The sequence below is a fragment of the Sminthopsis crassicaudata genome, chromosome 2, assembly GCF_048593235.1.
Source record: "Sminthopsis crassicaudata isolate SCR6 chromosome 2, ASM4859323v1, whole genome shotgun sequence".
NCBI classification, from domain to species: domain Eukaryota; kingdom Metazoa; phylum Chordata; class Mammalia; order Dasyuromorphia; family Dasyuridae; genus Sminthopsis; species Sminthopsis crassicaudata.
The window spans coordinates 133,859,399-133,974,636 of NC_133618.1; the positions used below are offsets into that span (position 1 = coordinate 133,859,399).

Below are 115,238 nucleotides of genomic sequence, written 5' to 3' on the forward strand. Positions count from 1 at the left end.
AAGTATTTTCATTCAGTGAACACTGCCTACATAGTACTGAACACAAAGTTTAGCTAAGACATGATTTCTGTTTTTATGGAATTCTCAGCCCAAGAGGTAGAACAGCCATACAGTTAACTTTAATATGCAGCATTCCATTAGCGAAATTTAGAAAATCTGAAGTGTTCTATGAGATCCTGGAAGTTTGTTACAAAATAGGAGCAGTGAATCAAAACATCAACCAATACGACTTGTGAAGTCTATCTTCTATGTGATAGCCCCTGGGAATACAAAGACAAAAATGAAAAAGTCCTTGCTCTGAAGGTACTTAGCTTCTCTTTGAAGAGATAGTATGGACATATAGACGCAAATAAATAAATATACAAAATAAAAAATAACAGATAAAGGAATGTATTCTGGCTAAGGATCCAGGAAAAGTATTATCCAGAAGGTGATGTTTTGAATGGAATCCTAAAGAAAGAATTCTAAGACATAGAAGAAGGAAAAAGTACTTTCTAGGCATGGTGTAATCAACAACAAAAATACAGATAATAGATTAAACATTATGAGAATGTCAAGAATGCTAGTTTGACTAGATCACAGAATATGAGATGTTAGTAGTTGGAGATTTGAATCTTTAAATGCCTATTGGACATCGTACAGTAGTTATTTGCTATATCAATTTTAATAAATTTAACAGGTCTATTGTGATAGAATCATCTGCATCCAGAGAAAGAACTATGGAGACTGAATGTGATCAAGTAGGAAAAAAAATCTTTGCATCAAATTTCTCTGACAAAGTTTTGTATGTGAGATATATAAATAATTAATAAATATGATTAATAGCTATCCTCCAACTGACAGTCAAAGGATATAAACAGTTTTCAAAAGAACTGCAACCACATGAAAAATATTCCAAATCATTAGTAATAAGAGAAATGCAAATCAAAAGAACTATGAGGTTTAACTCACACCCTGCAAATTTGTAAAAATGAAAACAAATTGCAACAGTAAATACTGGAGAGGTTATAGTTATGTTAGGCACACCAGCTTATATTGTTGTTGAAACTGCAAAATTACTTTGCAAAGCAATTTGGAATTATGCAAATAAAGTGATTAAAAATCCATACCCATTGAATTAATAATTTCATTATTAGGCTTTTATCCCAAGGATACTACTGATAAAAAAAATAAAAAAAAAGTTGCAATATTTCAAAATACTTATAGTAGCACTTTTTGTGAGAACTAAGAATTGGATAAAAATTACATACCCATGGTTTGGGAAATGGCTAAACAAACTGAGATACATGATTATAATAGAATACTACAATTCTGTAAAAAATGTTTTGTGTACGGAATTCAGAGAAGCATGGAAAGATACATATGAACTGATGCTGAATGAAGTAAGCAGAGTCAAGAAAACAATCTAAACAGTGACTACAAAAATGTAATTGGAAACAACATTCCTCATCCAAAAGCAAATGTAACAAAATTACAAAGAACAAGTGGGAATTGAATGAAGAAATGTGAGAGGACATCCCCAACTTATCCCATTGTGTAATTGGAAGATACACAAATGTTACATATTGTATATGCTTTAGTTCTTTCTCAAAGTATTAATCAATTGTGCTGACTTTTTTTTTCCTCTCTAAAAAATATCCCTCCATTTGTCATATGGGATGGCTCTTAGGGGAGGATAGGAGAAGAATAGATGAGATATAATAATGATATAAGAAATAAAAATATTAATTTTTTTAAAAGATAAAGGTAATTTAGCCAACAATTTCTTAAATGATTGTGGAGAATTTTCAATAGTAACTACTATATCCTTCGGGTAGTGATTCCCTTCCCCTCAAATAAAGAAAAAAAAAAAGAAAATGCCCAATTTTGGAAGATATATTGTCTTGTGCAAGGTACAACAAGAAGGTGACTGCCACTGAATTGCAGACCATTGGAACTGGCCTGAATCACTTCACTGTTCTTAAAGAACAATAGTATTCCATAATATTCATATACCATAACTTAGCTATTCTTTTTTTTTTATTATACTTTTTATTTACCACATGGGTAATTTTACAGCATTGACAATTGCCAAATCTTTTGTTCCAATTTTTCCCCTCCTTCTTCCCCTCCCTAGATGGCAGATTGACCAATACATGTTAAATATGTTAAAGTATAAATTAAATACAATATATGTATATACATGTCCAAACAGTTGTTTTTTAGCCATTCTTTAACAGTAAATTTTCAGATCCTTGCCACTACCAAAAGGGCTGCCACAAACATGTTTGCACCCTGTGGGTTCTTTTCCCTTTTTTATGATCTCTTTGGGATACAGACCCTGTATAGTCAAAGCTGGATCAAGGAATATGCACAATTTGGTTGCCTTTGGGCAAACTGCTTTCCAGAATAGTTAAATTAGTTCACAATTCCACCAACAAAGTATTTGTGTCCCAGTTTCCCCACATCTCCTTCAATATTCATTATCTTTTCCTGTCATTTTAGCCATAGAGACTTTTTTTTTTTTTTTTTTTTTCTTACAGAGGGATTAAACATCAGGTTGTTGTTGTAATTTAAGAGAGAGGTGATGAGGGCTTGTACCAGGGTGGTGACAAGGAAAGAAGATGATGAGAGGTGTGTATATAATTGTTTGTCTGTTGTCTTCCTATTAGGCAGAGAGCTCATAGAAAGCACAGACTGACATATGTACCTGACACATAATAGGCTTTTTTTTTTTTTTTACTAAGAATCTTTATTCTTAATATTTACATTTGATTATTGAAAAGCATAAATGACATACAAATAATAAAACAAGAATTTTTACATATACATAAAATATTTTCAAGAATACAATTCTCACCATTTGTGAAAAATACAAATTAAAAATAAAACAAACAAACAAACAAAAAAACTCCTCTAAAACCCAATAAAATGTGGACCAGGAAAAGAGAAATATAGACAACAAGCTATTCCCATTTTCTTCTTCCCAAACCACTAAAATATCACATGAACCATGATTTTCAGAATAGCCTATAAAACTCAAAAACTCAGAATTATCTTCACTGGCTTGAAGTAATTCTACTAAAAATTGTATTGGTGAACTACCAATACTATTTTCTTCTTTTGTAGTAAGAAATTCTGTTTTGTTCTTTACATGTAATTTGACAGTTTTCTTCTGACTTTTTTTGTTTCTTCCTAATTTAATTTTTACTTTTCTGTGTAACTTTCCAGAAGGTGAACTCTCTCTACTATCAACATACATTTCTTTGGGTTCTTCACCAGGAGAACTATAGGATATTAATCTAACTTGACCTGTAGGATGTTTTGGTGAATTGCTAATGACTTTAAGATTAGAACTAGTGCCTTTTTTTCTTCTGGAAAAGGTATGCTGAGATACATTTTTATTTGTTTCATTAAAATCGGAAATGTGCATAAATGTCTCCAGGGCATATGAACACAACATTTCATCTTTAATTCTTCTAAATCTTTTTCATTTCTAGTTTTGTTAAGATCAGAAACTTCAGGAGTATATTCCTGTGTATCATCATTCAATTCAGAAGTAGTTATACCAAATCCAACTTAATGTCCTAATTTATTTGATTTATTGTATGATTTTCTGCAATCTAAATGTTCTTTGAGTTTTCTTTGAATTGTAAGGATATGGACATGAAGCAAACAAATCCACGGGCTTTGAATTGAAGTAAACCTTCTGTGAAGGATCTCTGCTTTCTTGATATTGGAAATCCTGTTTTATCATCTGTTTGCTAGGATTTCCCTGAGGGTCATTTGGGGAAACAGTACTGAGATGGCAGGGCTTCTAGAGATTTTGAGGTCCTCTGACCTAAGACTGTTCTTATTCTAACAATCCAGTCTGGCAATAATTGTAGAGGAATATAATGACATTTCTTCCCTTGGATTTTTGGGAAGATCTAGTAGTGATCCTGAAGCCCTCAGACCTAAGAGTGATCTTGTTCTAACAATATGTTAATGATTTCAAAGTCTTCTGGCTTAAGAATAGTGCTCTAAACATTACTGACAGGTAGATAATCTGTTGGTTAGAAATAATCAAGTTCTTTTTTTTTTTTAAATTAATTTTTATTTTATTTTATAATTATAACTTTTTTTTTTTTGACAGTACATATGCATGGGTAATTTTTTATAACATTATCCCTTGCACTTACTTCTGTTCAGATTTTTTCCCTTCCTCCCCCAACCCCCTCCCCCAGATGGCAGGCAGTCCCATACATGTTAAATATACTACAACATATTCTAGATACAATATATGTGTGTAGAACCAAATTTCTTGTTGCACAGGAAGAATTGGATTCAGAAGGTAAAAGTAACAGTTTACACTCATTTCCCAGTGTTCATTTTCTGGATGTAGTTGATTCTGTCCATCATTAATCAATTGGAACTGGATTAGCTCTTCTCTATGTTGAAGATATCCACTTCCATCAGAATACATCCTCATACAGTATCATTGTTGAAGTGTATAATGATCTTCTGGTTCTGCTCGTTTCACTTAACATCAGTTGATGTAAGTCTCTCCAAGCCTCTCTGTATTTCTCCTGTTGGTCATTTCTTAGAGAACAATAATATTCCATAACATTCATATACCATAATTTACCCAACCATTCTCCAATTGATGGACATCCATTCATCTTCCAGCTTCTAGCCACTATGAAAAGGAATGCCACAAACATTCTGGCACATACAGGTCCCTTTCCCTTCTTTAGTATTTCCTTGGGATATAAGCCCAGTAATAGTATGGCTGGGTCAAAGGGTATGCACATTTTGATAACTTTTGGGGCATAATTCCAGATTGCTCTCCAGAATGGTTGGGTTCTTTCACAACTCCACCAACAATGCATCAGTGTCCCAGTTTTTCCACAGCCCCTCCAACATTCATCATTATTTGTTCCTGTCATCTTAGCCAATCTGACAGGTGTGTAATGATACTTCAGAGTTGTCTTAATTTGCATTTCTCTGATCAATAGTGATTTGGAACACTCTTTCATATGAGTGGAAATAGTTTTAATTTCATCATCTGAAAATTGTCTGTTCATATCCTTTGACCATTTATCAACTGGAGAATGGCTTGATTTCTTATAAATTAAAGTCAATTCTCTGTATATTTTGGAGATGAGGCCTTTATCAGAACCTTTAACTGTAAAAATGTTTTCCCAATTTGTTACTTCCTTTCTAATCTTGTTTGCATTAGTTTTGTTTGTACAGAAACTTTTTAATTTGGTGTAATCAAAATTTTCTATTTTGTGATCAATAATGGTCTCTAGTTCTCCCTTGGACACAAACTCCTTCCTCCTCCACAAGTCTGAGAGATAAACCATCCCCTGTTCCTCCAATTTATTTATGATTTCATTCTTTATGCCTAAATCTTGGACCCATTTTGATCTAATCTTAGTATGTGGTGTTAAATGTGGGTCCATGCCTAGTTTCTGCCATACTAATTTCCAGTTTTCCCAGCAGTTTTTGTCAAATAATGAATTCTTATCCCAAAATTTGGGATCTTTGGGTTTGTCAAACACTAGATTGCTATTTTTATTCACTGTCTTGCCCTGTGAACCTAACCTATGCCACTGATCAACTAGTCTATTTCTTAGCCAATACCAAATGGTTTTGATGACTGTTGCTTTATAATATAGTTCTAGATCAGGTACAGCTAGACCACCTTCACTTAATTTTTTTTTCATTACTTCCCTTGAAATTCTCGACCTTTTGTTGTTCCATATGAATTCTGTTGTTATTTTTTCTAGGTTATTAAAATAGTTTCTTGGAAGTCTGATTGGTATAGCACTAAATAAATAGATTAGTTTAGGGAGTATTGTCATCTTAATTATATTCGCTCGGCCTATCCAAGAGCACTGAATGTCTTTCCAATTATTTAAATCTGACTTTATTTTTGTGGCAAGTGTTTTGTAATTTTGCTCATATAATTCCTGACTCTCCTTTGGTAGATATATTCCCAAATATTTTATACTATCGACCGTTATTTTGAATGGAATTTCTCTTTGTATCTCTTGCTGTTGGATTGTGTTGGTAACGTATAAAAATGCTGAGGATTTATGTGGATTTATTTTGTATCCTGTGACTTTGCTAAAATTCTGAATTATTTCTAATAGCTTTTTAGCAGAGTCTTTGGGGTTCTCTAAGTATGCCATCATGTCATCTGCAAAAAGTGATAATTTGATTTCCTCATTTCCTACTCTAATTCCTTGAATCTCTTTCTTGGCTCTTATTGCCGAGGCTAGAGTTTCTAGTACTATATTGAAAAGTAATGGTGATAGTGGACAACTTTGTTTCACTCCTGATCTTATAGGGAAAGGTTCTAGTTTATCGCCATTACATATGATATTTACTGAAGGTTTTAAATATATGCTCCTTATTATTTTAAGGAATAGTCCATCTATTCCTATACTCTCAAGCGTTTTTAGTAGGAATGGATGTTGGATTTTATCAAATGCTTTTTCTGTATCTATTGAGATGATCATATGGTTTTAATTAATTTGATTATCAATATGGTCAATTATATTAATAGTTTTCCTAATATTAAACCATCCCTGCATTACTACTTGATCATAGTTATTATCCTGGGGATGATTTTCTGAAGTCTTTTTGCTAATATCTTATTTAAGATTTTAGAATCAATATTCATTAAGGAAATTGGTCTATAGTTTTCTTTCTCAGTTTTTGATCTACCTGGTTTAGATATCAGTACCATGTCTGTGTCATAGAAGGAATTTGGTAGGACTCCTTCAATCCCTACTTTTTCAAACAGTTTACATAGCATTGGAGTTAGTTGTTCTTTAAATGTTTGGTAGAATTCACATGTAAATCCATGTGGTCCTGGGGACTTTTTCTTAGGAAGTTGGTTAATAGCCTGATCTATTTCTTTTTCTGAGATGGGACTATTTAGACTACTTACTTCTTCCTCTGTTAATCTGGGCAAGCTATATTTTTGAAGGTATTCTTCAATTTCATTTAAGTTATCGAATTTATCGGCATAAAGTTGAGCAAAATAGCTCCTAACTATCGTTCTAATTTCCTCTTCATTAGTGGTGAGTTCACCCTTTTCATTTTCAAGACTAACAATTTGCTTTTTCTCTTTCCTTTTTTTAATCAGGTTTACTAAGGGTTTGTCTATTTTGTTGGTTTTTTCATAGAACCAACTCTTAGTTTTATTAATTAATTCAATAGTTTTTTTACTTTCAATTTTATTAATCTCACCTTTTATTTTTTGAATTTCAAGTTTTGTGTTTGTCTGGGGGTTTTTAATTTGTTCCTTTTCTAGCAATTTGAGTTGTAAGCCCAATTAGTTGGCCCTCTCTTTCTCTATTTTATGCAAGTAGGCCTGTAGAGATATAAAACTTCCCCTTATTACTTCTTTGGCTGTATCCCACACATTTTGGTATGATGTCTCATTATTGTCATTCTCTTGGGTGAAGTTATTAATTATGTCTATGATATGCTGTTTTACCCAATCATTCTTTAGTATAAGATTATTTAGTTTCCAATTATTTTTTGGTCTATTTTCCCCTGGCTTTTTATTAAATGTAATTTTGATTGTATTATGGTCTGAAAAGGATGCATTTACTATTTCTGCCTTACTGCATTTGATTTTGAGGTTTTTATGCCCTAGTATATGATCAATTTTTGTGTAGGTTCCATGAACTGCTGAGAAGAAAGTATACTCCTTTCTGTCTCCATTTAGCTTTCGCCAAAGATCTATCATATCAAACTTTTCTAGTATTCTATTTACCTCTTTGACTTCTTTCTTATTTATTTTGAGGTTTGATTTATCTAATTCTGAGAGTGCAAGGTTGAGATCTCCCACTATTATAGTTTTGCTATCTATTTCCTCTTGCAGCTCTCTTAATTTCTCTTTTAAGAATTTAGATGCTGCACCACTTGGTACATATATGTTTAATATTGATACTGTTTCATTATTGATGCTGCCCTTTAGCAGGATATAATGCCCTTCCTTATCTCTTTTAATTAGATCAATTTTTGTTTTTGCTTGATCTGAGATGAGGATGGCTATCCCTGCTTTTTTGGTTTTGCCTGAAGCATAATAGATTCTGCTCCACCCTTTTACTTTTAGTTTGAATGTCTCACCCTGTTTCAGGTGTGTTTCCTGTAAACAACATATAGTAGGGTTCTGACTTTTAATCCAGTCTGCTAACTGCTTCCTCTTTATGAGGCAGTTTGCCCCATTCACATTTATGGTTAGAAGGACTAATTCTATATTGCTTGCCATCCTATTAACCCCTGCTTATGCTTTTCCCCTTTCCTTCCCTCTTACCCCCCTACCCAGTATTAAACTGGTGAACACAACACCACTTGCTTTTCACAGCCCTCCCTTTTTAGGATCCCTCCCCCACCTTAAAGATCCTCCCCTTATTTTACCCCTTTTCCTCGAAATTTCTGTATTCCCTTCCCCTTAGCTTACTCCTTCCCTTTCACTTTTCAATGAAGTGGAAGAAGTTTCACCATAAATCGAATATGTCTATTGATACACACTATGTTCATCTCCCTCCTTTCTTTCTCTCAGATATAATAGGTTACCTTTGCCTCTTCATGAGATGTAGTACCACCACTTTACACTTTTTTATGATATAATTTCCTTTCCACCTCTAGTTTCTAAGACAAATTGTACATATGTTCTTTACATATTTTTTTGGCAGAAGTATAGTTCTCAAGATTTCTTTTTACCTTTTTAGAAATCTCTTGAGTTCTGTATTTGAAGATCAAACCTTTTATGTAGGTCTGTTTTTTTCATCAAAAATAGATGGAATTCATTTATTTCGTTCAATGTCCATCTTCTTCCCTGGAAAACGATGCTCATTCTTCCTGGGTAAGTTATTCTTGGCTGCATACCAAGTTCCTTAGCCTTTCGGAATATCATGTTCCAGGCCCTTCGTTCTTTTAATGTGGACACTGCTAGATCCTGGGTTATCCTTATTGTGGATCCTCCATATCTGAATTGCTTTTTTCTAGCAGCTTCCAATATCTTTTCCTTTGTCTGGTGGTTCTTGAACTTGGCCACTATATTTCTTGGCGTTTTGATTTTAGGGTCCCTTTCAGTAGGTGATCGATGAATTTTTTCAATGTCTATTTTACCCTCTGTTTCCAGAATGTCTGGGCAGTTCTCTTTGATAATTTCCTCGAAAATAGTGTCCAAGCTCTTTTTTTCCTCCCATTTTTCAGGGAGTCCGATTATTCTCAAATTGTCTCTCCTGGATCTGTTTTCCAGGTCTGTTGTCTTTCTGATAAGGTACTTGACATTCTTTTCAATTGTTTCATTTCTCTGGTTTTGCTTGACTACCTCTTGGTTTCTCCTTGAGTCATTCATTTCTACTTTTTCCAGTCTAATTTTCAATGATGTATTTTCTTCACTCACTTTTTTTATATCTCTTTGTAATTGTCCAATTGAGTTTTTATCTTCCATTTTTTTTCCATTTTATTCATTTTATTTTTTAGAGAGCTGTTTTCTTTTTCCAGCTCACTAATCCTGTTTTCCTTGGAGTTGTTTACCTTTTCCAGCTCACTAATCTTGTTTCTCAATGATTTGATTTCTTTATCCACTCTGTCTTTGAATGCATGGGATGACTTCTCCAGGCTCTCTTGCCAAGCTTCCCTTTATTTTTCCCATTTCTCTTCCAGCTCTCTTGTGAGAGCCTTTTTGATTTCCTCTAGGAGATTCTTTTGTATTGAGGAGCAGCTCATATCCCCCTTAGGGGATTCCTCTGGGGACAGTCTGTTTTTAGTCTCCTCAGTGTTTGAAGTCTGCTCTCTCTCCATACAAAAGCTTTTGAATTTTTTGTTCATTTTGTCAGAGTAGGAATCGAAGAAAACAAATTGACAAGAGAAACAATAGGTCTGTTTTTGGGGGGATGGGGCTGGATGGTATTAATGGGCTTCCTCTACAGACTGGAGGTAGGGCAGCAGAGAGCCACTAACAGAACAGCAATGACTGTACTGAGTCTGCGCTCTGAGGCTCTGAGAACTCGCTGAGTCAGTCCAGGTGGGGTTTGGTGGTGGCCAGGTTCTGAGAGACGCTGGCTTTCTGGGGTTTTAATCTTCACCTCCGGTGTTTACACCCTCTCCGCTGCTCCTAGCTTGCTGCCAAGACGGAGTATCCACACTGGGGAAAAAGTCTTTTTGCAGAAACGGCAGAGATCGTACCCCTCCCCCTCCGGTCTGAGCTGTGTGAGCTGCCTGTCTCGCTCTGGCTTGCCTGCCCCGCTCTGGCTTGCCTGCCCTCAGTCTGCGCCCAGTCTGATTGACCCTCCCCCAAGCAAACACAGACCTTTTCTGGCGACTTTCAAGGATGTCTTCTCTTGATGATTATTTGTGGATTTCTTTCTGGGTCAAGCATTAAGTCTGAGGCTTGTCATGAAGTAAGTTCTGAGAGAAAATGAGGAGCTCAAGCAGCTGTCTGCCTCCACGCCGCCATCTTGGCCGGAAGTCCAATAATCAAGTTCTTGAGACAATAGTGAATAAGACTACACCTCAAACCTACTTGAAAGCCATAAAATTAGCAAATAAATAACATGAAACTCTGACCAATTTTGCCCTATAAATCTATCCAATGCTCTTAGTTTTCTTGCTAATTTCTTTTGGAACTTAGCCCACTGCCAATTGGCATTATAATTACGATAAACTTTGCCCCTTGAATTGGATATAGGTTCAAGTCTGCAAATTATTTTGAGACACCTTGCAACACTGATTTGTGATCCCAACTTTTGGAATTCCCCTTCCCAGCCTCAACAGCACAATTCCAGTTGCTTTTCGGGTTCATATCTTTTAAAAAATATTTCCAACAGTGAGGGCAAAAGATACAATACTGCATTTTACTCTTCTGGATTTATTGCTTTTGTATTCTATAAAGTCATACATCAACTTGGATGTGATATCATCAACAACTTGATACTGAGTACTTTGTGCAAAGTTTCTGTGTTATTCGCTTAGAAGATGGGTTTAGATGTCTTGTACTTCTGGGAGCAGCATTCAGAATAGCCCTTCTTCATCTTATTCAACTGGAAGTAGGGTTGTGAGATAGAGGTCATCTGCTTCACAACCTGTTCTGCTTCTTTGTTTAGCTAGTGTTTGATTTTACAGACTAGAGGTTTTATCCAAATCAGAAGGACTGCAGGAATAGGAATATATGTCGGATATCTGAAGGTAAAATGATCTGTAATGGTGGTTTGACTCTTTTACCTTTACAAATGATTTTTTGGGCCTTCAAGCTTTTGTTTTCTGAATGTCCAATCATTTTCCCCTCTCTTAGTCACATGCTTGATTTCTTGATCAGATATAATTATTTTTTCTTTTGTTCAATATAGTATTTAACATCAATATGAAGAATAAAGTACCTCAGGATAAAGTACCTCACAGCATACTATTTGAAGAGATGAATTCATGTTCCTTCAAAGTTTTTTTTAACTAATAACTTTCCTCTGTTAGTACATATTGGATCTGGAGTCTTACATCACATTTAAGATGAAATGAAGTATTTCTTCCTGTAGATGTTGATTCTGTACTTGGGACAGGAAAAATACCCCTCAATGTCTGAGGATACTTTCTTCATTTTTACTTGAAATTAGGTAACACACCTTTGTTAAAACATTCTTCAACTCTCTTTTCTAGTTCCTTGAGGTTCTTTTTCAGTTTTTCAGAGATCACAACAGATGTCAAATCAGGATTAAAGACTTTCCCCAGAGTAACTTTATATTTAGACTTTTCTGATTTATTATCAATTTTCACAGCTTGCAAAGAGTGTCTATTTTCCTCATTTTTTATTTAGATAACCACCAACTGATGCATCCTTTGCTGTGTATCCTTACTGTGCCAGCTTTTATGGCCACTATGCCTTAGTTCACATGCTGGAGGCCGCTATGCATGCTGCTCTAGCAGAAAATTTGATCCTAATTGGCTGCCTCCTTTGTGAGGCTGGGAAATATTTCATTTAAATAAACGCTATGTTGCCAAAACAAACAAACAAACAAACAAACAAAACAAAATAAAACAAAAACACTAACCCCTTAACAACAACAAAACACAACCTGAGGCAAGAACTCTTGTGGTCATCTAGTCTTCTTTAAAACTACATTAAAAAAGCCTAATTCTCCATCCCCAACTATTTCATTTTGCAAACAATTGCACTCAGAATTAGCACTCATTACAGGATCTAAGACTTGGAGGGTTTACTCTATAGTGCACCTTCAGAAAGGAGAAAAGTGCAACAGCTGTGAACACATTCCCAGGGCACCACGGGATCCATTAATGACTCTTGGGTGGTTCACAGTTTCATGGGCTTTCTGAGTTAGAAGCACCACTGTGAGGACACCTAGCTGCGAACCCACCACTGCCTTCTAGGACGTGCTGGGATGTTACCAAAGAGAGACTATTTATAATCTTTCCCTGTGACCCCAAGCAGCACACTGACCATTTATACTTAGCCTTGGTCAGTTTTGTTAACAATCCCAGAGTCAGTGCCCTGTACCTTCCATGTCCCTTGTCTAACCCATGTTAACAGTCTATCTAAAACTACCTGAAAGTCTCTTATCACTAATTAGCTTCCCGGGATAATTGGTCTGAAACCGCACAGCCAGCTTCTGCAAGTGCCTGGGCTTCACCTGCGCGGGCAGGTGCCGTATGGTTGGCACGGAACTCCCAGGCTCGTGCTGGTCCTCTCCCAGCCTCACTCGGAAAGTACTTACGCACGTGCATATGATCCTGCGAACAGACCCTAGGACGGGGCCAACGGCTGCATGGTCAGTCCTACGGGGTCGCCCTACAGCCACGGCGGCGCCATGTTACTTCTGCTGGTGCTGCTCGGGGTTTTTTATGCCGGGCCAAGTAAGTGTCCCCATCATCTCCTAAACTTCTGGCAGACTTTTCTTGGGGGCAGCTGGAGGGGTGAGGGCTGAACCACCCGCTTTGAGGGGGCAGTTTTGCAACCCGAAGAGGAAGGGAACATTTTACAAATATTATTTCAGTTGATCCTCGCCACAGCTCCCTGGGTGGAGGGTGGTATTACTACACTCATTTTATAACTGAGGAAACTGAAGCAAAAAAAAGGTGGTCCAGGGTCCCACATATAATCAGAAATCAACTTTGAATGCCATTCTATGACCCTTGGTCCAGTCCACATGCTCCATCCAGAGATTTAGCACAACCAGAGACCCTCTGAGGCCATTTTACAGAAGAATCAAATGATGCAAATTACAAATGATCCCTATCCCCTAGAAATTATGCAAATCATGTTATATAAAAGGGGAAACAGAGGCCCAGAGAGGGTAAAGGTAGTTAGGGCCAGAGTTGGAAGGGAGACAACCATGTGTGGACCAGAATCACAGTTCACAGAATTGGAAGGGGTCTCAGAAGAGACCTCATGTAAATGGTGCTGACAAGTACCCTGCATATGTGTCTTATGTAAACCTTTTGAGGAATCCCATTCCTTTGTCTCTTTTAGGAAAATTACCTTGACTATAATGCTGAAATCTACCTCTGGTTGTCAGTTTCCACCTGTTATTTTTACTTATGAGTTCTGAAATGCAGAAGAGCATGTGCAGTTCTTTTTCCAAGTGACAGAATTAATAAAGCTTGATTATAGTTAGAATTCCTCTACCTCTATTCACACCTTCTATTTTTCTAGGCTAGACATTCCTAATTACTCCAGTGATAGGATATTAAGGCATCTTACTGTTTTGGTCACTGTTTTCTGGATGGACTACAACTTACTGAACCTACAAAACTATTTGACCACAATACTTAAGGAGTGGTCTGCCCAAGAGAGTACAATGGGGCTTTTTTGCTCCCCTATTATGGACACTATGCCTCTTTAGTGATTGAATAAAAAAAAGAATTAAGTATTTGCTATATGTAAATCAGTATGCTTAGAGTTGCAGATATAAATTGAAAAATGGAACAAAGAGCTTACATGGTATGAGACTATGAGTATATCATATAAAACTGTAAGTCATATTATAGTGGGAAAACAGGACCAATGAGCATCAGAGAGAGCATCTCGGGGAGGGTAGTTTGGAATGTGTACTCATAAAAAAAGGCAGGGCTAGAGCAGGACTTATTGGTTAAACTCTCTAAAGGGAGACATTTGTTTCCTCACAATTTTGAAACCCATAGGATATAAACACAACGAAAGCAAAATAATTACTCAAGGGATTTATATCATAAGGGGGAGAACAATAACATAAAACAGGGTTAAAATTGGGGAGAGGATATCTTTGGTGGCCAAATTTTGATAAAAACAAGGAATAGAAACATGGTGAAAGATGTAAACTTCCCTATAGCCTGTTTACCAGGACCCACACTCATTGCACCTAGGTGTGTGGGCAACTACATCCTGTTTCATACAACCCAAGCACTCTGAACCTGTCCTGGTGAGCAACAATAGCTTGTTTTTCTACCCCTGGCCCTTATCTACAAACGGGCTCTACTGTGGCCCATTCCAATATGCTATCTTGTGGTTCTTGGAATATAGTAGCAAAGTAGATAATAAATGCACTTTTAAAAATGTCATTTCCACTGATAAAACCATTTGTGTTTCTTATGTCGAACCATTTGACAGTACCAAGTTTTCCTTCTTTTCTGGGTTTTTGGTTGCTGTAGTTGTTGAAGGATCTGCTGAAGGTTAGGGCTGAAAAGCACTAATTGCTTTCTCAGATGATGGCTGCAAAGACTGAGCTGGAAGCAGGTTTAATAATACGGTGGGTATTCATTCTTAGGCTCTTAAGGCTTCCTGTCAGGGAAAAGTAGCATTGGTAGTGATGAGAAAAGTATATTTCTTCTCCACAGAGATTACTTCCTTCAATACTGGCTCTAGGAGATAAGAAGCAGGATAGGTGGTTGGGACTGGCTTTGCCATTTCCGGGGCTTTTGGAAACTCAGCTATCTCCAGCAGAGTTTGAGGGAAGGTGGTAGTAGTTGAACATGCCACTTACTTACTGAATCTTCCTTAGGGTTCCTTACTGATTCACCCTTAGATCACAACAATCACATTTCTGCATGTGATATGCATAATTCGTAATAAATTTATACTCCATTAAAACTCACCCCATTTCATATATATATATATATATGTATATATATATATATATTTTTTTTTTTTTTCTTACTGAAACTATTATCTAGCCTTGTGTCTAACTATAACCTTTGTTTAAACCATTGTTGGTTGTAATGGTGGTTGTTTTGAGCTATATTTATAGTTCTAATTGAAAGCTCTGGATTTCTCTGCTACTTCTCTCATCAGTTGGTTGCTTTCTACTTTGATTCCTACTCTTTTCCATCCAGCTACCTTTATTTGGAGGAGAAACTGTCTCCCTGAGTTCTTTCTTGATAATGAACTGTTTCCCTGGTCCACAATTTTAGGAAGAGATTCTGCCATGCTTTCACTTCACTCACTGTTCAGTTTTCCATATTTCTTCTACACATCCTCCTCTTCCTTTATCAACAGCCTAGACCTTCCCAATTTTAGCCCTATTTTATGTTATTCCTCTCTTCCTTATAATGTAAGTTTTTTGAGTGATTATTTTGCTTTGGTTTTGTGTGTGTGTGTGTGTGTGTGTGTGTGTGTGTGTGTGTGTGTGTGTCCTGTGAGTTCCAAAATTGTTCACCATGTAAGAAAACTCTTGAGGCAGAACTCTAAGCCAAAAGCACTTTATTAAAGGGTCTGTGGTACTCCTCTAATGAAGTGGAACTCACAACTTCTTCACTATTTGAGATGTCTCCTTTCTGTATAACATTAGTTTTATAGTGCTTGTTATACAGACAATACAGAAGCCAACTAAAAATACAGAATCACACTGATTGATAGATCTTGTATTTGACTCTTCAGAAGGTCTACACAAAATATAGACTCCCATTGCCTGGCAAACGAGCTGATGAGCAGACTTTGACAGACTCAACAGGACCTTTCAGGAGGTCTGCTAAGCTGAGGAGCAGACAAATGGGCTGGGTTGATAAGCAGATGTCAAAACATCAATATGGGCTGATCCACCAGTAGAAAGACAGACTAGAAGCTGGCAAATAGGGCCACTTATTGGCTAAATGCTCATCCCCATCTCTCCCTCCATTATTGAACAATAGAGAGATGACTAAGAAAGGGAGGGCAACAAAAATGACGGGAGGGGTGGGAGAACTTTCCATGTCATTGAGCCACCTCCATCACATTGGGTTTGTTCATAATGGGAAAACAAGACTGGAGGTCCTCTAGATAGCTTCCTGTGATAAAACATAGAGACCTAATATATAGATGTTAAATTCACATCCACATGGAATCATATCACACTGATTAATACTGCTTGGAATAAAATAGGAGTTTAATTAATCATTTATCCAAGCCCAGCACTTAGTGCAGCAGCTAGCAAGTAGTAACTGATTAATAAATGTTCTCTATGTGTCTATTCATACATCTGTTCCAATTAAATATCTTCTGTTTTTTTAGATTTAGCTAATAATTTATTTTTGCTGAGGCTATTGAGGTTAAGTGACTTGCCCACGGTCAGATAGTTAGGAAGTAGTGTCTGAGGCTAGATCTGAACTAAGTCCTCCTGACTTCAGGGCCAATGCTCTATCCACTGTGCCATCTAACTGCCCTCAGCCAATAATTTAATTTAATGAGATCTTTATAAATGCTAAATGTGTTGGTCAGCATGCTAGTCATACCTTTCAGTTTTCCATCATTGTAAATTTGATAAACATGCCTACTATGTCTTCACTCAAAGTCCCTAAAAAAATGTTGAACAGCACAGGGGCAGAGATATTTCCATTGGAATATTCCCCTATCTTCATTCAAGTTGCCTAACTCTAGCATTATCTATCTTTCATTTTGTTTACAAATCATGAAAAACTTTGTCAAATGCTTTATTGAAATCTAAATATACTATGCTGATTTGAGCTCCTACTGCAGCAAAATAATTCTCCTAAACCTCCCTAATCGTGTTGTTCTATTCATCATAAATAGTTATTGCATACATTTTTATCCTTGTTCAAGCCTTTCATGGGATCCTTTCCCTCTTCCCTACTTTGGCTTAGGATCCTGACTCAGTTTATTAAAAAGCTGAGGCCATTCTTTGATACTTCCTTTTTTTTTTAATTACATATTTTCCCCCTGTTATTTTTTTTTCTTTGCTCCTTTATCTTTTATGAAAAGATGGCTCCCCTTGCCCTTCAGGATCTCATCTCCCATTTTCAGCAGGTTGTTCCTTTTGCTGATACCTAAAATTAGTCTCTACCATCCTTTTCCTTTAAAAAATGCTTCAACTCATCTGACCATCTCCACTAGTTCTTGTTGTATCCCTCTATTCTCTTTTTTGAATAAAGTCTTTGAGAAAGCTGTGAATACTAGGTATGTCTACTTTTCTCATTACTATATCCTTTTGCAGTCTTCATCTGACCTTATTTTAATTACTACTGACCTCTTCAAATGACCTTTTAATTGCCAAACCTAAAAGCCTTTCTTAATCCTTGTCCTTACTGATTAACATTCTCTCCATACAAATTTTAATGTTACCTAACTTATATAGATGTTGGGTACTGACATTTAAAAAAAATAAGCTTTTGTTTCTGAGAAAAGGCTGGGATCATCAAAGGAATTTTGCAAGTTCTATAAGATAATCCAGTCCACTTTCCACTTCTTGTTTGAGGCTATGTTCCCCTATAGACGAGTGCCAAGGCAGGTTATATAAAAAAGAGAAGAGAATGGGAATTATCTTTTTCAGAGGTGAGACAGACATTTTCTTGGAAAATTAGGTGAAGAGCTGAGCTACAGAAATTGAAGAGAGGAATTGGTGATTACTTTTACCAATCTTGCAAAAATACCCAGATAATTTTAACTTGCACTTTGGTAGGAGAAATTTTGAGCTCAGAAAATTAATATGTAGGAAATTTAAAAAAAAAAAAAACCAAACCTACTGTTGCTTCAGTAACAAGCTCAGAGTGTTTGCTTATCTTGACAATTTCAAAAGTCAACTTTTAAAGGAGAGGAGCAGCACAGAGATATGGTTACTTAGCTGGATAGCATCAATTGTACGAGTTTAATAGGCATAGTAATGCTACCATGGCAATCAGTCCTCACTGTCCTACCTTAAATTCATTCAGGAGCTCCTGGCAGGCAATTAGCCCCATCTTCCTTCCAGTCCTGCAATATCTTTTCTGTAGTCAAGCACTTATGGCCCAGCCCTAAGTGAATATTAACAGTTACTGATCTGGATATTTTCTTTTCTCTTCATGTAAGTCTATAATGCAACAAGTACATCCCTATTTAGAATATTAGTGTGAAGAAACAGACATTTGCAAGCAGTATTCCATTGTAGATAGCATATTTAGCATATGAAAAATATAGCAAATACAAAGCAAAGTTATTAAGCACAGCCCATTACCTCATTCCATTTCCCCTCCCTTTTTTTAAGTTAAGAAAAGGGCATGTGCAGAAGATGGAAGTAAGGTCAAGTTTTATTATTTTTTTAATTGAACCTGTAATTTTACTGGTATAGGGAGAACAAAGAGCTTTCTTTATTAATTCAATCAGCACGTTCCTTAAAACTTAGACATATAATTCTACCATATTTAACATATATTAGACTACTTGCCATCTAGGGGAGGGGGTGGAGAAAAGGAAGGAAAAATTGGAACACAAGGTTTTGCAAGAACTAATCTTGAAGAATGTTCCATGCATATATTTTGAAAAATAAAAAGCTTTAATAAAAAAAAAAAAAGAAAAAAAGAAAACTGTTAAATCAGGTAGCAGGGAAAAAAAAGTAAGTATATGTGTGTGTGTGTGTGTGTGTGTGTGTGTGTGTGTGTATGTATGTGTCCTATATGTATTTTAACCATGTATGGCATGGTTCTGTAAGCATATCAGAAAGACTAAAGCTTATGATAAATTGAGTCAGAAGAAAGAAATCTAAAAATAACTAGAAAATGGTTTTTAAAAAGCTTTATTGGGGAAAAGACAAGGGTCAAGGAAGGGATAGGATTGCTGCTTGGGGTATAGACCAGCTTAACGAAAGGAGAGGAACTATTCAACTCTTAAATCTGCTTCTGTGTTCATCTTCAAAACATTTTTTTCTGTTGGATTGCCTATTTTGGTTAATCTCTCCCTCCTTTCAGTACTAATCATTTTTTACTTCTCCCTCTCACCTCATGTCCAGTTATTTATCAAGCCTTATCAACTTTATACCTTTCTTTCCATTCCTACAATGAGTATTTTCATCCAAGTCTTCATCTCTAAATAACTGTTTATTCATTTGAATACCCTCTTAATTTTTCCTCATTTCAATTTCTCCTTCTTTTGTACTCTTAGGAAACACAGTGTGGTATAATGTTAGAGTCCTGGAGTAGGAGTCAGGAAAATCTGGTTCAAATCCTACCTTAGACATATACTGGGTATGTGACCCTGGGTGAGTAATTAAACCTGTCTGTATTTCAGCTTCCTCATCTAGGAAAAGAAGACAATAATAATATCTGTTTCACATGATTTCTCTGAGGCTAAAAGGACATAATATACACAATGAAGTTTGCAAACATAAAAGTATGATAGAGATATAAACTCTTAGTGTTAATACCACTTTTGTCATATTTCTGTCTTGCTTAGATAAAACCCACAAATCTTTTCTACTGTCCACACCATCCCAACAATGTAAATTCCTGCCAAGAGATTAGAAACTCCTCAAATAGAGATGTATCTTCATTTTCAGCTAGGAAATGTTATACATATAAATCAGCAAATTTTGATTGAATTTTAAATTGAAATGAAATATGCTTGATGAATTACTATAAAAAGCATTAGAAGACAACCAGGACCAATTGAACCATTCATACAATACAAAACCAGTAAATAAAGAACTGATTTCTTTATTTTTGTCTCTTTTATATCTCCTGTATTTAGCCCAGTATCTGCCACATAGTAGACACTTAATAAATGTTAATTGATTGATTTATTGATAAATGTGAGCTGTCCATTTCTCTGGGAAGCTAAGTTGAAATAGAGGGAAGAGAGAAGATATTTCTTAGGCACAAAAGATCTAAGAGAAAGGAATTCATAAATCAGAATAGATATCTAGTTTTAGTTGATGTCAAGTAATTTCTGAAGCGAATGCTTCTAAAATAAGCATTGGGCTGTAGTGAAAAAATATTTAAGATGGTCAATAAGTTATCGTTTAGTTGTTTCAGACTCTTTGTGAGCCTATTTGGGGTTTTCTTGGCAAAGATATTGGAATTGTTTACCATTTTCTTCTGTTCCTTTTATGGATGAGGAAACTGAGACAATCAGGGTTAATTGACTTGCCCAAGGTTACACAGCCAATAAGTGAGTCTAGATTTGAACTCAGAAAGATGAATCTTTAAGATTTAAGACCTGGCACTCTATATATTGTACCACCCACCTGCCCCTTTTCAATAAATATGAAATACATTATCTGAGGGGGAAAGAAAAGAGGAAGGGCCTTAGGAATAGAAGACTTGATTATTCAGTTCAGTGAGGGTATGAGCTATCAACATTTAGTATCATTTGATAAAACTGGATCAGGTATCAGAAGGGACTAAGTCTAAAAATGTACTCTTGCCATGACCTCCTTTCCCCTTGGTGAAGTAATTGCAATATTTCTTTTGTTATCCATGGTGTAGTAGACAGAGTACTGGACTTGAAATCATGAAGACCTGCGTTTGAATGTTGCCCAGAACAGTTATTGTTAGACTATGAGCTCTTTTGAGAGCAGACAATGTCTTTTTCCTTCTTTTATTCCCACTGCTTAACATTGTCCATTTATAGCAAAGAAAACAACCAAAGTAAGAACAAAAGATCAATGGGATTGAAATTTGGGATACCACTTGGAACGAAAGTATGGGATGTCCAGGAGGGGCAGAAGATGCAGAGTTTAAATATTTCAACAGGGAGAAAGTCTCACGGTGGGGGGGGGGGGAACACAGCTATTATTCAAAGATATTTCAGGAGTTGTTTTGCAAAATAGCTGAACATCCATAAAGAAGCTTTTTGGAGATGTTTGGGATGCTTGGGTAGTGGTGACATCTAATCAGAACAGTGGCTCCAGGGCAGTAATGATAGTTTCCAGAAAAACCACAAAATGGATTCCAGTTAGTTCAAACCTGCTCTATGATCATAGTCCCTCAGCTTGGAACATAGTAAATAAAATAAATGTTTAGATTCTCCTTAGAAGAGTGGAAATGACATTTACCAAAGGGTTTTTACAACAATCTTGTGAAATAGATAGTGCTAATAATTGTTATTTAATTTTCAGATAAGAAAATTGGAGATGGGAAAAAATTTTTGATGTCACAGGACTAGTAACTCCAATTCCAGTGCTATTTCATTATAGTATATTGAATAGTAAATTAGAGAAAATATCATAAAAAAGATATAATAACTTAGAGAAGCAATGTAACATTTTAAAGGAGAACTGAATTAATAACTTTAAAATTAGACTTGCAAATGAAAGATAATGCTGTAATTTGAAAGGTGTTATGATATTAAAACTTTTTTGCTTACTGCAGGTTTTCAACAAACCCCACTTCAGATTACAGTTCCACGGAAGATTTGGTCAAATGCAACTGAAGACTCAGTGGAACAACATGTAAATGAGAAGTAGCTATTTTTAAAAATTGAAAATAATTGAAAGTGTTTAGTAAAGTATTTCCTTCAATAGCTATGCCACATGCCACAAAACATTAATCAGAATCAGTGTGTCTATATTTTTGTGGAAGTGCTAATATTAAGGTTTTTGTTTTTGTTTTTTAATGTGAGGTGATTGAGGTCAAGTGACTCGCCAGAGTTACACACACAATAAGTGTCAAGTGAATGAGAGCAAATTTGAACTCAGTTCCTCCTGACTCCAGGACTGGTGCTGTAGTCATTGTACCACCTAGGTGCCCTGCTAATACTAAATTTTTTTTATGGTAGTTGTTAGCAATGGAATAGATTTTAGATATTAAAATATAAACATCTAGTAAGTTTGCATTTGTTTCAAAAGATCAGATATGATTATAGTTTATATAGAAACGTATGCAGTCAACTCAGTTATCTTTGTGGTTTATGTTGCTACTTTTTTGTATTATTAACTATAAGTTTACATAAAAGGGACTTTGCCTAACACATACTATTGTAGATACCTATTTTGAAGGTTCTAAATTTAGGTAATAGAAATTTCCTATTTAATATAGTGCTTAGTAAGAACTTAAATGTTTTTTGATTGATTCATTCATTCTTATTTAGATAGTTGTCATATCAGGGTAAATTCAATAATTTATTTTCTAGATCTCATCTTTTGGATCTTTCTACTACGTTTAACTATGATTTCATAGTTTTATTATTATAAGGGGGGGAAATGGTCTGGAGCCAGAATCTTAAGATACTGAAATGGGTGAGAGAGCAACTGGTTTCTAATTGTAGGTTTTAATGTAAGTCAATTTCCCATACTTTAATAGAATACATGGGTGGTGAGGAAAAGGGATACTGAATGAACTCAGGGTCAGTAAGCATCTGCTTTTTTTTTCTAACTTTCTTTTGAATTCTGGAACTCCTTGACTATGGAAACAATTGAAGTTGTTTTATCTTTGGTATGTAATTTCTGTTGTGGAGATTTTTAAGAAATAATGGAAATCAGAAAATTTCTCATTACTCATGTGACCTGGACTTTTGGGGTATGTTGTAAGTTTGGATTAGACTAGATAGTATCTGAAATCCTTGATGATTCTTGACAATCTGTGGTTTAATAAAATGTTTATCATAAATATCTAGTATTGATAACAATTTCATTTTTAATTTTCAGAAATTTATATTTTATGAAGATAAGTATGTATAATTAAATTTATATAAAGTATGAGCATAAATTCAGATTTTTTAGTAAATTTGTCAGGAAAAAGAATAAATTATACTTTGTAAATTTCTGATTTACTGTTTATTATTTACTTTCCTGTATACTCTTTTTTACAGGTGGCATATATGATTACAGTAGAAGGAAAACCATATACTTTACAGCTCCAAAAACAGTAAATAATGATTTTTGTTTCCCATCTTTGGAATCTTGATTGCTCTCAGTTTCTTCAATAACAGAAATCAATATGATATATTGGAAAGAACACCAAACTCAGAATCAGGTTGATTTGAATTCAATATAGTTTTACTGATTCTGTGATCCTGGGGGATGTACCTTCTTAGTATCTTCTGAAATCTACAAAATATAATTTATAGAATTATGGTTGATCTGTTCTCATAGAAGTAATTACCTCACTGGGAGCTCAACATCAACAAAATTAATGCATAGGGCATATGATACAGAAAAGAACTAGAAAACATGTTTTACTTTCAATATAGTATAATAAACATGGGTAGCACAATTTGAAAAAAAAAAAACTCTGACCTGGGAGTCTAAAAACCTCCACTCTACTCCTGCCTGGCTCTGTGAATCTGGACTTGTCCTTCACCTGTACTACATGATCATAAACATCATAGTTTACTTGGTCTCCCTAAGGACCCAACCTGAGAGGCAGAATAGCATTAAAGGGATAGTCTCTTGAGTCAGAAGCATCTGGATTCAAAGTTTGTTTCTGATATATTCTAGCTATGGCTTTTGGCAAGGAAATTAGCCTTGTAATGGCCTATAGAATTTTCTAAGACTACAAATTATAGACAAGACCTGTAGGTAACTTGCACTTCCAGAATTTTCTGTAAATAAAAGCATGGGTGTAGACCAAAACCTTCCAAAAAGCACTTAAAGCACTGGGGATGTATTTAGGATGGCAGCAGAGAAAAATCAAGACCAGTTTATTTTATGCCACTCTGAGCTTCTGAGAGGGGGAATGGAGGAGGGAAGGGAAACATGAAGCTCAAAGTTTGTTTTTATTGTTACAAACAGTACAATTTATGCTCTTTAGTTTTTAAGTTAATTTTCTGTTTTATGTTCCATAGAATATTTTTGCCCCAGGACTTCATGATTTATACATATAATAAACAGGGTGTCTTTCATTCTTCTTCTTCTTCAAAAGTTATGGTAAGAATTAATTTTAGTTTTGTGTTTCAAAAAATTGAAACTAGATGTGTTAATCTATAATCTTATATATTAAAAGCTCAGATTTATGCTTTGTTTAACCTCTGAGAACCTTCCAGTATCTTCCAAAGCCCTACCTAGAGCTCTGTTTTGCCATAGATACACTTCTGGGTACCTGAAAGCAGTGCCAACAAAGTACATTCTCTGGAGATTGTCACAAGGTGAATTTTTTCTGGAATGAGGCTAAAGACAAGTCTACTTAGATTTAAAGAAAGGTTATCACTAGAAAGTTGATCATTAGATGATGAATTTTTGAGGTCACAGCAACTCAGGAAGACTCACTGCTTAAGAAATATTGTGATCAGCTTTGCTAAACAGAATGTATAGTGACAAAATTATGAATTTTTGAAACCAATTTTGAAAATAAATCTCCTGAGTTGACCATTGTGTGGAGGAAAATTGTGAAGCACTTAGAAGCCACCAGTTTTTTTAGGAACATCTGATATTGGTATATACATAGTACATAACAAAAGCATTACCTACAATGTCAGTGCTCCAAAAGATCCGTGATACAGTATCTGGAGACTTCCTCCATTGATACAGATCTCAATCTATACACACTTTTCTTTTCTTTTTTTCCTTCTTATTTTTTCTAATTTACATGTAATTTTAAAAAACCCACTTATTTATTAGTTTTGAGTTCCAATTTCTCTTCCTTCTTTTTGCCTCTTTGAGAAGACAAATAGTTTGCTATAGATTATACATGTGAAATCATGTAAAACATCTTTCCATATTAGCTATGTTGCAAAAGAAAACTCAGACCAAAAAAAAACCCTTTATGAAAAATAAAGTAAAATTAAATTTTAAAATGATGCTTTGATTTGCATTCAGACTCTCTCATTTCGGTATCTGGAGGTGGATAATATTTTTTTTTGATCATAAGTCCTTCAGAATTGTCTTGGATCATTGTATTGTTCAAAATAGCTATATCATTCACAATTGATCATTGTACAGTATTGCTGTTACTTTGTTTTGCTCTCTTTGCATAAGTTTACATAATCTTCCCAATTTTTTTCTGAAGGCATCCATTTCATTTATTCTAGCATAATAGTGTTTCATCACAATCATGTAACAACCTGTTCATCCATTTCAAAATTTGCCACCACCAAAAGAGCTGCTATAAATATTTTTGTACATGGGTCATTTTCCTTTTATTTTGATCTATTTGGATATCCACACCTTTCTAAGTGACATTCATGAGTTGCTGTGGCCAAAATTCTTTGGACAATCTTAGGTAATGAGCCTTTCAATACTTAAATTGCTTCTTGGAAGACAAACATTACTTGTCCAATATGTTTTCATATTTTTTTTTCATGCCTCTGACGGTAGGTATGGGCTCTGCTAGCCTTTGAAAATCTGGGGTCATGAAAGTATGAGACAACAGGGTTCTAGTGGCAAATATACCATCTATTTACGGCCCAATTGGATCACTCTCAGCTCTTTGAAAGTTTTGAAATATTTGAAATAACCCAAAACAGAATGACATATTTGACAAACTACTTATTTGTGTGTACTGTTTTTCAGATGCAATGCAATTACCATGGATATATTGCGGGTTTTCCAAATTCACTCGTGACACTCAACACCTGTTCTGGACTCAGGTCATGACATATTCCTTAGAATATGTACTGTACTAGAAAACCTTAGAATACTTTTGTGATAATTGTTGGTAGTTAGTAATCACATGGAAGTTAGAAGAAAATAAAAATAAAAATAAACAGAGGAAACTGTTCCCCCCTATGCTTCTTTCTCTTTTCTTTTATGTTTTCTCCTATTTCTTTGTTTTCTTTATTTATATGTCTATTCATTTTCTATCACACTGGCTGGTGAGGGGGAAGGGGATAATAACGTTTATTATATTTTCCCATTCTTTTGGAATTATCATGTCTTTGAATTATCTTAGAAATAACTCCTTGGGTGCCTTTAAACTTTTGACATGATTTTCAAAAATTTCCTCAGTGAGGTATTTTATAAGGTCATCTTTTCTTCTCAATTTCATTTTTAAGTTATTTCTTCTTCATATTACTCACTTTTTTTTTTAGTGGGGTATAAATGTAATGGTCCAATTTTCATCAATGATCAGAATAAATCACTGACAGGTATTTCACTTCACATCCATATTCTCTTTTCTGTTTAGCTTCATCTATAAAATTTCTTGGAATTCCCTCCAATCTTTTAATGTAGAAGCTGCTAAATTTTGTGTTATTCTTATTGTGGCTCCACTATACTTCAAATTGCTTCTTTTTGGATGATTGCAATGTCTTCTCTTTGACCTGGGAGTTCTGGAATTTTGTTATAACATTTCTGGGAATTTTCATCTTTGAATCTTTTTCAGGAGCTGATTGGTGGGCTCTTTTAATTTCTATCTACTCTCTGATTCTAGAATATTAGGACAGTTTTCCTTGATAATTCTTGAAAGATTATGTCTAGGCTCTTTTTTTTGATCATGGCTTTCAGGTAGACCAATAATTTTTAAATGATCTCTCCTGAATCTGTTTTTCAGGCCAGTTGTTTTTCCAATGAGATATTCACATTGTTTTCTATTTTTCATTCTTTTGGTTTTGTTTTTATTGTTTTTTTTATTTCTCATAAAATCATTTTGCCCAGTTCTAATTTTTAAAGAATTATTTCTTCAGTGAGTTTTTGTACCTCCTTTCCCATTTGGCCAATTTTGCTTTTTGAGGCATTCTTCTCCTCATTAGCTTCTTCTTCTTTTTTTTTTATGAAAAAAAAATATTTATTTTATTTTTTTTATTCATTTTTCCAAATTATCCCTTCCCTCCCTCCACTCCCTCCCCCCGATGGCAGGTAATCCCATACATTTTACATGTGTTACAATATAACCTAGATACAATATATGTGTGTAGATACCATTTTCTTGTTGCACATTAATTATTAGCTTCCGAAGGTATAAGTAACCTGGGTAGATAGACAGTAGTGCTAACAATTTACATTCACTTCCCAGTGTTCCTTCTCTGAGTGTAGTTATTTCTGTCCATCATTGATCAACTGGAAGTGAGTTGGATCTTCTTTATGTTGAAGATTTCCACTTCCATCAGAATACATCCTCATACAGTATTGTTGTTGAAGTGTACAGCGATCTTCCGGTTCTGCTCATTTCACTCAGCATCAGTTGATGTAAGTCTCTCCAAGCCTCTCTGTATTCCTCCTGCTGGTCATTTCTTACAGAACAATAATATTCCATAACCTTCATATACCACAATTTACCCAACCATTCTCCAATTGATGGACATCCATTCAACTTCCAGTTTCTAGCTACAACAAAAAGAGCTGCCACAAACATTTTGGCACATACAGGTCCCTTTCCACTCTTTAGTATTTCTTTGGGATATAATCCCAATAACAGCAATGCTGGGTCAAAGGATATGCACAGTTTGACAACTTTTTGGGCATAGTTCCAAATTGCTCTCCAGAATGGCTGGATTCTTTCACAACTCCACCAACAATGTATCAGTGTCCCAGTTTTCCCACATCCCCTCCAACATTCATCATTATTTGTTCCTGTCATCTTAGCCAATCTGACAGGTGTGTAGTGGTATCTCAAGAGTTGTCTTAATTTGCATTTCTCTGATCAGTAGTGATTTGGAACACTCTTTCATATGAGTGGAAATAGTCTCAATTTCATCATCTGACAATTGTCTGTTCATATCCCTTGACCATTTATCCATAGGAGAATGGTTTGGTTTCCTATAAATCAGGGTCAGTTCTCTATATATTTTGGAAATGAGACCTTTGTCAGAACCTTTACTTTTAAAAATATTTTCCCAATTTGTTACTTCCCTTCTAATCTTGTTTGCATTAGTATTGTTTGTACAGAAACTTTTTAGTTTGATGTAATCAAAATCTTCTATTTTGTGATCAATAATGATCTCTGTTTCTCCTCTGGTCATAAATTCCTTCCTCCTCCACAGGTCTGAGAGGTAGACTATCCTCTGTTCCTCTAATCTATTTATTATCTCCCTCTTTATGCCTAAATCATGGACCCATTTTGATCTTATCTTGGTATATGGTGTTAAGTGTGGGTCCATATCTAATTTCTGCCATACTAATTTCCAGTTTTCCCAATAGTTTCTTCCGAATAATGAATTTTTGTCCCTAATGTTGGTATCTTTGGGTTTGTCAAAGATTAGATTGCTATAGATGTACCCTTTTTTGTCCTTTGTATCTAATCTGTTCCACTGATCTACCGTTCTATTTCTTAGCCAGTACCAAATGGTTTTGGTGACTGCTGCTATATAATATAGCTTTAGATCAGGTACACTTAGACCACCTTCCTCTGACTTTTTTTCATTAGTTCCCTTGCAATTCTCGATCTTTTATTCTTCCATATGAATTTTGTTGTTATTTTTTCTAGGTCATTAAAATAGTTTCTTGGGAGTCTGATTGGTATAGCACTAAATAGATAGATTAGTTTGGGTCCTCATTAGCTTCTTGCATTTCCTTTTGCATCACTCTCATTTCTCTTCCAATTTTTTCTTCCATCTTTCTTACTTGATTTTCAAAATCTCTTTTGAGCTTTTCCATATTTTGAGGCCAATTCTTTTTATCTTGGGGGTTTTGGATTCAGGAGCTTTGTACTCTTCTTCTAAGTGTCTATTTTCATCTTCCTTGTCACTATAGTAACTATCTAATAGCCAGAATCTTTTTCTGTTGTTTGTTCATTTTCCCAGTCTATTATTTGCCTTTTAACTCTTTGCTAAAGGTCGTCTCCATTTCCAGGGGGGAAGGTGCAATGTCCCAAGCCTTAGGGATTTTTGTGTATCTGTTTTCAGAGATCTTTTTAGGGACCCATACTATGAGCCAGCACTGCAATAAAGATCCGAGAAGGGCAAAGTAGTAGAGACCTGCCTTAGTGTCAGCAAAGAGGACCTTGCAATCTCCCTTTGGTCAATTTGTTCAGCTCCTCTACCTGTGGGCTGAGATCTTCAGAAGCAGCTACTGTCACTGTTACTGCTGCTCCTGCTGCTGTTTCGGTTGCTCCCAAAGCCTACTCCTGGTTTGCTGGTGCTCCCCTCACATTCTAATGTGACACACCTTTCCTTAAATTAACTCAGAGTACAATACCTAAGCTAACCAAAGTAATTGCCAGGACCCTGACACAGAAAAGAATGGGCTCTAATTATCTGAGATCCCAATAATCCACTGTTTTCATGATAGGTCAAGAATTCAGACTTCCTTTTTCCAAGCCAGTTGTAGTTTTATTTTATTAGGTTTTTTTGATTTCTCAAAAGCTGTTGCTCAAAGACCCACAAATCCTTAGCAGCCTGCATGGATTAGTAGCAGTCACCAATACCACCATGACCTCATGTTCAGCATTTTCGTTTGGCTCCTATGTCCTTCTAGTGTAGGAGATGAAATAAAACATTAAAAATTAAAACATGAAATTTATCATTTATATCTGTCTCAGAGCTCCCATCTCTTGGGGGTTTCCACTTTTTATGCTTATTTCCCAAGACACTCATAGATTCACATACTTAGGATATGTAGTGATCACATAATTTTTAATAACATGGAATAAAATGGAGAATGAACACATTAACTCTTTTTGTTGGTTTAATAAGTTCTTAGATCTCTTTTATGGAGAAGAAAGCTTCCAGTCCCAAACTCTAAAGACCTATGAAAAGTAATGAAAAGATGAGGGTTATTCAGTCTCCTTCCCTTCTGATTCATGCATTAAAGGGAAAACAGGAAAAATTTCATGTCCTTAACTTTCCAATATCCAGTTAGATGAAAATTCATGGTAGGTTCTGGAGCTCACTTGAGACTTTCATTTTTGATTGAGACTGATTTTTGATGTGACTCTTGCTTTGGATTGATTTGAAATCTTCTACATCTTGGTTACAATTTTCATGCTATCTGTGCTTCTTTCAATCTCTTTGATATTGCATCTCAGATAAAGCAAAAAGAGAGGGAAAGAAAAGGAAGAGGAGAGGAAAGCAGAGAGGCAGTCTTAATTCTTGACCTATCACGAAAACAGTGGATCATTGGGATCTCAGATAAGAAGAGGCCATTCCAATTCCTGGAATTACTCTGGCATTCACTTTCTTTGTTCTTTGTGCTTCATTTTCTTGAGCTCAGAGAAAAATATTAATTTAAAAGAAAAAAGGATAAGCCAAATTCTGGGCAACAGAATAGTTTAACATGTCAATACCTTTTTGACTTCTGACTCATTGTCTTAAATATCTTAGGTTTTGTGTTATCTGCTAATTAGATATGTCTTTAACTAAATATTTGATGACATTAAACAAAAAAATAATGTCCAGAACTCTTGACAGTTCTACTCCCAGCTACTTTCTAAGCTGATATTGACACATTAAGGTGTTAGAGCACATTATTTAACTAGTTTGGAATCTACCTATTTGCATTATTTTTAATCTTTGTCTCCATCTTGTCCATAAGAATAGTATGAAAATTTTATCAAATACTTTGCTGAAATCTAGTTGAACTATATTTACAACATATCCTGGATTTATCATTTTGATAAAACTGCCAAAAAAGGAAATAAGACTAATTTGGCAATAACCTTCATGGTGTCCACTAATAATGCTCTGTTGCCATGACAATATTTAAAGTTTTTCTAATTTTCATAAGGGGAAAAAAACATTTATCAAGTATATTAGATTATGTATTAAGTACCATACTATAAACCCTTTACAGTTTTTATCTTATTTGATCCTTACAATAGCCTAGGAGGTAGGTATAATTTTCTTTCCCATTTTAGTTGAGGTAATTAAAGCAGCAGAGGTTAAGTAACTTGCCCTGGTTCATAAACTAATAATTCTGAGACCAGGTTTAAACTTAGGTCTTCCTGACTTCAGACCCAGTGTCCTAGACATTGTGGTACTTTACATGCTAGAGTTTGTAATCTATGATTACATATGCTAGAGTTTGTTAATTTTTTAGAACTGCAGATAATCTTCATGCTGTAATAAGAAATTAAAAAAAAAATTCATGGAAGTATATCTAGATTATCTTTAAATATTGTTTGTAGATAGTCTAAAAGCTAAATGGTTTTATTATCCTTTTCTGCCACCATCATTGTGGAAACAAAAAAAATTTGCCTTTTTTTACATGTATAAAATTTTATGGGTCAAATAAGCCAAAGAATTCGTTAGTACCTAGTCCTTATATTTAATTGGTCCTTTCTGCTTTAACTGTTCCCTTGGATCATCTGTCACTGGGAACTGAAAGTACTATACATATTTATTTATTTTACTTTATAAGAACATGCCAGATCTTGTGCCCTGCTATTAACGACTTTTGAGAATGGAGGACTGGGGCAGCTAGATGGTGCAGTGGTTAGAGCACCAGCCCTGAAGTCAGGAAGACCTGAGTTCAAATCTGGTCTCAGACTCTTATCACTTCTGGCTGTGTGACCCTGGGCAAGTCACCTAAACTCCAATTGCCTCAGCAATAAAAGGAAAAAGACAAAAAAAAAAAAAAAAAAAAAAAAAAGGAAAGAGAATGGAGGATCATTTCCATACCTTGGTGGAAGATATCTATAAAGTGCTTTTGTTAAGATACAATCATATTACTCAGAAAATTTCTACACTGGAGAGGAAAGGATCTCTTCCCAATAAGCCATATGTGTAGTTAACCATGACTACTACAGAAACAGAAGCAGCAGGCTTGGGGAATGTTTTCTACAGCTAAATTAGGAATAGTATCTGGGAATGGGAACAACAACATGAAATAATTAGTACTTGTGGTATTAAAAATAAAAGTGTGGACTTTAAAGCACTTAAATTTGATTATAATTTGTCTTTAGGTCATTTTGTGCTTTTATTGTTTGGATATTCAGGGGATTGCTCCAGTTTGAAAATATAAGTTATGGAATTGAACCCTTGGAGTCTACTGCAGGATTTGAACATCTTATTTACCAAATAAAGAATGAAAATATCAATGTTCCTCTCTTGGAAGAAAATGATACCGATATCTGGTATAAAAACTTACCTTATAAATCTCATATAAATTTAGAAGTAAGTATTAACAAACTTTAACCTTCACTATGAAAATTGTTTTACTGTTATACTTTAAAATGATAATTTAGAATCTTAAGTTTTAAAAATCATCAGAGAAACTACTGATTCATCTTTGTATATTTACTGTACTTAGCTACTTCTAAAAAGTTTGGAGCATTAATTTTTATAACCTTCCATATCATTTGGTTGAGGCTAAATATTATTAAGAAGCAGAAATCATGTATTTTATAGAGTGGTATTTAAAAAGGTTTGAGAGAACTAATTTGGGTAATTTAATCATTGTATTAATAATGCCAGGATGCCTCTTAATAAAAGTTTAGTCATTTGGCTATTTTTTAGAACAAAGACAATCATGGTGACAGGATTGGAAGAGGGGTGTCCTTGAAGTGGCAATCAATTCTGATTGGTTAACAATAATAGAATGAATATTATAATGAGGGGCTGAGAATAACATTTTGTTACTTTTGGACAGAACGACTATCCCCAAACCCAGACCATCACCAGCCGTGGGCAATTTAGACAAAGACTCTGTATTTCCCTCTGTATTCCCCTCTGAAGCCTGAACTAGTTGGATGGAGTAACAATATCCTGAAGGAGGAGAATTTTATATTTTATATCCCTATCCTTGAGATACTGGACAAGGAATTAGGATGGATATAAAAGTTTGGATCTTCCAATGTGAAAGAGATATAATCATTTCTCTCAAAAAAAAAAGTAATTAAAATCTATATGAAATTTTTTCCTGATTATTACATTTATGTAAGCTTCTTAATGTACTTAATAAAAGAGATGATAAACCTGTAGTTTCTTAATCAGAACATTTCTTCAGTATTGTGCTTGCTTCTGGTACTTTGTTTTATCAAGACTATGTATAAGATATGATATTTCCAGAGAGGAGAATGATGTAATATGAAATTCAGTTTTATTTTGCAAGGAGAAGAGCAGATTTAGGGGAGATATGATAGATACCATAAAGCACATAGATTAGATAGTGTAGGCTTATTTTGTTTGGTCATAGGAGGGAAAACTCGAGCAGTGGTTGGATGTGGCAAAGATCCAACGTCTTAGTCTTGTCTTGAAAAATATAACAATTAGCTAAAAGTGGAATCAAATTGAGAATGGATCTAAAAGTGGAATCAAGTTGAGAAAGGATCCTCATTTGTAGAAATATTAATTTGTTGTTATTTGTCCTTCATTCTCAAAGAGGACCATGACTTCAGGGAGATTAAGTGAATTGGGTTTCAGTGAGGGAGAACTGTGTGAAGTCATTAGGCTCACTTTTTCCTCTGGAGCCATTTGAGTCCAGTGGCAAGGTAGAGATTAAAATGATTGGAGATAGTCCTCGGTATTTGTTTGGGTGTGAACTGAGAGATCCCTTGGAACTCTTAAGATTCTACAACTTTGTATTCAGGTAAAAAATCTTTTTTTTGAGAACTGAATTACATAAATTTTTTTGCAATATAAACCTTATGTCCTCACTAGTCATAGAAAAAAAAATCTTATCAAATGATATCTGGTTTACAAAGGTGATATGGTTATTTAGAGCTTGGTAACATTAGGCCTTTGTAATACTCTTTATAGGTCAAATAATTTTCCTTTCAGTCTTGGCAAAAGGATACCAAGGTAACCCTGTTAATTATCTAAAATGTGTCTTCTATTGATTATAATGTGTCTTCTATTGATATTATAATGATATATATATAATTGATTATAATTACTTCCTTTTGTTGTTTTAAAAAAATGACTCAATATGTCATCTGCTACAAATGTAATAAGATAACCTAATAATAGTATCCTAAATCTCTTCATAAATTTGAGATGGCTATAAATTTTCCATGGAAGTGATGGCAAAATTTTAGGGAAAGAAGCCAAATGGAAGGTTAATGTAATGTTATTGTGAGAACACTACAGTACCAAGAAAACCAAACCCCATCTTTTATTTTTCTAGTAAAATCTGAAGTGAGCTGGATTTCTCTGTTTTCATCAGCCACAATGGCAATTTTTGGAATTTTTAATAGCCAAGAACAGATTTTGAAATAGTAACTTCTGATTTACATCTAAATATAAGAGAGAACCTTGGTCATATATTTAGTAGCGATCCTATTTTTTTTTTTTTTTTTGTCTTTGGAGTTATACTGTTAGTAATAACTTCAGAAGGGAAATATTTTAAAATTCCTCAGTTTTTCCTCAAAAATCCTCAAAAGCTCTAGGATTCTCACATTTTATGTATTTCAGGAAAAAATAATGGTTTCACACTTATTACCTCGATATCTGGAAATGCATGTTATTGTGGATAAAGCTTTGGTAGGTAAACATATTTGATTTTAATGTAATTTCAAGTGTGTTAAATGTTGCCTCTTCTTTATATTATAGATGTATTTTGATTTTTGTATCAGATTTATTTCCTGGAAGTTATGTATACATCAAATTTTTGTTAGCCAAATTAAATTCTAAATCAGATATCTCTAGCATTTTGTGAAGAAGAGCTAGTTTGATTTTCTAGTTTTCTGAGATTAGTGAACAGGGGTTTATTTACAGATAGAAAAGACCTTGAGTGCTTAGGGGAAGGGATAATTCAGTTGATCATTTATTAAATGCTTACTATGTACTAGGTGCAGTTTTAAGGATAAAAGACAAAAAAGAAAAGCAAAAAGCAACCCCTGCCATCAGAGTTCAATTCAATAGGGGAGACAACATGCAAACAGTTATGTACAAACAAGATAGAGAAGATAAATTGGATAATCAAGAGAGAAGACACCAGCATTAAGGGAATCATGAAAGACTTCTTGTAGAAGGTGGGAATTTAGCTGGGATCCTGGAGGAAATCAGGTAAAAAAGGAGGTATAGGCAAGAAGAGAGAATATTTCATACATGAGGAACAACTAGTAAAAATGCACAAAATCTGGAGATGGGGAGTGTCTTTTGTAAGGAACAGTAAGGAGGTCAATGACACTGGATTTCTTAGTACATGGAGGGGAAAGTAAGATGTAAGGAGAAGAAATAGGTAGAAAGAATGATGAAAGACTTTAAAAATCAAGCAAAGAATTTTGTTTGATCCTGGAAGTATTAAGGAGGCAGTGAAGTTTATTGAATAGTGGGATGACATGGTTAGAATTGCAATTTTAGGAAGAATACTTTGTGAAGAATAGGTTGGAGTAGGGAAAGACTTGAGTAAGACTATTAAATTGTCAAGATATGAATTGTTGAGAGTGTTAATGATAGTGTCAAATAAGACAAAGACGGGGTGTGTGTATACTTAAATATATATATTTACATGTCTATGTGTATATACATATATATGTATGTTTGTGCATATGTATGCATACACACATAATATTAAGGCAGAAACAACAGGAGTTGACCACTAATTGGATGAAAGAGTATGAGAATTTGAAGATATCACTTAGCCTAAGTGCCTAGGAGGATGGTAGTGTCCTGGATAATAAAATAAGGGAATTTGGAAGAGGGGAAAGTTTTTTGGGAAAGAGAAGGAATTTGCATTTTGATATATTGAGTTAAAGATGGTTATAGGACATTTTGAAATGTTTAAAAAGTAGTTGAATATAGAAGGCTAAATGTCAAGAGGAGGGTTAAAGATAGATAAATAAATAATTTGAAAATCATCTTCAGAGAGATCATAGTTAAATCTTTTGGACCTTATGAGGTTTCCAAGTTAAACAGCATAGAGGGAAAAGAAGGCATACATAATTCTGTAAGCATATATGGTTAGTAAGTATAACTTAAATGAAGACCTACCAAATAGAAGGAAAATCAGGATAAATTCACAAAAATTTAAGGAGATGAGTAACAAAGTGTAATCATCAGTGTCAAAGCTACAGACAGTTCAGGAGGGATTAAGGATGTAGCAGTAGCATCTCATGTTCTCCCTTCTAGAAAAAGAAAATCTAGGAAAAGATGATCTATAGATCCTCATCTTCCAAGTGGGGACTCCTATTCCAAATGCTATAAAGTAGTAACACTTATGTAATTTGTATTTATTGGGTCCCCTAAATAAGACATTACTGTGGTCATGTATGTTGGTTAATAAATTCAGTTGAAAAATAAAATTCTGTATGTCATTTGGGCTTGACTTTATTTTGATTAAAACCTGAAGGTGCTTTTAGACTTTTTACTGTCTACAATACCTCTTCCTAGTTGTACCCTCAATTTTCCAGCTGCTCCAGAACTCTAGGATTCTGCATATGTGTAGCAATTTTAAAACAAAATTGACTGCACAATCTGTGGTTGGATACAAGAAGTGGAATTTGGGATATCTCTAGGGGAAAAATGACTAGAATTAAGGCTGTGCTTTGGAATTATTCTATGTATGACTAGCTTTCAGGCATTTTTCATTATCTCCCTTTAGTTCATAGAAAAACTGGGCCATTCTTTCTATATCCTCATTTATTTCTGTTTTTGTCATTTTGCTCTCTTGGTTCTCTAACTCTTTTCATTTGTTGTTGACTTATTTTCAATCATGTCTGACTCTGGAGGTTTTGTTGGCAAAGATACTAGAGTGGTTTGCCATTTCCTTCTCATTTTACAGATGAGGAAACTGAGATAAACAAGGTGAAGTGACTTGCCAGGGTCACACAATTAAGAAGTGTTTGAGACAAGATTTAAACTCAGGAGTCTGAGCCTTCCTGATTCAAATTCAGCTCTCTCTCCACTGTGCCACCTAACTGCCCCTTCCTCATATTCCTTTGCTAAATCATCAAGTATTTCATGCTCCAAGTCTCTTTCTTTTAAAAAAATTTTTAAAATTAATTTTATAATTATAACATTTTTTGATAGTACATATGCATAGGTAATTTTTCACAACATTATCCCTTGTACTCCCTTCTGTTCCGAATTTTCCCCTCCTTCCCTCTACCCCCTCCCCTAGATGGCAGGCTTTCCCATACATAGTTATAGTATATCCTAGATACAATATATATGTGCAGATTCTATTGGATACTCTGGCTTCAATTTGTTGTTGCTGTTGCAAAGGAAGAATTGGATTCAGAAGGTAAAAATAACCTGGGGAGAAAAACAAAAAATGCTAACAGTTTACACTCATTTCCCAGTGTTCCTTTTCTGGGTGTAGCTGATTCTGTCCATCATTGATCAATTGGAATTGGATTAGCTCTTCTCTATGTTGAAGATATCCACTTCCATCAGAATACATCCTCATACAGTATCATTGTTGAAGTGTATAATGATCTCCTAGTTCTGCTCATTTCACTCAGCATCAGTTGATGTAAGTCTCTCCAAGCCTCTCTGTATTCCTCCTGTTGGTCATTTCTTACAGAGCAATAATATTCCATAACCTTCATATACCATAATTTACCCAACCATTCTCCAATTGATGGACATCCATTCATTTTCCAGTTTCTAGCCACTACAAAAAGAGCTGCCACAAACATTTTGGCACATACAGGTCCCTTTCCCTTCTTTAGTATTTCCTTGGGATAGAAGCCCAGTAGTAGCACTGCTGGATCAAAGGGTATGCACAGTTTGATAACTTTCTGGGTATAATTCCAGATTGCTCTCCAGAATGGTTGGATTCTTTCACAACTCCACCAACAATACATCAATATCCTAGTTTTTCCACATCCCCTCCAACATTCATCGTTATTTGTTCCTGTCATCTTAGCCAATCTGACAGGTGTGTAATGGTATCTCAGAGTTGCCTTAATTTGCATTTCTCTGATCAGTAGTGATTTGGAACACTCTTTCATATGAGTGGATATAGTTTCAATTTCATCATCTAAAAATTGTCTGTTCATATCTTTTGACCATTTATCAATTGGAGAATGGCTTGATTTCTTATAAATTAGAGTCAATTCTCTGTATATTTTGGAGATGAGGCCTTTATCAGAACCTTTAACTGTAAAAATGTTTTCCCACTTTGTTACTTCCCTTTTAATCCAAGTCTCTTTCTAGGGTCCTTTTCTCTTTTCTCTCTACATTTTGTATGGTGAACTTATTAATTCCTGCAACTGCTAGGTGACACAGTGGATAGAGTGCTGGGCCTAGAATCTTCCTTCAAAATCTGGCCTCTGATACTTTCCAGCTTTATGATCCTGGGAAAGTCAGTGAACCTTGTTTGCCTCAGTGGTTTTTTTTTTTTTTTTTTTTTTTAATCTATAAAATGAGCTGCAGAAGCAGATGACAATGAGTTCATGAATTCAGCTATAACTGAAAAATGACTGAACAACAAGAGCAAAAAGCAGTTCCTATTATTTCTGTGAAACTGACTCTCAAATTTATATATCTAGCTCATTTATTCTCTTTATATTCTAAATATGTTGTTTCCTTAGAGTAGAATAAACAACTTAAGAGTAGGTCTTGTGATTTTTTTCCCCTCTATGTCCTAGAAATATCCACTGGGAGTCAGAAAGAGCTGAGTTAAAATCTGGCCTTTGGTATTTACTAGTTTTATGACTTTAGACAAGTCATTTAAACTTATCTGCCTGTTTCCTTGTCTGTAAAATAGAAATAATAACATCTATTTTAGTGAGCAAGAGATAAGATAAAGTGCTTTGCACAGTGCTTGGCATATAATAGATGATATGTAAGTGGTTATTTTATTTTCTTACCTGTCCTACTAATTAATCAGATTTGTATTTCAAAGAAAATGTGGCATCACAATTATTTTCACTACTATCTGAAATCTGTTTTCCAGTATGATCATATGGGTTCTGACATGACAATCGTAACACAGAAAATTATCCAGATTATTGGCCTAGTTAATACTGTAAGTTTTTGTTTTTCTGAATTTAAATAATTTATAAAAATAAATTTGAATTAATTTGGACATTGTTAAAATCATATACTGCTAAAGATAGAAATGCTACTGAGCAGTTTCATCCATCCATATCTCCCAAAATATTTGTTAGCTTTCTTATCATTATTATTTATGGAATTTTGATGTGGTATATAAGGTTATTTAAACATTTATCTTTTGTTTTTAGATGTTTACCCAGCTTAAAATGACAATTGTATTGTCTTCTTTGGAATTCTGGTCAGATAAAAACAAAATTTCTACCATTGGGGATGCTAATGATTTACTACACAGGTTTTTGGCATGGAAGCAAAAGTTTCTTGTTCTAAGACCCAACGACATGGCATATTTACTTGTGTAAGTAAAGAATTTGTATTAAAAAATTCTAAATAAAACTTTTGGAAATAATTTGTTTTAAGAAGAATTTTTTGAGTTCCTGTTGTGTATATACTTAGCATTATGTTTGGGGCTATGGGGATTACAAAAATAATATAAATCAAAATAATTGTTCCTAAGGATGGACTAAAAAAACCTTTATAAAATATTTAGAAAGACGACATCTAAGTGGCAAGAAGAGCTAGAGGAATTTAGCTGTGAAACTGTGACTTACGTATGATGTACATATATACCTAGGTTTAGTTATTATTTCACAAAATTTTGCTCCTTGTTTTCTTTATGTCTTTTTGTCTGTGTAGTTGGACCTGAAAATAGTAAGTCTTGAGTTTGAATCCAACCTTAACATACTTACTATCTATGTGACCTTGGGCAAGTCACTGGACAACTCTTTTTGATTTGAGTTTTCTTATCTGTAAAATGGGGATAATAATAGCATCTAATTTTCAAGGTTGTTGTGAGGTTAAAATGAAGATATTTATAAAGCAATTTACAAACCTTAAAGAACTAAATAAATTCTATTGTTATTATTATTATTATTATTATTGTTATTATTATTTCAAGGTACTTCTCTACCTTTGGTGTTCATTTGCTACCCAGAGCTGGTGACTTCAAGAAGCTAGATTATGCACAATGACTATATAGCTTGGTGAATTATTTTGGCAGATAGGCTATACCCGGGTTGAGGGTGACTGAAGGGTCCTAATTGGTTAGTTAAATATCTACCCCAAGCATGGGAAGACTCCCAAGAATGGGCAAATGAAAACTGTTTGTTCCAATGACCATTAAAGCAGCTGAAGGAGATCCCATGGAGCATTTAGAGTTTGGTTAGACAGTGAAAACAGCAAGGTCATCTACTGTACCTGTTTGTTTTGTCCCTGGACTTTAGTCACTTTAGAAGAGAGAATGAGACCTATGACATTGTACAACTCTGCCTAAATCTAATTTTTGGGCATGTCAGAAGCATCAGTCATTCCATTTTTATCATTTTTCTACTTCAAAGTCCTGTGGCTACAGACAAGTGATAAAGCAGCAGATACTGATAAACTAGGAGCTGTACTCAAAATCCTGCACACAGGCTGCCCAGGACGTAGGGTTGGCTTCTCACTGGACTAAGCAGTGGGATTTATCTTGGGTACCTAAGCAGCCTTTTTAAAGGACTGTACTATTTACTTTCTGGCTTGAAGAATGGGCTGGTAAGAGTCCTCCCCAAATTGTCTGTTTCACCCAGGCAGGGATCCTCCCTTGTAGTTGTAGCATACAAAAGTTTACAAAACTTTCCCAAAGATCATTCCATTCACCATTGGTACAGGGAATATGCACATGCTTAGGGATACCACACAATCCGAAAGACAAGACTAGCAAAGAAAGGCCAGCTTACAAAATTGATGCTGGCACAACCAAAATTAATGTAGACAACATGTTTATATACCTAGCAGAAGGAGTGACAGGCTCATGACAACATGATCACCACTTGCAAGAAAGTATCATACCACCATCGCCAGTGCAAAGGCTCTCCCTATGACAAACTCTGATGAGGTCAAAGGAAATTTTACGAAAACCTGTTAATCTCATCAGTGTGCTTGAAAGAGGATAGTCTAATAATTTTGAGTCACTTTACTACCAGAGGAGCCACAAAGTATCAGACATGATGGGGAATTCTACTTTCAGGGATCCCAAACTTTTCCATATAACAAACATTTATTTTTTGAATACAAATGTCCTTCTGGTGAAAGTATATTACCATGAGGTATGGAAATATCACTTAAGAAGCACTCTTATAAGTTAGCTATTGGCAATGGAAAAACATGGTGGGTGTAGGTGTGTTGTAATAAATAGTCAATGATAACTTGCATACCAGAAGTGCCTAAGAGTTATCAAGGAGATGTATAATTAGAAAAGGATATGGATCATATAGCAAGCTTCAAGTATGGACATTCTTATTGCTGCACCATACTCAACTTAAAATAAGGATTCAACATATTGGTTGGAGGACATATACAAAAGTTGTACAAAATAGGAAAATGAGAATTGTTTGTAGTCTGTACATTAAGAGTACCTACATTACTGAGATCACATGACCATAGAAAAAAGAAAAATATTTAGGACAGATAGAACTGAATAGTTACAAAAACTTTAGGTTTCAGTAATAAATAAAATGTAGACTTCAAAGAGTTAGGAAGAGTAAGGAAGGTCAATCCCCAATTGGTCATTGTTCAGGTCCAGTGTAAATAGCAGTCATTTCTGTTTTGGAATTCAATAAGAAGAGTTCTAGTGGGATGAAGAGGACATTCTGGGCACAGGGAACATTTAAGGCAAGGCCTCAAAGTATATGAGGAATGGAAAATAGAACAGTTTGCTAAATGCATAGAATCAGGATTAGTATAAATAGAAGGATAGAAAGTTAAAGCATTCCCTTACTTTGGAAGACCTTGAATGCCTGGCTAAAGAATTTGAATTTCATTTGGTAGAGAAAGTTACTGAAGAGTTTTGAATAGAGGAGCGACACATGTTCATGAATCTAAAAGAGGGAAAACAAATTAGAACCTAGAATAAAAAGTGTACTGATAGGTGAGCTGAACATTTAAAATATGCTATTTTAGCCAATCTAAACAAGATATTGAGTGGATATAAAATTGCTAGAATTTTGGTAGAACTTTAAATTTAAGCTTTAAGGAAGGCAATTCTTATTAGGAATAGGAATTAATTTTTAAAAAATTAAGTTGAAAACCTTGTGAAAAACATATTTATACATAAGAGAATGATTTTATGCTTTAGTTATAGGAACCGTCCTAACTATATTGGAGCAACATTTCCTGGAAAAATATGTAATAAAAGCTATTCTGCAGGAATTGCTATGGTATGTAATTGTTATAAATACTATCTTTCTATGTGTGTTTATATTGCCAATCTTTTCTTTTCATGCTCTATTTCACATATTTTTATTATCTATATTGTTATTTTTAGACACCTTTTTAAACCTTAGAGAATTAAGAATATCATGTAATCTCACAGAAGAAATCACTGTATTTTTGGTCTTTGTGATCATACTTTTTTAAAAAGGCAATTTCAGTATTAGGGGTTAAATCTTTAACTTTATATACAAGAATATTAATTTTTTAAAAATTTATATCCAAATGATATTTTTTACTTTGATTTTTATAGTATTTTATTTTTCCAAATCCATGCAAAGATAGTTTTCAACATTCATCTTTGCAAAACCCTGTATTCCTAATGTTTCTCTCTGTTTCCTTTCTCCCCAAGACAGCAAACAATCTGATATGGGTTAAATATATGCAGTTCTTCTAAACATATTTCCATATTCGTCACGCTGCACAAGAAAAATCAGATCAAAAGGGAAAAAATAAGAAAAAAACCCAAGCAACTATATATAGGAAGGAGAACCAGAAAGGAGCCTGAATCTACAATAGCCCATAAAAGAAAGAATAGAAGATATTTATGAGATTTATAGTAATAGTGTTAAAAAGAAAAAAAAAAAAGAAAAGGAAAATAAATACTAGAAAAAGGCTGTCAAAAAGCCAAGAAATTATTGGTAATGATTGAGCAGTGTCATTGAAGTGCTGTGATTAGAAATCAGATTGTAGGAAGGTGAGAAATGAGGGGATGGTAATGCACAAATAGCATTAAAAGAGAGGAGAAATATAGGGTGATAGTTGGAGGAAGTGACACAGTCAAATGTTAAAAAAATATTTTTAGGGGTATAATTTTGAATTAAAGAGAAATTGATGTTCAAATAGGTCTTGAGGTGTGGAATAGTAGAGATTTAGTAAAGTAGGAGACAAAGGATGATTTCTTGAGAAAGTGTTATGATGAATTTAGGCAAAACAGGATTAGGGAAGGACTGGAATAGAACTTTTTGAGATTAGTTAAAGTGAATTTATACTGCATCCAATTAGTCCAATTGTGGTTTGCTCCAGTACCATTCAGGAACTTGAGAGTAAGAACAGAGCAAGCACATGAGGGAGTTGAATCCACAATGAAAATAGCCAGGGATTAAATCATGGTAGAGCATGGGGCAGGATTTTAAGTGTGGAAGACAATATATAGTTGAATTGGGTTAGCCCAAAGGTTAAGACTTTGAAAGGAATAATTGAGAATCAATAGAAGTAAAAGATAGGGAAAACAAGAAAGGCCACAGGATGAATATTTAGGAGGAGTATAGATGGGGAAACATGGAAGAATAGAAAATTAAAATCAGGGTAGATTTCCAAATATAAGATCATGAGGTTATTACTGAACTCTGTTAGTATTGTAATTCGTCTCTGTGAGTACCTGGGAAGGACTGAAGACAGATAAGGGAGTTGAGATAGATGAACTTAGAACCAACATATTCATAAGGACAAAAGTATGTATATTGAAGTGTTTAGGGCAGGAGTCGGAGTGGAAGGACTGAATTGGGTCTTAAGGTCCTGAGAAAAGAGGGACAAAATAATGATGGATGATTATTCAGAACTTTGTTGTCTTTGACTTTTAGGATTCTTATTGACCACTAATTAAACATCTGCTATGTGCCAGTGCTGTGCTGTGTGCTACAAAATGTGTACTTTGTGATACAAAAATAAATTATTGATTTAATAACAGTTTGTCTCATCTATATTTCCTATTTATCATTAGCATGAATAAAAAGTTTTGGAAGTTTTTCCAAGTAATTTTCTTAAAAGTATTGTAACAGAATAAGGAAAATCGATAAAACTATGACCACAAATTCTTGACAGGAACATAAAAATTTGATCATACAATTTTTTTTCCTATATAGTTGAATAAAATTTTCAGATAATTTTTTAAAACTATTTTTTTCCAATTTAGTATCCAAAAGCAGTAACACTGGAGACATTTTCAGTTATTATGGTACAGTTGCTTGGCCTTAATCTGGGATTAACATATGATGACCTCAACATGTGTCATTGTTTAGGAGCAACCTGCATAATGAATCCTGAAGCAGTGTAAGATATTTTCTCTATCAATTTTCCATCTTTTATGGGGATGGGAAGGGAATTGTATTTGAAAAATTCTAGGATCTATAATCCATTGAAATCCAACTAAATACTAGCAAGCTGTAAAAGAGAAATGTGCAAGAAGGGAGGCCAATATACTTTAAGGTTCATTAGAATAAATTTCTTGATTGAAAGTGATTCACTTCCCTAAGTATTCATAGCAAGAGTTTTAGAAGTACTAAATAGTTACTGAGCACTTGTTAAATGCCCAGAATAAGAGTTAAATTCACTCCCCAAATTTAGCCCTAAAGTGAAAGGATTATCCAATGGGAAGGAGGAAGGAGTTGGATAATAAGGTGTAGATTAATGAGGTGAGAGAGTGGAAGGTATTGAAAAAGAGAAAGTGACTCAGTACTGGTTAAGAAAAATTCAGAAATTTGGGCAGGATTTTTATCTTCCTACCCTTACTCCTATTGTTACTTCCCTTTGATCTTTAGCAATACTCACAGAAAGTAGGTAAAAGATACCATCCAAGGAATTAGTGCCTTAAGGCTATTAAAAGAACTTTTGTTCCTGGTTACTTAATAAAGGGTGAAAGAAATGGATGTCCTTCTGTTTATCTCCAAGAAATTTGGGGTTTTGAAGTTCAGTAGTTTTCTGCTGCCTAGATCTAATGATTTCATCTAGAATTCCTCTTCTTATGTTTTTAATCTAGAAAAATGGGGCAAAGTGGGCTAGGACTAAAATAATGTTTTATTTAATTTTTACTTAAGACAAGAACTATATTTTTCTTCCCCCCCTCCTCCTTTTTCATCTCTGATATTATCACCTTTGTCTTTTCCTGAGCACTGATCCAGAGAAATTGGGTAAAATTACTGCCTAGAGAATGCTTTAGGACCATTTAAAAACAATAGGATTCAGGTCATCCATCTTCTCTTGTCTAAAATAAAATTCTTAAATGCTGAAATTCCTTGCAATTATGATCTCTTTCTTCCACATCAGAAATAATTACTAAGTTTTCATCAGTGTGATGCCCATATCTACTCAGACTTTTGCCTGTCTTCAATTTTACCTAGTCTTCAAAGACAATTTTAAAAAATAACATTTGTTCTATATATTTTTTCTCTTTGGATCAGAAAAATTCTTTTAATATTAAAAAATTCCTTTTTATTGTTTCAGAGTTTAAATTTGTGAATTTTGATTTGATTTGAGGTAATTTTAATTCGATTCTACAACTTCATTTTTTTCCAGTAGGATAATCATTCATCATTAAAGAAAATAGTTCTATCTTTTGCTGTTGGTCCTCTGTCTTCTGTGGATATGAAATAAAACAATTGAATCACTTCTATTTTTCTTTTGGAATATTAATCATTTGACTCATAGGATAGAAAAGTGATAAAATTACTGCTGCTTACACAAGACCAGTAAGATGACAGAAGCTAATCCACAGAATAACTTCTACATCTTGCAACCTGAAATTGATAAGTAATATAATAGATACACAGTAATAAAAATTGTAGTAACAAAGTTGGAAAATATCTCCATAAAGCCTTCTGAAATAATGAGAAGGGCTAAGTAAAGAAAACAAGCTCCAAATTTTATGCTGCCTACACCATACTCTGATACTTCAGAGTGTTGGTCTGGAACAGCCAATACATCTTATATCATTGATCCTATTTTTTATACTGGTCTTAGAAAAGCTAATAAAAATCCTCATTGATCTCTTTTCTAACTACATTCAAATACATGTCTACATTCCCACCAAAGTTTATTTTGTCCATGTAAAATGTTCCTTTCAACTCAGAATAATTAAAAGAACAAATATTGTAATGAAAAAGCTTAATTTAATATTTATGTCAGATGCCAAGCAGTGTATAACATCACATTTTGATTTTTCTCAGGTACTCTGCCTCTGGATCTAGGATCCAAAGAGAAAAGTACTGTTGGCTTCAAAATAATCTGTATTGCCGTTGCTATTAAACTTTAAAACTTTTAAAATTTTGGGAAACATTACTAATTATATAAATTCCATTGAAATTTTCTGTGACTACATCATTGGAAAGAATATTTTTTCCCTGGTATCACTTAGAAACTTTTTATTTCCAGAAAGCAGAAAAGATTTGTATACTTCTGAAAGTTAATATGTATTTTTCTGTCATCTTATTTGTCTTGTGTGAGGAGCAGAAATTTTATCATCTGCAAAGTGGAATATTTAAACAAAAAAAGGGCAAGCACCTATTGCATCTGTGCATAATAGATATTTAAGAAATTTGCATTGTTAGACATGCTGCACGTTCATACTTGTTTATTCACTTCATACTCTTCTGTCAAAACATGATCATGTGTGTATTGGATCTATGATTTCATTGGAATTGAGAACTGCTATTGAGGAAACTCATTCTGCCAGTGCAGAATAGAATGTGCTTTGAAATGGAGAGTTTGGGTTATTTGGGGGACTAAGAGGTTAAGTGACTTGCCTAAAGTAATATAGTCAGTAAGTGTAAGAAATGGGATTATGTTGTTACTACTATGTCACCTTAGATTGTTTAACTTCTCTAAATCCCAGGTTTCCCTCATATATTTTATTTATACATATATATATATATATATGTATATATGTATGTATATATTTCTATATTTACAAGTACATAAATCGTTTCAGGCTTAGGAGACTATGATTTTGTGATTTTCTTGTGGTAATAGCATTCATACGGAAAGAACTTTCTGTGTTTGTTATGAAATAATGTTATATCTAAATTTCTGAATTAAGGACATCTTTCATCCTGGAATTTTGAATTAAAGTTGATATTACACTGGACCAGATTATAATTTTTCAGCATTATTAAAACTTGTTCATATAAAAATTGATTAAATGAGAACATGTTAAATATTCAAATATTATTAAAACTAAAATTTGATTATGGATCAGAAGGTTTAGTTGTTTTAGCAGGAAAATATAGGGTATTAGGATGTCTTATTTTGTATCACTGTCGGTAGAAGACAAAGCAGAAAATTGATCTGTCCTTTACAAATAGAGGTGAATGACAAACTTATACTCTAATGAGTACTTAGTAATGTGATACATTTCTTAAGCAATATCTTGGAAAAGGCTGTAGCAAAATTGAATTTGATATTAATTATAAAATAACAGGTCTTTTCATGAGTTTTTTTCATTTTCTATGGAAGATGTTATTGTAAACTTTGTCATTTGTCACAGACATTTTTCTGTTTTTTTTTTTTTTTTTTTGTGAAGGTAATCATATTTCCTTACTTAGAAATATAATTTAATTTTAGGCATTCCAGTGGTATAAAAGTTTTCAGTAGCTGCAGTCTGAATGACTTTAAACATTTCACTTCAAAGAGTGGAGTTGAATGTCTTCAAAATCAGCCATATGTGACACCAGTTTACAAAGAAGATGCAGTATGTGGAGATGGTGTTGTGGAAGGTGATGAAGAGTGTGATTGTGGCCCCAAAGAGGTTAGTAGTACATATTGGAAACTTAGTGAAAAGGTTTCTATTTGTATTTCTCATATGTACATGTAATAGTTGAAGTAAGAGACAGGGCCATTTCTTTTAAGGGTGTAAAAATAAAAGTGTATATATACATGTAAGAAAGCATATAACAAAAACTTTAGTGAATTCCAAATAGCTGAGAAATTGAAATCTTTAAAAAAGGAATTATAAAAAAGATGGAACAAAAAAAATTATATATGACAGTTGTATTGGGGAGATGATTTTTTTCCTAGTCAGCAAAAAGATAAAATCATTAGGATGAGATACCTATATTAGATAAAGCATTTCTGTAGACCCCAAAAAAATCATTACAAGAAAATAACAAATTGTGATAAATATTTATTGCAAATTTTATACACAAAATTTGATATCTAAAATATATGAGGAATTGCTAAACATTTACATATAACTTGTAGTTCATAGTAGATAACAGGTCAAAGGTATAAAAATACTTTTCAATAGGGGAAACAAATTGTTTATAATCATGTGAAAAAATGCTTAATCCATTTAAAACTATGAGACTCAGACCACCTTATTCCAATCAAATTGGAAAAAATTAACTAAGAGCAATGAAACTAAATGCTAGTAGTATTGTAGAGAAATATTTACTTTCATTCATTACTGGTGAGATTGTAAATTATAATTTTTTTGGAGAGTAATCATGCAATATATGACAATTATAGTTCTTTGTATAAAATAAAAGCAAAATATAATTTAAAAGGTAACTTTTCAAAGATATTGATAATAGCATTATTTGCAGTTATAAAAACCAAAAGCAATTTAAAGATCCAATAATAAATTGAAGATATAACTCTGAAGTCAGATAATGTGTTCAATTTTCTCTCAGTCAATTTCATACTTTTGTGATGCTGGCTAAATCACCTCATGTCTTGGAAATTCAGGGTATGCATTTGTAAAATGAGGAGATTGAACTCAATAGTTTTAGCCTGAAGTTTCTTTCAACTCTGAATGTATATTTCCATTAATCTGTGTTCCTAAAAATGGACTATTACAATGCAGGTAAGATGGACTAATATGAGGAATATGAAAATACATTTATGAAATAATTCAAAATGAAAAAGCACAACAGTCTTTGGTGCTTTTGTTTTCAGGAGCAACATTGAAGTAGTGGCTTTAGTACCTGCTGAAGCACCTGTGAAAGTGCGTTTCTACCAGGGTTTCAAAGGACTGTGCTAGAAGCAGGACTTGTAGTCTAGGACCAAGCCTCTTAAACTGTGGGTCTTTACCACATAATGGGACTGTATAACAGAATATGGGGATCGTCAAAAAATTTGGCAACAAGTAAAAGATTTCTGAATGCTTGACTTCATGCAGCATCAAATATTCTGCCAAGATTTAATTCTTTATGTAAAAATAAGCAGGCACTTAGATCTTGTAAGAAACAAGCATCTTATCAAGAACCCATAAAGACGTTGGTGAATCGGGAAGGATCTTTAATTGAAACATTCTTGCCAAAACTGTTGTCCAAAATCATTGGGCCGTGTTGTAACAAATAGCCTTTTATTTCCTATTCCCGTTTTTCATTTCCCTACAGCTTCTACTTTGGCTGGGCACTGCAGGGTTTACAGTGCCTACATCCCTTACCTGAGTCTCCGCCCCCCACATTTCAGAGCCCCCTTCTTATTTTAACTCAGTTTATTCACAGGCATCAACAATGGGGTTTGATTAGCCACACTCAGGGAATGTTATGAAATCTAAGGAGTTTTAGGCAGTCCAGATTCTTGAATTGTGGCCTGAGACCCCTTCTGGGGGGAAAGCTGGTTCCTTTTCTGGGCTGCATCAGCCACATCTCTCCCCTGGAATTGGCCAGAAGGTCTTCCGGAAGCAGCTAAAGAGTCCTTGATTATACAAAGAGACAGTCACTTAAGGAAACAAAATAGCATCAAGGCCCTTGCCCTGACAAAGAAGCAACCAGCTTTATGTGTGGTTTTTATATGTGGCAACATTTCCAAAATTTCCTACACAACTTATTGGTAAGTAAATTTGCTTTCATCTTTAATAAATGGAAAAATTATATGTATGTCAAAGAATTGTTTTAAATTTTTTGTGATTATTAGTAAATGTTTGATTTGTATATGTTTTATATATCTATATACCTGAGGTTATATAAAAATTTTTCAGATGAAAAAGGATTGCAAGTAGGAAGTTTTAAGAAGCTCTGGTCTAGGAGGCATTGCAATCGTGAGGCTCTTGGCCTACAAGTTCATCTTGGTTTTTGATTAATGGTGGTGCTGTGTTGAAGAAAGTGATCTCCATAGAGCATTACTTCCCTTAATAACGTTGAAGAAGTCCAAACCAGAAATAGGGCTGTTACTCGATTAGGTGGGCACAGTTGTTTACAGGGCTCTTGTATTCAAAGTCAGGGCTATTTCCATTGGGAATTGAAGGGAATTGATAGTTTTAGATGGTGGTGATAATTTCACTCACTTGGCTTATATTACCTTCTGTCTTTTCCTACAGCTAGAGGGAGACTAGAAGACAGAAGTATTATTTAGTCAGATTGGTGGGAGGAAAGGGAGATGGGACTGCAAACATCCATCATTAGTGCATATAACTGGGCAAAGATATGGTAAAGAGATAGAAAATGAATAGTCAAATAGGAGAAAAACCAACAGAGCAGTGTAATAACAATTTAAATAAGATTTGATTGATAGTTTCATTTATTATAGAGTGATTAAGAGGGGCCAGGAAAAACCAACAGAGCAGTGTAATAACAATTTAAATAAGATTTGATTGATAGTTTCATTTATTATAGAGTGATTAAGAGGGGCCAGGATTAAAAAGTTGGTTCATGAGGAGAACTGGGAGAAATGAAAACTTTTGAATCAGTTTCTATTGGTTATTAGTATAGATGATTGATTTGGCAGAAATAGAATTCCACATATTCTTTTAGTGAAAGTCAAACAGCAAAAGTATAAGGAAGTTATATTAACCTTGAAAGAAAATGGAAATAGGTATGACTTCAAACATGTGAGCAAAGAAAAATATTATTGAATGGATGTAGTATTAATATAATTTTTCTTCTATGCTTTCAAGACTCAGAAAGGACAACTATTCTTTACAATATTTGAATCATCTGGGAGTGCCATATTATGCATACAATGTTGGAGCACCAAGATTATTTTATATGGATGATTCTTAGTGGGGAATTTAAAATGTATTTTGATTTCTTTCAGTGAAATTGAAAAGGCATTTTACTTTTAAAATGAGAAAAGGTTTGTTGAGTTCTACATATTTTTGTAAAGGTTTTGGTTTTTATCATTCACAGTAAGGCATTTAAAATGAAAAATTATGCAATATAATGCTGTAGAATTTTATTTTGTCAGGGCTTGCTATCTTTTATCTTGAGGAGCTAGAAAATCAAGTACTCATGGTATAAGCAGAATAAGGCCTAAGTATTCTCACAAATGCTAATGCTCTAGGTTCCCATAAAATAAAGTCTTTGGTAAATGGATTTTATTATCTTAGAATGTTCAGAAATATTATATACTTATATGTGGTACATAGAGGGCTAGATAGGTAGTTCAGTAGAGAGAGGAAGTCAGACAGATCTGACAGAGTAGCTGTGTGAACCTGGGCAAGTCATTTATCCTTATTTGACTTAGTTTCTTCAATGGGGTCACAGAGAGTCCAACATGAATGAAATGACTAAACAAGAACAGGCTATGGAATGTAGATGACAGATTAATGATTGAATAGACAAAACACTAATTCTCCTATTACCTTTTTTCATTTTGAGTGAAAGATCATTTCATAGCCACAGGTTTGCATGAAAATATCTAATTATTCTGAATAACTAATACAATAGATGCCCACAGAAGATTCCCAATAAATTTGTATCCACATTATTCTGTTTTTATTTGTTCATTTGTGATATGAGGCATCTCATTGTTAAATAATTGAAGAGTTTAACCTGAGGGAATAGGATGACTGATTTCTCAAGCTGTCTCAAGTGTTTGTTCTTTGACTCCTTATGAACTAGAATAGTATTTAGAATATGAAGTTTTATAGAAAAGATTTAATAAGAAAATAGATTTGTTATGTGCAACTCTATATATGCATTTCAGTTATGTTATAACATTAAAGAAACAGTTTTAAATGTTGCTTATGCAAATAATTTTATTCAAAGGGAAATATTAAAAAGATACAAAAAAAATTGCTTCTAGGGATCATGCTTATTGAATGAGAAACCTGAGGCTCATCTGGTTCAATCTTCTCCTTTTAAAGATAAGGAGACCTAATGCCAAAGCCCCTTCTGAATGCTGGGCAAATCACTCCCTGGTGGAAGGAAGCCATTGTCGTCATTCATAAAATAGGAGGCTGGACTTGCTGGCCTTTCAGGTTCCTTCAGACTATAAATCTAGGACACTGTGATCTGTAACATGCTTCTCTTTTTTATGAGAATAACATATTGATAGGCTTTACAGGAAGAGACCACCAGCCAACATTTTTGAGTTAATGAAAGATACTCTTCTCCCATGGGTGAATCCCATCTATTCATGATGTAATGACCAGACAAATGTGGAAACTCTGTACTAACCTGACTATGCCAGAGGCCAGAAAATCTCACCATGGTAACAGAGTTTTCATTGAATTTCGTCTTCTATGACTTTTCTCATTCTTGGAACAGTTCAATGATTCATATTTATTTTAATCCTTAATCTGTCTGCCTCTTTCTCTGTATTCCAGATTGAATCTGTCTGATTTTTATTTCTTTGGGCATGTGGATTAGGTTTTGCTCTCTTATGACTCCATTGTCCAACTTCATGCTTTGTACAAAAAATGATGTCTCTTGATTCCTGAGTTGTTGGTGGTTTCTTAGTCAATGAAACTTTTCATATCTCACAAACTGAGAAATATGAACAGAATAATGTGGATACAAATTTTCTTGGAATTTTCTGTGGGCATCCATTGTGCTACTTTCCTAGAAATAGTAGATAATGTTTTGAATGTCCTAGATAAGCTAAAAGTAGTGATTGTGACCATAAAGCTGATTTTCTGAAAAGCAAGAATACAACTTGAGGAAAATAGTTTTGGCCTTTTATTTACTTGCTAATTTCACAGAATCTCAGAGGTGGGATTTCAGAGATTTGAACAGCAATCCTCTCAGTAACATACTCAACAAATAATGATATTCAGTCTCTATTTGAATAGGTACAGAGAAAGAAAATCTCTTCCTCCTGAGGCAGCCCATTCTATTTTTTTGTACATTTCTAAAATACTAGGAAGGATTTTGTTTTGCTTTGTTTTATTTTTGGGGTCTTTTTTGTTTTACACATGGACCTAAATCTGTTTTCCTGAAACTTTTCAGAAGACACTATGTTCCACAGTTGGTTTATTGCAGCTCTATATACTTCACTTCTAGTGCTTAGCACAATGCCTATCACATAGTAGCACTTAATAAATGTTTATTGACTAATTCATTCTAGATTTATTTGTACAAAACTACATTTATATGACACATATGTGCCACAGTAATAGAGACAGTAGTGAATCTTATTATTCACTGAATTATTTCAGTGAGTACATTTTAGAAAGAGCTTTATAAAAAATGTTGAAATAGAAAGATTTGGAATATGTGTTATGTTCTAAACTACTCCCCCAAACTCAGCCATATTGTCTCGTTTATTGGTAATTCCAGATACTAGAAGTTTTACTGCAATTTGTTCTTTAGAATATTTTTTACAGTATAGGTAGAGAGTACATTTAACAAAGTATTAAGTCACTAATGACTAGGAGCTAGTCATAAGTGAAGGCATTAAAAGGGGGAAACTGTCAGTTTAAAAACAATGTCTAGAATCACAAATTAAGGGATAAGGGCCCTTGTAAATATCAGGGCTTCTTAAACTTTTTCCACCCATGATCCTTTTTTGCCTGAGAAATTTTTACATGACATCCTGGGTATTCAGGTATATAAAATAGATATGCAAATCAAACATTTACTCATAATGGGTCATGACTACCAAATCAGTTATATAAAAACAAAAACCACATGAATTCATGACCCACAATTTAAGAAGCTTTGGTTTAGGGTTTTTTTTTTTTTCTTTTTTCTAATTTTGGTTGAATCTTAATGACCCCATTTGGAGTATATTGGGTTTTTGGTTTTGTAAGGTACTGAAGTAGTTTGCCATTTCCTTCTCCAACTCATTTTACAGATAAGGAAACTGAGGCTAATAGGGTTAAGTAACTTGCCCAGGATCACACAGCTAGTAAGTGTCTGAAGCCAGATTTGAATTTAAGAAAATGTGAATTTCTGACTCGAGGTCTAGTGCTATATGCATTGTAGCCTCATTTAGCTAGCTGCCCATTCTGCTTATAGTGTAACAAAATTTCATTTAATTCAGATTTCACTAATTTAGAAATTGTGAAAATCTGGACAAAGATTCAACCGAATTTTATCTTTGTTCTATCTTTTTAAAAAAGGCTATAGTATGCTTGTAAAATCTGTTTCTGAAGAGACAGGCTGACAGATTATTTTATGAACTTAGTCTTTTTGAGCTGCTGTGTCTTAAGTTTCACATTATTTCAGTGAACTCCCATAAGAAAGAGGCCATCAGATTGCCTAAAAACAAACTGCACCAGATTTTAAACAGAGCTAGTCAGTGTTCTTCTGCTGATTAAAGTGGAACTTGGCATATGTGTGAGTAGCATGAATGAAATATGGAGACCCAATTCTTTAAAAAAAAAAAAAAAATTTGCTAGGTAAATTAATGTAAGATTACAGGCAGATTTAAGCTAACAAATTTTGAAACATTTTAGACTAAATTTATCCTTTTTAGCCATTTAGTAAATTAAATCCTTTAAGGATTTCAACTATGGAAAACTGTTAGTTTTATTGTGTATGTTTGAAATAATCCATATTTTGAACAGCCCTGAGCTATAAAATCTAGCAGAAGAGGAGTTTATGAACTTAAGTAATTCTTAGTATTTGTTAGAGAAGACCTGTGAACTATTTCTCCCTCTTTCCCTGCATGGTATGAAATTATGCTATTTATAACTTGTGTTTATTTCTAGGAATATCCCATGTGTAAATTTAAAAATTGCTGTGTTATGGAGACATGTAAATTGAAACCATCAGCAAAATGTGGTTTTGGACCATGTTGCTCAAGTAGTTGTCAGGTAAGCTCAAGATACACATGCTAAAATATCTCAGTATATACTTTTCACTTGATTATAGTAGAATATACGCTATAGAAGGGACTAGTGTTTTTTTTTATCTTTGTATCCTAGCATAGTGCTTAACATGTAAATAAGTTCTGAATAATGCTTTTTGAATTTTTAATTGAATTTGGGGGATTGTTATTTAACTATGTCCCCAAGTCTGTTGAGGCCCAGTATTCTTGAGATCTTCTTGTTACTTGCCTATATAATGTCTGTTAAGTTAAATAAAAACACTTTTGTTAGAAGTCAGGAAGAGAAAGCAAGATCTGTGAGACATATAGACAGACTATAGATAAAATTCTGAGATTGATTAGAAATGAAAATAAAGTAACATAGGTTAAAGTTAATCAGACATATGGACAATCAGTGGAAATTTAGCTCAGAACAGACATATAAAAATGAATCACAATAAAAACAAAAACCATATTCTTAACAGTAATCTAATAATATGGCAAAATTATTTCTGGAAGGAGGAGATATATATATATATACATATATATATATATATATAAATATATATACACATTTATTATTGTATTTTATATTGTATTTTATAATTGTATAATTTTAATTACTATTAATCATTATAATTAATATTAATATGTGATTTATAATTATTATATAATGTTTACATATTATATAACATTTAATTTACACTTATATATTATGAGATTTTTAAATTATAAACTAGAATTATATTATAAATTCACATAATTTATTATATATGTAATAAATCAACTAGCAGTTATTACGTATCTGCTATGTCCAGGTACTGTGCTAAGCACTGAGGATACAAAGAAAGCCAAAAGACAATTCCTTTTTTCAAAGAACTCAGTTTTGGGAGGGAAACAACATACACATAACTTGTACAAACAAGATATATAGAGGATAGATTGGAGAGGGCCAAAGATAGGAATCTCTATAATTATCAGAGATTATGAAAATCTTCTTGTAAATACAGAATTTTAGTTGGAACTTGGAGAAAACCTGGAAATGGAGGTTAGGAATGAGAGCATTCCAGGCATAGTGGACAACCAATGAAAATTTCTGAAATTAGGAGATGAAGTGCTTTGTTTGAGGGGAAAAAAAGGAGTCTGGTAAATTTGTATGTATTTGCACATTTTAGACTATGTGTGTGGAGATGGGGTATAAGATATAGGAAGATTGAAAGGTTTTAAAAGCCAAACAAGATTTTGCATATGCTTTTGAAGGTGTAAAGGAGACCCTGTGAGGGGTCATTGTCAGACCTGAATTTTTATGGAGGATTACTTTGGCAATTGAGTGAAAGATGAATTAAGTAGGGAACATATGTGGCAGGAAGACCCACCTTTTGGCTATTGCAGTAGTCCAAGCATGAGATGATGAGGGCCTGTACCAAGATGGTGGCAGTGTTGGGGGAAGAAGAATATATATGATGAGTGGGGTAATCAAGGCAAAATCAGCAGGCTTGGCCACAGATTGGATATGAGGGTTGACAGGAGTCAAGAATGACACCTCGGGGGCAGCTAGGTGGCGCAGTGGATAGAGCACCAGCCCTGAATTCAGGAGGACCCGAGTTCAAATCCAGCCTCAGACATTTAACACTTCCTAGCTGTGTGAACCTGGGCAAGTCACTTAACCCCAGCCTCAGAAAAAGGGGTGGGGGGAAGAATGACACCTAACATTGTAAGCCTTAGTAACTAGGAGGATGGTAGTAACTTTTTTTTCTGAGGCAATTGGGGTTAAGTGACTTGCCCCCAGGGTCCAACATCTAGGAAGTGTTAAATGTCTGAGACCAGATTTGAACTTGGGTCCTCCTGACTTCAGGACTGGTGGTCTACTCATTGCACCACCTAGCTACCCCAATGGTAACTCTTCCTACTTTCTATATCTCTTGTAGTTCTTATAGCTGATGGCAGTTCTATTTCCTAGGGAATATGTTCTCCAGGTTCTCTACCTAAGTCTCTTTATGTTATAGTTCAAAAAATGCTCTAAGATCTTCATTTCCAGAGCTTTTTCTCATATTATGTTTTCCAGTTGTCTAGTATGTAAGTACTAAAAGCAATTAGTGGTCAAATGGAAAATTGTTTAGTTCATTATACAGAAAGGACTTCTTCATCTCTACCTTTTTCATTTATAATTAAATCAAATCTGTCATTGATTCTGAACAGAGTATGTCAATCTAACAGGCTACGTCTAATCTTTTTCCCTCCATGTCACGTTATTTCCCATATTAGAATGTGAGCTCCTTAAGGACAATGACAAGTATCACTTTGGTATTTTTATCCCCAGTACTTAGCACATAGTAGGTGCATAAATGGCTTTAATTCATCTTAACTTATCTTGATTAATATAAACTATTTAACTGAAAATTGATTGATAATGATATTTTTTGTGTATCTGTATGTGCCTAGCATCATGTCAGTAAAAGATTCATTTTTTTTTTTTTGTAATTATGGGACTGGCCCCACTATCAATATAATAATGTTAACAAAAATCATATAATCATAATTTCAACTCAACAGGCATTTTTTAATTATTATTTTCTAGACACTACTTAATCAATGAAGATATATCAAAAGTTAAAAAAAAGTCCCTTTCAGTTAGCTCATAGTCTAATGGGGAAGACAACATGGCAGCAACAATGTATAAGCAATATATTTGTGTGTGTGTGTGTGTGTGTGTATATATATATATATTACAAACATGATATATACATGTATCTATGTTAAAGAAAGATATAAGAAGATTGGAAAAGCATAAAAGTCAATGAGGGGATTTTATATTTGATCCTCACAGAGTGAGCAATAGTGTTTATTGAATAGTCAGAATGACATGGTTAGGCCTCTGATTTAGGAAATCAATTTGATAGTCAAGTGGAAGATGGACTGGAGTAAGCAAACACTTGAGATAGGGAGAGTAAGCAGAAGGCTTATTGCATTGATCCAGGTATGAGGTGATGAGGGCCTGCATCAGGAAGATGGCATTGTAAGAGGAGAGAATTAGATATATATGAAAAATAGATGACTTAGCAACTGAGTGAATACAGGAAGAGAGATGGTGAGTGAGGAGCTGAAGATGAATTCCTAGGCTGAGTCTAAGTGACTGAAAGAATGGTGATACCTTCAACAGAGAGAGGGAAGTCATAAAAATAGGAGGGTTTTTGTGAGAAATAAACTTATGGATGCCAGTGTAACTGTCAGTGTAACATTCGGTTTTAAATATCTAATGAACTATTGGAGCTGTGAGACTGGAGGGTCCGCAGAGAGGTAAGGACTTGAAAGATAGTTTTGAGAATCATCAGCATAGAAATTATAATTAAAATTATAATTAAATCCATGATAAATGATGAGAACATCTAGTGAAATAATATAGAAGGAAATGAGAAGAGGATTTTGGACAGAACCCTGTTGGACATCTATAGTTAGAAGGCAAAAGAGACTGAGGAGAGTTCACACAGAGAGGAGAACTGCTAGGCAATAGTGTCAAGAAAACTAAAAAGAGACTAAAAAGAAAAGGGTGCTCCAGGATAGCACCGAGGCCTGGATTTCCTTCTTGTCCAAGGCTCTTTATACTTCAACACACTTTTGTTTCTTTAGAGATATGGTTTAGAGTTTGAAGTGAGAGGTTTCCTCAGAGCAGCAAGTTGAAAAGACATGAAATAAAAGATAAACTGGTTTCATCACAAGCTGACTAAAAATGAAGGTGATTATATTAGGTATACTTCAGTGATAATTAAAAGATATTTTTAACCATTACAGTATCATTGCTACAATGCCATATTTCTTGTTTTTCTTTTTCCTGTTAGTTTTACAAGAGAGGTAAACTATGTAGGCCTAAAGCAAGTGAAGAATGTGATTTTAATGATTTTTGCAATGGAACATCTCACGAATGTGTACCTGATACTTTTGTACAGAATGGTGAAAGTTGCCGTAAGAAAACTGCCTTTTGTGTTAATGGACTATGTGCTAACATAAACGACCAGTGTAAGGCTATATTTGGATCAGGTAATATAGGTTTCTACTAAATTTAGCTTCTGAAGCCTGTATTCAGCACAATTTGATTATAGAAAAAGATTGACTTAACCTTATGAAGAAAAATAGAATTCAGTAGGTTGCATGACTGTAAAAGCATATGTTAAGCACTGTGTGCCAAGTACTTTGTTAAGCCCTGAGGATACAAATACAAAAGCAAAGACATCCCTGCCCTTAAGGAGCTTACATTTTTATAAGTAGAGATAATACACTTAGGGGAAAGCTAACCAAAGGAAGAGTACTTGAGTCATATTGTTAGCTTTTGTTTTTGGACTGACAGCTGGAGCCTTGGGGGAATAGAATGATAACATCTCATGAATATTATATTGATTATGAATATGATGAATTCATAATAAAAACAGAGCTGATTTGATCTTGGCTCTACAAGATGTGTGTGAGGAGAATTAGAGTGAATGTAGAAAGGTTAGGAGAGTGCCTGCTCCACAACAAAGTGGCTCTCTAGGATATAGAGAAGATTATTGGGTAGTAGAGAATGAATTGAAGCATGACTGAGGCCTACCAGAAATAGTGAGCCAAGTGAGAGTCACAGTCAGGAAAGCAAGGATCTAAAATGACTAAGAATAAAACCCCCCAAGATAGGGTTTTTGGTTTGAACAGCAACTGTTGAGAAGATGGCCAGTGGAGAATGAGTGAAGCATGATTGGTCCACCTGACATAGTAGACCAGTGAGGTTGTTGAGTTTGGGAAAGGGAACCCCAGAAGTTTGGATCTCAGACTGGTGTTGCGTGGTGTCTCAAAAGAATTTGCAGGGTTGAATCCATTTTCTAGTCAAGGAGCAAAGTTTATTTGTAATTGTAATGCCATTACAAATGGGCTAAGTTCCAAAAGAAATTAGCAAGGAATCTGAGAGAAAGGGATAGATTTATACCAAATTGGATCAGAGCTTCATGTAATTTATTTGCTAATTTTATGGCTTTCAGGTAGGTTTGAGGAGTGGTCTCAGGAAGTTGGTCATTACTGATCAATACATTATCTATCTGACAGTCAGTAACTATTCAGGACTATTCTAAGGTCAAAAGATTTCGATATCATTGATAACTTGTTAGAAAATAGTCAGAGAGCTTCAGGATCACTAATATATCTTGCCTAAAATCTAAGGCAAGAAATATTATTACATTTTAAAATTACTCTTTTAATTTAATTTAATTAAAAACACTCTTAGGTCAAAACGGCTTCAGAGTCACTGGTATCTCCCCTACATCAAGGTCTTCACTAATCAGGTCATCTGAGCCAATCAGTAAAATTTGGGGAGCTTTCAAGCCTCCAGGGCATGATTTATGGTCTGAGTGGCAAAGCTACTGGTGAGATTGTGAAAAAGATGGTCAAGAAGCAGGGAAGGAAGTGAAACCTTGGTGGTGTTTGCCTGAAATAGTGGACCAAAGCATGTTTTCCAGGCTGGACAGGTTTGAATAGAGCCAATAATGGGGATGATGTAGATTCCAGATAGATGGTAGGCACCAAAAGTTAGGGTTTGATCATGTGAAGAATTCACAATGGCCATTCTTTTTGACAAAAGGTAGATTACAGACAAAATGAAGGGATACAATAGACACCAGGAATGGTAAATATGAACTAAGAGTGGAAGAACATAGAGGAGTTTTACCAGGAGAAAGGAAATACCCCCATGATGTTAGGGCATGCCCTTAACTGGCAGGCTAAATCCTGAAAGGGACCCTAAAAGAGTTAGGTAGATATAATGAGGAGAAGTGGGTCAGGAAATTTTGAGGTTCAAAAGAAGACTCCAAGAGGTTGGGGTCGCATACTAGTGTCATGAAAATTTGCAAGCTTGAACCCATCTCTTAAATCAAGAGGCAAAGTTTATTGTAATTGTAATGCCAATTGAAGTGGACTAAAATCCAAAAGAAATTAGTAAAGAATCAGGAGCAAGAAGATAAATTTATAGGAAGATAAGAGAGAGCTTCATGTCATTGATATGCTAATTTTATTGTTTAGAGGTAAAATTCCCCATAAGGAAAAGCAAAAAAGGGGTTTATTGTAATCTCAGGAGAAAGAGCATCTGTCATCTGACAAGTCTGTCAGCAAAAGGAGTGCCGAGCATAACTTCGAAACACAAGATTAATTATTCTGAGAAGCTCCCACCCCTGTCTGGCCTTTTTTTCTCTATTGTTTGGGAGAGTCCAGGCTTACTTTCTAATCTCAGAACTCTAACCCAGAAACAAAGAGTACAAGTCAATAATAATAAGTTATTAATTTAAATTTCCCTAGAGAACTGCTATAGATACAGATTTCAAATACAGATATAGAATTCAAAGCCATCATCACCTTTAAAAGAAGTACTTAAATGATAATTGAGAATTGGTGGGGAGTAAGAGGGGACAATATCTGTAACTTTTTAGCTTTTTTTTTTTTTTTTTTGCTTTGTTATTATAGTTTGAAGTCTCAATTCACAATTAAAGTATAATTTAAGGCTATATTCCCATGAAAGCATCTTCACTCAGTTAATTCCACACATCTAGGAGCTGTATCCCATCAGCAAGATATCACAAGGCATGGTGGGGTTAGGAGAGACCATGTGACATGGGAGGAAAGACACCATCAGGCAGAATTCAGAGTCAGAACCGACCCAAAGGAAGGTAGCCAGGAAGCCATGTCCCATAAGTAGATTTAAAAGGTAAAATTTAACATGTGACTGGGTTTTTTTTTGACAGGGCATAGCAAGTGCATCTGCCCAAGATCCCTGCAGAGGATGTAACTTGCATTTCTGAATGGATGACCTCCCCAAAGAGTAGGATCATGGAGCTAACTAGATTTCTATCACTGTCTTCTCCCTGCCTGCCCCAGGGAATAATTTTTATCAATTCCTCTGCTAACTACACCCAACATTGAAGCCCTAATCAGCCAGCATTGGGCAATAGAATTTCTGGGAAATTATGTAGATTCCACATTTCAGTGATTAGAAAGTGACTTGGAAACATTCAATAGGGAAAATGGGTATGACTTATGGGTATGAAGATGGGTATGGCAAAAAAAGTCAGGAAACTCTTGTGCATGCAAATCCTCATCATTGCCTAAGGAAAAGGAATGTTCTTTGTCCTTTCTATCTGCTCTTTCCATTACTCTTTTCTTATTCCTTTTTCTCTTTAAAGTTGGTCCTCTTGTCCAATTTATTCTAATTTTACCTATAACAAGTTATATTTTGTTTAGCACTTTATGATTTACAAAGTGTTTTCTTTATGATAGTCTTATATTAGAGACCTAACATCTCAAATTAGAATATTGCCTTTGATTTTATTCAGATAATTCTTCCTTTTTGTCTTCTTTGTGGCACTTTAACAGTTAACCTCTTATTGTACTTATTAGCATATTTTTGTTTAGAATAAGATAGAAAGGATAATAAATGTTCTTTCTGTATTTTTACAGAATTTGTATTTTATAATTTTGTAATCTGTATTTTAGAGAAAGAAAAGTACTTAGATTTCAATTCAGTTTAACAGGCATTTATTAGAAATCATCTAGCCTAATTTTTTAAACTTTGGAGGTCTTTAATGTGATCTGTGCTGTGGGTTTTGGTGCCAAATGATGTGGTTTGAGAAACAAAATGATGTAGGAGATGTAGATACCAGATGATAGCAGGAACCAAAAGTTGGGGTTTGGTCATGTGATGAATCCACAATGGCAATTTTCTTTGATAAAAGGTAGATTTATTTAGGGGAAGAAATTACAGACAAAATGAAGGGATGCAATAGACACTGGGAATGGTAAATATGAAACAAGAGTTGGGAGAGCATATAAAAAAGTTCCTGAAAGGGACATAGCATCCCAAAAGAGTTAGCTAGCTATGAGGAGGAGAAGTGGAGTTAGGGGAGATAGCACAAGGTATGAAAAAAGGGGAAGGGGAAAGACAATATAAGGCAGAGTGCCTTAATAAGAGTAGAAGAACATAGAGGAGTTTTACGAGGAAAAAGGAAATACCCCATGATGCTGGGGCACGCCCTTAACTGGCAGGCTAAATACTGAAAGGATTTTTTTGTTCAAAAAACTTTTTTCAATTCATGGGGGGAAAAAAAGCATTTCCACAATATAATACAGTACAATAAAAAAGCTCACTGCATATGTAGCTAAAAATCTACAATGTACAAATTGCTATTCCTTCCAAATATACAACCAAGTTATCATGTACATTTTTTTCCCTTGCTTTTTCTTCTCTCCTCTTCCCTTGCTCTAGAGATGACTATCATTAGACACTAAAAGGCATATATATGTAAAATTATTCTGTACATATTTCTATTTATCAGTTCTTTCTCTGGATGCAGATGACATCTTATATGACCTTTGTTTTTTTAAATTAAAGCTTTTTATTTTTCAAAACAAGAATCGTTGACAATTCTTCAACATTAGCCCTTGCAAAACTCTGTATTCCAATTTTTTCCCTCCTTCACCCACACCCTCCTCTAGATGGCAAGTTGTCCATATATGTTAAATATGGTAGAAATAAATTCAATATATGTATACATATTTATACAATTATCATGCCACACAAGAAAAAGAAAAAGAAGCAAAGTAAAATGCAAGCAAACAACAACAAAAAGAGTGAGAATGCTATGTTGTGAACCATACTCAATTCCCACAGTTCTCTCTCTGGGTATAGTTCTCTCTTCATCACTGAACAATTGGAACTAGTTTGAATCATCTCATTGTTGAAGAGAGTCATGTATGACCTTTATTTTTAATGCATGTATTTATAATAGTGAAAATAACTTAGTCCTTCAAAGTCTTTCTTTCCCTCTCTACTTAATAGTATTCTTTTCCAGTTTTCCAAAAGATAGTTTTCAACATTCCCTTGTAAAGATTTTGAGTTCCAAATTATTTCTCCCTCCATTTCTTCTTTTGCTCCTTCCCAAAACAGCAAATGATCTGATATATATAACCCCATCATTTACAAAGGAAGATCCTGAGGAAGTAATGTGCTAAAAAAATGCTTGGTGATTGATCTGGTTAGTTTCTTCATCTTGTACAGCTAAGCTGTGAACTTTAATCCATAAATGCATACAATAAAACAACAGGCATATGTTTAGAATGATTTCTAAAATTTTACTATTAGTTGTACCTATAACTACATATTAATTAACAAGCTTTTATTAAGTACCTAGTATAAATCTGATGTGCTAGGCTCTGAGGATCCAAGTACATTGAATGAAACATTTGAAAGATGAGAGGAAATAATTACATAATTATGTATATAGAGTAGGAAGTTTAGGAATGAGTCCACCAGCAGATTAGCAAAGATATCAGCATCAGCAGTTTCAAACTTACAGTCAAAATAAGGTAAACAGGGGCACAAAATTCTACGCATGACCAATTTATTAGTAGAGTCAATTTACCAATAAATGGGATTTCAGCTTTTTCTTTTTTTTTTTTTTTTAGCAATAGTAAGACTTTAAATGAGGGAGGCATCTCCCTTTTATAATTTTTGGAAAATATAGAATCAAAAACATTTTAATTTCTGAACTGTTTGGCTAATTAACCATGATTTAGGTAGTAATAGTACAAAATCAATTAACCATAAAAAGGATCGATTTTAAAAGGACACAGGATCACTCTGATCATTTCAAAACTCAAATAAAAATGGATCCCCATGGACCACATATTGACTTAGAAAATTGTAACTTAACATTATCCATTTTATATAGTATTTCTATTTATTTTGTTAAGCATTTTACAATTAACTTTTAATCTGATTCTCGGGATAGTTTGGAAGTTTTGTGGAGCGCAAATGACTGGGAAAGGTATAAGTTTGACACCTCTGATATAGATAGTAGGGTTTGAGCTATATCTTGAAAGAAGATTCTATGAGATAGAAGTGGAAAAGTCTACATTTCAGGCATAAGAGATGGGCAGTGGCAAGATATGGAAATGAGAAATGGATTAGCTTGTATAAGAAACAGAGAAGATAAATTTGGTTGAATTATGGAATGCTGGAAGGAGAATAATACAGAATTAGAATTGCAAAACGATTTTAAAAGCTAAGAAGAGTTGTTTAGTAATAATTGATTTTGTAAATGAGGGATATGGTCAAATATATGTGTAAGGAAAATCGCTTTTGGCAGCAATATATAGAATGGAATGGATCAGAGAGTGTTGAGACAAGTAGACCATTGAGGAGATAATTTAGGCAACTATAGATGAGAGCCTAAACTAAGGTGGTAGGTGTGTGAGTAGAGAGAAGGGATCATATTGAAGAGATTCTGTGGAGATAAAAATGGCAAGATTTGACAACTAATTGGATATGTAGAATAAGGAAGAATGAGAAGTTAAGGATAAAGCTAAAGTTATAAACCTGGGAGCCTGAGAAATGGTAGTTCTTCAGCAGAAATGAAGAAATTTGGAAGAAGGATAAATTTTGTTAAGGGGAACCTAATGAGTTTGATTTTGAATCTATTATGTTTGAAATACCTCAGAGGACATCGATGATATGGTTTTAAAGCTCAAGAGGGATATGGGCTGAATATATGGATTATGAGATAATGAGGCTCATAAAGGCTGATGATAAAATATAGGAAACAGGAGAGAAAAGGACTCGGGACAGATCCTTGAGAATACTCAGAGTTAAAGGATGTGATATAGATGTTAAACCAGGAATGTGAGGAGACATCAGGAAGAAGAGAATAAGAAGAGTAGTATCATAAAAACTCAGAGGAAAAACTATTCAGTAGGAAAGAGTGATCATTAGTATCAAATGTATCAAACAGGTCAAGAAGGATAAGAACTGAAAAAAGACCCTCAAATTTAGCAACTAAAAGATTATTGTTAATTTTGGAGAGAATCATTTGAGATGAGTGATGGGTTTGGAAGCTAGATTACAAAGTTTTGAAAAATGAATGAAAGAGGAAATTAGTATAGACAGGTTTTTCTAGGAATTTGGTCTGGAAAAGGAAGGGCATTTAAAATTGTAGTCTGAGGGGTTGGTAGGTTCATATGAAGATTTTTTTAAGAGACTTGGACATGTTTGAAAACAGAAGGGAAGGAACCAGTAGAGTTTGAAAGGAAAACCAGAGAGAGTTTGAAGTTTAAAGAGAGAGAGAGAGAGGATGATTGTGGGAACAATGTGTTGAAGATGGGAGAGAAAGAGAACAAGAGCATATATATTTGATAAGTGGTGGTAATGCCACCTCATGATCAGAGACTGTTCACGTCCCATTATCATCGACTATAGGATATCTTCCTGTTGACTAAAGGAAGATATCCTATGGTTATGTTAAATTCCACTGTCTGAAACATCTCATTTCCCCCCCAAAAATTAAACCACCTGTTATTCCAATTTATATCAATATATTCCTTCATTTTCCTTCCAGTCACAAGCTGAATCCTTCCTCACCTCTTCTTTCTTTTTCACTTAGCATAGTCATTAAATGGCCAAATCTTGGCATTCTACTCCTTGATATATCTCTCATGTGTCCCTTCTCTCCATTTACACCACCTACTACCACTCTTAATTTGGGCCTTCATCACCTTCTACTCTCTCTCTCTCTCTCTCTCTCTCTCTCTCTCTCTCTCTCTCTCTCTCTCTCTCTCTTCTCTTTATTTTTTGCTTTGGCTGAGGCAATTGTGATTAAATGACTTGCCCAGGGTCACACATCTAGGAAGTATTAAGTGTCTGAGACCAGATTTGAACTCAGGTTCTCCTGACTTCAGGCCTGGGGCTCTATCCACTGTGTCATCTAGCTGCCCCCTTACCTCCTACTCTTAATAATTATTGCAATAACTTTCTGCTCTAGATAATTTTCCTCTCCAGTCTTCCACATAGTTGCCAAAGTAGTATGTCTAAAGTATACAGGTCTGACCACATTACTTACTCAAAAAGTTCCAGGGACAGTCTATTGTCTCTAGGATAAAATATAAAGCTCTTAATTTCCATAATTTGTCTTTTGAACTGCATTTCCCATACTTTTTATTCATTCCATTCTCCACATTCTAGGCTACTTTTTGGTTCTCTTTCACTAGTGTTTCTTCTGATAACTTTTGTCCCGTCCTTCAAAATGCAGAATATACTCCTTCCTTATCTCTGTCTCTTAAAATCTCTAGCTGTCTAAGAAGTGTGAGCTTTTCCTGATCCTCTTCTCTTCACACCCCATATTACTCTCCATGTAATCTGTATATATTTTGTACTTATTTACATGTTGTTTCCTTCTGCATATTATACATTTTCTGAAGGTAGATACAGTTTCATTTTTATCTATGTATCCCCAGGGCCTGTCACAGTGCTATGCACATAATAGGTGCTGTTTAAATGCTTATTGATTGGTTTTGTTTTTTAAAACTCTTTTAAAGAGTTCACTGGACTAGGAGTGACCTAGACTCTAGCTTCACTTCTGTTCTTCTAAATGTGTGGTTCTGAATAAATTATTTAACCTCCATAGGCCTTTGTTTCTATATCTATAAAATTAACTTAATGACTTAATTGAACTTAATGACCTCTAAAATCGTTATGGATCTGTGAAGTCTGTGGTTAAATTGGCTTCAGAATTTAAATCTGCCTTACTCTTTTTATATTTACAGGTTCCAAAGGTGCTTCTTTTGCATGTTTTGAAGAAATGAATGGCAGAAGTGATAGATTTGGAAACTGTGGTGTTAAAAAAGATTCATTTAAACCCTGTCCATTTGAGTAAGTCTTTAAAAATAATGAAAAGGTGGTATTAGTGAACTTGGATTCCCATCAGGTTATGCTCTTGGACATCTTTCTCTGGACCTCTGGACCTTTGTTGATAAATGGTTATATTTGGTTAAAAGAGGATTGGCTTAAAGGGACTAAGAATGTTGAACTGGGGAAAGACAAAGAGCACCGGACAGCTGTTTTCAAATATTTGAAGATCTGTCATATGAAAGAGGAATTATATTGGTTCTCTTATGTCCCTGAGGGAAGACTCTGAAACAAGGACTAGAATTAATAAAGAGGCATATTTAATTAAACATGATTTTAGGAAAAACTTTAACAGTTATTGCTACCTAAAAATGAATAGGCTTTATTCAAAAGTAATGGAGTCTTCCTCCTTTTAGATCTTCAGCACAGGCTGGCTGGCTACTTTATTAATAGGTTATAGTAAGGATTCTTTTTTTGTGAATCTATTGGACAAGATAGGTGCTAAATCCCTTCCAATTTTCATAGTTTTTGATTTTTTGAAAATGAAGGGATTGGACTAGAATATCTTTTAAAGTCCTTTCTCTCTCTAATTTTGTAATCCATTGAGAAATACTTATTTTACTGAATAATGAAGACTATTGTCAGAATATCAATCATATGTAGGCAGATAAACCTAATGTATTCAATAAGTTGATATGTTATACTTAGTATTACCGTGTTTTTAATTTTTCTTTTTCTGTGGTATAATGTTCTAAATCAAATAGTATTTTTCTATTATCAGAGGCATCTTGTTTCCAAATACATGTGAATAATTATCAAATGTCCTCAAATCAAGAAGCATTTACTTAGTACCCACTATGTGCCAGATACTGTGCTAGCTAGCAACATATTTAACTGTCTTCTCTACCTTGTTTTTGTAGGGATCTCTTGTGTGGAAAATTAGTTTGTACTTGGCCAAAGCGAACATTGTTCTTCAAAAGTGATATATCTGTGATTTACACACGTGTTTATGATGATATATGTATATCCATTGCACAAAGGATTCCAGTGCGACCAGGGCAACGAGATTTTACATTTGTAAATGATGGTTCTCCATGTGGTCCTAAAATGGTAACTAAATATCTGGAAACATCATTCAATTTTTCAATTAGAATTCTACTATCATGCCATTTATAATTAGGAAGTATAATTGTTGTCTTTTTAGATCTTGAGATTTTTAAGTGTGTGTACCCTAGCCATGTAAACCTTTAAGAATCATTAGAAAGTAGGGGCAGTACATGTGTAAAAGGAAATCCTTGGCAGCAGATCTGTGAATAAAGTAAATCTGTCAGTGCTAAACATGTCTGATCACCCTATTGATGGAATTTTCTATGACCCTGCCTGTAAATCAATTACACTCTCTCTTATCTACTTGGCACCAACATTTTGATTCAGCATTTTAAGTAACTTTTTTTTTTTTTTCCTGAGACAATTGGGGTGAAGTAACTTGCCCAGGGTCACACAGCTCATTCAGATCTTCCTGACTTCAGGGCTAGTACTCTATCCACTGTGCTATCTAGCTGCCCCAACATTTAACTTTAATCTTAATTGCCTTTCTCTACCATCCTTTGACTCTTTCCCTTACATAAAAGCTTTTCCAGCATTAACTAAGATCATCTAATACTTTGGATTTGTATTCAAGTTTTCTACCTAATTCTGCCTCCCCCACCCTCCTCCCATAAGTAAGGAACAGCTATAGCTATTTTCAATTCTTTCCAGATCCCCTTCACTTATAGCTGAATGTTAAATTCATAGACTTAAGACTAGAAGGAACTTCAGAAGTCTTGTTACTTCATTTTTAAACATAAGGAAACTGAGTTCAGAAGGTGAAGTCATTTGCTTTAAATCACAAGTAGTAGGTGAGGGAGCTAGGATTAGAACTGCTGTTTTCCTATTCCAAATCCAAATCTTATTCCTTGTCAACTAGGCTAAAGTTTCTTAAACTGTAGGTCACAATACCATATGGGGTCACATAATTGAATGTGGGGGTCATGAAAACTTCAGCAATAGTAGATAGAAACTTTCTACATACAGCTACTAAAAATTCAAAATCATTGTCCACTAGGTAATTAGTCTTAAGTGCTCAGTTATCTGATTCAAGCATAGCTTTTAAGAGTTTCAGCCCTTTATATTATTACCACATCCAGTTGAACAGGTCCTAGGAAATGGGAATTTCTGAACTAGTAGAAAGTAGCAGGCTCACTGAAAATTTCAAATGCATTTCTACACCCAAATAAATTTGAGCTTCAAATTTTCTCCCTTCTTCCCACCTACTGAGAAGGCAAGCAGTGATCAAATATGCATGTGAAATCATGTAAAACATTTTTATATCAACCATATTTCTAAGAAAAGCAAGAAAAATAAAGAAATTGAGAAAATTATACTTCAGTTTGCACTCCATCAATTCTCTCCCTAGAAGTGAATAGCATTTTTTCATCATGAGTTTTTTGGAATTGTCTTGGATCATTACATTGACCATAATCACTATCATGACCATCTTTTTATTGAATTGAAATATGCCTCCATGAAATTTTCAGTCTTTGATCTTAGTTGTCTTCTGGAGCCAAGAGAAAAAAATCTAGTTCTGATGCAATATAATCTTCAAATATTTGCAGCTATGACATTGTAGTCTTTTCTAAATTTTGTCCACTAAAGATCCCTTAGTTAATCTTCATAAAACACAGTTTTGAGATTTTTAACTTATTATTTATGCCCTCTTCCAGACTTGTTCCATCTTTTCAATATCCCCCTAAAATATAATCTTTAGAACTTAATACTATGATCAGAGGAGAGAATATAGAGACCTCCTTTTTAATGGATTTTTACTTCTATTGTTGCAATGTAAGATCATATTAGCTTTTTTGGCTATCACATTATTTTGAGTTTACACTAAAGATTCCCATATTGCTTAATGTGACATATTGTCTAGCAATATTTCTGTCTACTTCTGCTTGGAAGTAGCTATTTGTCTGCTTTATGAGTAAGGAGCTAGAAGTCAGTGAATTTTAAAATTTTATCCTGGGATTGTGGGTTTTATTAGTGGCAAGGTTATGTTCTAATGATGATGTTATGAAATAATAATGGTTTGGATTAGTGTTATGTTGGAGATGCTTGTATAGATCTTTACCATTAATTTTTAATTTTTTATTTTTAGGTGTGTTCACACTTTACTTGTAGAGAAACTCGTTTTTTGATGAAAGATAGTTGTAATGCCACTGAAAAATGTCATGGAAGAGGAGTGAGTAACAGATTAACAGTAATTATTATTTAAAGTAACATGCTTTGGACAGCTGCTGTTATTTTGTTGGTTTTTTAGCTTTTATAAAGAAATATTTACCTCTAAGATATAACCACAAATATATGAACTTAACTCCTCCAATTTGTGGGAGGCATAATTTTTTCCTCCCTCCCTCCTCCCAAACACCACATTAGTCTCTGTGGAAGGAAAGGGAATCAAGTTCAGCTTGTCTCAAATCCTGCTCAGTTCTATTTCCAAGTCCCAAAACTCCTTTGGATCTGAGCTTTTCTGGGCTTCTCTGCGAGGCAGGCTGACTTCAGCAATATGTCTGCTATCCTATCTCTTTCAAGTTTGGTGTGGCTTGAACTCCTGAATTTTGTGTGTTTGGTAAATATCACTGTCTTATTCCTGTAGCTGAAGACAGGCACAGGAGAAACACAAAACATACCTAGGCCCATTTTTGGAAATGAGTAAAAAAAGGGACAGCTTGGAGGTGCTTACACTAATACTTTCCATTAAAAAGAATGAATTGGCAAAGGAGATAGAACCCAAGTATAGAAATTACTATGGGAATAGGGAATTCCATGGTTCATCTTCAGAGGAAGACAAAGAAGTAAAAAAAAAAAACTTCTATTCCAAAGAGTAATGTTAAATGCTACTTGCCCACAAGGCAAGTTAAAGAACAGAATTAAAAGCAAAAAAGTTAGCAGGAATAATGTGTTATATATCTATGTGTGTGTGTGTGTGTGTGTGTGTGTCTTCTCAATCTTTCTAGATCGATTTTTTTTTTTTTTTAAAACAACAGCTTTACCTTGTCTTTTAATAATTCCTGCTGCTCAAAATTGCTTTAAGGCAATATTTTATCTTGTTTCTGGGAGAATTTTAGAGATTCTAGTCTTTCCTATTTTATTGCACCTATCTTTTTTCATTGATAATTTGGTTCAGTTTTGCAGTGTGTATTCCTTTGATTTGCATCTTGAGTTTCTTTGCTATTCAGAACGCAATAATTTCATTCCTTTATGCAGTTTCTGCCTACTATTTATATTGTGAAGGCCACAAATTATTACTTCACAATTCTTATTTCCTTCCTGAGTCATTTCGGAACATAGTACTATGGTTCCATGTTTTCTTGGTAAGCTACAAAATCCTTTGTTTCTTTAAGTGATGATTTATTTTCCTTTATTATGCAGTATTTATTAAGATGTTTAGATTCATTTTTAAAAAATTTTCTTCTCTGTTGGTTTTTCTTCGGATCTTCAGCACTTCTTGGTGAGTTTCCTTCTTGTTGAAATCTTTTGTAATTTTAGTTATTTGTTCTTATATTTCCCTATCACTTAATTTCTTTCTCTTTTCCCTTTGTTGATAGATCCCCAGGGCTGATCCTTAAAGCTTTCTCAGCTTTCTCCCACAATGGGGCATTCACTTTTCACCAGTCTTTATCCTTTCTTGGAAGACGGAACTATCCCTTGTTAGATGCTAGTTTCCTTTTTGCCTGGTGGAGCCCTAAAATTCACTCCTGCCGCTAGGTTTTAAGTTCTTTTGATGAGCATTTCTATTGCACAGCTCATTGCTGCTCTAGGCAGAACATGCTTCTGCTTTCCTGTAGCACAACCATCTCTACAGAAGAGTTGGTATGTATACAAGGTTAAAATTGTGTTTTGTTGCAAATTGCCATAGAAAGGTGGTATTCTCCCTTAATAAGTATGAACATAATATAGGTTAGCCTATATGTTCATTCTTATTAAAGAAGAATAAGAATTTAAAATATTAGAAGTCTTGAGGGTATTAAGACAATGAATAATTGCAACATAGAGATTTACCTAATATGTGTATGCAAAGTAAGCACTTGGAAGTATCACTACTAGTTGAATATATTTGATCAAAGATTTGAAATTAAAAGAGGTGAATAGTTTTCCATTTTTGATGCCCTCCTTTTATATACTAAGACCTTGCTTGATCATAATTTTTTAAGATGAGGTTAATTAAATTTTTTAAGAATTGCTTTATATTTTAAGATCACTAATTGTGATGAATAATATGACATCTCCTTTTTCAAAAAAAATTTTAACATAATAACCAATTGTACTAATTTATTTCTTTTTTAGCGTTGCAATAATTTCAACTCCTGTCATTGTAATACTCATTACTCACCTCCAGATTGCAAGAGAATGGCTTTCTTGGCAGGAGGAAGTTATGAAGATGGGCATTTAGCAAGGCCTGGTTAGTATCTAACATACAATTTATGAACCAGATGTTTATATGTAGTGGTATAACTTAAAAGTTCTGGCACATAAAACCAAAATGTTTATATATTGGCAATACCCGCTTGTCATAAACTCCGAATATCTGAGGGACTAGTGGGAGACAGAAAAAGATCTCAAAGATTTTTTTTTTTTTTTTTTTTGCCAAGAGTCACACAACTAAGAAGTATTAAGCATCTGAGCTCAAATTTGAACTCAGATCCTCCTGACTTCAGAGCTGGTACTCTATGTACTTACTGCGCCACCTACCTATCCCTATCTCAAAGTCTTGAATTCAAATGTCAAGTTGACTCATCATACCTTTGTCACTTTGGACAAATCTATACCTCCTTTTCCTCATCTTTAATGGAGATAACATCTACACTATTTTTCTCGGAGAGTTGTTGTAAGTAAGCATCAAATAAGATACTATAAAAACACTTTGTAAGTCATGATACGTTCCATAAAACATCAGATATACTCTAAGAATTCTATAAGATTGTAAATTTTATACTATTCTGCACTGGTAGAGCAACTATTCTCTTAATCGCGAATTTTTTTATAGGAATGAAATCATAAGCCTATCAAGATCACAAGTTCTACACAGATGCCTTCTTGTGCTAGAAACTTAGTGGAATTCTTAGAGATTATTTCAGGAAAACAAGCTCTGGTGCATTCTGCTATAATCTATAGGAGCATAGAGTCCATCCAATATCAACTATCTCATATGTCAACTATCTCAGAGAGATAAAGGACCAATTGACTTAAGAGAAAGAGGTATCTAGGTGGTTCAACAAACATAGTGTTATCCCTGGAAACAGGAAGTTCTAAGTTCAAATCCAGCCTCAGACAATTACTAGCTAGCTCTATGTGATCTTTGGCAGGTCACTCATCTCCTGTTTGTCTAAAAAAAGTCCCTCTTGGATAACTGCTTTATTATGGCTGAAGGGTTCACATAGATCAGTGAAACTATGAGCTATGCCATGCAGAGTTATTTAAGACAGTTTTTGGTGGAGAGCTCTGATCACCTCCCTCCCAAACCCAGTTTGCTAAGAAAACCCCATTGGAAAAACAGTCCAGAGTCAGACATGACTGAACAATTGAACATCAATAGGAAAAAGCTAATCAATACAATACTGATCACTAAGTAATGAATATTTAGATTATGGAAACCTATGAAGCACATTAAAAAGAAAAAAAAATTTTCTTAGTCCTGTGATTCCTCCATTCTCTTTCCACAGTGTTGATGAGAAAGTGGAAGGACAAAAAGGGAATAGGTGATACAAAGAATTAGACCATTCTTATTCCACCTGCAAACATTAAGTCAACAGATGGTATTGATATTTGAACAATATTTGTTCAAATATCAATTAGCTTTTATAGTATTAGAGAAACTGATCATTAGAAAAAAACATTACAGTGAAATAGAAGAATATAGGTTCCTCTTGGGAAGATGAATACAGAAATTGGTAGAGTAGTTTTTATCATATGTCAAAGGACAAGAAAGATTGTCCCTTGAAAGACTGGTTACTTTGTCTTGTTGCATCCTCAAGATGGGTATAAGCAAATAGACCACTCTTAAAATAATTGCTTTTTATATACCAACATCTATTTTAAAGAAATTATATAAGCAATTTTAAAAGAATATAAATGAAATGTAAGCTCCTTGAAGGATTACCTTTTTTTTTTTTTTTTTTTGTATTTTGTATTTCCAGTCCTTAAACACTACTTTACATAGAATATGTATTTGTTAAGTTGAATATCCCTCAAACTGTCAACATTTACTTTAGTATCTAACTTATATTGAGAAGATGGACACAGAGAGGACCACAAAAACTATGCTGGAAATACAGTTTAGGATTAAGAATTGGAATATTCCAAAGCTTTGTAAACTACTAATAAGCCATATTCATTATGAATATTTTCTTCATGAAGAGTATGAAATCGTTGAATATGGTAAATCTATCAATAGTTATCTGCAGAGTGTTCATTGGGTTTCATAAAATATACTAGAAGCTGGAAGAAGAGCAAAAACACTGTTCCTGTCCCAAAAGACCTCACATTCTAAAGGAGGTGGGCTACATAAAAATATGCCTACAAATTAGAAGGAAATTTCAGAGTTAAGGGTCTTGCAGAGAGAATAGGGAAACCTCTTTGGAAGGTGTGATTTTGTCTGAGTACAGGGAGTACAAGAGAAAAAGAAAGGAGTAAGACCATTCGAAGCATGGAAGATGACCAGTGAAAAGGCACAGATTCTAAATATGTTGTCATTGTGCCATAAGTGGTACTTCATAGTTGTATCCTTAAAGAAGTATCTTGATAGATGGATTACTGCACATATTATGCATTCTGTAGTTATTTTAAATGGAATTTCATTTTCTTTCCCTAAGTGTAATTGACATGTGGAAATTCTAATGATTTATATGACTTTATTTTATGTCCTGCTATGTTTTTGTAGTCATAATTATCTGCAAAAAGCAACAATTTAACTTTTCCTTTGCCTATTCTTATTCCTCAATTTTTTTCTTGAATTTTTGCAAGAGCTGACATTTTTAAAGCACTATTTTAATAATGATAATGACAATGTTTGTCCTTGATTTACTGATATGATCATATTTGGTGACCCTTGGTTTTAGATATTTGCCATTACAAAGGAGTGTTCTATTTACTTGTTGGTGTACTTGAAATGGAAATTTATGTTGTAATACATTAAATTTTTTCTTCATCTATTGACATACTCATGAATTTGATTTTTTTATGAACATAGTTATATTGAATAAGCACTGAAGTTTTGGTATAAATCCTACCTGGCCAAATCTATAGTTGTTTTTTTCCCCATGTCTGTGTGTGTGTGTGTGTGTGTAGCTTTAAGACATTTATTGTATTTAAGACATTTTTTGTATCTACATTTGTTTGAAATATTCTTCTATAGCATTCTTTCTCTGACTTATCTCTGATCTTGTATCAAAATTGTATTTTCATCAAGTGGGAACTTGATATGAACTTTTATTTTCCCTTTTTTGGCATGTAGTTTATTTATAATGAGTATAATTTTCTTTGTTGTATAGAAATCACATCTATATCTAGTGTTAGGGCTTATTTAAGAGGTAATCTAGGGGCAGCTAGGTGGTGCAGTGGATAGAGCACCAGTCCTGAATTCAGGAGGACCCGAGTTCAAATCTGATCTCAGACACTTAACACTTCCTAGTAGTGTGACCCTGGGCAAGTCACTTAACCCCAGCCTTGGGGGGGGGGGGAAGAGTTAATCTATAACTTATTCAGTTTCTTTTTTTGAGGTTAAATTATTTATTGTTCTTTTAATCTGCTCATTTTCTGTTTTTGTAGACATTCATTTTGCTTGAATTACCAATTTTTGCATGTAATTAAAAAGAATATTTAACAATAATTTCCTTTATTTCATCTCAATTTGATGTGATTTCCCTTTTAAAATGCTAATGATTTATTTTATTTTTTGAATAGCTCATTTATTTTTGTCAATTTAATGTATTTTTTTGGTGAGGCAGATGGGAGTGGGGAGGGAGTGACTTGCCAACGTCACAGTTAAGTGTCAAGTTTCTGAGGCCTGATTTGAACTCAGGTCCTCTCAGCTGACTGCTGGGCTGGTACTATTCAGTGTATTTTCCTTACAGTTTTGTTAATGTCCTTTTGTTTATAAAATTTCTATTTTATTATTTAGTTAGGTTTTTAAAATATTTTTTTTCCCTTCATATTCACAGTTTTCATGTTAGAGAAGGTGTAATGTAGAATGGTTCTGCCTGTTTGTGGGGTTCTTGGACGCAGGAGCACAAAGATATGCAATGGAGTGTGGGTGTGAGTCCAAGGAGAGATAAATTCCTCCTCTTCTTAGCTAAGGAAAGGAAGAATTTAGGATCCCAAGGAGCTCTAGGTTTACCCCCATTTGGAAACTGTATAGATTAATTATAAATTCTGGAACCAGAAGGGTTTCCATTTTGTAGGTGAGGAAACTGACACTTAAGAGTTTGATGGTGTATGCTTAAAATTATACAGCAAACCAGTGGTAAAGTTGGGTCAGGGAACTCAGATTTCCTGACCCCCCCAGTCCAATCCAGAATTTTTACTGTCCTGTCAACTAAATTTCAAAAATCAAATCTTTAAGTCAATACAACAGGTGTAGGCACATGCTCAATTCATTGATCTTTCTTTCTTTCTTTCTTTCTTTTTTTTTTAAGTGTTTTGAGATATAAAATTACCACCAGGACTGCTTTGGCTTTATAAGATTTTATATTGTCTAGTTATTGTCATTTCTAATGTAATTTACTATTGTTTCTATATAATTTTCCTTTGGCCCATGAACTTTTCATAGGTACCTATTTTAAAATTAATTATAGCATTTTCTTCAAAAAGCCTTTTGAGTATAATTTTATTATATCTATTATATAATATTATATATATATCAATAAAGGATGCTTTTAATATTTTTTTATTTTCTGTATGTATGCATTATTAATGCCATAATATAAAGTCAGTTTTTTTTTAATTTAAAAGAAATACATTAAGGTTTTCAGGTAATCTAGGTTTATTGATGATTCCTGTAAATTAACTTTCTATTAAGATTTTTACACCATATCATCTATTGCATGCATATCTAGTAGTAATATTATTTCATTGTATATGATGCATTTAATCAGTGTAGTTTTTTTGTGTAGGTTGTTGAGACTGATGATTCAAATTCATCAAGGGCAGATGAGTCATCTTTAAGTTATCTCCACAAATACAGGAATGAATTAAGTTGGCCTCATTTGCTTTGCTTTAACTTTAAAGTTAAAGAATGGAGCCATTGTTTGGGACTTTTATTCTATCTCCTTATTAAATGAAGATTTTAATTATCCTTTTTTGATAGACATGAATATCCATTTTTTATTGATTACTAACTTGATTTGAAGGATGACTTGAGTAAGCCAACTTATTATTGACTTGAGCTTTATCTAGAGATCTATTTAGACCTATAAAATAAGGAGAGACAAACTGCTAAAAACAAAATATCAATAAAAATGAGCAAGCAAAGGAGATAGAACCCAACCAGAGACAGCTTACTATGAAGAGAGATAAGTTCTGGATTCATATTCAGAAGATAGTAAAGTAAAAAAGCCACTCTTGTATCAATGAGAAATATCAAATGATGAGTAACCAAAAGCTCTCGGAAGATAAAGGGTTTAAAAATCAAATAAGAGAGATAGAGGGAAAATTGGAGGAGGGGGAAGAACCAAGAAAATTATGATTATGAAGAAAGTCAATGAAGTTGAAAAAGAGACTTAAAAACTTAAGAAAACTAGAATTGGGCCAGGAGAAATGAATTATAAGACATAAGAAGTAGTGTTGAGGAGAGACAATAGTATGAGAACTGTTGGACTGCCTGAAAGTTACAGCTAAAAAAGAATCTTGATATGATATTAAAAGAAATTATTAAGGAAAATTTTATTGAAGAACAAGTAATAAATTGCAGAGGTGAATGTTGAAAACTATCTTTGCATATATTTTGAAAACAAAAAGCTATTTAAAGAAAAGAATAGAACAATAATCCACTGATTAGCACTTGAAAGAGATCCTAGAATGAAAACTTAAAGGATAGCTAAATTTCAAAGTTCCCAGTTTAAGTAGAAAACAGCAACAAGGAAAAAAAGCCAATTTAAATACTACAGAGTCATAATCAATTCTATATAGAAAATCTAGGAGTTTTGATACTAAAAGACCATAGGTGTTGGAACATTATTTTTCAAAAGAGCTAAGGTTATTACTAAAAATAACTTAACCAGCAAAGTTCAGTATAATCTTGAATGAAAAGAAATAGATGTTTAATGAACGAAAAAACTTTGGGGTATTTGTGACAAAAATACTAGAATTTAATGGAAAATTTGATATATAACATTCTAGAGAGAAATATAAAATAAACATTAAAGATCAATTATTGTAATGCCAGAGAAACTCAGGCAAGAGAAGAGATTAGAGAGTTTTTTAATATTTTGTTTGGATTTCTGAAAGAAATTTTCTGGGACCAAAGGATCCATTTGGGTCCCAGGGCTGATATCTCAAGGCATTCAGCAGCAGCAGCAGCAGGAGCAGCAGCAGCAAGGAATGTGAGTTTCCAATAAAATAGATGTTTCCATAGGTTAGGATAGACAAAGGCAGAGGTGGAGTCTGAGCATTGGTAAATGGCGGGAATTTCCAGGCAGGAACCATCAATTTGGTTCTATCAGGTTGGGGGTAGGACCATAAATTCTTGATAATTTAGGAGGATTTAGGAGGCAGAATGTCTAAACTCCCCCTTATCCTGAGAGTACACATTTACAGTTTATAATCTTAGAGTAAACTAGCCCTAAGTTTATATCAATCCTAATGGTCAGGGGTGGGGTTGCAACCAGGGTGATTGAGGCAGAACAATTCAAGGAACTGAGGCACAACAATTTAGGGAAACTGAGACAGGACAACTAGGAAAACTGAGACAGGACAACTAGGAAAACTGAGGCAGGACAATAAAAGGAAACTGTGGCACCACATTCCACACTCTCTTCTGAATATTCAAATCATTGAATTACCTTCCCCTAGCTACCTGGAAGGTCTTAGCCCCATAATTTTGACCAACTCTATGTGAAGCAAATATGCTAAAGTAAAACTAGATGCAAAGACTTATGGCAAGGAAAAATCTTTCCCTGACAACTTCAGAGTTAACAGCAGTACAAAAGTTCCCGTTGCAAGTGTATCAGGTCCTCTGCAGTTCTGGAGCATTTCAGCCAGAGAATCCAGTTTGAGATGGACAGTTCAATGTGAGTTAGGTGGTCTGCAATCATTTGTGCATTTAACTCAGCCTCTGCTTAGAGAGCAGCAGAGCTCAAGATAGTCAGGCTGCCTATTCAGAGGGGAAACCCTCTCCAGGGGAGAAGAGTGAGGCTTGGAGTAGCTCCAACTGTCCCCCCCCCCCCAGAGTAACAGACAGGGCTGCTACTAGGATACAGAAAGGATCCAGATTTCTGAGTAGAGTTATCAGAATATGCAGTTAAACCACCAAGGCAAGCAAACCCCGAGCTTTTAGAGGCCTTATCTCAAAACTGCAATGTCCTTTGATAATACTGAAATACTAAAGAATTGGGATTACAAGTCTGGAGACTGCCAAGTCCTAAGGTGCTTGATGCTTGGAGATTAATCAGAAAATTGTCCCCAAAACAGTCTGCCAGGGCAATTCCAGCAGAATAAGGGATTTCAAAGCTAAAGCATAATCAGCAATCACAGTCCAATAGGGTTTAAATAATTAACCAAGCAGAGAAAAAAAAAAAAAAAAAAAAAAGGGAAAAAAGACTGATAGAAGGGCTTTCGAGGATTAGGGACACAAAGACAGGTGGGGCAGAAGTGCCTGAGGCAAAGTGAACAGAAAACTAGGGGTTCCCATTCTTTCAGGTATTTTGAGAAAAATCCACCACTTTCCCTAATTACCCATCTCTTCCTCCCTGTTTGTTTTTACTAAAAGGAATCATCCAAGGAAGAGTAAACAAATTGTCAAGTAACCATCCCACATATAAATCTGGAGAGTGAATTAAAGTTTCCTATACAAAGCAGATTAGTACAATCCTAAAGATCCCTCAAATAATTTGTATGTTCTGAAGTGAACCTAGTGACCAAGTAGATAATGCAGATACATATTATAAACTTCCCTAACAGCAACAGTTATCCAATTTTAACAATTTCCATACCAAATCTTAAAACACACAGTAATAGTTAGAATTTTAACAATAATTCATCAACCACTTTAAGTTCCCCATATCAAAGTCCATCAGGGCCAGGGGGTGAAGTCTCTCATTCAAAAACTGCTTCCTGCTGAGATGGGCAGAGCTGAAATCCTAATCCTAATCCCAGGAGGGGATGGGTGTGGCATGCTTTCATAGGATCTTGAGTAAAGAGGGGGAAAACATATGCATCTTAAAAGAGTATAAAATCTTATAAATTTAAAAAGACACAAGAGGGCATGGGGACAGGTTAAGGGAGACTTTTAGAAGGGTGTATAAGGTTAAGATTTAGGAGAGGGAGAACAGAGTAGATTAGGGAAGGACTTGGGCAGACAAAAACAAAGTAGGTAGTTTTCTGATGAAGAAATCAAAATTTATAGTCATGTAAAATGTTTTAAATCATTATTGATTAGAAAATTGCAAATTTAAAACAACTTTGATGTGTCAATTTATAACTTTAAAATTGGTAAAAATGATAAAAAGGGAAAGTGACAAATACTAGAGCACAAATATGGAAAAATTGGGATTAATTCAGTGTTGGTAGAACTGTAAACTAACCCAACCATTCTGAAGAACAATTTGGAATTATGTCCAAAGAATTATAAAACTGTCTATACTCTTTGACTTAACAATACCAAAATAATTTTTCCCCAAAATGATTAGGGGAAAAGGAAAATAACCTATGCATTCTAAAATACTTATAGCAGCTCTCTTTGTGATTGCAAAGAACTGGAAATTGTGGGGATTTCCATGAGATGAGGAATGACTAAACAAGTTGTTGTATATGATTGTGATGGAATACTGCTATGCTATAAGAAATCATGAACTTGATGATCTTAGAAAAACATGGTAAGATTTGCATGAATGATGAAGAATGAAATGAGTAGAACTATGTAAAATACAGTAAAGTAAAATTAATATTGTTTTAAAAACAATTTTGAGAAGCCAAGTAAATAATCAAATTACAAAATTACAAAAATTCAAATTGCTACAAAGAATCTACTGCATCCAAAGAAAAACTGGCAAATAGAAATACACAATAATGTATAGTATGGTTATACATATTTGTGTCTAATATTATCCATCTGTATGTCAAAGGGGTGAAAAGGGGAGGGGAAAGAAAATTACAAAATAATTGTTATATATTTAAAAAGAAAAGCAAATTTTACATAATAAATTTGTGGTTTCATGTGAATCTTTATTTTTTCTATTCAACTTTATTATGGAAAATCTTGCTTTATAACAACAAAACCAGAATTAGCCAAATGGAAAAAAGAGCTAAAAGAGCTATAAAAGCTCCCTGAAGAAAATAATTAAAAAATTTTTACTAAAGCTTTTTTATTTTCAAAATATATACATGGATAATATTCAACATTCACTCTTGCAAAATCTTGTGTACTAAACTTTTTCCCTTCTTTCCCCCCACCTCTCCCCTAAATGGCAAGTAATCCATTGTATGTTATACATGCTAAACATTTTTCTATACATATTTCCACAAATAAGCTGTACAAGAAAAAATCAGATAAAAAAGGAAAATGAGGAAAAAGGAGAAAGAAAACAAACTGTAAGCAAACAACAATAAAGAGAGTGAAAATGCTGTGTTGTGATCCACACTCAGTCCCCACAGTCCTCCCTCTGATTGTAGATGGCTCTCTCTAGTCTCTCCAGACCTCTCTGAAATCATCCTGCTGTTTGTTTCTTATAGAACAATATATTCCATAACATTCATATACCACAGTTTATTCAGCCATTCTCTGATGGGCATCCACAGTTTCCAGTAAGAAAATAATTTCTTAAAAATTAGAATTGACCAAGTGGAAGCTAATGACTTTACGAGATATCAAAAAACAAAAAACAAACAAACCAAACCAAACCAAAACAAACAAACAAACAAACAAACAAACAAAAAAAAAAAAACCCAAAAAGTTAAAAGAATGAAAGAAAATAGAAGAAAATGTGAAATATTTCATTGGAAAAAAATACTTACCAGAAAAATAGATCAAAGAGATATAATTTAAGAATTACTGAAACTACTCAAAAGTCATGATCAAATATAGTCTAGACATTATATTTTAAGAAAGCATCAAAGAAAATTGCCCTGCTATTCTAGAACCTGAGGGAAAATAGAAATAAAAAGAATCTATAATCACCTTCTGAAAAAAAATTTTCAAATCTCCTAAGAACATTATAGCCAAATTTCAAAGCTCCTAGATCAAATGAAAATACTTCAATAGTAAGAATTCAAATAGTGTAGAACCACAGTCAAACTCACACAACATTCAGTAGTGTGCCTGGTATATGATACTCTAAAAGGCAAAAAAGGTATGACTACAATGAAGTATAATTTACCAAGCAAAACTGATTATAATTCATTTTAGGAAAATGGATAGTTAATTAAATATAAGATTTTTCAAACCCTCCAGTTGAAAAGATCAGGGCTGAATAAAATTTGGCTTTCAAAAACAAGACTCAAGAGAAGCATAAAAAGGTAAACATGAAAGATAAATCATCATGATTCAATAAGGTTAAGCTGTTTATATTCCTGTATCAGAAAATATTTTAATGTCTAAAAACTTTATCAATATTATGGCTTAAAAACAAATGATGATGAAACAATATCTGTACTCAACATCTATGTGTCAAATGTCATAGCATCTAAATTTATAAAGGAAAAATTAAATAAGTTATAAGAGGAAAATAGATTATACTCTTGGGGGGTAGTTCAACATTCTCTCAGTATTAGAGAATTCTAATCATAAAATAAGTTAGAATTGAAGGATATGAATATAATTTTTAAAAAGTTAGGTATGATAGACATTTGGAGATAACTGAATAGGAATAAAAGAAGCATACATTTTTATCAGCTATATATGACATGGTGCCTCCACAAAAAATGACCATGTATTATTGGATAAAAACCTCACAAAAATTCAGAAAGGCAAAAATATGTATCATTTCCAGAGTATATTACAATAAAAAAATTACATTCAGGATAGGGCCATGGAAATGTAGGTTAAAAATGAAACCTAACTTATCTAATTCTAAAAAATGAGTTGGTCAAAAATCAAAGAAACAAATAATTTCAATAATGAGGACGACCACAATGAGATAACATACCAAAATTTATGGGATCTAGTCAGAGCAGTATTTAGGGGAATATATGTTCAAATGCAAAGAAATAGACAAAGAGAAGATCAATGAATTGGGCATGCAATAAAAAAAAAAAAAAAAAAAAAACTAGAAAATAAGCATTAAAAATCCTCAAATGCCAAATTAGAAATCCTGAAAATTAAAAGAGAAATTAATAGAATTTAAATAAAACCATTGAACTGATAAAACTAGTACTTGGTTTTACTTTAAAAAAATTAAAATATATTAACTAGCAGTTAATTTGATTAAAAAACTAGAAAAATTGAGACAAAACACACACATATATGGGTATAAAGTACTTCTAAATTAACAAGGGGGAGGGAATAGGATATGGGGAGTATAGAAGAGTATATAGATTAATGGGAATGGGATAGGTATGCAGATTAATGGAAATGGGATAAAGGAAGAGAAAAGGTGGAGGGGGAGGATAAGGGGAAAAATCCTGCAGGGGATGGGTGTGGGGGAAAGGATGTAAGTTAAGTAATAGTAATGCAAGGTAGTGAATAGAAGTAGAACAGTTAACAGGGATAGAAAATGAGATTCATGTAAACATAATGATTAGGAGTAGAATTTATTAGAGAAAAAGAAGGGGTAGTAATCATTGATCTCAGAGTTAAAGTTTAAAATAGATTGACTTAAAAGAGAAAAGCAGGAAAACTATACTCTGTGTCAACCATATCAATATTGTTATAGACTTTAAAACAACTAGATAGTATAAAGTTGGAATATTGTGAGGTGTAGGAAATTATGAATTGGCAGATTTAGAAAAATATGGAAAAAACTTGTATTTAATAAGGTTAATGTTCTGCACCTTCAGTGGAATAGAGGATAAACAAGCATAGTAGTCTTGTTAGGGAAATTCCTCTCTCCCGGATTTACCACAGTGTCTACAAGCCATGTCAGCTTGGGCAGGGCAGGCCCAATAGGTAAAAAGGGGCTTGGACCCTGAGGCAGAAAGTTGTATTTTACAAGAGTTATAGGAATTGTTAATAGGTTCCTTGAAGTAGTGAGGAGGGTATCCTTTTGCTACATCTCCTCCTTGGGTGCATCATTGCACACGCTTCCCTTACCTATGGCAGTGCTGAGTGGGCTGGGCACAGGTAATCTGGGAAGAGAGGAAGCATAAATAGACAGCTCTGAGCAGAACTCACCCTCTTGCTTCCTGCTCCACCCATTGAGAGGATGACTGAATAAAGACAGTTTGCACCTCCCAATTGGCTCATCTCCATGTGTTCATCCGGGTAGGCTCTGAAAACTGGAATGTGTGGCCCTGGCAAAGTCTGTTCCATTTAGGGAGAAGTGTGCTTGGACAGTCTGGCATATAAATTTATATGAATGCATATATGTATATGATTGTAGATATCTATGCATATGTATGTAAATTGTCAGTATGTATATATGTATATATATGTAAATGTATGTATGTGAGCTTACATATAACAAAAGTAACCCTACAGAGATGCAAATAAAAGATGAACAGTTCTGAATATAATGTATAGTATATATTACACATGCTTTCTGCAAATGAAATTTATTGTTTTATATTTTGAATCCTCATGTTTTACTGTGCACATAACAATTTTTAAAAAAATTTATATTTATCTTAAACAAATACATTAAAACCCCCAGAAAATAGCAAGTAAGTAAAAAAGGGTGAATTCACCATCATTGTAGAGAAAATTAAAACAATAATTACGATCCATTTTTTTTTTTTTAGCTGAACCTGTATATCAATAAATAACACAATCTTAAGTGAAATGAATTTACAGGAAAGTTGTATGATGCAAAAGAAATCTTCATAAACCATTAACATGTATATGTTTTATCAACAAAACTCAGAAGGAATAGATAACAGGAGAAATACTATTCAGAAAGTACAAAATAACTCGGGAGATTGTATGCTGGAACATACATAAGAATTATATGAACACAACTGCAAAACACACTTCCTATATAATAGATTAAATACAGAATATTTGGAAGTAAATGAATACAGCAACTTAACATTTGATAAACCCCCCTATCTAAGCTATTGGGCAAAAGTGAATTATCTGAAAACTTGGAAAGCAATTTGGCAGAACTAGGCACAGAGCAATGTCTTGTACAACAAACCAAGATAGGATCAAGATGGAAACATGATTTAGGGGTTATTGTTTGGTGCCCCTTATAATTGAAGAAGACCGAAAATGACATCATTCTTGTTGAGGTCAAGGTACAGTGTATCTGACTGTGGCCAATTACACCAACACAAATTCAAAAGTTCACAGGTAGCCATGACTTCAAGAGGTATCAGGAAATATTAAAACAAAATTCAATGATTTTTAAAAATTGAAAAATGTAAGATCTCATTAGCCAAAAAAATGACTTGGAAAATAGCAGAGGGAAAATTTAGGGATCATGGAATACCTGACAGTCATAACAATAACACAAAGAACCACATTATATTTAAATAAAAAAAGAAAAACCTTAGAACTAGAGGACAAAGTAGAAATATAATCCATTGACCAAACATTAAAATGTAAAATCTCAGAAACGGCCAAAATTCAGAGTTTTCAGGACAAGGAAAATTATCTTGCAAGCAGTTAGGAGGAATTAAAAGTGTTGAGGGAGCCACATTGAGGATGATGCATGAATGGAGAGTTGGAAATACAGTATTTCAGAAGGCAGATTTTAGGCTTCTTATTCAAATCCACCATGCCCAGCTTTCCTTTATCATCTAACTTTAAAAGCCAGACATTGCAAGGGGACATCTGACTTCAGTATGCTATCCAGATTTGCTATCACTTTTCTTTGAAGGAACAAGTGTCTTAATTTCAAGGCTGCAGTTGCCATCTGTAGTGATCTCTGAGCTCCAAAATATATGATCTGACATTGCTTTCAATTCTTCTCCCTCTATTTGATGTGATGGGACCTGTTGTCAAGATCTTTTGATGTTAAACTGCAAGACAGCTTTTACTCTTTTTTCTTTCACCCTTATTGAGAGACTTTCTCTTTCTTTCTCTCTCTCCACTTTCTGCTATCAGAGTAGTCTCATCAATATATCTGAGATATTTTTCTCAGCAACCTTGAATTCTACCTTTTGATTCAGTCTGGCATTTTGCTTCATACTTCATCTTTGGCTATAAAGTATATGATCAATCTGATTTTTGGGTTTATAATCAATGGGTTATTTTGATAACTTTATTGCGTTCTTCTGCTTCATTTCTTGTGGGATTTTTATATTTGTTTTCTCTTTTTATTTATTTAGTATTTTATTTTCTCCAGTTACATATAAAAACATTTTTTAACATTCATTTAAAAAATTTTGAGTTATAGATTGTTTTCCTTCACCCCTCCCCAATTGAGAATGCAAACAATTTTATTATAGGTTATACTGTGTAGTCATGTAAACCATTAACATAATATTCATGTGGTAAAAGAAAATATAGACAAAAAACCTCTCAAGAAAAGTGAAGTAAAAAAAATAGTGTGATTTATTTATACATTAAGATAACCATTAGTTCTTTTTTTGGCTGTGGACAGCTAAATAGCAGTTTTCCTAAGTCCTTTAGAGTTGTCTTGGATCATTGTATTGCTAAGAGTAGTTATTCACAGCAGACAATATTCTAATATTATTATTTTGTACACAGTACATTTTATTTTTATCAGCTCATGGAAATTTTTCTAGGTTTTTCTAAGAGCATCCTACTCATCATTTCTTATAGCACAATTGTATTCCATCATAATCACATAGCACAATTTACTCAGTCATTCACCAGTTGATGGATATCCCTTCAATTTCCAATTATTTGTCCTGAGAGAAGTATATTTTGTACATAATAATTCCTTTTCTTTTTTATGTCTCTTTTAGGATACAGATCTAATGGTGGTATTGCTAGATCAAAGGGTATGCATGATTTTATGCTCCTTTGGGCATAGCTCCAAACTGCTCTACAAAATGATTGAATCAGTTCACAACTCCATCAATGACTTATTTTCCACACATCCCCTCCACCATGTATCATTTTCCTTTTTTGTCCTATTAACCAATCTAATGGGTATACGATAATATTTTAGAATTTTAAAAAATATTTATTTCTTCAATAACAAGTTAGAACATTTTTATATGGCTTTAAAACATAGCTATATATTACCCCATCTGAAAACTGTTCTTAACTTTTGATCATTTATCAAATGGGGAATAGCTCTTATTTTTATAAATTTGACTCCATTTTTTATATGTTTGAGAAATAAGACCTTTATCAGAGAAAATTAAAATTTTTTTCACAATTACACTTGCTAAGCAGAACCAGGAAAACATTGTACATAGCAACAAGATTGTGTGATGAGCAACTATTATCAGCAATTCAGTCATCCAAGGCAATCCCAATAAACTCTGGGTGGAAGACGTCATCTATAACCATCCAGAGAGAGAACTAAGGAGACTTAATATGGATCAACCCAAACTATTTTTACCTTCTTTTTCTCATGGTTTTTTTCTTTTGTTCTGGTTTTTCTCTTCCAATGTGGACTTATGGAAATGTATAAAAAATGAATATACAAGTATAACCTAAAAAAAGCTAAATTTTAAAAAAGAAAATATTGTAGTTACCTCTGTTTATTCTGTTCTTTCTCCTTTCACCTGTCTCTTCTCAAGAGTTTTACTTCTGACTACTCCCTCCTCCAGTCAGCCCTCCCTTCTATCACCCCCCCTCCCTTTCTCATATCCCTTTCCGTTCCTACTTTCCTCTAGGGTAAGAATGCTTCCTAAACCCAATTGAATGTGTATATCATTCCTTTGGGCCAGTTCTGATGAGAATAAGGTTGATTCACAGCTCTTTAACCTCTCTCTTCCTTTTCATTGAAAAAGCTTTTTCTTGCCTCTTTTATGTGTGATAATTTACCCCATTCTACTTCTCCATTTCCCTTTCTCCCAGTACATTTCTTTTCTCCTTAATTTTTTTTTAGGTATCATCTTTTCACTTGTGCCCTCTGTGTATGTATGTGTGTGTGTATGTATATAAGTATATTCTTTCTAACTGCCCTAATAATGAGTTACAAGTTATCATCACTGAATATAAACAGTTGAACCTTACTAAGTTTCTTATGATTTCTCTTTCCTGTTTATTGTTTTATACATTTTTAGCCCTGTACCCATCAGGTTGCTTTTCTGCTGATTGATCATGTTGGAGCACTGAATTTTTAAAGACTCTCTGGGTGTAACAGTGGTTGCCATCAAGCTCCAAGTGTTTTTTGTCTGGGGTCCTGGAGCTGAGCCCTGCCTCTTGTAATGATGACATAGGGAGTGGGCAAAACTGCTTCATGGGCAGTATTGATGGTGTCATTGTCCCACTCATTCCTCTTCCTCCTCCCAACCATAAAGCCCGAGTACTTTAATTTAATGTACTTAATTCCTTTTCTGGCCAACATGGTACTTCAGATATTTAACTCTTTTCTCAACCAAATGGCCATGCCTTGCAGATCTCCTAGAACAGTAACAAGCAAAATAAATCAGTAAAATGCCCTGGGTGCTGTACTCTCCTGGGCTATAGGCACCAACTCTCTGCTTGATTTTCTTCTCATACTTCCTTGCCTGGCTGCCCAAGTTAAAATCTTCCCTAGTTTTAAAACTTGTGGTATTCCTTAAAACCAGTTTTAACCCATTGTATTCAGTTAGTTCTTCCACTAACTTCCACCTCTCTGGCTCTAATTTCCTTCCCTTAAATAGCCAAGGAAACATGCCCTTCTGAGCACTTGAGAACTCATTGATCTACTTCTGAGTTACTAACAAACTTTGCTTCTCTGTTAACTTAACTAAGCATACTTCATACTTCCCTGGGGAGAAAGGTTCATTTCTCTGTTCTATTGGGAAAGAAACAGGTCTCTGTAAAGTAACCTTTTGTTTTTTCTTTGACTCAGCCTGTAGGCAGAATTCTTGTACTTTTAGTTCTAACTGCTTAAGCAATTCCCACATATCCTCCTGATTTTTTTTCCTTGCTGAGCTGTACTCAATGAGCATGGGAGTAGACATCTCTGAACCCAGGAGTAAGCCCCTGCTCCTACTCGGTGGGTCACTCTATTCTTTTATGGATTCTGAGTAGTTGTGTTTCCACATATACAGTTATAAAATTTAGCCTTCAATAATTAGTTGCACAATTTATATTCATATGACATTGTTGATCTTTTTTCTTTTTCTAGATAAAGTCACTACTCGAAGCTATATTGCTGCTCGAAAGAACTGGCTTATTCTAGGCTTCTACATTTCTCTACCATTTCTCATCATCACTATCATTATTATTATAAAATGGAATAAAGTGAAAGAATTATGCAATATAGAAGAAATGCAAAGTGAAGGGTAAATTAATTTTGTACACTTTATTTTTAAAATAAAAATTAAGAAAAATTCCCAACTTTGCACTTGGAGCATCCCAATATATTGCTGAGTAATATTATAAAGTAAACATATAAAGAGAATGTGTGTGTAAAATATTACATAAAAAAGAACATATTTTTGCCTTCAGACAACTTGTTATTCTAGCTGGTAAGATATGATTCAAATATAATCACTCTAGAGAGTGACGTAGTTTTTTAGCTTTCCTCTATCTCATGGGAGATAAAGAGTTCTGGCCCACTCTATGGCAGGGAACTATGATGGCTAAGAATAATTTGTGATATGTATCTCAGAATCATAACTCGTCCCTGTTAATGGTGTCTGGGAATAAATAGACATGAAAAAAAAGGAAAGAATAGAAATCTTGGCAGAGACTGAGGGAGATAAGGTAATACAATAAACTTCACTTGGGAAATTGCCTGGGAGGTTTAGGTTTTTCATTTCAGCAGATATTTCTATCTTCAGACTAAAATTAATTTTCAAAATATTCTAGTTGTCCTAGAGATTGTAAGACACAATGATTTTGTACTGCCTTGGTAAAGACAAAAAAAGGCAATCCACCACTATTTTAAGGACTAGCTATTTATGTCAAGGAGACTTTTTGTCTAGTATTTGTACATTTTGATTAGCATCTTCTCTCCCTTGTAGGTATAGAGTTAGGTGGAAATTAAACAGCATTCTCAGTCTAATTCAGTCTAAATGAATGAATTCTAGTCTAACTCTTTTTTCCCCTTATATTTCAAGATACTGTGAAAAGATTACCAAATTTCCTCTAGATCAACTCTTATTAGTATAATAATATTGTGAGAGCAGTGACATGCAAATGATAACATGCTAAAAGATCAAGTAAACCAAAGGAATTCTAAGCCAGAAGCAATCACAGGAGAGAGGGTATTAGAGTTAGTCTATGCTTTTGCCATTCTCAATTCTGATTTTAATTATTTTTATAGTGCTTTTTATATGTTGGCAGTTGTAATAACAGATAAGCAACAGGGCATAATGATAGAAGTCTGGCTTTGAAATTAAGTACAGGATTTAATAATAATAATAATTATTATTAATTATCATTACTTAAGTACAGACCTGCCTCTGACACATCCTAGCTCTGCTAAATTGGGCCAATCACTTAGCCTCTCAATGTCCTGTGCAACTCTCTAAAACTATAATTACAGGTCATTTGTCGATCTGCATCCATGGAAGGAGTTTCCCTACTAGGAATTTTCCTTATTCAGTCATTCTAATTTTGTCTGACTCTTTATGACACCATTTGGGGTTTTCTTGGCAAAGATACTGGAGAGGCTTGCCATTTCTTTCTTCAGTGCATTTCACAGATGAAGAATTGAGGCAAGTCACTTGCTCTGGGCCACACAACTAGTAAGGGTCTGAGGCTTAATTGGAATTTGGTTTTCTTGATTTAGATCTCACAAGCTATATATTAAACCACCTAGCTGCCTATTTTTCCCACACCAAGGAATTCATAGATTTAGATCAAAAACAAACTTCTGTTTCAAACTATAAATTATTGCTATGGGTACAAAAGCATTCAATCTAATTTGCTTCTGTTGTGAATAGGAGGAAATAAAATTGGGGATAGGAGGGAGGTATTGTGTGCTATGTTTTTTTCTAGTTTTGGCTACTATAAATTTGTTTCACCAATCCTAAGACAGTCACAGTAAAGTGTCCCAATAGTATGCTTCTCATCTTAGTAAATGGTCCACCATTTAAAGACAATCAGGCTTTCTAAAAGGGAAAAAAGCTTTTAAACAAATTTAAACATGACATATGCTATGAGAAGACAGGTATAAAGGAAAAGTGGGTATCAGGTATTTGCAATTGTCTAAATTGTGTTTAAGAATGATAGTTTCTAAAATTTTGCTTTAAACAACAACTTAATTCCTCAGGATTCAGTATTTTCTTAATTTTAAAATCCATCCTTTTTTCCCCCCTCTTAAAACAGATCTGTATCAGGGGAAAGCAGCATGTCATACAGTACAAGGTGAGGTTTGTGTTTTCTGCTGGACAAGAACTAAGAATCATTATATTGATTTCTCATTTTCCATTCATTCTTCAACCCTTTACATATGATTGCCAGCTACACCATTGTACTAAGACATCTCTTGCAATAATCACCAATAGTCTTTTAATTGCTGTCTGGTAGCCTTTTCATCCTTGACATTTCTGCAACATTTAGTACTTTTGTTTATGATCACTGTATCGGGGTCATGTCACAACACCTTACCTTAGAGATCTCTAATTTATAGATTAAATAAAATTACTGTATTCTAGCATTTAAGGTCAGACTTTCCATAGTCTTTCTTCCAGCCTTATTCTTTCAGTCTTTATATAACTTCCTGTCACCAATTGTATATTATAGTCAAATTGGATTATTAGCTCTTAGATGAAATTGACATTACGACTGTCTCTGTATTTATAAAGGCCATCTCCTCTACTTAGGAATCTGTTTTCTTATCATCATTCACACTATCCTCTTTCTTTAGGTTTCACCTTCTCTTTGAAATCTTGGCTGATATTCTTTCCCCCTCCTCTGAATCCTACCTAAAAGTACTTTCTTTCTCAGGTTTTCTTTTTTATATTAATTTTATCAAATTGTTCTAGTGTATTTTATCTGGATCTCTCCTTTGTTCCCATCACACTCTATCTTTAAACTTGGTATGCATTTCACATTCACCCTATTAGACCATACATTTCTTGAGACCAGAGTCTATGAAGTATTATAATCTTATCTATTCCAGCACTTAGTACAACAGGTACAAAATAAAATGTTGTTATATTCAAAGAAATTGTTTTTAAAATTTACTTTTGTTTTCTTTTTCAGTTCTATAATGTATTTTATAATGTTTTTTACTTATCACAATCTAGTATTTTATAGAAGGTGAAAGGGAAAACAAGTATGAATAGGAAATGAGTTGTTAGACATTGATATAGTAAAACCAAAATTAATTGAACTTTTCCCATAGATATTTCTAATTAGGCCATATTTTTCAGGTTCAGTGTATCTTTATTAAATTGGGGATATAAGGACTAGACATTTTTGTACCAAAATGGTAATAAGAACTCTTTACCTCTTATAATTTAAGTAGCTCAGTGTCAACATAAGATAAGGTACCATTTAGATAATAAAATAATAATCTTCAGTTTGTCCTAGTTGAATATTTAGTTTTCAATTAAAGGCATTTGTGAATATAATTAGAACTTGAACTACGTGTCTTTTCCTCCAGTATCTTGTATACTCATAAAGATACCTAATAATTATATTTAGAGCAATCATTTCAGTCCAAAGAACATATTCTAGGCTTCTGAAGGACTCTTACTAGATTAGCGTTCCTTTTCTCCCTTTATCTCATATGACACAAAACACAAGATTTGATGGGTGTCATAAAAATAAAACTATGTCTTGGGCTAAAATGAGTCAAAGTGAAAGCAGTTTAGTCTAAAAAGTCTTCTGCATTCCAGTAGAGACTAGAATTACTGAAATACATCAGAGATGGACTTGATATTTTTCTGTGGGTTTTAGGTTATATAGAAACTAGAACTTTAAAACTTTTCCCTGATTTCCTTTTCTCATTTCCTTCCTGTCCAGTATTGCCCAATGTAATTTTTCTATATAGTTATTTTCCCAGAATTACTATTAGTTCGTAGGAGTTTTAATACCCATTTTTGATAAGAACAAAATTCCTTCCCCAAATTGGGTTAGGCACTAAAGGGTCTAGAGATAGCTATCCTCTCCAATAGATCTTTCTTAAGGAGGAAAAGAGAATATTATGCTTTAGAAGTCTGGTTTACTGATCTATTTAACAAGACAGAAGAAAAGGGAGAACAAGATAGGCAACTTTTCATACAAACTGTACTAATTACATTTTTCACTATGAAATTTGTAATGACTGAATTGTGAAAGTTGTTCCTTGCTAAGTATTTGTTATTTTATTTTATTTTTTGCTTCTCAGTGATCACAGTACCTAAGTTGCCAAAAACTGGAGTCAAGAGTCAGGAAATGATCATACTTTCACAGAAGCCTGACTAATGAAATAAAGAAAAAGTTTGCTTTCTCTTTTTTTCATTTCTTGTATTTAAAGATATTAACTGTCACAACAATAAACCAAGTGAATAAAAACTTGTTCACTTTTTTCTAGTCTTCTTTCTAGTTTTTCTCCATTAGTGATTAATGATAATTGTTTTAATTTAAGTTCTCTGGGAAGTACATTTTTTGAGAATGAGATGAACAAATGGACCCTGAGAGGATCTGGAATAATTACCTTAGTGGCAGATCTGACATTGCCCAATAAATTATTTAGCTACCATTGGAATCAGAAAAAAGATTCAGCTATCTTGGGTACCAAGTACTATAGTGAAAGGAATTTACAGAATAGATTCATGTACTCCAGATAAATGTGCTATCATGTTTTTAGATGGAGGTTTCTATTTTAGGGGCAGATCTTGTGAGTAAATGAGGGTAGACTTATAGTAGAAATTTGGAAAAGCAGGGCATTATAATAATTCCCATTTAGCTATCTAGTCCAGTCGGTTATCTCTGAAAGACCAAACAATATATTTGTGGCTTCATATTTAATTAATTTAATTAAGCATATCTTCTATAGCCAATAAGGTAACATCTTTTCCATAAATGTGTTAATTATATTTAAGTGTATGTATTAAGATACCCAATAACAGTATAATGATTTATTTAATTTTTACATGAATACATGAGAATATTAGATTATAAGATTGACAATCATGCAAAACAAAAAAATCTGGAAAGATCTCTATGAAATAATACAGAGTAAAAAATCAGAATGAAGTACACATTAACTTTAATTATAGGAGGAAGGCAAGTGATACTAAACATCTCTATACAAAATAGGAAAACTGTTATATGCTTTGAAATTAACTAATTTAGAGATTTCTGGTTAAGGTGATGATGGTACGGGTTTCTAGGCAAAATTAACTTCCTAGGGCAAAACTGGCTTCCACTCATTAACAATCATGATGGGCTACAGGACAACAAAACCAAAGAATATATTATTTGGCTTCATTCCATAAAGAATAGAATAGCCAGCTACTGAAGCTAGAGCCACTCCAGGGATTATAGATCTCACAAGGAAACTGGGTAAAAGTCAGTATAAATTTAAAAAATATATAAAAACGTGGGTTTGTAAGCTGCTTAGACTTTTATGTTACTTATAGTAGTCATTTCCCCCTTTTTATAAGCTCTAATATTCAGACTCTAAAGCATTTCCTCACTTCTGAGGGGAACTTAGCTTGTCTTCTTATGTCACCAAAAAGGAATTAGCATAAGCCCATGGTTTCTTCATCTTGTATGCTTACCTATCTAGTATGTGCCTACCATATGTGTTCATTGATGCAGATTTTGCTATATGCTTCTATTTTCCCTGGTAATTTACTTAATTAAACATCATAAACCTATTACATTATTTATTAACAATGCTTTGTTAGAAAATTAATCTATATATTTTATATATGGTAGGAGAGTGGGTTCAGCACATAAGAATTACCTGGACATGGGACTAGTTTCTCAAAGGAAAAGTCTTTATTGTTATAGAAAACAGGATGGGACCAAGCAGCATCAGGGAGCTGGGTTGGTTAAGGGGATATTCTAGCATGAGTGTTTTATAGGGAAAGGTAGGGAGGAAGATGTTTACTCTTTGCTCATTGGCTGGACCCTCTCAAGATGATGCTCACTTCTTAACCATAGACAATTTTGAGATGAACAAGAAATATAGCGGGACCCAAGATTTCTGGCAACCTGTCTTACGAGGACCCAAGTTCATTTCATGTAGATGTGTGATTAACCATGTCCTATTTACCACAACTCAAGCCCCCTGTACCTGTTCTGGTGGGCAACTTGTTTTTCTTTCCATGTCCCTGACTACAAACAGAAGCCTATTACATATATAAACTATCCATGTTATCACCTGAATCATCATCCTGGTAAGACTTAAACTGGCAGCTTTATAGGGCTAGGGGTAAGAGGAGTGCTAAGTCTCTAAAAATTGGGAATTGTATTTTCCCCCTATTTTGGGAAAAGAGGAAGTGATTTCCAGAATCAGAAGTGGATAAGAGTTTTTTTTTAAATAAGAGTTTGAATCATCTGGAGAGAGAAGAATGTTAATTACCAAATCTGATTATAAACTAGTATATAGATTTTTCTCAAGATTTAATGCAATGCACTAGGGAAGGCATTCAATATGGATAATGCAAAAGCTTCTAAAGACATAAAAGTGCTATAGAGCAGAGATGTCAAACTCATTGAACCAGATTAAAAAGTAAATTGTGACATGTTTAGTGAAATAAAATATATCAGATAATATTTGTGCCTTCCTAAATTGATACTTGTACCCCAGGGATCTAATTATATTTTAATTTTATACTATTACTCCACAATATTTGGGACTATGGTCTTTGCTAAACACACTACAGCAGATTTATGGAGGAAATTTAAACTAATTTATTCAATTCTACCCCACTTTGATAAGAATTTCAATCAATTTCATATCTTTAGAGTACCTGTGGAAGTCTTGAATTGTAGTGATATGAAACATCCTCATGGGCAAGGAATAGGAGGCAGAGCTAAGATGGCAGAGTGAAATCATGAAAATGCTTGAGCTTTCCCAGTTTTCCTACATGAACCAAGCCTCTGAACAGAGTCTGATGGAATGAAACCATTATCCAGTTCTAGATTAGAAGGATTTCAAGTAGATCAGTCCCACTGGGGGTAATCGGAATGTTTAGTTCAGCTTAGATGGTATCCAGGAAATCCAGCGAGAGGGCCTTAATCTCAGCAGAGAAACAACAACTGGGACCTTTGGTCCTCACTCAGTAGCAGAGCAGACAGTGAGGTAGCTTTCAGTCCCAACACAGAAGGCAAACTTCCAGCCTGGGAAACCAGGCTGTTGCCTGAAGAGAACAGGTAGGGTTACCACACTACTGTGAGCAAAACACCAAACAAAGAGCCCCAAACAAAGGGCCCAAAGTTCAGAGTGTCATGAGAAGCTTGGGACAGCACCCCCTCTACCCAATGAGCAGAGCTAGATTTTTTTAAAGGCAGAAAAAAGGCAAAATAAAGAAAATGAGCAAGAAAGAGAAAAAAAATCTTGACCATAGAAAATTATTTTGGTGACAGGGAAGACTAAAACATCAATTTAGAAGAGGACAAAATGCCCACATGGGAAATCTCAAAAGGTGATATGAATTGGTATCAAGCCCAAAGAGGCTTCTTGTAAGTGAAGAAATGAGAGATATGCAAGAGAGAGTCAATATCTTGGAAAAGGAAGGACAAAATTTGAAAACAATTCCTTAAAAATTACAATTGGACAAATGGCAAAAAAAAAAAAAACTGAAGAAAACATTTTGAAAAGTAGAATTAATCAAATGGAAAAAAGATTGAAGAAAAAAGTGCTAATTAAAGAAAATCATACATTAAAAATTAGGAAAATTAGAAAAAATGGAAGCTAATGACATACGGAATCAAATCAAGAATCAAACAAACCAAAAAGAATGAAAAAGAAAATGTAAAATACTTCATTGGAAAAACAGCCAATCTAAAAAAATAGATCCAGAAAAGACAATTTAAACATTACTGATCTCCCTGAAGATCACAACCAAAAATAGAACCTGGATAGAATTTTTCAAGAGATGATCCTGGAGGACACTGATACATTGTTAGTGTAATTGTGAATACATCCAGCCATTCTGGAGAGCAATTTGGAACTATGCTCAAAAAGTTATCTAATTGTGCATATCCTTTGACCCAGCAGTGTTTCTACTGGGCTTATATCCCAAAGAGATCTTAAAGAAGGGAAAGGGATCTGTATGTGCAAGACTGTTTGTGGCAGCCCTCTTTGTGGTGGCCAGAAACTGGAAACTAAGTGGATGCCCATCAATTGGAGAATGGCTGAATAAATTGTAGTATGTGAATGTTATGGAATATTATTGTTCTGTAAGAAATGACCAACAGGATGATTTCAGAAAGGCCTGGAGAGACTTACATGATATGATGCTGAGTGAAATGAGCAGGACCAGGATCACTGTATACTTCAACAACAATACTATATGATGATCAATTCTGATGGATGTGGCCATCTTCAACAATGAGATGAACCAAATCAGTTCCAATTGAGCAGTAATGAACTGAACCAGCTACACCCAGAGAAAGAACTCTGGGAGATGACTATGAACCAATACATAGAATTCCCAATCCCTCTATTTTTGTCTGCCTGCATTTTTTATTTCCTTCACAGACTAATTGTACACTATTTCAAAGCCTGATTCTTTTTGTACAGCAAAACAACTGTTTGGACATGTATACATGTATTGTATTTAATTTGTACTTTAACATATTTAACATGTATTGGTCAACCTGCCATCTGGGCGGGGGGAAGGAGGGGAAAAATAAGAACAAAAGGTTTGGCAATTATCAATGTTGTAAAATTACCCATGCATATATTTGGTAAATAAAAACTATTAATTAAAAAAAGAGAGATGATCCAGGAAAACTGCCCTGATGTAGTAGAACCAGAGGGCAAAAATAGCCATTGAAAGAATCCAATTATCACTTTCCAAAAAGAGGTCCCATAGGGAAAACCCAAGAAACACTGTTTCAAAACTCTAGAATTATAATCCCAAGGAATAAAAAAAGATCTGCAAACTACCAGAAAAAAATTCAAGTACTGAGGAACTGGTCAGGATTACCCAGGATTCAGCAGCTCCTACAATAAAGGATGGGAAGGCCTGGAATACCATTATTTCAGAAAGCTAAGGACCTGGAATTGCAACTAGTAATCAATTGCAACTTGAATATCATCTTTAAGGGGAGGAAACAGATCTTCAATGAAGTAAGGGACTTTTATTCATTTCCATTGAAAAGACCAGAACTAAATAGAAATTTTGATCTTCAAAAACTAGTCCCAAGAGAAGCATAGAAAGGTAAACAGGAAAGGGGGAAAAACTATTGATATTCCTAGGTGGGGAAATATTTGTAACTTTTTTAAAAATGTGTTATTTTTTTTTTAACACATAATTGCGTTATGAATCATGTTGGGAGAGAAAAATCAGAGCAAAATGGGAAAAAACCAAGGGAGAGATAACAAAAAAAAAGTGACTATAGCATATATTGATTTATATTTAGTCTCGTTCTTTTTTTTTAATGCAGATGGCATTTTCTGTCCAAAGTCTATTGCAGTTGCTTTAGATCGCTGAACCACTGAGAAGAACCAAGTCTTTTATAGTTTATCATCACACATTCTTGCTATTACTTTATACAATGTATTTGTTATTCTGCTTGTTTTGCTCAGCATCATTTTATGTTAATCTTTTCAGGCCTTTCTAAAGATCAGCTTGTTCATCATTTTTTATAGAATAATATTCCATTACTTTCATGTACCACAGCCTATATAGCCATTCCTCAATTGATGGGCATCTAACTCATTTTCCCATTTTTTGCTATCACAAAAAGAACTGCTACTAACATTTTTGCACATGTGGGTCTTTTTCTTTCCTTTAAGATTCCTTGGGATACAGATTCAGTAATAGGCAGATTTTTTATAACCCTTTGAGCATAGTTTCAAGTTGCTTTCCAGAATGACTGGATCATTTCATAATTCTACCAACAATGTATTAGTGTCCCAGTTTTCCCATATCCCCTCAACATATATCATCTTTTTCTGTCATCTTAGACAATGTCAGAGGTGTGAGGTGGTACCTCAGAGATATTTTAATTAGCATTTATCTAATCTGGAGTGATTTAGAGCATTTTTTCATATAAATATAGATGACTTTAATTTCATCATCTGAAATTGTTAATATTTTTTGACCATTTATCATTTGGGGAATGACTTGTATTTTTGTAAATTTGACACAGTTGTTTATATATTTTAGAAATGAGACCTTTATCAGAAATACTGGCTGTAAAGATTTTTTTCCACAACTTTGTATTTCCTTTTTTATTTTGTTTCTGTTAGTTTTGTTTGTGCAAAAACCTTTTAATTTAATGTAATCAAAGTTTTTGCCTTTCAGAATGTTCTCTAATTCTTCTTTGGTCATAAATTCCTCCCTTCTCCAAAAAGCTAATAGGTAAATTTTCCTCCCTTCTCCTAATTTATGATAAAATTCTTTATGCCCAAATCATGTATCCATTTTGGCCTTATTTTGATATAAGGTGTGAGATGTAGGTCTACGCTGAGTTTATGATATATTATTTTTCAATTTTCCCAGCAATTTTTTGTCAAATAGTGAGTTATTATTCCAGAAGTTGTAGTTTAGAAGATTATCAAATATTATATTGCTATAGGCCATAATTATTGTGTCATGTGTATCTAATATATTCCACTGATCAATTGCTCTACTTTTTAACCAATAACAAATGGTTTTGATGACTGCTGCTTCATAATACAGTTTTAGGTTTGGTACTGCTAAGCCATATCCTTTGCATTTTTTTTCATTAATTCCCTTGATATTCTTGATTTTTTTGTTCTTCCTGGTGAATTTTGTTATAACTTTTTTCTAGTTCTATAGAATTGAATTTTGGTAGTTTGATTGATATGGCACTGAATAAGTAGACTAATTTAGGAAGAATTATAATTTTTATTATATAAGCTCAGCCCAGCCATGAACAATTGATATTTTTTCCAATTGTTTAGATCTGACTTTATTTGTGTGAGTAGTATCTTGTATTTGTAATTCTTAAGAACTGTATCTTTTATTAGGGCAGTTACATAGAGGATGTGGATATAAATTAACTCTGAGGTGATGAAATCAAAAGACACTGGGGTAGAAAAAGGATTGCATTGAGAGAAGAGAAAAAAGTTGTAAAATGGGGAAAAGATCATGGGAAAAGGAACACAATACTTATTACAATAGAGGGAAGAAGGAAGGGGAATCAATATTGTTTAAAGCTTAAGTTCATCAGTTTTGGCTCAAAAAGGGAATAACATTCACTTAGTTGGGTGTAGGAATTTATCTTACCCTATATTGAAGTAGGATAAGAAAGAGGAAAGAAAATGGAGGGGCTGAATAGAAGGAAGGGCAGAAACACCAAAATAAAGGGATAAAAGAAGAGGAGGAGTGATAGAAGGAAAGGCTGATTAAGAGAAGTGGGTCAGAAACAAAACACTACTAAGGAAGGACAGGGTAAAAAAAAAGAACAAAAGTTTATACAGGGAGAAAATAAGATGGAGGGAAATACACAGCTGGTAATCATCACTGTGAATGTGAATGGGATGAACTCTCCCATAAAATGGAATAGGATAGCTAAGTGGATTAAAAACCAGAATCCTACATTGTTGTTTACAAGAAACATATTTGAAACAGAAAGATACATAAAGGTAAAATGCTGGAACAAAATCTGTTATGCTTCAACTGAAGCAAAAAAAGCAGGGGCAGTAATTCTGATCTCAGATAAAGCAAAAGCAAAAAATAGATCTAATCTAAAAAGATAAAGGAAACATCTTGTTAAAGGATTACATAGACAATGAAGTGGTATTGATACTTAATGTATATGCATCAAGTGGTAGAGCATTCAAATTCTTTAGAAAAGAAGTTGTCAGATATAGTTACAACAAAACTATAGTAGTGGAAGACCTCAACCTTCCCCTCTTGAGATATGAAAGACCTTTGGAGAAAACTGAATAGGAATAGGAAGGAATATCCTTTTTCTCAGCAGCACATGGCACCTACACAAAAATTGATCTTATATTAAAGCATAAAAACCTCACAATCAAATGCAAAAAGGCAGAAATAGTAAATGCTTTCTTTTTTTAGATCACAATGCAATAAAAATTACATTCAATAAAAGGACAGGGAAAGATAAACTAAAAACTAATAAGAAATTAGTCTACTTCTAACGAATGAGTGGGTCAAACAACAAATTATAGAGACAGTAATTTCAGCCTAGAGAATGACAATGAGACAACATACCAAAACCTATGAGATGCATTCAAAGCAGTTATTAGGGGAAATTTTATGTCTCAAAATAGTTATATGAATAAAATAAAGAGATCAATAAATTGGGCATGCAGCTAAAAAAAGCTTAAAAAGAACAAATTACAAAAACCCAATTAAATATGAAATTAGAAAATTCTAATTTAATAAAATTGAAACCAAAGAGTTGGTTTTATGAAAAAACCAACAAAATAGATAAACCTTTGATTAAGTTAATTAGAAAATAAAATTAAAAAAAATACCCGGCATGAAGGAGCTCTTTTGCCCAACTGTATGCCAAGAAATCTGACAATCTAAATGAAATAGATGGATATTTATAAAAATATTGCCCAGATTAAAAACGAGGAAATAAATTACTTAGTCTTGTAGAGTAAGCCATCAATGAACTTCCTAAGAAAAAATCTCCAAGGCCAGTTGGATTTTCATGTGAATTCTGCCAAACAGTTAAAGAACAATTCTAATACTATCTAAACTATTAGGAAAAATAGGGAAAGAAGGAATCTTGCCAAATTCCTTATATGACATAAATATAGTGCTAAGACCTAAACCAGGAAGAGCCAAAATCCAGAAGGAAAATAATTGATCAATCTCCCTAATGTCAATGCAAAAATTTTAAATAAAATATTAGCAAAGAGATGACAACAACTTAACAGAAAAATAATACACTATGATCAAGTGGGATTTATATCAGGAATACAGGGCTAGTTCAATATAACAAACTATTGGCATAATTGACCACATCAATAACAAAACTAAGAGAAATCATATAATCTCAATAGATGCAGAAAAAGCTTTTGACAAAATACAGCACTCATTCCTATTAAAAATACTAGAGAGCATAGAAATGGAGTTTTCTTTAAAACGATAAGTAGTATTTAAACCATCAACCAGCATTATTTGCAATGGGAAGAAGCTGGATGCATTACTAATAAGATCAGGGGTGAAACAAGGATGTCCATCACCAATATATTCAAAATCATAATAAAAATGTTGACTCTAGCAAAAAGAAATTAAAGGAATTGGAGTAGACAATGAGGAGATAAAATTATCACTCTTTGCAGATGATATGAAAGCATAAATATATTAGACAATCATCCAAAAATCCATTTGAAACAAACAGCTTTAGCAATATTGCAGGATTTCAAATAAATTGGCATAAATCATCAACATTTCTATATGTTACCAATGAAGCCCAGTAGTAAAAGATAAATTCCATTTAAATAACTGTGGGGAAAAAAATGTGGGTGTCTACCTGCAAAGACAAACCCAGAAACTATATCAACATAATTATCAAACATCATTTATACAAAGTCAGATCTAAAAAATTGGAAAAATATCAATTGCTCATGGATAGGCTGAGGTAAAATAATTACAATTCTACTTAAATTATTCTACTTGTTCAGTGCCATACCAATCAAACTCACAAAAATTTTTATAGCACTAGAAGAACAAAAGGTCAAGAATATCAAGGGAACTAATGAAAAAAAAATACAAAGGATAGTGGTCTAGCAGTATCAGACCTAAAACTTAATATAAGCAGAAATCATCACAATCATATCGCACAAGTTAAGAAACTTGGAGTGGAGAATCAGTGGAGTAGCTTATATACACATGACACAATAATCAGTGACTATAGTAAGCTAGTGTTTGATAGACCCCCCCAAACTGTGATAACTTAGTATTTCACAAAAATTACTAGATTGGAAAATGTTAGAAACTGAGCATAAACCTACATCTCATACCCCAAATCAAATAGATCTAAAAACCAGTGATACTATAAGCAAATTAGGAGAACAAGAGAATTTTTACCCATCAGATCCTTGGAGAAGGGAGGAATTTATGGCCAAAGAAGAACTTTATGAAAATTATGAATTGCAAAATGAATAACTTTGATTACATTAAAAAGGTTTTACACAAGCAAAACTAATATAGCCAAAATTAGAAGGGAAACAGAAAGCTGGGGAAAAAATTTGACAGCCAGGGTTTCTGATAAAGAAATCTTTTCTTCTAAAATATATAAACTGAGTCAAACAATACAAGTTATTTCTCAATTGATAAAAGGTGAAAGGATATGAACATACAATTTTTAGGTAAAGAAATTAAAGCTATATTATCTTATGAAAAAAGCTTTAAATTATTGATCCAAAAAATGCAAATTAAAACTCTCAGATACCACCTCACACTTTTCAGATTGGCTAAAATGACAGTAAAAGATAATGATAACTTTCAGAGGAGATGTGGGAAAATAGATGCTGAGTGAAGTGGGGAGAATTAGGAAAACATCGTATACAGCAATAGAAGATTGTATAATGATGGACTTGCTTCTTCTCAGCGGTTTAAGGGAACCAAGGCAACCCCTATAAACACAGATATTACAACGGGAAAATAAAAATTAAAAAGGAATTCTTCAGGTAGGCTGAGAAACCTTGGTTACATCACAGGATTTTCTGTAAATTATCAAGTTAGAGAATCAGAAACATTTGAAAGATAGGAATAAGTATAGCTTTCCAGCACACCTTGGAACTCCAAAGCTATGATAGAGAAGGTAAATAATGAAAGGTCATCAACCCTATTGACATCTTAGATAAGCCCATAAGACATGGGCTGATGAGAACCTTGATAAAGTTAAACTCTTTCAATTTTTCTTAGTACTTATTGATCTACAGACACTAGAATATAATTTGTTTTTGTTAAACAAAAATTTCCAATAAACTGAATTCTGCCTCACAAACTAAGAGTTTAGGAATTAATTAAACTAACTACAACCTCCCCACTCTCCATGTATACGTGTAGCTTACATGTATAGTTAGAATTTAATTTCTTCCTAAAGCTTAGGAATATTCTTAACTGGGGGGGGGGGGGAATGCGGTACAGAACAATTGTGATTGAACTTATAAATTTTCATCTAAAATAAATTTGTAAATGTCAAGTAGGACTAACCCTCAAAGACCTAAGCCTCTAAATTTAAATGAACTAATTAATGTAATGTAATATAACATTTAAATAATTGGAAAGATAATTGTCCATAGTTAGGTTATAAGAGCATAATATTTTACAGAAATTAACATGAATTTAGTACCATATTGAAGGATAATTTTATAAGTTTACACAAAGTACATTATAAAATGCATTTTGGAGAAATGTTAAAGAATTTCAAGGAAAATAATAAAAAAAGTAGGGAAAATGGGGTTTAATAATATCAGCAAATCATACTATAAAGTAGCAATCATTAAAACAAATTTGTCATGGTTTACAAAAACCCTTTTCATAGAAAATTTGATCAATAGAATAGATTAAACAAGACTCAGATGATTCCAAGACACCTGACTAGGCTAAGAACTTCTTGATAGCAAATGCTGGGAAGCCTGGCAGTATGGCAGAACAGGTTTAGAATATCAATTGAGTCTGACTTTATGACTTCATTTGGTGTTTTCTTGGCAAAGATAATTGGAATGGTTTGCCATTTCCTTCTTTGGTTAATTTTATAGATGAGGCAAATCTGAGGTAAATAGGATTTAAAAGACTTGCTCAGGGTCACACAGTAAATGTCTGAGGCCAGATTTGAATTAAGATGAGTCTTCCTGATTCCAGCCCAGAACTCTACACAGATTACTACCTAATGTAAATTGTATCTCCAATATATACTCCAATAAACTCCTAATGAATATATTAAATATAAGACTATATCAATCATTTTTAAGGCATCTTACATAAAAAAGACAAAGAGATAAATGAATAAGCATTTATTAAATGGTTACATGTCAAATATGGTCCTACATCCTGAGAATACAAATGCAAAAGCATACTGTTGTTCTGGACCTTGAGGAGTTTGTTTTAATAAAGTTAGCACATGTAAGGGATTGGTGGCCAGGGAAATTTTGATTTAGAAAGTTATAGGGAGAATGAAATAATAGGTGAGTAGATCAAGATATTCTCTATAGAGACAATGGCTTTATTGATTATATTTATGGCTGCTGTTATGAAGATGACTGGAGAATAAAATGAAGCATGCCTAGAGCCTATTTAGACATAAGGAGCCATATAAAGCATTCACCAATCAAGATAATAAAGCTCCAGGGAGGAATAATGGAGCTAAAAGGGAGAAGTATTCTCTAGTGCCTGATTTCCATTCTGGACGGTAAGGCTGATGTTGGGAAGATGACCAGGTTGCAAAATGACACATGAGTAGAAACTACCTGTATAGAATAGGTCACTTGAAGCATTCACCAAGGAAGCAAAGGGATCCCAGTATTGCAGTTCTGGAGTTGTTAATTAATGATTATAAAAGATAAAATTAGCAATGTTTATTACATTATTTTGAAATGCTTTTACATGTCAAAATAAATGCAGTTAGAATAAGAAATAGGAAATTTGGAATTATGATAATCACAAAATTATGACCTTTAAATCTGATGATAGTTGTTGGGATTACTAGGTGAGAACTGAGGTTGTCTGGATGGTGACAAGGTGAGAATTCAGGTTTTCTGGACAATTACAAGGTGAGAACTCAGGTTGACTTGATAGAGGGGGTAAGCTCATTGGCTGAAGTGGTTCTTCCCAGAAGCCCTTGCATTATCCCACGCCCATTCTCTGGGAGGATAAAGAGGACAGCAATCCAGGAAGAGAAGAGGACTCTGAATTGCATCAGGCTTGACGGGGCTCTCTGCAGGAAGGGAAGTCACTTCTTTGGACAAGAGTTAACAGCAACTGCCTGGAGACAACGGTTCATTACAGGAAGAAGAATCTGTCGGAGAGATTTGAGTAGAAGACACAGCAGATCTCTTCCCAGAGAGCGATCCAGCAGCTTCTGGAGACGACAGCTCGTTACAATTGGCGTCCACACGTGGGGCAAGGACTTTTACTTATCCTGACAAGAGGAGCTAGACCAGACCTTTGCAATTTGGCGCCCGAACAGGGACCTGAACCCACGTTGGGCGCCAACTGTAGCGTGCTGTTGTCTCCAGAAGCTGCTGGATCGCTCTCTGGGAAGAGATCTGCTGTGTCTTCTACTCAAATCTCTCCGACAGATTCTTCTTCCTGTAATGAACCGTTGTCTCCAGGCAGTTGCTGTTAACTCTTGTCCAAAGAAGTGACTTCCCTTCCTGCAGAGAGCCCCGTCAAGCCTGATGCATTTCAGAGTCCTCTTCTCTTCCTGGATTGCTGTCCTCTTTATCCTCCCAGAGAATGGGCGTGGGATAATGCAAGGGCTTCTGGGAAGAACCACTTCAGCCAATGAGCTTGCCCCCTCTATCAAGTCAACCTGAGTTCTCACCTTGTAATTGTCCAGAAAACCTGAATTCTCACCTTGTCACCATCCAGACAACCTCAGTTCTCACCTAGTAATCCCAACAGATAGTATAAGAATCCTGGGCACATTACTTAAACCTCAGTGTCAATCACTTCATCTTTAAAATAAGGATAAAAGACACACCTGCCTCTAGGGATGATATGTTAATAAAATGAAAAAAAATTATTTAAAAAGCTTTGACAATCTGATAGTGCTATTAAATGTTAACTATATTATTGCAGATAAAAATTATAACCAACATTTTGTGTATCTCTGATGCTTTTATCACCTCTTTTTGGTCATGTCTTCAGGAAGCATAAAGACTTGAGAAAAAAATTTGATGAACATCTAGGTTTACCCATATTTTCAAGTTTTCAGATCTGACCTGACTTTTTATACTAGACAGGATTTGTAGTAGGGAAAAGATGGAAGTTGATAGAGATAATAAAAAAATTCCATATGGATGAACCACAGGGAAGTGTGGGGTACTGTTGAAGTGTTGGTATGAGATGTCCTTCAACATCTTGTGGTTCCTACACATTGGAGAATATAATGACCATTACAAGATGAGAAGCTACAAAACAGTGCTAATTGTGACCACTATAACTGATCTAATCTCAACTAAGCTGTCACTGAAGCAAGGCAAATCTCCTTTTCTCCTTCCTCCTTCCCAATCAGCTGCTTATCCCAATTCCCACCATGGTTCCTTTCAGCTATCTTACTCTGCCGAAGCCTGCTACAGCATCCCATCCCCTCACCTTATTTTCTGAGGATCTTGCCTCACACATACTTCACACACATACACACACACACATACACACACACTCTGAGGCATTTGTCTAGCATTCTTCTCTTTCCCCTCCTCTCATATCATTTGGATGTATTTTCCCATATTATTCTCCTTCATTCCAGTTTCAGGTAAAGAAGTCATCTTTTTCTTTGCCAGGATATATTGCTCATATTTCTGGCATTTTTCTAAAGCAAAGTCAATTATATTTTCTCTTTAGGGCGCAGAAGGCTTGCTTCTTCTCTAAGGCCATTGATTCAAGCTCCAATTTTTGGTGTGTATTCTGCCATTATTAACCATCAGTGATTAGTGCTCCAATTTCATTTAATCAACTGTAATAATTTTAGAAAAGAATATTTACTTTCAAGCTATACCAAGAACCACTATGGTAGAAACATTGCCCTCCAACACATTGGGGGGACCACCCTCTATTTTTGTTATCCAATTGTTTTCAGTCTACAAGAAATATCAATCATGAGTCCCACAGCCCCATGCAGCCCAAATATTCCTGAATGAGGCCCAAATCAGATTAAAACATAATTGGAATATGCACATATATATATATATATATTTTTGCTGAGGCCATTGGGGTTGTGACTTGCCAGATTTGAACTCGGGCCCTACTGACTTCAGGGCTGGTGCTCTATCCACTGTGCCACTTAGCTATCCTTAATTGGGAAATATTTAACTAATGCAGAGATTTTATTTGGGGTGACAACACCATCCTATACCCTCTAAGTTTCTGGAGGGGGCTCAGTCTTAATGTAGTTTCCTGTTATCATTGGTTCCATGAAGTTCACATACAAATGAGTAAGTTTTGTCTTAACTGCTACTAAGTTGGGTCCTGAAGGTTGTTCCTTATTCCTTGTTCCCAAAACTTTTTCCCTTTCAACATTTTCTCTCACTGAAATGCTGATATCCAGGAAGAAATTAGTCAAGAAGGCTTGGGCAAGTTTGCAAAGTAATAAGGGTGAGAACAAAGATGAGATATGAAAGGCTCTTTCAAATATTATTAAATCATTCTATATCAATAAAAATATTTATCTGAACTTTTGATTAGCTCAGTTGCCTATGAAAAGAATAGTGGAGACAGTGAATGAATTTACTGCTTCACCAGTAAGTAACCTGCCTCAATACCTTTTATCTAACTGATCCTTTTGAATAGTAAAATGTTAGAATCTAAAAAACAAGAACCCTGAACCTCAGAGGTTTGGGGGGGATTCTGAAGGAAGAACAGATAGGACAGCTAGGGACACAGTCCCAGCATTTATCCAAACTTTGAAAAAGTACAGTTAGGTAGAAGTAAAAGACCTGACCTGTCACATAAAGTCAACACAATTCAATCACTTTAACTCAACAGGTAGTTATTAAGCACTTGAATTAGCTCTTTGTGAACCTCCATGGAACTTTAATTAAAAAAAAAACCTCAAGAAAAATAAAAATTAGAGAATAAGGAAAAAAGGGAGGAAGTGAGGGAAAGAGAGAGAGAGACTTCAATCTGTATTCAGATAGGATTTTTCATCATAAGTCCTTCAGAATAGTTGTGGATCATTGTAGTGTTGGGAATAACAAAGTCATTCACAGCTAAACATCACAGAACATTATTACTTTATACACAGTACATTTTACTTTGAGGTTTTTTTTTTCCTGAGAACATCTTGCTCATTTCCCACAGAATAACAATATTCCATGATAACCAGATACCACAAGTTATTTAGCCATTCCCCAATTGATGGATATATCCTCAATTACATTTTTTTTTTGCTCTGAGAAGAGAACTGCTATGATATGTTTTAATATATAGGTTCTTTTTTTTTTTTTAATCTCTTTTGGGATTCATGCCTAGTACTGGTATTGTTAGGTCAAAGGATATGCATGACTTTATAAAGTCCTTTGGGCACAGATCATATCTTTTAATTTTTTACTTGAGGTATGGCTCTTATTTTTTATAAATTTGACTCAGTTTCCTCTGTTTGAGAAATAAGTCTTCATCAGAAAAACTTGCTTCAAAATGCTTTTTATAATCACTATTTCTAACTGTATATCCCTCCATTTATTCTGTTCTCTCTTTCACCCTATCCATCCTCAAAAATGTTTTGCTACTGACCATTCTTTCTTCCAATATGCCCTCTCTTTGATCACCCTCCCTCCCTTCTATTTTCCTGCAGTTTAAGGTAGATTTCTATACCCATATTGAGTATATGTTATTTCCTCTTTGAGCCAGTTCTGATAAAAGTTAGATTTACTCACTCCTCTCCTCCCCCTCTTTTTCCTCCACCATTTTATGGTTTTCTCTTGCCTCTTTTTTATGGTAAATAATTTACCTTTTTGCTTTCTCCCAGTACATTCCTCTCATCCCTTAATTTTATCATTTTCTTAGACAAGCTGCAAGACCTAGTGTGCTAAAGCAATAGAGTCATGCCTTACAGGGGCTGGGACTGGGGCTGGGACCAGGCTGCCCTGGTGCATCCTGTGCTGGAATTGTGCACTGGACTCCCCCCCCTGTTGCCACAGACCTTTTCTGCTGACCTTCCAAATCCTCTTTGGTGTTTCTGGGATGAGAGCTCTGGAAGCCACCAGGACTGCCACTGATTCAGAGGTTCTGCTTTGCTGACATGGGGCCAGGGCTGCATTGGCAGAGACTGCACTAGAATGGCATTGTCTTCTAAGTTGCCTTCAGCTGAAAAGTGTTCTATTTTGTCTTTTGGGGAATTCTGACATTTCATTATTTAAAGGAATTTGGAGCAGTTTAGGGGAGAGGTTGGGCGAGTTCTCGCCTTTACTCTGCCATCTGGGCTTCAATTCCCCCAGTCTTTGACATTGTAGGTTTCCCTCTTCTTCTTGATTATTTATTTCTAGGTTTTCATGAGTGTTCTCTTTGCTGAGAATCTCCTATTTGATCTTCTCAGTCTCCTTAGTTGGATCTCCCTCCAGAGTATATCTACTAAATGTGGGTGTTCCCTAAGGTTTGGGGCCTTATTTTCTCCTTTATTTTGCTTAACAACCTTATTAACTCCCATAGATTCAAGTATCATCACATTACAGGTAAATCTTAGGTCTATTTGTCTATCCTAACATTTCCACTGATCTCAATCTTGCATCTCCAACTGCTTGTTGTCTATCTCAATTTGTGTGTCTCAACGACCTCTTAAATTCATTATGTCCAAAACTGGACTAACCTTTTTAAGCCCTTATCTCATCTTAACTTTGATATTACTCTGTAAGGGTACCATGATATTCTTAATCATCCAGACTTGTGACCTAGATATCATCCTTGAGTTATTCTCTCTTCCCCTCTCCCCCAACCAATGGAATCCTGTTATTTTTATCTTCCAAACCTCTCTTGTATACACTTTTTTCATTGTTGCCACTGCTATCATTCCAGTTTTCATCTCACATATGGAATCAGTCATCAATCAATGAATATTTATTAAGATCTACTATGTTCCAGGAATTGTGCTGAAGGCAACAAAAGACAGTCTCTGACCTAAAGAACTTCATAGTCTAATGGTGTGTGTATGTGGAGAAATACATACAACTATATCCAGGACAAATAGGAAATGACTGTAAGATTGAAGACTCTAGAATTAAGAGGGTTGAGAAAGCTTATTTTTAGAAGGTATAACTTTAGTTTAAATTTAAAAGAAGCCAAAGAAGTCCATAGGCATAGATGAGGAAAAAGAGCATTCCAGGCATGGAGGACATATGGATTGTTTCAGTATGCAGGTTGGTCAACTTGTATCATCTTTCCTCACTCAAAGTCTTAGCTAAAGTCCTCCATTCTGTAAGAAGTATTTATCAGGTCTCATTAATTTTAATATCTTTCTTCTGGTAACATTAATTTATCCTGTATACAGCACTTTTATACCTAGCTTTTTGCATGTTATCTCCTCTATTAATGAAAGCATACCCCAGACCACTGATCCTTCTTACAGCTCAGCCATTGCAACTGCCATCTGAAAAAGTAACTCTTGTGGAGAAGGTACCAGCTATTCCCATCAACCACTGAGCAACTTCCACACACAAGGAAGGCAAAATTGGCTAACTAAAGCAGCAAGCCACCTCAAGAAAAAGACGAGAAAGCATATGCTAGCAAGTCAAACTTGAAAAGAATGATCTCTAAATCAGTTAGTATTAATTTATTTGAGTTTGGTTGTAGGATTGTTTCCCTTTCTTTGGAAAAGCCAACAGTTAAGTTAAAGGAATGTAAATATTCCCTTAAGTCTAAATTATCTATATAGGTTTAGTGAATAAAATGTATAGGATAAGTCATAGTAAGAATATATTTGTGTAGGAATAATAATCATAGGATTAAATTAGACATTATAGGACTCTCTACTAAAGGTTAAGTTCTCCTTCCAATTTTAGTGGGTAAGTTCTCCTTTTTCTTGAAATAAAGGTTAAGTTCCTCTTTTCCTGTCTCAGTTCCCCTTAATAGCAGAAAACCTGTTAGTTTATGATTCTTTTAAAAAGTAATGCTTTTAATTGCAAATACTATAGCTACAAGGCAAAAATTTCTAAGGCAATCTCACTTTGACAGACAGATTAATAGACACAGGTCCTAATTCAGTAGAATATCAGATGTAACAGTTGTTCCACCCTAAATGTGTTCCATTAAACTCAACAAGCCCACACTCCAAATGTTGAGTACAATATAATTGTATGGATTTGGGTAAAGTAATCCTTGGAAAAGTAAACTAGACGGATGACCTGTTTGTTCAATTGCTTCTGTTCTTAATGCCAATTTTTCTTTTTTCTGTTGTAAAATTAAGTTATGTAAATCACTTTTTTTTTTGTCTCTGACCTTTGAGGAGACAGTTGATCTGATTTGATTGCAAATGCTAGCTTTCCAAATAAATCATTATATTCAGAAGATTTGTATGTCAGATTTTTCTATTTTAGATAATATATTTTACAAACAGTCATTACCACCTTGACCATAATTACCCCATAATAAAGAATCTATGAGTCTGAGTTTCAACCCTTAGGAGTGGTTTCTTGCCCAACACCCATAATCATCATTGAAGGGAGAAATCATTGTGGAGAAAGAGCTAACCTTATAACCACCAGCAACTACTGATAACCAATGACCACACAATAGACAGATAGGCACAGAAACCCTAGGAATTGCAGCACTCTTCAGACTACCAGTCCTCCTCCTAGGAAGTCCCTCCCAGCTCTCCTCTGGGAAGTAACTCTTGTGGTATGGTCCCAGGTAACTTCAACAGCAAACCCCATCATTTCTTTATTTCTTTCCCTTTTCTCTTTCTTTCCTTTCATAACCTATTGCCAGTATTTTATATGTGAAGATACTTTTCAACATTCATCTTTGTAAGATTTTAAGCTCTAATTTTTTCTCCCTTCCTTTCTTCTCTCCCCCTCCCCAAGCCGGCAAGGGACTTTAATATGAATTATACATGCACAATCACGTTAAAGAGAGAGAGAGAGAGAGAGAGAGAGACAGAGAGAGAGAGAGAGAGAGAGAGAGAGAGAGAGAGAAAGAAAGAAACCAGGAGAAAACAAAAACCAAAACCAAAATCAAATGAAAGTAGAATGCTTCAATCTGCTTTCAGACACCATAGTTCTTTGAACATAGTAAGCATTTTCTGTCATGCAACCTCTGGAATTTTCTTGAATCGTTGCATTGCTGAGAAAAGATAAGTTTATCTCATAGTTGATCCTCTCACAGGGTTGCTATTAATGCTTCCAATGCTCTCGTGGTTCTGCTCACTTCACTCAGAATCAATTCATTAAGTCCTGCCCTCATTTTCTGAAATCTGCCTGCTCATCATTTCTTATAAAACAATAGGATTCTAGTTTATTCGTGTACCACAGCTTATTGAGCCATTTTGCAATTGATGGGCATTAATTCAATTTCCAATTCTTTGCCGTCACAACATAAGAGCCGCTATGAAGATTTTTGAACACGTGGATCCTTTTTTTTTTTTTTTTTTTATTGATCTCTTTGGGATACAGACCTAGTAGGGACAAAGCATTTCTCATCCCTGCGGTTTTGCACAGACCGACTCTGATATCTGGAATGCTCCAGCTTCCCTCATTTCCTTCAAAACTCAATTCAAATCCACGTTTTTTACCGGAGACTTTTTCTAATCTGCATCAGCCAAAATCCCTGGAATTTATTTTGCTAAAATTTATAGTTTCTTGATGGACTGCAATCTCCTTGAAGATGGGGCCTTTAAGATTTTTGGCTGCGTAATCCCAGCAGTTGGTTTGGTGTCTTGAACCTTAGTATGTGTTCGCTCTGAACCCTTCCTAAACCCAGTGCTGTGCAATGCCAACAGCAGCCTAGTTTCTCCGGCCTGAACTTCAAGCCGTGGGGCAGATTCGGGATAGCCAGACCCGCCACGATATCTGGTCAAGCTCGGGATGGAGAATTCAGCGAAAAATTATGCCAAAGGCCAGCACCCATTGAAGCAGGGAGGACGGGAAGGGGGAAAGCAGCGTTGCATCCACCTCCAGGCCTTTACCCCTGCCACTTCCGGCTTGGCCGGCAGGCGCCTTCCCTCCCACCCCTCTGCTCCTTGCACTTCTGGCACAGCCTTCCCTCCCACCCCTCTGCTCCTTGCACTTCCGGCAGGCCTTCCCTCCCACCCCTCTGTTCCTCACACTTCCAGCATGGCCTTCCCTCTCACCCTTCTGTTCCTCACACTTCCGGGATGGCCTTCATTCCCACCCCTCTGCTTCTTGCACTTCCGGCAGTCTTCCCTCCCACCCCTTTGCTTCTTGCACTTCTGGCACAGCAAGCTCCTACCTCCTAGTCCTTCCTCTCACACTTCCGGCACGTCCTTCCCTCCCACCCCTCTGCTTCTTGCACTTCCGGCACAGCCTTCCCTCCCACCCTCTT

The 115,238-nt window shown here is 34.3% G+C and overlaps 1 protein-coding gene and 1 pseudogene across 8 annotated transcripts; one reads left to right on the plus strand and one right to left on the minus strand.

Moving 5' to 3' along the window:
• Window positions 1–942: 942 nt before the first annotated feature.
• Window positions 943–12,729, minus strand: LOC141552680 (protein DBF4 homolog A-like; annotated as a pseudogene).
• Window positions 12,703–94,458, plus strand: LOC141554907 (disintegrin and metalloproteinase domain-containing protein 18-like). Of its 8 annotated transcripts, none has more exons than XM_074287306.1 (22): window positions 12,772–12,858; window positions 19,325–19,421; window positions 21,532–21,611; window positions 22,970–23,025; window positions 23,945–24,026; window positions 25,608–25,684; window positions 31,906–32,083; window positions 34,322–34,390; window positions 38,754–38,825; window positions 39,043–39,209; window positions 42,024–42,105; window positions 44,073–44,209; window positions 47,495–47,678; window positions 54,753–54,857; window positions 58,687–58,885; window positions 67,451–67,556; window positions 68,453–68,642; window positions 70,726–70,809; window positions 72,915–73,029; window positions 90,134–90,290; window positions 92,284–92,322; window positions 94,292–94,458. In XM_074287306.1, exons 4-22 carry the CDS (start codon window positions 22,979–22,981, stop codon window positions 94,305–94,307), a joined length of 2,106 nt encoding a protein of 701 aa, XP_074143407.1. In that variant the 5' UTR covers window positions 12,772–12,858; window positions 19,325–19,421; window positions 21,532–21,611; window positions 22,970–22,978; the 3' UTR covers window positions 94,308–94,458. The 8 variants fall into 8 exon arrangements, with proteins under 8 accessions (XP_074143404.1, XP_074143406.1, XP_074143405.1 ...); XM_074287307.1 differs by having other exon boundaries at window positions 12,777–12,858; window positions 19,325–19,407; XM_074287303.1 differs by lacking the exon at window positions 19,325–19,421 and having other exon boundaries at window positions 12,703–12,858.
• Window positions 94,459–115,238: the final 20,780 nt, after the last annotated feature.

What these genes read in the sequence shown, in the direction of transcription:
- LOC141554907 (XM_074287303.1), top strand. Translation starts at nt 12,771, where the DNA reads ATGGTCAGTCCTACGGGGTCGCCCTACAGCCACGGCGGCGCCATGTTA. An exon ending in GTTGCTCAAGTAGTTGTCAG is followed by an intron (nt 54,858 to 58,686) that starts GTAAGCTCAAGA and finishes TTTTCCTGTTAG; the next exon opens with TTTTACAAGAGAGGTAAACT. An exon ending in TGGGCATTTAGCAAGGCCTG is followed by an intron (nt 73,030 to 90,133) that starts GTTAGTATCTAA and finishes TTCTTTTTCTAG; the next exon opens with ATAAAGTCACTACTCGAAGC.